This window comes from Mauremys reevesii, linkage group 4 (assembly GCF_016161935.1).
Source record: "Mauremys reevesii isolate NIE-2019 linkage group 4, ASM1616193v1, whole genome shotgun sequence".
NCBI classification, from domain to species: Eukaryota; Metazoa; Chordata; order Testudines; family Geoemydidae; genus Mauremys; species Mauremys reevesii.
Window position 1 is genome coordinate 42,442,265 of NC_052626.1, and position 118,339 is coordinate 42,560,603.

Consider the following 118,339-nt stretch of genomic DNA (forward strand, 5'->3'; position numbering starts at 1 on the left):
GGTCATCTTAATTATCACTTCAAAAGTTTTTTTTCTCCTGCTGATAATAGCTCATCTCAATTGATTAGACTGTTCCTGTTGGTATGCATACTTACACCTTTTCATGTTCTCTGTATGTATAAATATCTCCTGTCTGTGTGTTCCATTCTATGCATCCGAAGAAGTGAGCTGTAGCTCACGAAAGCTCATGCTGAAATAAATTTGTTAGTCTCTAAGGTGCCACAAGTACTCCTGTTCTTTTTTTAGAGAGGAGGAAGAGGTTATAGTTAGGAAGATGGGAGATAAGGGGGTAATGGAACTGAACAAAGTAAGGGTAAAACTCATCTGTTCAGGAGACAGGGAGTTCCCAGGGGCCAATCCAAGAGTATAGAACAGACTCCCACAACAATTGAGACCCATCACAAACCTCACACCTTCAATTCCAAGTTCAATGAGCACTTCTGCAACCTTGAATTATGTAAAAAAAACAACTACATTCAAAAATAAAACAATGTAAAACTTTAGCGCCTACAAGTCCATTCAGTCCTACTTCTTGTTCAGCCAATTGCTCATACAAACAAGTTTGTTTACATTTACAGGAGATAATGCTGCCCACTTCTTGTTTACAATGTCACCTGAAAGTGAGAACAGGTGTTCGCATGGCACTGTTGTAGCCGGCGTCATAAGATATTTATGTGCCAGGTGCGCTAAAGATTCGTATGTCCCGTCATGTCCCAGAGGCAGGGCCGGCTCCAGCTTTTTTGCCGCCCCAAGCAGTGAAAAAAAAAAAGAGAAAAAAGAAGAAGTGTAGCGATTGAACTGCAGCCAAATTGCCGCTGAAAACTGAAGCGGAGCAGTTGAGCTGCCGCCGAAGTGTGCCGCCAAAGAGAAAGAGAGGGACTGAAGGACCCACCGCCGAATTGCCGCCGCAGACCCAGACATGCAGCCCCAATAACGGACAGAGTGCCGCCCTTTTTTATTGGCCGCCCCAGGCACCGGCTTCCTTCGCTGGTGCCTGGAGCCGGCCCTGCCCAGAGGACATGCGTCCATGCTGATGACCGGTTCTGCTCAATAATGATCCAAAGCAGTGCGGACTGATGCACGTTCATTTTCATCATCTTAGTCAGATGCCACCAGCAGAAGGTTGATTTTCTTTTTTTGGTGGTTCGGGTTCTGTAGTTTCTGCATCAGCGTGTTGCTCTTTTAAGACCTCTGAAAGCATGCTCCACACCTCATCCCTCTCAGGTTTTGGAAGGCATTTCAGATTCAGATTCTTAAACAGATGTCCCGATTTTATAGGGACAGTCCTGATTTTTGGGTCTTTTTCTTATATAGGCAACTATTACCCCCCCACATCCTGTCCCGATTTTTCACACTTGCCCTTTGGTCACCCTAATCCTGACTTGCAACAAGTTAGAACCCAGAGGTTAATGCACAGAGCTCTTCTACCACTGGGCATGGCTCTATCTGAAAAAAAGATTTCACATGTTAAGACCTTCTGAGACAGCTGACTTCCTGTGTACCTGAGTGGCCCAGCTGCAGACAGAAGGTCTCCCTCCCTGCTTCCTGGCTCTGAACCTGACCTCTTCTTCTTTCATCTGCATATTCAGAAGCACCTTGAAGCTGGTTGGCTGCTACTGGCCTCCCCATCCCCCTCTTTAACAGGGACCAAGCTCAGAGGATTCTTCAATGCTAGTGCTTCAATGCCTCTTCTTGTTCGCCACACTCTCCAGATACTCTGGGAACACAGGGTACCCTGCAGGCGCCTACCACCCGACACCCGCCCCACAAAGGGGGACCCAGGTGAGTGCACCGTCTCCCTGGGGGAGGAGAGAGACTAAGCTGGTTCCTATTCAGGGAACTGGGAAATTTTGGGGGGGCAGTTTTGGGGAGTCTCTCCATGGGGAGGGTTTGCAGAATATATGGCTCTTCTGAGGAGGTTTGCAGATGCTTGTTCGGGAAGTTTGGGGTATAATCTGGTTAAAGGAAGGTATTTTCAGGAGGTGTTGAGGGTAGTCTGGCTGTTGGGGGTGTCGGTTCTTGGGGAGGTTTGGGGGGTGTCCAGCCATTTAGGGTGTTTGTTCTTGGGGTGGTGGCCTGCTGCATTCTGAGTAGCCTCATTTGGGGTTTTTTCTCCCCTTCTTGTAAAGAAGCCCGGGTAGCTAATAGTAACACTCAGCATGTATATAGTGCTTTACAAACATCCACTAACTAATGTGATGAAGGAGCTGAGGGCTCAGACAGTGAAATGGCAGGAACAATTCACCCAAAGCTAATGTACAAGTAGGGCAGGACCTCCATTGCCATAAACACTGACCGGGACCAAACCTGAACTCCAGGGCATTAATATGTACATTGCAAGAGGTAGGGGGCACTGACTTGAGACTCCTTCCCTTCCCTTCCCCTCCCAAAGCATTTTGGTTGTCCCCCAGTGCCTGAGGTTGCCTCGGTCTTAGAGACTGAAAAAAGCTGGTATGCTCAATGAACGTAGGTGAGCTGGAGTCATCCCCAGCAGCAGTAGAGGAGACCCCTGTGTGCAGCAGAGTTGCCCTGGGTCCTGGAAAAGCAGCATTCCTTGCTGAAGAATCCAGTGTATCTGAATGAGAAGGGAGTGAGCAAGGTGTCTCTATCTGCCATGGAAGTCAGGGTGCAGAGTACATTCTGCTTCTAAGAGCAGATGCTTTGAAGGCAGGGATCTGAAAATTTTCCTCAGCTTGTCCCCTAGGCCCCTTGATGTGGGTGAATGAAGGGATTCTGCCAAGCCCCAGAAATGCAGCCTCTGGCCTCATCCCTCCAATACTGCTCTTTCTGAGGCTATTTTTTGGTTCTGCATAGCTCATTGGGGAATGGCTGCTGGTGCACAGGGCACTCCTCGTGTGTGTCAAACCCCTCATGGGCTATAGAAAGACTGAAGAAAACCATGAAAATTTAGTGCTGCTGGAACTAGGGGTGCTGCCGCACCTCCTGACTTGAAGTATTAAAAACAAACACCAAATACATGGTCTCTATTATCAGCACCCCCACTATAAAAATTGTTCCAGTACCCCTGTGAAAATTCAGCCAAAAGGCAACCCAGCTAGAAAGGGCCTCTTCAAGACAATCAGCAAATGCTCAGTTCCCCTATCTAGCACTCCTGGGATGCACAGGGGACTCACAGAGTGCATGCAGCCCTGCTCCATCAGTTCTCTGATACAAGGCTTAAAAGGTGACCATGAGCATTTACAAAACCCCTCATTCCAAAGGAAGATGAGGAGGTGTAGGGAGCTTTCCAGGAGGGAGAGAAATAGGTTGAAACAGAGAGCTTGTGTCCCACTCTCTGACTCTTTGTGGGGCAGGAGCATCTTAGGTTAATGGGAAAAGCTGATTCTAGTATTTTTGGACAAGTTAAAAGTTTATGGCCAGCTCAATAGATATCTATTGTATTTACAAGGAGCCTATCACCTTGGTGTCTAAAGCAAGAAAGCTTCAGTTTAAGGAGTTTGCAGGATCCTTGACATTACCTTTTCAGGTAAAAAAGATGAGGCACGGTGGCGGGGGGCGGGGGGGGGAAGGTGAAGTGCCAAAAAAAAAGGAGATTCTGAAGCAAACTGATACATTAAAGAACAAGGCTCCAGTACATATGCCATACATCCAAGTGGTCTGAAAACGTTCAGGAAAGAAGTGGCTGAACTATGCAAATATAGGAATTATATATGGCTTTATTAAAATCAGCTCCTATACCAGAGGACTGGAGGGGTATAAAATGTTGAGTCTATCTTTAGAAAGGTTAGTAGGGGTGATCCTGGGAATTACAGACCAGTGACCCTTACTTTAGTCCCAGGCAAATAGATTGGAATTATCATGGGAATGGGTGATGGGATGGATCACTTGATGATTACCTGTTCTGTTCATTCCCTCTGAAGCACCTGGCATTGGCCACTGTCAGAAGACAGGATACTGGGCGAGATGGACCTTTGGTCTGACCCAATATGGCCATTCTTATGTTCTTATGAAAGACAGAATGATAAAATGCCTAGATGAGCATATGACTGGGTAAAATAGCAGGGCATCTGTAAAGCCACACAGATTTCTGTGTGTCAACAAAACAGCAGGGGAAGAAAAGAGAAATGGTTGCTATAACTTACAAAAACCTTAAAAAAATCTTTGCCCAAGCCACTCACAAGAGGTTGTTAAGAAAACTAAACAGTCATTGGGTGACAGGCAAAGTACACTACCGCGGTAAATCGACCTATGCTACGCAACTCCTGCTACGTGAATAACGTAGCTGGAGTCGACGTACCTTAGGTCGAGTTACCATGGGGGGGTCGACGGGAGAAACTCTTCCTTCGATTTACCTTACTCTTTTCATTGGGAGTAGACTACAGGGGTCAACTGGAGAGCAATCTGCAGTTGATTTAGTGGGTCTAGTAAAGACCCACTAAATCAACCACTGGTGGATCAATCTCGGAGCATCAATCCTGGCTGTAGTGTAGAGATAGGAACCAAAGGACTTGTCTGCAATACCACACGGGGTAGATCTAAGATACGCAACTTCAGCTACATGCATAGCATAGCTGAAGTTGATGTACTTAGATCTACTTACTGTGGTGTCTTCACTGTGGTAAGTCAACAGCTGACGCTCTTCTGTCAACTCCACTTGCACTTCTTGTTCTGGTGAAGTACCGGAGTCGACGGGAGAGTGCTCAGCAGCCGATTTATCAAATCGATACTAGACGTGATAAATCGACCCCCACTGGATTGATCGCTCCCACCGATCCAGCAGGTAGTGTAGACAAGCCCATAGAGTAGGACTAAATGGTAAATTTCTAGCAGGGCAAAAAGGCTCTGAGGGTTGGTGAACATATTTATTAATGCTGTGGAAAAGAGGGAGAACAGTGGAGTGGCAACATTTGCTGATAACACAAAGGGTGTGTCTCCACTGCAGAGGGGAGTGAGTCTCCCTGCTTGGATAGACAGACGCACCCTAGTGGTGCTCCAGCTACCCTGGGTCTGAGCTCAGGTGGCTACCTGAGCCTCTGCAGCAATTCTTAGCGTGCTAGCTCGAGCCCAGCTAACACGAGTCTGTCTCCCTGGGCTGACAGCCTCGATCCCAGCTCCAGTGTGGACATCCCCTAAGATATTTAGGTTAGTCACATCTAGAGAAGACAACGAGAAACTTCAGAGCAACCTAACACAGCTGAGTGAATGAGTAGCATGATCACAAATGAAACTCACTTTTGACACATAGGAAATAATGATCTGAATTACTCTCCCACACTGGTAGGGTCTAAACCAGTGATTCCCAAACTGGGGTTCGTGAACCCATGGGGGCTCACGAAATATTACGGGGGTTCTCGGGAAAAAATTCCCTAATGCTGGACAGAGCTGTCCCTAGGGACCCCGGGCAGCATGGGGCTGGCAGCCTGGAGACCCTGGACTTCCAAGAATTAAGCAGATCAAAGCAAGCATATCTATCACACTGAGGAGATTTAAACTTCAAGACTCCTTATAAGAAATAGAAAGGAAGGTGGATATTTTTTGCTGTTTTTAAAATTAAATAGGCAGCTAGTATTGCTTTTAAAATTATTATGAAGAACAAGTTTGAGCTTTGTTGTAACATGCGTTGTTTGCCTGGACTGCTCAAGACCTGAATGCTTGTGTAGGAGGAACTCTTTGAGTGGCTTTTTAAATACCTTCATGCTGTTTCACATCTGATACTCCTTGATGAAACGTAGGAGCCTTGTCTTATAACAGGCTTATTCAAAGTGATACAAGCTATGAACATGAGATCTGGGAAGAGTGTTGCCATTTTCATAATGTAATAAAAATACTGTAATGATAAATGATAGTTGTTAATAAATAGTGTGTAATAAGCATGTCATAAAAACAAATTTTATATTTCCAAGATCACGTTTTTTATAATTTATACTCAGGTAAAGGAGAAAATACCTGGAAATATTCATTTTTAGGAGGGGGTTCGCGAGACTTGACATTTTAGTGAAAGGCGTTCACAGGCTGTTAAAGTTTGGGAACCACTGGTCTACACATGCTGTAAACACTCAGGAAAAAGCTCAATGTGTTATTGCGGGCAGCTTAATAAAGCGTTTGTTCAATGTGCAGTAGCAGTTAAAAAAGCAAACTAAAATGTTAGGCTGCAAAAGGAATGGCACATAAATCAATAGTATGCCCTTCCCTGGAGCGCTGCTCAGTTTTGGTCACCTTGTCTCAAAGGGATATAGCAGAAGTAGAAAGGGTTCAGAGGCAGGTGAGCAAAATGATGAGTGGCAAAGAGTAAAGAGAGACTGAAACGACAGGACTGTTCAATTTAGAGAGGCAATATGCTAGAGGTGTGCAAAATAATGCATGATTTAGAGAAGGTAAATCCAGCACTCCTATTTACCCTTTCTCATAATATAAGAGCAAAGGGATGTTCAGAGAAATTGAAAGGCAACCAGCTGGAAACTGGACATATATTTTACACAATGCATAATTAACCTGTGGGATTCACTGCCCCAAGATAGCATTGAGTAGAAGACCTTAGTATTATTCCAAAAAGGATCAGATGTTTCAAGGATAATAATAACAGCTACTGACATATTAGATATTATTTTTAAATGGTTAGAAGTAATATATGTGACGGGTTAGATCACAGAAACCCCCTTGGGAACTGCCAAGTGATGTGCCAAGACTACTTCTGCCCCTGCTTTCCCTGCCAGCTTGGGACCCCAGCACTCTGTCTTGCTGAGCCAGACACGCCAGTCTGCTCCAACAAAGACCCAGGGTCTCAACTACTTGCCCCAAAGCTGCAGACTTAACTGAAAGCAGCTCACAGAAGTGTTCTTGTCTTTAACACTCAGATGCCCAACTCCCAGTGGGGTCTAAACCCAAATAAATCCATTTTACCCTGTATAAAGCTTATATAGGATAAACTCATAAATTGTTCACCCTCTATAACACTGATAGAGAGATATGCACAGTTGTTTGCCCCCCCGCACCACGTATTAACACATACTCTGAGTTAATTAATAAGTAAAAAGTGATTTTATTAAATACAGAAAGTAGGATTTAAGTGGTTTCATGTAGTAACAGACAGAACAAAGTTAATTACCAAGTAAAATAAAATAGAACACGCAAGTCTATGTCTAAGAAACTTAATACAAATAACACCTCACCAGTTCCAGTAAGCTTCCTTTTACAGACTAGTCTCCTGCTAGTCTGGGTCCAGCAATCACTCACACCCCCTGTAGTTACTGTCCTTTGTTCCAGTTTCTTTCAGGTATCTTTGGGGGTGGAGAGGATCTCTCCTTAGCCAGCTGAAGAGTGTCTCCCCCACGGGTTGAAATGGAGGTGTCTCCCACGGGTTGAAATAGACTTTCTCTTGTGGGTGGAGACCCCCTCCTCACTCCTATGCAAAGTCTAGCTCCAAGATGGAGTTTTGGAGTCACATGGGCAAGTCACATGTCCATGCATGACTCAGAACTACAGGTAGCAGCCATGGTTCACATGCTACCTTGAACGTCTCAAGTAGACTTCTCATGTGGATTGGAGCATTCCAAGATCCATTGTTCTTTAAGTGCCTCTTGATTGGGCACTTAACTTTGCAAATTCCTTTCTAAAGAAGCTGACCAAATCAAGCAAGTATACAGCCAATATTCATAACTTAAAGTACAAAAATGATATATGTGTACAAATAGGATGAATAGATTCAGTAGACCATAACCTTTACAGAGATAAGTTACATGGCACATGTAGCACATAAAACATACTCCAGTTATGTCATATTCCCATAAAGCATTATGGGCTACATCATCACAATATAAACCCTCCTGCTTCAGAATGCAATCCAGCCATGAACTGCATCTTCCTCTGACCCATCTGGTACTAGCCATGGTCAGAGACAAGGTACTGGCTAGTTGGAGCTCTGCTCTTATCTGGTATGTTAGTTCTTATACTCCTAATTGCCAGGTCAATGGCTTATGCTCTGCTCATCTAATCCTTCCTACCCCACTCCTTTCATTTTCCTTTTTTTCAAAAAAAGCTCCTAGAAATAAAATGCAAAGCATTGTTTTAACTCCTTCGTTCTCATGTACACTGATAACTGGAGGCAACATTATAGAGTGTCACTGCTTCTGGATCACTGAAACTTTTAGGTAGCACTGCCAGCTCTGCAGCTCCTCCGAGCCTGATGCTGAGTGGTACCTGGGTCTGTGTGTGTCAGACCCTTCTTACCCAAGCACTAGTCCTGCTTGAATGCGTGTATGCCCGGGTGCCCAATGCTGACAGTCATGTTACTCAGGTACCAGCTGCGCTCCACTGTGGGTGCATTCAGATGCCCAGTGCTGGCAGAACCAGGCACCATCTGTGCCCAGCTTCAGATATATTTATATGCTTCTGAGTGTACTGAAGAGCTGGCTATTCAAACTGAGTTGAGTGTAATGTCTGATACCTGTATGTTTCAGGCAGAGGCAAAATCCCCTGTCCTACACTATGTGGATGATAGTGCAAACACATGTAAAATCCTCAGAGTCACTTTCTGAACATCAGTATTCACGTATCCAGACCCTGGGAAGGATGGAGTAGTGAGGCCACCACAGAGAGATTAGGCACTTGTCTATTCTCCAGTTGCCACAGCCCCAGACGTAGAAAAGCCTTGTGAGATGTAGAGATGCACTGAATGCTGGATGTATTCAACAGCACAAGTGAGCACTGAAACACAAAGCTGTGGGGCTCAAGAGGAGCAGTCAGATTTCTCCTTTCAGAGTGATTCAGAAGGGGGTTTCTGCAATGCGAGTAAAGCCAGGACAGTCTGAGCTGAAGCGTATCCATAAGTGCTACCTTCTTATAAGACTCACCTCAAGCTGAGGAACTTCTAGGCTACAGCTCTGAGCTCCCTTTCCTGAGCTAAGGGGCACCTCAGAGAACCTCTACCAAGGCTGATGCTTGGTTGAAACAGAGTTTGGATCTGAAATCTATCTAGGTATTTATACTATGCTCATCACCACTGTATCTGAGTGCCTTACAGAATTCCATGGGTCCACCAAGTAGTCTAATCAATGCTGTTTTGTGGTTCTATCTACCTATCTTCTGTCTCTCTTTAGACATTTACGTTGCACACATTGTCTAGGATTCTCCTGCTGTGGATTGTGGGGAAGAGTGTATAAGACATTTAATATTATTTATTGGAAAGTCTGGCAAGGAAGGCAGCAATGAGATTTGTGATCATTTTAACCTCTCATGGAAGGATAATCCAAAGCTACAGGCTGTCTGCTTAGAAAGTTCTTCCTGCGGTAGCTGACAGTTCCACTGTTCCTGGGGATGCAAATACTGTGGCTGCAGAGAGAACCTGGGCCCAAACCATGAATGATCATATATTGAATGTGGAACCCTCGTACTGTCCCGAGCACCAGAAAGGTGTGCTCGTGTTGTCCTGCATTGTATAACAGGTAAGCTCACATGTTTTTAACTGGCTGGAGGCTTTTCAGCACTGGTGGGTGAAGTGGGTTACCACTGAGCAGGAAGGTCACAGGGAATCGATCACAGGGAATCAGTGAGGGACAACTGTTCCCACACAAATGGAGAGCTGACATAGTAGAGTTCATTGGGTAACATTTCTTGCTCTTTTCTCAGCTCCAGCTCTCAGAAACAGCTGGCACATCAGCAGTCCCCAAGTCCTAGGGTGTTCCTGTATAACAAGTACCATCATCAAAACAACTGCTGAGTGGCAGCTGTTGAGTGTCATCTCTTCATCTTCAAGAGTGGAAAAAACTATGAATGGGAGCTGTGTCTCTGAGCAGGATGGGGACAGCTCGAGTTCAGGACACTCAGGTGGGCAGAAAGAAGAGCCCTGTCTCCAAAGAGACTCATTGTTCTCTTCCCCCAGTGTGTCCATCATATCACAACTCCTCAGCCAGACAATCGCTAACAGGGGACTGGATCCAAACTTCCTTTTCCCTTCCTCGCAGACACCAGAATCACCCCAGGAAGCCAGGGACTGCCCACCTTTTAAGGAAGGGACACCAACCCTGACCTCCCCTTTGTGCTACACTCCAATCTCCAGTTTTGGTGACACAGACCAGTTCTATAATGAACACTTACGAGCTAAGAGAGCCAGAGTGGAAAGCATTATCCGAGGTATGAGCCTCTCACCAAACCCTACCGCACTTGGTACCAATGAGGAAAGAGACAGAGAATGCCCTGTGGAGAAAAGAAGCGAGAACTACAGGGAGAACAAGAGAAAGCAGAAGCTTCCCCAGCAACAAAGCCCACATGTAGCACAGCTTGCAGGAAGAGGCAGGAGCAGCGCCAAGGCAGAGGATTGCCGCCAACTGAAGGAACAGCTTCAAGTTTTGCAGCAGCAGCTGAGGCAGCTTCAAGAGAAATTCTTGCAGGTTTATGAGTTCAGTGATTCAGATCAAAGCCACAAAGGGATGGAGAAGACTATGCACTTACTGAAGGGGAAGTGTGGAGACAGTCTAGATGAAAGCTGCCAGGCTGCTACCAGTGACCAACACAGAACTCTTCTTTGGAGGAGCATCTCAGAGATGGAAGGCCACAAAGTGTCAGAAGAAGAAAGGAGAATGGGGGATCTGGGTGAACTGTCCTCTGAAGAAAGAACCTTTTCTGAGACATTAAAGCATGAGCTAGCCACAGTGGTATCTCAGGCTGTGGACACGGTTTTGAAAAAAGTATTGTCCAAGCCATCAGGCCATCTGGCTCAGCTGTACAACAGCCTCCCAATCTCAGTGCCAGACAGTAGAAGAGAGGATTTTGCCTCTGAGGAGTACTCCACCAGAAAATGGCTTCCTGGGGCTTCCTCCCAAAATTTGGTAAACTCACTGCCTGAAGCCCATACACAGGCCTTGTCGCTAGTCATGGATAAGTCTCCAGACTTTCATGTTCACCCGATCAGTTCAAGAATGGCTAGAAAACCCTGCCATGTACCTAACATGAATCACCCCTTGGTCATGACTTCTCAAGTTCAAGAAAAACAGATTCTTAGCCAGCTACAAGAGTACAGTCAAAATGGCCATTGGAACAGCAGCTCTCATAGAATTGCCTCTTCCCCAGACCGGTGTTCTCAAGAGTCCCTAGATCTACCTTGGAGAGCAGTCAAATTGAAGTCATCAGTCATGAGACACCAGCAATATCCAATGTCTCTTAACACCGCAGAAATGGAAAGTTTGGCTCTTCTTCCAGCCAGGAAGGCAGAATGTGGAGAGCTGCAGACTGTGATGGATGGGATGCCCTTCTCCTCAGTCGCTATATCCTTTAGTGACCATTAAAGATCATCAGAGCCTCAAGCATGAGTAGCTTCTCTAAGGTTGCCCCCTCATCTACATGCATGAATCAGAGATAGTACAGGGGCTGATTAGCTAACAGGGTTTCATGTACTACTGTGAGAAAGCAGGTCATTAGGCTCCCCTTTCACATGGTACTGGCAGAGGGGCCTGGGCAGGAGAGACCAGCTGTCTCAGATCTGAACCCTCCTGAAGGCCTAACACATAAGCTCCCTCTTCTCCATTCAGGAGGGCTGTACTGAGCTCTGTTCAGAGCTCACTTTTGTTACTCCTGGTTGACCAAAAGGTGGCGCTATTAGCTAACACGGCTCACATGAAAGACTCAGAGAGATCTCACTGGGGAAGACACTGAGTTCTCAGCCTGCTGGAGCTCCCTCCCCCATCAGACCCCAGCAGAGACCCCATTAGTCACCAGTGCTCCCCAGTACAGGCCCGTGGACTGAAGCTTTCTTCCCACCCAGAGCGAACACATTTCATTTTCAGCAAAACTGTCCAGTGGACTAGCAAAAAGCCCATTTTGGTGCTAATGCTCAGCACATCCAATATTAGGATTGCCAGGCATCAGGTTTTGGACCAGAATGCCTGGTTGAAAAGGGACCCTGGCGGCTCTGGCTGGCACTGCTGACTGGGTTATTAAAAGTCCCATCAGCAGCGCAGTGGGGGCTGGGGCTAAGGCAGGCTGCCTGCCTGCCCTAGCTCCACACGGCTCCCAGAAGTGGCTGCCAGGTTCTTGCAGCCCCTAAGTGCAAGGGTGGCCAGGGAGGCTCCAGATGCTGACCCTACCCTAAGTGCCAGCTCCGCAGCTCCCATTAGCCAGGGACCACAACCAATGGGAGCTGCAGGGGCAGTGCCTGCAGGTGTGAGGGCAGCGTGTGGAGCCTCTCTGGCAGTGAATGCGCCTAGGGCTGCAGGGACCTGGCGTCTGCTTCCTGGGAACTGTTGTAAGCGCTGCTGGGATGCCCCACCCCACGAACCCCCTCCTGCATCCAAACTCCCTCCCGGAGTCTGCACCCCCGCAACCCCCTGCCTCAGCCCTGAGCTCACTCCTGCACCCCAAACCCCTCATCCCCAGCCTCACCCCAGAGCCCGCACCCCCAGCCCAGAGCCCATACCCCCCCCACACCACAACCCCCTGCCCCAGCCCGGAGCCCTCTCCCATGCCCCAAACCCCTCATCCCCAACCCAAAGCCCATACCCTCAGCCAGAGCCCTCACCCCCCTCCTGCACCCCAACCCCCTGCCCCATCCCGGTGAAAGTGAATGAGGGTAGGGGAGAGTGAGCAATGGAGGGGAGGAGGATGGAGCAAGCAGGGGCAGGGCCTCAAAGAAAGGGTGGGGCAGAGGTGGGGCTTCAGGGAAGGGGCAGGGCAGGGGTGTTTGTTTTTGTGCAATAGAAAGTTGGCAACCCTATATACATCACATTCCAAAGCACTTTACACACACTAACATATTATCCCTCTTCCCTCTGAGGTAGAGTAAATGGTATCAATGTCTTTATTTTACATGTGAGGCTACTGAGACACACCGGTGGAGTGACTTCCCCCAGGCCGAGAGGATGTTGGTGACAGAGCTGGGAATAGAACCCAAGCGCTCCTGACTCACAATTCCATTCTCAGGACAGCTCTTAAATCTTGGTGGTCACGTGATCCTGGCACTGAAAACAGATTTTCCACAAATGTCCACATTACTGTCAGCCAGGGAGGGGGCTCCTGCTGGCTGCGACTCTTCTGGGACTGTCAAGGGGAGAAGTGTTCACTAGTGGAGCCTTAATTGGGGTCAGATAATTAGAGGACCCCCTCAGATGCGGATTCCTCAGGAAGCACCCTTCTTCCATCACCCCATTACCATAGAGCAGAGAGTGGGCTGTCTGTTCAGAGGAGACATCACAGGTAAAGACAGACATGCTGGAGGCATCCTCAGGAGTGTCTGGCCTTGTGCAAATTCAATGATTTGTATGTGCAGGCAAACAGGAAACAGTTTTTCCTTGACTCGGGTAAATCCAGGAGGCGCTGACCCCTGGCCACCTGAAGAAGGCCAAGCTGATGTTCTTCTTTACTCGCTACCCCAGCTCCACTCTGTTGAAAACCTACTTCCCTGATATCCAGGTACAGCTGCTTAACCCAGCTCTGCTGCCACCCAAGCCAAACTGGCAGTGCTGCCAACCTCAAAGCTCCCATTTTTGCCGATCGCATGTGAAAAGTAGCCCCAAAGTCACCAAATGACAGTTTGCTTCCAAAAGCCCCAATGTTTGCCATTTCAAAGAAATCACCATGGTTGGCAACACTGGCAGTGGCTGCTCACTTGCACATGGGCCACTTCTGGGTTTACCCCCATTGCTGCCTCCCCTATTGGCTACCTCCCCACCCAACTGGAGACATCCCACAGCCAAAAGTAGGGTGACCAGATGTCCTGAAATTATCAGGACCATCATGATCTGAGGGGCTTCATCTTATATAGGCAACTATACTCCCCTCCTCAAAAAAAAAAGTGTCCCAATTTTTCACACTTGCTATCTGGTCACCCTGGCCAAAAGGAAACCCTGCTTTACCACAGCCAGCAGGGCTCTGTTCCCAAGGTGCACGTGCCACATGGCTTCTGCTGGCTGGGAGAGGCAGACTTATCTCAGTATCTGCTCATTCAAATGGCCATCAGATGACAGCAAAGAGACAGGGACTGGGGAGCAGCAGGGCTCTACGAGTTTGTCTTGTGAATGGGGGGGAGGGGGATGTGAACTGCAGCTCGCAGAAAAATGCTGCATGTAAATACCCCCCCTCTTGCCCCCCATGGACACTGCGGATGTGAACTAAAAGGTGCCCAGTTTGCATGAACATAATCCTCTTCAAACTTATGTGCACGCTGCAATTCACCCCTCTGTAGTCTGCACTGCAGGGTTGCACTGTAGCATAAAAAGCTGCCTGTTGCAGATTCAAGATTGTCATCGAGGCCTTTCAAAAGTAGCCCAGTTGATGAAACATTGCCTAGGGTGGCAACACTGCTTACTGGCCTAATACCCTGGGTTACACTATCTTATGCTAGAGGGCACGAGCTCACAATGTTGTAGGTCCTCTATGTGCTTTAGCGGCCCCTATGGCTGATTATGGAGCAGCACTGTCTTCTCATTGGGCTCTCCCCACCTAGCCAGCGATAGAGTGGGTGCAGGGACAGCAGCTGCTTCAAAAAGTGTGTGTGTACGCAGCGGATAGTACAGAGGAAAGGATGGTCAAAATCTCGGGGTAGGAATGAGCATCCAGATGGTCCTCTGCAGCCTTACCAGCTACCCCTGCTGCACATACACATCCCTATGTAAAGGACATGGGGCATGGCTAGATGGGATGCTTCTGCCAGGGCTGATGGGTCAAAGGAAAGTTCAGGCTAAGATTCCTGGGCACCATCTGTAACATATGTACCAGGACTGTACTCTCCTCCCAGCTTGCTGATTAATTCTGCCCCCTCCGACATTGAACCCCTGCATAGATTACATGGTCTCAGGTGCAAGGCAGCATTTCAGCTATTCTTATGCAGTGTGTGGGGGGAGTGGGGGGAAACAGGCAAAATACAAGGAGAATCTTTCCTTCTCTGTTGGCAGATGATCACTGACTTTCACCCAGTCATTCCCCATGTGAACCCGGGGGGGGGAGGTGTTTTTGAGGAAGCTGGAATGGGTTCTTCCACATTTTTGGTGTCTAAGATTTCTACATTTATTTTCTTTGCTGAAATCTGGTTCCTTCTCATGGCGTCCAATGGGAACAGGGGTATGTTTAACCCTTCCTTGCTCCTCTGGTGCATGTCCTTTCACAGTTCAACCGCTGCATCACTTCCCAGCTCATCAAGTGGTTCAGCAACTTCCGTGAGTTTTACTACATCCAGATGGAGAAGTTTGCCCGACAAGCCATCTTGGAGGAAGTCACGGATTCCAAACACCTGATGGTTTCTCGGGACTCTGAGCTCTTCAGGACCCTCAACATGCACTATAACAAGGGGAATGACTTTGAGGTAAGACTGTGCTCAGCCAGGATGGAAACTTCGGGGTGCCCCAGAGTGCGTCTAGCCAACGGGTCTGCAAGCTGGGATCAGTGCCATCGCTTAGCTCCCATCACAGAGCAAAGGGATAGAGGGGAAAACAAGTTCTGATGGTAATTACAAAGGATAGAAAAACCAGGCCTAAGGGCCTACAGCCTTAATTCTGGCATCACTAGCACATGTAAGAGTCAATTGAGTTTGTGCTCAGCGCTGCTTGTAATCATTTGACTTAGGGGCTTGATGGTAAAAAGACAACTGCAGGCAAGTCATTTAGGGGCTGATTTTCAAGGCACTGGAAACCTACAGATCCCATTGTTTGCAAAGGCTGCTGGGAAATCAGCCCATGCATACTTCACACTTGTCATCTTCAAAGCATTTTACAAATATTGATGGATTTCTCCTCACAGCTTCCAAGAATGTGAGTGAGGCATTAGTCCCATTGTAGAGATGGGGAATCCAAAATACAGAGAGGGTAAGTGACTTGCCCCAGGCCACACATTGGGAGTCGTGTCACAGCTGGGATTGGGACTTCCTGATTCCCAGTCCTGTGCTTACTCTGCTTGATCAGACCTCACCATCCAATTATCTGTATTCTTATCCAGTGCCCATCTCCATGGTCACCAAGTGTCCAAGTCTCAGGAGGGACTTGTCACCCCCATGTGCCCAGATGAAACTCTGACTTTCTTCGCAAAGGCTTTAACTGTCCTGAGATGTGAAGGGCTGGACTCTGGGCAGTGCCTTATGTACTCTGGGACAACCTGCCATCTTACGGCCCTCATGGGAATCACCATCGACTCAGAGGGGGCAGTCTGAGCTGTATGTCCGCTTAGCGCTGAATCACAGTCTCCTTATGTGGGAACATTACGAGTGCTCACCCATCATCCTGTAGGGCAGGACTAACCAGATCTTCTCCCCTAAATGGAGGAACTACAGCAGAATTCTGCCCTTGCTGTCTGAGGATGAAACTGTGTCCTGGTTGGGAAGCACCGTATGGGAAAGTAGTTGAGGTTATTTGGGGGAATCAACCACCCTGCTAATCTGAATGAGCAGCTGGGCTACTTGTCTGGGAATGGAGACTGCAGAGAGGTTCAGTGCTGGGGAGCTGGGTATCTCCCCCTGGGGAAGGTTGGGAAGGCTGCCAGTTTCTGTCTCTGCCAGGGGGGAGGCCAGAAGAACCTCCTCTCCTTGTGTATGTTTGGCAGGGTGTGCAGCAGCCCTTCCCATCCTCCTCCTAAGTCTCCCTCTCTCTTTGTCTGCAGGTCCCGGATCGCTTCCTGGAGGTTGCTAGCATGACCCTGCGGGAGTTCTTTAGTGCTGTCAGGGCAGGGAAGGACTCTGACCCCTCCTGGAAGAAACCCATTTACAAAATAATTTCAAAACTGGACAGTGACATCCCAGATGTGTTTAAATCTTCCCGCTGCCTCCAAGAACTAGTTCAGAATTAAATCTGTAAGGGAAGTGGCCTAAGACTATGTTATGCTGCAGCTTGATCAGAGAGAGGCTGGCCTGAGCTATGTAGCTGTTGGGCCCAGCCTACATTGTGGGTAATGTTACTAGTATAAAACAGCAATAGCACCATTTATTATGACGATATCTAATCTGGCCTGAAGCGTGCCCTCCCCTCTGGAGAGGTCTATTACATACTTGAACTGCCAGTATTTTATGTCATTCGTTATACCAGCGGTCCCCAAACTTTTTACCTGAGGGGCCTGGCAGCTAGGTGCTGGGAGCAGAGCCCCGGGGTCGGGACTGGGACTGGAGCCCCTGGTACAGGGGCAGCAGCTGGGGCCAGGAGTGGAGCTGGGTGGCGCTCCCTCTCTGCCCCCGCCCCCCAGCCATGTCCTCCTGAATGTTTGTTCACGCCCCCCTACAGGAGTGCGCCCCACAGTTTGGGGACCTCTGTGTTACTTTGTAGCTCAAAGCAAGTGAGGCCTCATGCCTTAGACCTATAGGGAAGAAGGATAGTGGTTACGTCATCTGGCTGGAAGATCTAAGTTCTATTCCTAGCGCTGCCCTAATATGCTGTGTGACTTTGGGCAAGTCACCTTCCTTCTCTGTGCTTTGGTGTCCCCATCTGTAAAACAGGGCTATAATTCCTGTTTATAAATCACAGAGGTCCCTGATGGAGGGTCTTAAAGATCAATGAATTCTTGGCCAAGTGAAGCGAGGTCCTACACTCAACAGCATTTCTGTTTTACCATCTGTTTGGAGATAATATGATAACTTCTGAATACTGCAATGATCAGTTCCAAAATTTCAGGCACCAGGACTATCAACACGCTCATGTGATAGATGCGAAACAATAATTCCTACAATGGAGCTCATAATGGAACGGATGGAGGAAGTGGGTAGCATCTGAGAATGCAGGTCCCTTTCCTGGCTCCCCAGCTGCCTCCTATAAGAGCGCCTCCTAGCCTTTGCATGCTGGATCCAAACATTTGAGTGTACTTTTTAGTGTGCATTTGTGAAATAGTATAGCAGAAGAGATCTCTAGCCAATGACTCTCTCCTTTTCTGTCGCAGGAGACATGGGGGGGGGTGTGGAGGAGGGAGGGAGGTTTGAGCAGCTGATCAGAACACAGCCCCATGATTAGTTGCCGTGAATGCAACTGATATTATTCTTTAGTACCATCCTTGATCAGCCACTTGCCTAGGGGTGGAAACTCACTGAACTTATGATATTAAGCTCCAAGTTCTCTTTGTACTGACTTGTATTTCTGTTGACATAAATTCCTTAACATTCTGGTGCCACATTTAACCTTCCTAACTGATAAAAGAGGAGAAACCACCTGGTTCCCTCTTGTGCCAGCACTGTTGAGATGGTTATGATTTAGGGTCTGTCAGTCCTGCATCCCTGCTTTTTCCAAATCAAACTATAACTCCTCTTTTCTGTGATGAAATAGGCTGGGATGTTTGCACCCCTTACTAAGCCAAGTGGAAGGCCTGTTCCATCACCACACACACCTATATAGTAGTTTCGTAGATACTAACAAGGGTTACTGGTCTTATTTCCCAACAGTCTATAATGCAGATCTGCATTCTGGATAATACTGAAAAGCTCTGTAAGCCATTTCATTCAATGTACAGGTGTAGTTGATGATCTTCTAGTAGAGCTTTTTGTATGGAACATATGAAGACTTGAAGTCATTGCACACTTCCCTACCCACCACTCTCATTTCCAGGAGCGTCATGTGCAATCCAAGAGATATGGAGTCTCTCTTCCAGAAGTAGGGTGACCAGACAGCAAGTGTGCAAAATCGGGACAGGGAGGGGGGTAATAGAAGCCTATATAAGAAAAAGCCCCAAATATTGGGACTGTCCCTATAAAATCAGGACATCTGGTCACCTTATCCAGAATAGACAGAGCAAGGTGCAGCCCTAGAGCTGTTCCCCAAAGCTCTGGCAGATCTCACTCTCTGAGGACTTCACAAAATGACTATGCCAGACTAAATGGGATGCCAACATGCGTTACATGTTCCCTTTTCCAGAGCTGTCTTTAGAGCCAAAAGAGAATTAAGGCTGGTGGTCTGTCATGGTAAAAGATGCAACAAACCAATGGAGGGAAATGTCAAAAGGTCATTTTGAGAATGTATCCTTTATGTTGCAATTAAAAGTATTTAAAACCATTAAAAATCCCAGCTCACTCTCCCCCCTTTGCTACAACAGACATACACGAAGTCAAACAAACATTCACATCATCTTGATCAATATCTGGCTGGCTGGAATGCCAGATGGAGACTTTTTGTAGAAAAACACCCGTGTCTCACATTCTGAGTGATAGTAGCCCCCAGTCTGGAAGGAATTTAGCACGTGACTAATCTGAAGTCATTGGGACTATACACATGCTTAACATTGGGCAAAGGCTTACGTACCTCTCTGAATCCAGCCCAGTATCATAAGTTCATCCTCATCAGCCTACGCAGCTCTTTGTTGCCATCCAGGATGCTCCTCCAAAGCCGCGTCCTCTCCACACCAATCATTTTACAGCTCCCCACTGATGACTTTGCCTCTCCCAAGTGCATCTTCCTCTATCCACTTCATAAAACCAGGCTGGTAACTGCCAACCAAGGCTGAGAGGTCCACCAGCTCCCAGAGGTTGTGCAATGCTCCCAGCCTGCTGTGCCTCAGGGGCTAACGTCCTACGTGATGGATCTCTTGCTTGCTTCGACAGATAGCTTCAAGCAAGATGAGAATTTTGAGCAAACAACTGAAGCAATCCATATCGTGTATGACTAGTAGTGGGCCTCCCCTTTCCTGTTATATTTGCTGGTATAAAATGCTCAGCCTTAAATTTATTATGCCTTTTTTAGATGCTCACAAAAATGGAAGTGGATGATGGACAATCTGAATATGACTAAATACCAGAGTATTGGGACTGGAGCAGTGTGATTTTGCAATGGTTTGTTAATCTCTTTTTTTCTGGAGGTGACCACCCTCTTCCTCAGCATTTGAACAGGAAAGGCCTTTACAGATCACTAGCCTAGATTTATACTTCCCTCTCTTTCTGCAGTCCCAGCTGGCCAGGGGGACACTTCCACTAGCTAGAAGGGGAGGGGAACAGCCAAGACTAACCCTGTGGTTTGGCTAGCAAATGGTGTCAGAGCAGCAACTCACAGGAGCTCTCCTACTCCTAGAGCTGAGCAGCATCACCAATGTAAAGCACTTCAGCTCCATCAGTGTTAGAAGCAAGGGACTCAAGGACACTTCCCTGTCACAGGACTCCCCAAAGGCCATCCATGCTGGGAACTGATTCGTCTCAGTGAGGAAAGTATTCTGTACAGGAAATTCTGAAAAAGGTCCTTCTCTCACCTGTCATTCCTCAGAATTTGTAGTCTTTGAGGAAAGCCCTACCTAACCCTATAAATAGAAACAGCTACTGTGAGATCAGATACTACAGACAGGCCATATAAGTATCTTAACAAACAGATACACTGATTCCTTATATCTCTCCTTCCAGCCCATAGAGATACAGGCTGAGATTCTGTACTACAGCTCCATGAGGTGCAGCACAGAAAGGTGAAGTCTAAGGCCAAAGGAGCAAAGGTGTCTTTAACCACTTTTGCACCCATCTGATCTAGGCTGCTCTGGAGGCCAACGCAGCCACCAGCATAGAGCACCAGAAACAGCTCTAATTTTGCTCTTCTTCCCTCCTATAGGTCGCATTGCAGCCTGCAGCAGCTGAGAACCCCCATAGCTGTGTACGCTAGGGGGACTCACCTCCTACCCACCCATAAGACACCCCCTACACTAGGGCTTGTGAAATCCTGCATAGTGCCTGCACCAGGGGAAATTCTCCTCCAGTCAGCTAAATGGCTTTCATGGAGTACAGCAGCACAGAGAAGCTGCTGGAAGAAGGCAAATGCCTTCCACAGACTGCCTCCACTGAAACTTGTTCCTGATCAATTTAAATCAATACATTTTTTCAAAAATGTTAGTTATAAAAAAAACTGAAAGTGAAGCAGTCTGACTTAAGGAAACAACAGAAATCTACCAAGTATTAGGATGTGGTTAAAAAAACCCTACGCATGAGAGAGTCTGGAAACGGTTAAGATTTCAAAAACCAATCTTCACTCTGCCATTTACCCTCATTTCTTTGCCCCTGGCTGAGACTCCCATTCCTGCAATGACCCCTCTGCAAAGCCTGACATCGGTAGGGCTTCATTTGGGCACAGAGAGCTGTACACAAGCAGCTCATTGTAGGACAGGGACCTAAATCGTAAAGTCAAAAACATAAGTGGTTCCTTTTGTGTCAGGAACTGCCTCAATCTGGTGTTTTCTTGTAAATAATCTACCCTACACTCACCCTTCCGGCCTGTATCAGACATGGGAGTTAAGGGGCATCTTGCCAGTGCCTGTAGGGCATTTGAGACTTGTAGTCTGTAGCAGTTTAGGCTGGGTTCTTGTATGTGGAGTGTGGGTTCTCTGACCAGTATGAAGAGAATGAACGGGCTCTGGGATATAGACAGGTGGTGAATGTGGGCAGGAGCTTGTGCAGATCATATGTGAAGAGCTTTCTGGCCTGTACAGTACAAATAAATAAATACATAATTCTAATAATTGCTTTATATCACTAGGTATCTCTTGAGAATGTGAACTCTAAAGCTTTGGTCTCTGAACTTCTTTTTATCTTTCTTTAAAGAATACCAAAATGTTCAAAGTGTGTGTCTCTGAACACCATTTTAAAGCACAGTACAGCTGTGGCTAACCAAAACTCACTCATTTAACACCCCCCCCCCACCTGTCCTCAGGCATCCTTTTCCCCTCCATTCACTCTGGAGAAACCCTAAGTTGCTACCCTATGCCATCTAAATCCAGTTAAAAGGAAAACAAATAGCCAATCAGGAAAATCAGAAAGGGCCAGAGCCATCCCTTGGATACGGTGAATCAGGGCAACCGCCCCGGGCCCCACGCTTTGGGGGACCCTGTGCTTCAATAAAATTGTGAGAAGGAGGGCGGGGAGGTGAGGCGGGAGGGCGAGCGGAGTGAGGAGGCAAATGGGGAGGCAAGTGGCAAGCTGGGGCAAGGAGCCCCCCTACCAGAACCTCCACCCAGTGCCTCCTGCCCGTCGGTGAGCCCCGGATCAACGCCTCCCCGTCCCTCTCAGCACCTACTGCCTGCCGTGGATCAGATGTTTCACAGCGTCAGGAGGCGCTGGGCGGGAGGGAAAAGGAGCAAAGGGGAGGGGGCAGAATTGGGCGGGGAAGAGGCAGGGTGGTGGCGGAAAGAAGCAGGGCAGGGATGGGGCCTTGAGGGAAAGGGTGGAGTAAAGGCAGGGCCTGGGCCTGCCTTGTGCAGGTGGAACCTGAGAGTGGGAAGTGCTCTGTAATCCAGTATCAAGTATCTCCTAATGATTTAGCTGCATCCAGAGGAATTTACAAATATGGGCCTGGCAGATTAGAAACTCTGCGCCTATGTCCTGGGCTCTGCCCCGCCCCAGGGATGGCCGTGGAAAGGGCAATTAGAAGCATAGGGATGAGGACTATGAAAGTCATGGACCAAGTATTAAAACATGTACCTTCAGGGACAGAGCTGCCTATTCATAATGTTATGTCTGATGGCAGAGAGAATACAATAACCATTTTCGCAGCCAAAGTAATGCAGCAGGCTCCCCAATAGAGAAGGAAACTGACACCACTTAGAAATGAAATGGGAGAATGTTTCTTTCTTCTCTTGGCAAAAGACCCATATTTGTAAATTCCTCTGGATGCAGCTAAATCATTAGGAGATACTTGATACTGGATTACAGAGCACTTCCCACTCTCAGGTTCCACTTGCACAAGGCACTCCTATTTATGGTCCCTGATGGAGAGATGTATTCCCTGGGTGATTTGCTTGTTTCTTCCTTTAAAGTATATGTTACTGAATGTCCGTAAAGCTGCACTACAGGTGCAGGAGGCAGGGCAAGCCAGTGCTGCAATTTTCTGCTACAACGTTAGCAGACAGCAGCTGTATTTCAGGCTTTCTTCTATTAAATGTAGCTAGCACAGCATTACCTCAGCAGAGAAAATACCTCATATCAATCTCTCCTGTCTCTGGTGATGGGACCTCAGGGCTGGTAGGCTGAGAGCCACTGAAGCAGACCTTCCATGCAAGAGATGTCTTTTGAATGAGAGAAGGAAAGCTGCAGGGTCAGGATACCAACCCCTACTCAGGTGCTGTTGGTGACACCATTTGTACCCTCTAGGGCTGGCCTGAGTGACACAAAGGCCCACAAAGCACACAACTCTTGTTCCCAGCTTTTATGATTATTTACATTCTAGTAGTGCCCACTATGTGCTAGACCTTTTCCAAACACAGAACAAGAAAGAGTCCTGTCCCAAAGAGCTTTCTAACTAAAAAGACAAACAGCCGAAGTGTTTAGGAAAGGGGTCTGACATACAACTAAAGTGAACACGGTGATAACTGACATGTTTTGTTAGTTACATTAGTTATTTTATTGCTTTGTAATTAATCCAGCAGGAAAATATTCTGGAAAATACACTCAACTAGACATGCTAATTGTAAATTTTCTTTATTAAAAATCAATGTTACACTGCATACAAATGTCTGTGGCATTTGCAAAAAAATTAGAATCTGAAAGAGATAACCATCACTTGTGATGAGTCCAGTGTTGTCTTGTCTTGTTTCCTTCAAAACCAGAATTGAAGAAGATCAAAATTAGAAGCTTAGACATTCCCCACATATCTCACTTCCAAACAGACAACCCACCCCCCTCACATCCCCACTTCTAGACAGATAAAATCCAGACATCTGCCATAAGAATCATTCAACAGTAATTTTATTTTTGCATTTATTCCAGCGGTAGCTATTACATTAATTAAACACAGCACACAGAAAACAATTCTTCAGCATGACTCTTTACACCTTAATTGAATTTATGGTAAATGTGTTACCTACACGGACACCACAGCCAAACAGCGAGAACCCAACAGACAAACCCTCAACGAGTAACTTCAGGCTATTCCTTTTTTTGGTGGCAGCCAAAACAAGGAGATGAGACCACATGCACCAAACCAATGTTACAGATAGATCCTGTGGATATAGATAATTTGAGCTTGATGAGGTTCCTCTTGGACAAGACAATCCATCCATCCAGTTTGGAACAATGCAATTGCTTGGAAGGGAACTTTCACAAATAGGAAAGCTTTACTCCGGAAAACAAACAAGATGTATTTGCACTGAACAAGCCACTCCAAAAGATTCCCAGCTCAATTAGATTAAGCTTTCTGCTCCTAGTGTGCAGAGCTGCTCTACTCTGCAGGAGAGCTGCCATGTTCCATTTCAGGATGCCTGCATGTCAATGAAGGATGAAGTGATCCACATGTAAAGTTTGTATATTAATTCAAGTTTGTAAAACACTTCAGAGTCCTTCACGATGGAAGACACTAGAGGAAATGTAAAACCATCATAATCTATCATTTAATGCATCCCCTAGGGCTCAGCATATTCTCCAGTGCTTTGTCCACTTCCTTTAGAAGATCAGCTGTTCTCATTTATTTTATTTATTAAGAGATCCACTCTTTTATAAAAGAAATCTTATGCCTTGTTTTACAAACTAAGCAGAGATAAACTTAGTATTGCACAAATACACAATTATAAATTGGCCCATGGAAGTCCTTAAAGCTATACTGACAAGACCAGCTACCAGTCACTTTCTTCAACGTTGTGATACTGATCACATATGGTGGTTAATGTTTTTCTACTCTTTGTCTTCCTCTTCTGTCTTTTCAGTTGAGTGTCAGTAAAAGGCTTTCATCTCGGTTAGCTACTAACTTTTGTTTTTCTTATAATTGTAAGTGTAACCTGTTTAAACTCAGTGGTTTGAGCATTGGCCTGCTTAAACCCAGGGTTGTGAGTTCAATCCTTGAGGGGGCCATTTAGGAATCTGGGGCAAAAACCTGTCTGGGGATTGGTCCTGCTCTGAGCAGGGGGTTGGACTAGATGACCTCCTGACGTTCCCTCCAACCCTGATAGTCTATGATTCTATTTGATTAGTTGCCCTATCAAAACTCTATGCAATATTAAGCCTTTCTTCTTATCTATTTTCCTTATTTTAATATCTTAATTTTGAGTTTAACTTTGACTATTGTCAAAGGCTTTTCCCCTCCTTAGTATTAAAAAAAGTTCTCAAACTATCAGATTTGGTGGTAGGTGATGACCCTCTTCTAGCACACTCCAAAAAGTTCCACCAGATTTCCAAGTAGTTTTCTTTTTTCCGTCTCCCCTGTAAAAGTCTGATGTGATGAGTTAATTTTTCTAGCACCAGAATTTCCCACATTTTTTATACCAGTCAGTAGATTTACAGGAGTCACTCCTCTTCCCCCACTTTGCTACAGTAGTTCTAACAGCAACTAGGAGATAAGTGACCAATTCTTTATGGCTTTTATAAGACACAGTTTTCAGAACAATTTAATAAAAATATGAAAGGGTTATCGGACAGCTGACACCCTATCATCTTTTTTATGGAGTCTCCAACAGCTTTCCAGAGTGTGTGAATTTTTGGGACTGTCCACCATATATATAGAAATCCTCCCATTTCATTACAGTCTCTTCAGCATTTGCCCATCTCTATAGCATACCTTCATTTAATTTTAAGAGGAGTTAGGTACCATTGATAAAGAATTTTAATGTAGCTTTCTTTTATTAATGTGTTTATTGACATGTGGTGACTATTGCTCCATATGGTCTCCCATTCCTTAGTTTTGGTGTCTATGCCCAAGGCAGCTTTCCACCTTTTCATGAATGAAGTTATTTCCCCCCAAGAGAGATTACTTTGGATAGAATGAATGTGTTTCATGCAAGTAGTAAATAGTTTTTCAAATTGTCAATTTTCTGCTTAGATTTGCCTTTTTGAGGGGGTGGGCTGAAAAATGTCTTAATTGCAGCCTCTACCTCGATATAATGCTGTCCTTGGGAGCCAAAAATCTTACCACATTATAGGTGAAACCGTATTATATTGAACTTGCTTTGATCCACCGGAGTGCGCAGCTCCGCCCCCCCCCCCCGGAGCACTGCTTTACTGCATTATATCCAAATTTGTGTTATATTGGGTGGCATTATATCCAGGTAGCGGTGTCCTAGAATTTTGATATCTTTTGCAACTTGTTGTATTTCATCAAGTTATCTAAATCAATGGCTCTCAACCAGGGGTACACTGAAGTCTTCCAGGGGACACATCAGCTCATCTAGATATTTGCTCAGCTTTACAACAGGCTATGTAAAAAGCACTAGCAAAGTCAGTACAAACTAAAATTTCATTCAGTGATTTGTTTATACTGCTCTACGTACTATACACTGAAATGTCAGTACAATATTTATATTCTAATTGATTGATTTTATAATTATATGGTAAAAATGAGGACAAACAATTTTTCAGTAATAGTGTACTGTGACACTTTTGTATTTTTATGTCTGATTTTGTAAGCAAGTAGTTTTTAAGTAAGGTGAAACTTGGGGGTACACAAGATAAATTAGACTCCTGCAAGGGCTACAGTAGTCTGGAAATGCTGAGAGACACTGATCTAAATGTATTTTCTCTGAACAGCTGGTTAAATTTTGATATACCTATAATTTCCCAAATGTCAAAACGTCCTAGAGCAGCATTTCTCAAATGCGGCCACCAGGGGCTTTTCTTGCAGCTACAGCCTCCTGGGCAGTGATTGGAGGGGGTTAGCCCCTGCCCCCCTCTTGAGACACAAACACTGGAGGAGCAGGAAGCCATCTACTGCGTTCCCTACCTTCCCGGAGGCAGTGGGATCAGACTTCCACCCTGGGGTGGCAGGCAGAAGGCTCCAGCTGCAGGGCTCCGTCCCTTGGGCATGGGGCAGCGGGCTCCGTTCCCCCATCTCACTACCCACCTCCACCACCCATCATCCCTGCCCCCTGCTGCCTCTCTACCCACCTCCCCATCCAGGGCTTAATTTGTCCCCAGGCTTGCTGGGGCTGAATAAATCTGCTGTGAAAAGTGATATTTGTACATTTGTTAATACCACTTTTCAAAGCAGACTAGTAGCTAGCCGGGAGGCTGTGAAAAGTGATATTAACATACAAATATCACTGTTGACAGCAGCAGTCTTACTAGCTAGCAAATCTTGGGGGGGGGAAAAAAAGGGCAAAAGAAACAACAACAAAAAAGACAAGAACTTGCAAAGCACCTTATTTGTGTTTTTATTCTGTTTAGGTCCAGTAAAGGAGACAACTTTTTATTATCGAGTCAGCAAAAAATCAAAACCCTACATAAATAAAATTACAATGGTTTGGACATGTATATGTGCATATCTATTTTTTTTCCCCAAGTTAATTATTTTAGGAAAAACTGTCAGAGCAGCCACCAGCAAGAATTGGTGGCTGCACTCTCAGGCTACCAAAATAAAATCTGTTGAGAGAACCCTAGAGGTTCAATTCTCTATTGTTTTATATTTGCATTAGTGGTAATAAGTATGGGCTTAGCTTTCTAAATAAATTATCTCATTTCTATTGGTGCTTTCATAAAAGGAAGGTTTGTATTGATTTTGCCTATAGAATTTCTTTATCCAGGGGATCATGTAGAGTTTAATTACAGTACCGTGACGGTGTGTTCTATCTCTATCTACTGCTAACTACAGTTCGGTGTTATGCAGTACTGTACATCAGGTTTCCGATCTGACTAGCCAGATAACAGTACTTAATGGTTGGTAAAACCAATCCTCCATTTTGCCATGGCCTTTGTAAAGAACATTGCATGAGTTTCTTATTTCCACAAATTAATTTATCATAAATTGCCATTGATTTAAGAGATTTCCTGTGACTAAAACTGGGAGTGCTTGGAAAAGGAAGTTAATTCAGGGGTAAGATACTCATTTTAACTGCCAGTTTTGTCTAACCAGGAAATTTCATATTTTGGCTAATTTTCCAGATCTGTTTTAATTTTCTTAATCAAAGGAGTATAATTCATATGTCTTGCCATGTTTTAGAAATGTTTATTCCCAGGTGTTTTATTAAAGTATTTCCCATTTGTATATGTATTTATCTTTTATATCTTTTTGTAGATCAGAACCCTTACTTATATCCAGGAGTTCTGACTTTATTTTAAGTCCTGACGCTTTGCCAAATGTTAGGATTCCCTCTTGCAACTCTAGTAGTGTGTGAGCTGGCTTCATAACAAATACTTAACACTGTCTGCATGTGTGTTCCTGATTATAATTCCATTTATATTAGGATTATTTCTGATTGGGTGAAGCCTGCCTATATTTCCTCTCTCAATTTCATCCCATTTCTACTTGTTACATCCTCTAGAACCATCCTAAACAATCCCTTCCCCTCCCAGTTGATCACTCTTCAAACATCTGTACACAAATGTTATATATTCTTCCTCTCCCCACCCCCCTTGTTGTTAGCTGGTCAATGTATTACCTATTTCACTTAATTTTTTTTTGTAAGGCAATTCCCTCCCCCTCCTTAACCATTTTTTGTTCTCTGATTTCTCTTTTATCGTTTTAGTAACAAGAATTGGAAATGAACACAATATTCCAGATGCCACTGCATCAGTTACACAATCTTTCTAAATTCATAGTGTTCCCCTTGCTATTATACCTGAGCACCTTACAATAGGAAGTGTAGTCATTCAGATACATTTCTCTCTTCACTCCAAGCAGTGGGGTCCAGACTTTAGATTGTGTTTGTGGGAGTGGTTGTGGGACGGCTGTTTAAAGAAGTGGCTTTTACACTTTGTTCAGAAGGTGCTGAAGTTCACAGTTTTGCCAATATCTTCCATGACACAGTAAAGATGTATGGGTAAGTTGCCTAGAAACATTTATCTAGGTTCTGCCTCAATATTATATCTCTGGACATGCAGCATCAAACTTCAGCGTCCCATTTTTCTACCAGTGCATATTAGACGCATCTAATTTGTTTTCAATTATTTCCCTCCTATTGAATATCTAGGGTAGGATTTTCAGTGTTGGCCTAACTCTGCTCCAAGTGAAATCAGTTGGGAGTTTTACTATTGATTTCAAATGGGAGCAGAGTAAAGACAAGGCTCAACCCTTCTGAGAGTTCCATGCTCACATTTTAAACTCCTCTTCTCCTAGCTGTATTAGTTTGAAGGTGAGCAGGTCAAATCCCATTTTACTATTTCCAGCTCTTATTTCTAACCTGTGTATCATCCCACTCCTCTCAGTGGTGTTTGTGTGTGTCTAGCTACAATATAATATGATCTGTAACTTTAATCTGTGATTCAAGTATTTTTAGTCTGCCCGCTGCCAAAGTGCACAAGGGGCTATTTAGCACCTCTTCTACATCAATAAAGGTGACTCAAAGGGGGGAGAAAAGTTTTTTTCTTCTTTATGAGTCAGAGAAGATCTGAAAGGGTTTTTGAAAGGGTTGTTTTTGTTGTTGTTAATACCAGCAATTCAGATCTTGGCTCTGGAGAAGTCTCTAGAGAAAACTGTAGAGGTGGTAGAATTGTAACATTACAATTACCAAAGAAGAAAAACATGACTGAATAAGGAAGTTATTTTTATACAGATTCTTTAAAACTTTGTATATGTTAACAGTAGGGCTGTCAAGCAATTAAAAAACTTAATCATGATTAATCACAGTTTTAATTGCACTGTTAAACAATAACAGAATACCATTTAAATATTTTGGAGGTTTTCTATATTTTCAAATATAGGGTTGGAGCTGAGCACTCTGGGCTTCAGCCCCCCTCAGGGCGTGGGGCTTCAGTTCCCCTCGGGGCGCAAGGCTCAGAGCTCTGGGCTTCAGCCCTGGTCAGGGTGCTGTGTTTCAGCCCCCGCCTCAGGGCGCCAGCCCCACTCTGGGCTTCAGCCTTTCTGGGGCACGGGGCTTCAAGACACCTCGCCCTGGCCACCGAGCTGTGGCTTCAGCACCCCTAGTGCCACTGGACCTCCAGGCTGGGGCTTCAGCCCCCACACTGCAGATGCCTCCCTCCCCGCTCAGAGGTATGCAATTAATGCATTAAAAAAAACAACAGTAATTTTCTCTTCAGTTAATTGCAGGCGTTAACTGCGTTTAATTGACAGCCCTAATTAATGGCTATTTAACGCCAATGTTCTACAAGCAGTTGGGAGAAAAGCTCTCTTTGTTAAAGATTCAACATTCCCGTCTTCTAATTAAGGGCTGAGGAACCTCACTATCCAGACAGCCCTGAAATCCCACAATGAATTCTCTATCAAAGCCTAGGAAAGCTGGACTTGACATTCCTGATATTTCTAAGAAAAGAATAACACCACCTCTTTTAAGGCCTTTATACATTATAAAGGAGCATAAGAAGAGGGGTGGAAAACATGAGCACAATTTTTTTCCCCATACAAGACCATCTTCATAGATTCATAACAGACAATCAGACCTAACATCGATCCCTGCAACACTAATATATGCATCTCTCCTGAGTTCAATACTTTGCTATTTACCAACAACATCTGGTACATTTTCAACTTATTTTCAATCCCTCTTTCAGGGTCATACCCACACCAACTTGACTTTGTTTTTCTAGTAAAATGCAGAATGTGTATCAAACACTTTACAAATCTAAATTACATCTATGGCTCTCCCTTTCTCCACTAATTTTGTAATTCTGTCAAACAGACCAGTCAAGTTTATGTGGCATGATTTGTTATTTAAAATGACTCCCTCACTGCTGTTTATTGCTCATGCTTCTGTATATTCTCTAGGTGCTAAGAGAACTGTTTATCTTAACAGTTGTTCCATTAGTTTACTAGGGAGTGAAGTCAGATAGTAATTGCCAGGCTCACTCTTTTTTCCTGTGGCAATCACAGAAAGCACAAGGTTACAACCCATAAAACAAACCTTTGAAAGTCATGGCCCCCCTTCCCCCCCCCCTTGGAGTCGGGACAAGACTCGGGGGAGGGGAGGGGACCACACAGACAGGGGTAAGGAGGCTGAGGCCGCAACTGGGGATGGGGCAGCGGCCAGGTGCTGGGGCTGAGGGCGGGAGCGGAGCCGCAGCTGGGCCCGTAGCCAAGTGTGGCTCTGCTCCTGGTCCCGGGCCAGGAACGGAGCCGTGACCAGTGGCTGAGGCTGGCACAGGGACGGGAGCGGAGCCGTGCTGAGGCTGGAGATGGGACCAGGAGTGGAGCGGGGTGGCACTCCCTCCCCACCCCGTCGGAGCTGGCCTGAGCCTGTCGTGCCCCACCAGATATTCCTCCATGTCCCCTAGGTTTGGGGACTTCTGCCATAAAAGAAAAGATGACCCATACATGCTTCAGTGAAAAGCCTGTAGCAGAAAGTAGCAGCAGTTCAAAAGAAGACAAAACTAAGTACTGTTTTAGAAAGAAATTTTATTTAATATGCACAAAACATACATTTCATTACAAAAACGAATGCTTACATGTTACTTTTTAAACTAGATTGGGCAAAACACTGGAGAAGATATTGTAGGGAACAGTCCTGAATTGGTCCCCAGACAGTAGAAGGAGCATAAGACTAGATACAAAACAGTTACTAACCTCTGTAACTGTTGTTCTTTGAGATGTGTTGCTCATGCCCATTCCATGACCCACCTTCCGACCCGTCTGAGTTGGCCGATAAGAAGGAAGTGAGAGGGTGCGTGGCTGGCAGCACCTCTTATACCGATCGGTGCATAAGTGTGTGGCTCCAAAGGGTGCTAGAGCCAGCCCAACGGATACCACTAAGGGAAAAATCTCCAGCAACAGTGCACTCACACCTAGCATGGAATGGACATGAGCAACATCTCAAAGAACAACAGTTATGGAGGGTAGTAACCACTTTTTCTTCTTCAATTGCTTGCCCATGTCCATTCCATGTTAGGTGACTCATGAGGTGGGCTCAAAGTTCATGGGCATACAGACTGCAACACTACCCTTTTTAACTAGCGTTGGCGCGACCCCTTCGGGTGATGGTGTACTGGGACATGAAAGTACGCACCAGTGACCAGGTCATGGCTCTACAGATGTCCTGGATTGGGACCTGCACTAGGAACGCAGCTGACGAAGCTTGGGCTCTTGTGGAATAAGGGGTTAAATGGCCAGGGGTGGGTGGGTAGGGATGTTCACCTGGTCGTCCAGGACAATATCCTTTGAGATGACACAGGTAGCCCTCTCATCCTTTCCGTTATTGTTACGAAGGGTTGCATGGATCTGCAGAAGGGTATGGTCCTCACAATATACAGGGTGAGGGCCTGTCTAACAAATGAAGCCGTCATTCCTCAAAGTTTTTGTGAGGTTTCTAGAAGAAGACTGGTATTATGGGATTGTGACACCACCTTTGGCAGGAAGGCTGGATGGGGATGCAGTTGCAGGGCCGGCCTTAGGGAAAATGGCACCCTGGGTGAACTTGCATTTTGGTGCCCCCACATTGCCCCTGGCCCCCATGGGCTGCCACCCTCCCTTCACCCCTAACCCCTGCACTGTGGCCCCTTAGCCCCTAATCCCTGCACTCCCCTCCTGTGCCTCTTACCCCTTCACTCCTACCCCTGCACCTTCCTCCTGTGCCCCAACTCCTGCACTGTGCCCTCTTCACCCCAACCCGTACTCCCCTCCAGCACCCTAATCGCTGCACCCCCTTCACCTCCCCCCTCCTGTGCCAACCCCTGCACTGTGCCCATTTCACCCCAACCCCTGCCCCTCCCTCCTATACCCCTATTCCCCTGCACTGTGCCCTCTTCACCACAACCCCTGCACCTATATGGGAAAACTGCCCTGGATGCAGTGATGGAGCAGCTCGCATTGCTGCTCGCTCCCCCACTGGACTGCTGCTTCTCTGCCCCGCACACTGCAAGGGAGCTGTGTGTGTGTGGGGGGGCAAGGAGTGAGGTCAGGGCTCCCTGCTTCTGGGTCATTTTCGCTGCCTGAGCTGCATAAGGGGAGGGCAGAGAGCAGAGCTGCATAAGGGGAGGGCAGAGAGCAGCAACTACTGATGCTCGCCTCACAACACTGCTAAGGTTGGGAAAGTGACCTGGACGCAGGGAGCCCTGGTGTGTGTGCGCCTGAGTGAGTGTATGAACACCCTGTCTCTTTAAGAAAGCACTCGGGCAGGTGTCTGAAAGCTTGTTCAGGCACAAGCAGCTGCTTCTGGACCCAGAGAGGCAGCAGCACACACAGATTCCCCGTCCTGTCACCCCAGCTCAGTGGAGACTGGGTACATGGGCAAGGGGACATCCTGACATCACCCCCGCACCAGACAAGATGCTCCCTGTCCAGAGTGGCCAGGGGCTTTGGGGAGGAAGGGTGGTGGTGGCGGGGAAGGAGGAAACAGGAGCAGCAGTGGCTGCACACGGCAGTGGAGCAGGGGGGAGGAGGGGCACCCCTGCTCCAGAGAAGTCCCTGCGCTCGGCTCTTCATCCAACTGCCCCCTGCAGTTCGGGTCCCTCCCCCCTCTTCCAGACACTACTGCTCCACCTGCGTGCCTCTGCCAGCTGGCTCTCGGCAGGTCAGGTCAGGTATTAGGCAAACCCTACGCACAATGCCCCCGTTGGCGGGCTGCCACCCATACTGCTCACCCGCAGGACTGGCCCTATGCAAATGAACCTTGTCCTTGAAGAATACCATGTGGGGTGGTTCTGACATAAGGGCCTTGATTTCAGACACCCTTCTGGCTGAGGTGAGCGCCACCAGGAAGGCAACGTTCCAGGAGAGAAGTAGCAGGGAGCATAATGCTAACAGCTCGAAGGGGGCCCCGTGAGCTTCGAAAGAACCAGGCTCAAGTCCCATGGGGCAATAGGCTCGTGAACCTGAGGATAGTGTTTCCAACCCCTTAAAAAATCCGACTATTATATCATGGCTTGGGTCGAGACAAGCACTCTATTCTCTGAACTAGAACAAGAGTTGATTTCTGCTCATTTATCAGCAAGCCCAGCCCTCTGAAGGTGGCTCGAACCATGCTGATGCTGTTCTGTACTTGAGCCTGCAACCGATCTTTGATCAGCCAGTTGTCAAGGTGCAGGTAGACTTGTATGCCTCGCTGCCTGAGGAAGGCTGCTATGACTGCCATATAGTTTGTGAAAACCCATAAGACCACTGCTAGGCCAAAGGGGAGGGCAGTGAATTGGTTGTGATGCTAACCCACTATAAACCTAAGAAAAATGTGAAAATATGCATTAAGTTGAGGGCGGCATCAGTCTGCTCTGAGAAAAGAGAAGCCTTTAAAGGGGAGATCCTGGATGGACTGTTGACCCTCGTGTGGGAGGTTGGAGGACTATAGCCAAGAGCAACACCTCATGGCAACTGCTGAGGCCATTGTTCTGGCTGCTGAGTCAGCAATATCCAGAGCCACCTGGAGAGAGGTCCTGGCCACGTTCTTACCTTCCTCCAAGAAGGCAGTGAACTCCTGCCTTGAATCTTGGGGCAGTGAGTCTTTGAATTTAGACAGGGAGTCCCACAAATTAAAATCATATCTCTGCAGAAAAATCTGCTGGTGGGAGATACGTAGTTGAAGGCTACCCACTGACTATACCTTTTGCCCAGTCTCTTAATGATCTTTTGTTTTGGGGTAGCATTGAAGATACTACCAGGAACCCCAGGGGAGGGTGAGAATACAGGTATTCAAACCCGCTTGCTGGCACATAATACTTCGCTGCCCTCTTTGAGGTAGATGGCAGAGACGAAGTTAATTGCAGGCGTTAACGAAGGAGTTTGCCACAGGGCCTTAACTGGTGCCATCATCGCCTTATTGATGGGCAGGGCTATTTTGGATGGAGCTGCTGCAGCCAGAATATCAATAAGGCTGTGCAGTGTCTCTTGGAGTTCCTCAATTTCCAGGCCCAGGTTCACTGCAAGCCTCTTCAGAAGGTCCTGCTGGGCCCTAAAATTTTCCTGCAGAAGCAGGCTAGTGGGACCTGTGATAGCCTCATTGGGGCGGGGGAGGGGGGGAGGAGGCGGCTTGCACTGGAGGATGGGCTCCTTCCTCAATTACATCCACTGCAGCCAACTCCTGGATGTCGGTACTGGGGTCGGGGTCCGGTGCTGAGCGGGAAGGAGCGGTGGCCCATCTCTGAGAGACCACAGAGTAGGAGCAGTGGAAGAAAGGACCCAATACCGGGGGAAACACCCAAGGGTTCCAGTAAGGCCACTGCATCAGCCAGTAACCTGCTGCCCAGGAGCCAGCTGGGGACCAGTACCAAACCTGAAGTACATAAACTGGGTATCGGTGGTGGGCCTTCGGTGGCACATAAGGTTCCCTTTCAGATTCTGAAGAGGAGTCTTCTCTCAGCAACCACAGTGGAGCGATACCCGTTTCTGCATCCGTACAGTGCCAGGGTTCTGGGGGACCAGTGATGTATCGGAGATCACGTGACGTTTGCCCCAAGAGGGTGCAGGAGGACCCACTGCCAGGAAGGCGCATCATGCTCCCTGCTTCCAGATGCCAGAGCTGGTGGGTGCCCTATTGGTGTTGGCAGGCCCGGTAGAGAGAGAAGGTCCTTAGCTGCCTGGAAAGTCTCTGGGGTCGATTGTACTGTCAGACTGGTGGCTTCCCAGAGTCGGTGGAGGAACCCGTACCAGACTCAATGATCTGGGAGGAGTCGACGGTGCCAATACGGGTCCAAGAGCATATGAGTGGCCCGCCACGAGTCTCACTATACTGCCTTCTCCCCGCTTGTCTCCCTTTGGCACCGGTGAGCACCCCCTCTCAGTGCACTGCTGCTGCTTCTACTTCTTCCTTGACACTAAAGATGGTGAATGGTGCGGAGGGAGCGCTTGGTACTGACGGTGAAGTACTTGGTGCCAAATTGGAGTGGCTCAGCTCTGAGACTGGTCTGAAGGCAGCTCTCATGAGGATAGCCTTCAGTCTGATGTCCGTGCCTTTCTTTGTGCAGGGCCTGAAGTCCCGACAGAGCTGACACTTGTCCCTCATGTGAGTTTCACCTAGGCATTTTAAGCAGCTGGAGTGCTACTGCTGAATTTATTTACTCCTTTGTGGTTCTGGCAGAGGTTGCAATAGTTTTAGGACTGCAAGTGACCTAGTTGCAAGACTGGTATGCCCTGTTCTCCACAATGGACAAGCAGTCAAGTTACCTAAACCTGTTTTATCAACACTGTTGAAATTGAGAACAATTACATTTCCAGTGTGAACAGGAACTAAAAGATGAGTAGCACGCAGGCAGCATCTGGAAATAGGAAACACTATCTCAATGAACAACAGTCCTTTCACTGAGGGCCTGTGTGTTGATGACATTGGATCCTACTTCTGCAAAACCCCAGCCAAAGCAGGAGTGTTGATCTGGTGAAGAATATTCTATTTCAGAAACTTTATGGAGCTCTATTAATGGAAAATAAAGTACAATATTACTACCCTTACCTACCTTACCTTAACTGGAAGTGCCTCTGTTAACACTTGGCTCCAGGATTCCTATCAGAATAGTTTGTGTTAATATTTTCTGTATTAGCTAAGCTGTCAGGATGTTGGCTGCCAATGCTTCCCATTCTGAATGGGCAAATGGATCAGAAAACAGTACAAGGTCCTTGTAGTTACTGTGCTGATGAGCAAGGTGCTTGTGCCTCATTCTTTAATAAGAGTCCACTCCCCACAAGAAAAAATAATCCTCCGAATCACAAATCACAAGCAGCTACTGTGGAGAAGATTGTGATGTCACAGGTGAGAATTAGAATGAGTAGAAGCAACAGCAGCCAACTCTGAAGAAACCTGTTTTTATGTAAGTGTCTCTACTGATAATATATGATTGAAGCAAACCGCAGGATTCTCTTTTCTGAGTTTTCCATGACATCTTGCCAGCTCTTTCCCATAAATAGGGCAGTACAATTTGGTCAGAAGGACAGCATCTCACTCCCTTCCACAGCCAAAAAGCAGGAACTCAGGAATGTCCCAAACACAGTTTAAATGATCTTTCTGCACCAACTCTTTCATACTTATAGCAGGTAAGGGGATTTATAAACATGGTAGTCCATGGAGCTACACAACTCAACCACCATTTCTCCACCCTCCCATTACAAAGACAGTTATTAGGCAAAGACAAGTTTTGGTTTTACTGTGGTGTGAATCCGAAATGCAACTGCCAAGATCTGTTTCACTATGAATAATTGAGAATACAGACATCTCAAAGGACCTGAGGGCTCTGTGAAGTGAGACAAGGATATTTCTCATCGTAAGACTTTACCTCTGATAACAGCACTGCTTGTGACATCAGATAATCACAGCCAACCATCAGCTACAAAGCAGTAACTATGAGGCAGTCAGTGCCTTTGAAGACCCATGGAAGCAGCTGAATCTGGTGGCTAGCTGCACTGGAGGCCTCTCCTGGTCCTGGAGCAGTTACCTTTGCCAGCTAATGGTGCTGGGGCTCGTGTGTTAAGCATTCCATTACGTGCAGAACACTGCCACCCACTGGGTGTCTAATGTCACTGAAGATCCACTGTAAAACCATTACCCTTGAAGCAGTCCCCACTAGGTGGGCCAATGCTCCAAGGATCACTTGGCTAGCAGTGTGGCAGCTCAGTTCAGTACACTGAAGTGGGTTTTGTTTATAGTCTTTCTGGTATATTTGGTGTCAATTCAACCCTGCCTTTATACTTGGTGTACTGTTGAATGATCTTGTTTGCAGTGTTTTTTCACCAGGCTTGCCACCCCAAACTAACCTCTGGGCTAAGAAGTCAGAGCCCTGAACACATGTGGGTGGAGAGCTGAAGATATTAAGGAATTTTCTATGAGTCACAATAGAATTACCTAATATTAAAAGAGGGGGAACAAATGCAGGTACTACAGCCTGATTTTGCTTTTCACACAGAAATCCACTTAAGTAAATGGAGTTACACCAGGGTAAGAAAGATGTGAAAGCAGAATGAGGTCCCACATAGAAAAAGAATTGCATGCAACTGCCCTATGCAATTGGAACACAAAGTAGCAGTGAAGACAAGAACTGAGCAAACAAGTCTTCAAACTGAAGAATCCATTAACCCAAAAAATCCAGTTTGATATGAACCAAAATCAATTTTTTTTTCAAAATCTGTCAAATAAAAAAAAATAAAAAATAAAATCTTTTTCAATCAACTAAAATGTCCTGGGTTGATTCTAAACAAACTTAAGTTTTTTGTTTTGATTCAGCTATTTGAGTGTTTTTTCATCCTTTTTTGTTTTTTTTAAAACTAAATTGCCCAAATTTGAATTCAAAATGCTGTTCCAAAATGAAAAGTCAAAATGAAACATTTCAAAATTAAAGTCAAAACATTTTGACTTCCCCATAGCCAAATCTATATGTCCAATTCTACCCAAATTCACAAAGTTTAGGAGAACTGAAAAATACATTTTTTTTATTAAAAAAAATCTATTAGTCAAAAAAAATTCACCTAGCTTTAGTGAGGATCTGTACAGAGGTCATGTGCAGAAAACTTTATGGTGGCATTCTCAGACTCGCTGTGTCATCTCCCCACCGCAGGTTTAACAAACCTAGGTGTACAGAGGATCCCCTACCTTGTGATAAGGTCCCAGTTCTGTACTACTGGGATTTAGGGAACAGGTACGTTACCAACCCAGATGCCCAATCACAATGTGGCTTTGGATGATAAATGGCCCCAACTAGACAAACACACCACAGTGAGCATTAACCTTAAAAGCATACTGACACTTGTGGCTTTAAAACACAGCATCCTCTATCCCATGTGGAACATGCAGATGGGAACGACAGCTTTAATGAAGATCAGAACTTTTAGGTACAACACGACACACAGATGCAACTTAAGATTGGTCTGTGGGAAGCATCACTGAAGACACTTATCCTTGTGACTTCTCCTCCAGGAGTGCAGGGCATGTCTGTTTTCTGTTAAAACACCATGAGGGGCAAAGCAGGAAGGAGTCCCTTTGTGTGATTCAAGGCTTGATAAATCACAAAGTGATTGCTGCTGGAGAAGGGGAAGGTAATTCTCTAAATAAACCAGGCTCAAAGGCAGCATGTCAATAAGCACGGACAGTAGTAAAAAGATTGCGCAGCTATGGCTCAAAAGTTAAACCTGGGTTTCTCTCATTATAGGCTAACTGCAACTGTGCATTTTTCCTCCGTGAGAGATCAATGACAAATGGCATTTTAAATATTCACCCATTTTTAAAACGCACATCCTTATCTCAATTAAGTAACATTATGATTAGCAGAAATGTAACCAGACCCAGCACAGTAAAATCCAATTCTTACTCTTTGAGAGAGAACCATTTATGGTGCTGACATTTCTCATGTCCATTTTACATTTCCCATTCTTCATTTTGCTGCTAGTTAGTGGATGTCTTACTGAAATTACCTGTGCTGTGGAAGGTGGAGACCAGGTACATATTTGTAAATATAGTAAGCCTTTTGTGACTGTAACTAGTTTAACTAAATTTAATGCAGTTCTAGCCCATCCAGTATATTCAGGAAGTTTTTTGTTTTCTGAGAAGATCAGTACATCAAGTTTAGAGAACAACAAATCCAATAACACTGAAAAGTGCTACTTACACATTACAGAAGGTCAACTAATTTAGTGCACGATGTTCCTCTAATTCTTTCACTCGCCTGGCAGGCAGCCCACCTATGCTGTGCCATATTGAACCCAATGTGCTGCATGTCCATATAATTTAATATTGTAATGACTGAGGAAAATCAAAGCATGGAATGAAATAGGAAAAACATAGTTGAAAGTTCTGGATGCCAGATGAAGGGAACCCTAACCATACTGGATCCAGCTGGAGAACTGAGCATAAAGCCAACTGATTTCAACACAACACTTTCATTTGTTGAATTTTACATAACAGACATAATTGATGAACATGGAAAGGGAAGCATCAACTCATATACCACAACAGTGTGTTTATGTCTTATGCTACATCATGCAACAGAAAGAATGTCAAGACAGATTCTAATTTTTGTAAAGAAAAGGGTACTTTCTCTCTCTCTCATAAGTCTAGGCTGACGAGTAGGTCCCAACCTTGCTTGGAGGTTTCCTCAGAGCCCTGATCCTGGTGTACAGTGAGACAGAAAAATGAGGGTAATGGAAATACTGCAGAATACTTGAAAAGGAGAAGTTATGCACATTGCAAAAAGGTCGGAAACTGCGCATAAAGTTATTTTCCTTAGGCTTAGCTGTCAGGATAAAGGCTGACTTCAACCTCTGTTAGTGCAGAGAACGTGGCACCCAGAGTAAATAACAAAGCCAAGTCTCAGGTAGAAAAGACTCAACACCATACAAACAAGAGGTTTCAAATAGACTGTTGGCAGAACTGATGCAGAAAGAATTTTCTCTGTACAAATAACTTTCAGCATCAAGTCCTCTATAGCGCAAAAACCCAACTTATGCAAGCATTTTACTTGTGCAAGTGTAATCCCATCAGCTCTGCAACACTTGCTGGCTCCACATTAGTTATGCTGATTTATTAATAAATGTACTAAGTCTCCTTTCTCTGTGATAGCTGAGGACATAGGTTGTCCTCAATAAAACCATCACTTGCCATCTTCTCCTCTTGCATAACTTATTATCAAAAGGGTCAGACTCCATGGGGAAGTGCCTGGGTGAAGAGGTGGGTCTTGGAAAATACCCTAAAGGAGGCAAGACTCAGTGTGGCCTGAAGGAGACAATCTCTAACAAAAGATTACTCAACCACCTTGGGCCCTCCATCCAGGATGTTCTAACCCAAACTCTGTAATTATAACTGGGACTAACAACAGAAGTGTCCTAGCTAAACACAGCTGCCCTTCTTTGTCATACAGTGAGAGACAAGCTCCTGAGATAGACAGATCCCAGTACAATTATGGCTTTGTAAATGACATCAGGACCTTGAACTGGATTCAGAGTGCAATAAGCAACGAAAGTAGAGTGCAAAGCAGTGGCGTGATATGCTCAACACTTTCTTGCTTAGCAAGGTGGCCCACTGTGTGTTGCACCAGCCTTAATTTCTGGGTGGCCTTCATGATCAACCCCATGTTTAGCTTTGTGTAACAAGTCTCGCCAGGAGGCAACAAAGCCATGGATCTCCATGGCTATGGTCCTCATCCAATAAAAAATGGGTCCAAAATTCTGGCCAGCATTAGAGGGTAAAAGATGATTTTGACCACTGCTGTCTGGAATTCCAAGGGTAGACATGAATCTAGCAGAATCCAAGGCTGCACACCATCGACAACTGGGAGATGGAGTGGGCTGATTCTCAGCTGAAAGTGGTCACATTTCTGCCAGTTTCTCTAAGTTTTCCCTTTGCCAACCTCCATCACCTCTATTTTGGCCATATGGAGCTATCTTCTTTTCATTCATATCCTTGTTATGTACAGAGGCATATAATCAACAAATAGGAAATGCAGAACTGGGTGTGCTTTCATTATACTGTTGGCATTGTAGCCTATACAGAATCTTAGTATCTCCCTTGACAGCCTCACAAACTCGCTGAATAAGAGGTGACAGGATGTTTCTCTGTAGCTCTGTCGAAGAATGGCTGCTGCAATGAGTCCAAATCTGACTTAGTACAGTATACAGATCTGCAAGTGAGAACAAGGAAGCCTCTATTCTATGTTCACTTGAGGACTTCCCCTTTCCCCACATCAGCCAGTTCCCAGAGGGGAAGAGACTTACAAACAATTTATATTCCTAGAAAAGGAATATTTAGATTGTAAACTCTTTGGGGGCAGGGTCTTTGCATTCATGTGTGTCTATATAGTGAATGCCATACTGTTCGCACTACACAAATAGTGAATAAAAAGGCTTGTATGTATTTGCACTATACCTATTCTGACAGTCCATGTCTTTGCCTCAACTCTGAGAAGTTGTTTCTTTGTGAGAGATCTCAGGTCTGATCCTGGAAGACACTAAACACTTCATTTTCCATTGACTTCAATGGAAGTTGAGGAGACAACACCCTCCAGGATCAGGCCCCAGTTAGGTATGTGTCACAAGATTTCTTAATTGAGATGGAGCCGTTCTCCTCCACAAACTCTGGAGAATTAGCTTTTCCTGTTGCAGAGTCACGCTTCCTCTAATAATGGCATCAGCAAAAGCTTCCTCGATAAAATGCTCTACATTCTGACTGTTTTACAGCATCCATCTCACTAACAGCCATTTACTACTTCCATTGTGTCCATCTTGTCATCCTTCTCCCAGCAGCATTTGCGTGGAGATGGTCATTAGAGCAGGAGGCCAGACAGGCTTTCTTATGCCTTAGGCAAAAAAGTCAATGGTTGAGCACTTTCCTTACCCTGATGGGCAAAGAAAGAAAGCTCCAGCTGTTACCCTCCGACACTAAAAGCAGCAAAAATGAAAAAGTAAAGAAAATCTCTCCAGCTGAATCTTGTAGAATATTCTTCATGCAATGGCAACTGCTAAAGCACCCATTGTTCCTGTCCAGTTTCATCTCAGAAGGTTAGCAGGGGAAGATGCTACCTTTCTGTCTTATCAAACACACGATAGGACAAACCAATTCCTACACATAATTGCCTAATAGAATATCATTCTTAACTCCAACTGGAGGATTTCCAATGTCTTTTATTAGAATACATACGCATTATATCTGAAAATCATGTTTTCCAAGAGGAGGCAGAGTCAGAGAGCCAGTGAAGAATTCATCAGAAGAAATTGTTTCTTGCTAGGATTTAACTACGGAACCTGAAAATCCCAAATCAGCAGCTGCCACTTAAGTTAAATGACTAAGTTAAATTAAACTCTCCACTAGATGTCAATAATAGCAGAGCTTATATTAGCAGAATGTAAAGACCACTTAATTTAGATGGGTAAGCTCTTTAGGGAAAAACATTATGACTTCTTGTATGTTTGTGCAAACAACCTCCAACATTATTGCATGTACTTGGCTTGGCAAAATGGAATTAAAATATTTGTTTAAAACATTGTTTAAAATATTATGTTTAGGATCCCAAGTCACTATCACAATGTATAGATTTAAAAGCAAAATATCTGAAAGTCATCTCCTGCTTTAACTACCTGTTAAGACTTCTGCTCAGAGTTCTGCACTTCACGTTCTACAAGTGATGAAGTCATTAACACCTTGAAGCAGGGTAAGAAATGCAGCGTTGTGTCCCATTTGTACGTTAATGTCAACTCTTGGGAGAAGAAACAGAATACTATCTCCAGGTCTAGGCTGAAAAGAGCTTCTCAGTTCATCATTTACATTCTTTTTTCTTTGCAATGTTCTGTTAATGACCATGGCTCTTAAACAGTTTTTAAAAAACACTTTCAGATCACCTTTAACATCTGATTTCATGGATTGCTTTTTATATAAATGTGGTCCAACTGCACACTAATCCGTAGGTGAAACTGGTTGGGTTTAACACAACTGCCAGAATAGGAACGGTTTGGAGTTTCCTAAGAAAAAATATGCAGCCAGTCAGTGCAATTGATGCATCACTAACTGAAGATGCCTGTAAATCAGAGCCAAATCAGACAAATTCCAGCTTAGGTAATTATGGTCAGCCTAACTGGCTTCCTGTTTTTTCATTTGGATAAGTAGTTCTTCACGTCCCCTCCCAAAACTCTGTCAAGGAGCGCTGCTGTTGTATTTCCACTCCAGAGACTGGTATTTCAATGGTGGGTGAAATGATAGGGTGACAATATTGCATTCTACAGGCATTACCTCTACAACAAATATAACTAGATGTTATGTAGTGGTTAGACGTGGAAAAATATCCCAAGGTGATCTTAAAATATTGTTCAAGTTGGACAGATATCTGTTCACGCACTCCCTTATCCAGGTCACTCCATGGGTATTATGAAACAGTCTTTGCCCTCCTTTTACACAAATGTAGAGATGCAATATGGATAAACAGTTTGAATGGTCTTCTATAAGCAACTCCCTACAGAAAGGTCTGCTCCAAAAAAGATGTTCTTCCAGCATTTCAGGTTTCCACGAATCAGAAGAATATACGAAATTATGAAAACTTATCTTTGTGTCACTTCTTTCCAGTCAGCTTCTAGCTTATCCTTATGCAATTCTCAATCAAAATGATTTAAAGGTCCAATAAGCCCTTTTGCCTGGACAGCTAGTACCCATGAGGCAAATATGGGTCATTTCAATACACTTGGTTGCTCTTCCATTTTTAGTTGAGCATACACTACTGACTTTTTTGTTTGGAAACAGTACATATGCTTACCTGGTCTGTGTATGTTTCAGCATAACCACAAACTGGAGAAAATATTCCTTTTCCAAACAATGCAAGTCAGCTATAAAGTGATGATCTACCTCAGTGAAATGTGACTGCACTAGATGTAGCACCAACCACTCAAACTGGAAAAAACATCTTAGACTGAATTTTGGTCCCAGGAATACTGAAGAAAAGGAGAATGTGAGACACCTGTGTATCTATTTGGTGGAAAAGCATTGCCACTTCTCATAATGTATCCACTCTGTATATAGAGCCTCCAAGCTGTAGGTCCAGGACATTTCACCAGATTTAGAAGCTCTAAAGGGTGCATCTTGATCAGAAATCTTCAGAATTCATCAGTGTGTTCAACAAAAGCCTCAAATGCTCCAATTCAGCATCTGTAAGAACTGGCAAATGGGGAAAAAAACCTGTTACTTCCCTTTTGTAACTATTGTTCTTTGAGATGTGTTACTCAAGTCCATTCCATTACCTGCCCTCCTACCCCTCTGTCGGAGTTACTGGCAAGAAGGAACTGAGAGGGCGTAGGGTTGGTGGTGCCTAACATACCGATGCATGAGCATGGCAGTCAAGACAGTGCCGCAGCCAACCCTAAGGATACCGCTAAGGCAGAAATCTCCGACAACTGTGCACATGGGCACGCATACACCTAGAATGGAATGGACATGAGCAACACATCTCGAAGAATAACAGTTACAAAAGGTAAGTAACCGTTTTTTCTTTGAGTGCTTGCTCATGTTGATTCCATTCTAGGTGACTCAAGCAGTATCCTTGGAGGTGGGCTTGGAGTTCAGTCTGGAGGCTTATAGTACTGCCCTACTGAAGTTAGCATCGTCCTGGACATGCCTGGTCAGTGCGTAGTGGAACATGAACATATGGACGGATGACCAGGTGGCTGCCCTGCAGATGTCATGAATAGGCACTTAGGCCAGAAAGGCTGCCGAAGAAACCTGCACCCTGGGTCAAGTGGGCAGTCACAATCGCTGGGGCTTGAACCTTCCCCATATCGCACAGTAGTGAATGCAGGCAGTGATCCATGAAAAAATTATTTGTGCAGACACTGGGCAGCTTTTCATTCTCTCGGCCACTGCGACAAACAATTGCCTCGACCTGTGGAATGGCTTGGTCCTCTCAAAGTAGAAGGCTAATACCCTCCTGACGTCTAGGGAATGTAGCCTACACTCCTCCTCTGACTTATGCAGCTTTGGGAAAAAGGCAGGTAAGAAAATGTCCTGGCTCGTATGAAATTGGGAGGCCACTTTAGGCAGGAAGGCTGGGTGTGGTCTTAGCTGGACCTTGTCCTTGTAGAAGACCATATAGGGTGGTTCTAAGGTAAGCACCCTAATCTCTAAGACCCAGCGGGCAGATGTCACTGCTATCAGGAACACCATCTTCCAGGACAGGAGGAGGAGAGAGCAGAAAGCCACAGGTTTGAAGTGGGGACCCATGAGCCGCAACAGCACCAGATTCAGGTCCCACAGGGGGACGGGGTCCCTGATGTGTGGGTAGAGGTGCTCAAGGCCCCTGAAGAACCTGGCCATCATGTCCTGGGTGAAAACCGACCAACCCACAAGCGGTGGATGGAAGGCCAAGATGGCTGCCAAGTAGACCTGGATAGATGAAAGGCACAGGCTTTGGAGTTTGAGATGCAGAAGGTAGTCCAAGATCAACTGCATCGAGGCTTGCTCGGGCCGAACGCCTTTATCCTAGGTCCAGCAGGTGAACAACTTCCATTTGGCCAGGTAGGTCACACTGGTGGAGCGTTTTCTACTGCCCAACAGGACCTGTTGGACATCAGCTAAGCACTGCTGCTCCTGCTCATTTAACCATGCAGCAGCCAAGCCATCAGGTGAAATGCCTGCACGCTGGAATGCAGAAGATTGGCATGGTTCTGGGATAGCAGGTCCAGCCAGAGTGGTAGCTGTAACGGAGTGGCGACCAAGAGGTCCAGCAACATGCTGAACCAGGGCTGGTATGGCCAAGCCCGCACTATGAGGATCTCCCTGTCCCGCTTGATTTTCATAAGGACCCTGGAGAGTAATGGCACCAGAGGGAAGGCGTACATCTGAGCCCCCGACCACTGGAGCAGAAAGGCGTCCGACGGAGCAGAAAATGTGGCATTTCCTGTTCTCCCTGGATGCAAACAGGTCCACCCAGGGAGTCCCCCACTTGTGGAAGATGAAGCTGAGCACGTCTGGATGGAGGGACCACTTGTGGCATGACAAGAAGGACCTACTGAGGCAATCTTCTGAGGCATTCTTGGCCCCAGGGAGGTGAGCGGCTACGAGCTAGATATCATGCTGCAGACAGAATTCCAAGAGCCGGAGGGCTTCCTGGCAAAGGACAGATAACCTGGCTCCGCCCTGCCTGTTGATATAGAAGACTGTCACCATATTGTCCATCAGGATCTGCACCACCGTGCCCTGCAATTGAGGCAGGAAGGCTTGGCAGGCCAGGCGAACCACTCTGAGCTCCCTGATGTGGATATGCAGAGTGTGATCGCGACTGGACCAACGATCTTGAGTGCTAAGTGTGTCCAGATGGGCTCCCCACCCTAGGACTGAGGCATCGGAGATGAGAGTTGCCGACGGGAATGAAGCCACAAAGGGGACCCTTCCAGCACTAATGCGGGATCCTGCCACCACGTGAGCAATGACAGAACACTGTCAGGAATCCTGACCACCAAGTCCATGATGTGCTGGTTGGGGGCATAGACTGACGCCAGGGGCCTGAGGCGGAGCTGTGTGTGCCGGACCACGTAAGTGTGTGGTGCCGTGTGGCCCAACAATTTCCAGCACATGTGGGTGGTGGTGAGAGGGTGGGCTCGCATACACGAGATGAGGTCCACTGTGGCTTGGAACTGAGTCTCGGGGAGGAAGGACCTGGCCCAAGTGGAATTGAGGACAGCCCTGATAAATTATATGCGTTGTACTGGGGTGAAGGTTGACTTTTTCTCATTTATTACCAGCCCCAGGAGCAACAGGTGGCACAGGCCAGATCGAAATACCTCAGCACCTGATCTCGGGACTGGACCTTTATGAACCAGTGTCGAGGGATGGGTAAATTCGGACTCCTCGATGTCGCAGGTAAGCGGCCACTGGCGTTATACGCTTTGTGAACACTCTCTGGTCCAACGAGAGACCAAAGGGCATCGCCATGAACTAGAAGTGGCACTGACCCAACATGCAACAGAGGAAGTGCAGGTGTCCCAGGAAAATGGAAATATGAAAGTATGCGTCCTTTAAATCAAGGGCGGCATACTAGACTCACAGATCCAGGGAGGGGATGATGGAGGCCAGGGGAACCATGTGAAATTTCAACTTCTTGAGAGACTTGTTGAGACGATAGAGGTCCAAGATGGGTCTGAGGCCTTCTTTTGCTTTCAGGATTAGGAAATAACCAGAGTAGAATCCTTTTCCTTAAATGTCCCAAGGCACCTGCTCCACTGCCCCCAGGTGCAGGAGGTTTTCGACCTCATGGACCAGCAGTTGCTCGTGAGAAGGGTCCCTGAAGAGGGATGAGGCGGGCCGGCTACAAACTGCAGGGTATAGCTCGATGAAATCATGTCGAACACCCAACGGTCCGAGGTGATAAAGGACCAGGCTGACCGGAAAGGGTGGAGGCGGCTGAGGAAACAGAGGGATGGAGCCAGCATATTGACTGGGGCATCGTCTTAGGGCACACCCTTAAAACGACTTTCTGGCCTCCCTGGTTTCTGGGAGGGTCAGGTTGTGCAGCCAAGTGGAAAGATGAAGGATATTTCCGTTTAGGCCCCTTATCCTTGTCTTTCCTCCTGTAGGAACCCGATCTGGGAGTTCCCCAGGACCTAGAGTGAAGAGGAGGAGGTGGTGGAAGGTGAAACAGCTTCCTGGCTTACTGAGGGATGTGAAGGCCCAGGGAGTGGAGGGTGGCTCAATAGTCTTTAAAGCCATGTAGCCTCGCATCTGTGAGCTCGGAGAAGAGCCCCGTTTCCTTAAACAAGAGGTCCTGGATAGTGGCCTGCATCTCTTAGGACAACCCAGAGGACTGCAACCATGAGCTGCGTCTGATGGCCACCGCAGATGTGACCACCCTGGCTGCCAAGTCAGTAGCGTCCCAGGCCATCTGAAGGACTCCCCTGGCCACCGCCATGCCTTCATCCACCAGCGCAGTGAACTCCTGGGCATGATCCTGTGGGAGGATCTCCTTGAACTTATAATTTCAACCTGTGGGACTTGTTGAATGTCTGCCCAACAGTGCCTGGTGATTCAACACCCTAAACTGAAGACTGGCTGTTGAATAAACCTTTCTGCCAAATAAATCAAGTATTTTGGCATCCTTATTTTTGGGGGGTGTCACTAACATGGTCCTGTCTGTCCCTTTCGTTCACCGCAGACACAACCAGGGATGCTGCTGGGGAGAGCGTGTACAGGTATTCAAAACCTTTTGCAGGGACATAATATTTCTTTTCTGCTTTCTTGAAAGTCGGCGGAATAGAAGAGGGGATTTGCCACAGTGACTTGGCAATCTTGAGGACCCCTGGGTGAACAGGCAATGCGACCCAGGCAGGGGTGGTAGCCGAAATAATGCTGAAGAGGTCGTTGGCCTCCTCCATGACCTCTTCTATTGGTAAGTTCAGGTTCTCAGCCACCCCTCTAAGGAGGGCTTGGTGCTCCTTAATATCGTCCAGGGACTGCTTGTATGTGATGGTCCAGCCACCACCTCGTCCAGGGATGACTACTATGATTGCACCGTTCCCCTTCTTTGTCCGGGAACGGACCCTTAGGCACCAGGTCCAATGTGCTGCCCCCACAATGGATTTGGCACCGTGCTCTGACTGCGGTGCCATGGCCGGTTTATCTGAGGCTGCCAGGAAGGGCTGGTGGGAGTAGGGGACTGGCATTCACAGGCACACCCCACGGATTCCAGTATGGCCACTGGGAGGGCCACTGCCCATGCTGTGATGCAACCGTGGCGGGTGCTGCACTGGTCTCCCGCATCAGTGGTGAATCCCCCCTTCTATGTGAAGGACTGAACTCTTGGTCCAACTTGGACCACTGTCTTTCTGGCGACCACGGTGGAGCCAACAAGGCCTGAGTCTGCTTGCTGACTCCGGTCGGCAACCGGTGAGGCAAGGGCGAGTAATGACGCCTGCTGGGGAAACGAGACTGGGACCGGTGCTGTGATGGTGAATGGACCCTCCAGGGCAGGGACCGACGTCCAGGAGACTGCCTGAGGGAGGGTGACCAAGCCCTAGGGGACCTGCAGCCAGAAGCTCATTGGTACCAGCGATATAGAGACAGATACCTCGACTCCGGAATCCCATGCCTAGTAAGTGGGGAACATGTCAAGGACCTGGGTCTTCTAGATGGAGAGCCAGGATACGGTGCCAGGATCCGAGGTCACAGAGATGGGGATCTGCGCCTATGGTCCGGCGACCGGGGTGCACCGCCATCCTCTGAGGCTGCACCATAAATGGCTTGCCCTTAGGTGCGGGGGTCTTAGCCTGGTGCGGTGCCTGCGGTGCTGGTAGGCTCATTTGGTCTTTGGCCACCGGGGCCACCTCAGGCACTGATGGCCCTGGAAGAGGCTGAGGACCCGTCACTTCCCGGGGTTATGGGGGGGATCCCTGTGTAGCCCTGAAGTGGGTGCAAGGCCTGACATAGGTCCTTTGCCCAAAGTCCCCTTCTCCGGTGCCAAGGGGCTCCTCTTCTTTTGCCACTTCTTCAGCACAGGCAAAGGGGAATGGGGCTCAGTGGAGACCGGTGCTGGCGGTGCGCTTCACACCAAAGCAGAAATACTCGGCGTGGGGTCCACAGTGGAGGGCTCTGATGCACTTCTGCGTTCAAAGTCAGAAGTTTTTACAAATCTGATACTTGTCTTTTCTGTGGGATTCCCCCAGGCACTTCAGGCAAGTATCATGGGTATCACTGTTAGGCACTGGCCAGCTGCATGTTGAGTGGGGCATGCCCCACTCTGGGACAAAGTTTCAACCGGGACTCTAGGGACACTAACCTAACTATACTAAAGACTAACTAACTACTTACAAACTACTTTACAACTATGTACAGATAAGAGAATGAAAGGCTATAAAGAACCGCTAATGCTCTTGCGATCTGCAAGATGAGGTGCTTCAACCGTCATGGGCAGTAAGGAGCAACTGAGAAGGCGTAGGATCGGGGGCACCTAATATACCGATGGATGAGCGCAGCACTCAAGGGGGTGCCACAGCTGACCCCATGGATACCGCTAAGGCAGAAATCTCCGACAATTGTGCACGTGGGCGTGCACACGCCTAGAATGGAATCGACACAAGCAAGCAGTCGAAGAACAGAAAATTATTCTTACTCTAGTCTCCTGGCAAAATTAGCGAGTGGTGCTAAAAAGCTAGAACTGCATAGTGGTGTCCTGAATGGAATTCATAAAGAATTCTGCTCTTCAAACTTCCCAGTTCTAGCAAGCTCTACTTTTTTCTCTATATCTGGTGAGAAAGCTTTAGCAACAGGTGGGGTTTGTGCAATGATCCAAACATGGTCAAAATTTGGCTTAATCTAATCTCCACTAATAGCTCAACTCCACAGATGAGCTCCCTCACCTGAGTACACCTTATCTCTGGCCCTCACACTTGTCCTGGATTTTATCAGTTGCACTGTCCCAGGCTATTGTAAATTGTCTTGAATGATGATGAAAGGAGATATGCAGTGATACTGTAGCCGTGTTGGTCCCAGGACGACTACTGATGGCTCTCAAATTGAGGACCAATCATGTCTTGTATTAACATCAGAGGAAAACTGGGGAGCCAATGGAGGAAGGAGAGCATAAGAATGATGTATTCTTGGGTGTCTGACTTGCTGAGGATGTGGGCCATCACATTCTGCACAAGATGACCCTTCCGTGCGTTGCTTCCACTTTGAATCCCAGGTATAGTGAATGACAATCTTCACTGGATCTTGCAAATCTTAGTTTAGACCCCCCATGGCACCTACATATGCTGGGCTGCCTTCCCAGGAACTTGACAGCTGACAATTTTGAGCAGAAAATAGAATCAGTTTGTATCCCAAGTCAACAGTGGCTTTTCCAAGCTCTGTGGTCTGCCCAGAAGCATGACTGCTTCTGTAGTTCCCTGGACAGTAGCATTATTATTAAAATGGTGTCTTCTGTTAACTGGGAATTGCAATTTAAGGAGATAAAATGCTGTTGCCACCAGGGCAGCTGCATTAAGAAAATTATTTTTTGTATTTCTGCCAGAAACTACAAACTCATATTAGTGGCAATGAGTTGTTCAAAGGGCTGAATTATTTCATTCCTTATTGAAGACTTGGAATGACTGTTCCAGTGGCGTCGAAGTCCAAAAATAGTGTTCAAGCAGTGAATAGCAAGTATAGGCCTGCACCCCTACTAGCAGAGATTTCATCTGGTTAGGGTTACAGGCTTGGTGAGTACATGGATAGGAAAAATACAAGGAAAACCCTGATGTCAGAGGAAGTGGTATTGGTGATTCCAGCTTAACAGAGCATCAAAGCCATAGCATGATGCTATGGGCTGCTGTGCTGCAGAAGTATCATCTTTAAAAAGGGACATATGAAGATCTGATCTACCCTAGTCCTTAAATATCTATTAGCATTTTTTGCCAGAAAACAAATTAATAAGTACATTTTGCAGTTTCCGTTGAATAAGCCTGTCTTGAACTTGTTTTCTTTGCCTGTCTTGAACTTGTATATAGCGAAGATCTTCACTGCGAAGAGCCATCCTGCAAAAGGCTGCATTTCAATTATATGTTTAGACTTCAAGCATCATAGGGCAGAAACAGCATCTTTGTCTGGATTCTGTACAGCACTGAGCACTTTCAGTGCACAACACACAACATGTATCAAAATGGGAACAAGGAACGATCTGTTACTTTTCCACTCAAATTTGCTGCCCATCCTATTAATACACACACAAAGTGGAGTTAGAAAGAACTAAACTGAACTTCTTGAATAATGCAATATGGCTTTACACAACAGACAACTAGCCTATAGAACTCTCTGCCACAAGACATCATTGAAATCAAGAGTTCTGCAGGATTCAAAAAAGGACTGGACATTTACATGAATAATGAAAACATCTACAGTTACAATTAAAGATGATTAACAAAAATGAAGTTTGGAAAAGATATAAACCTTCATGCTTCTCAGCATATGGCAATCTCTAAACTGAGAGGAGAAGGGTTGGAAAAAAACTGTTATAGTCTATAAATGCCCACTTTGGGTCTTCTTGCACCTTCTTCTGAGACATCTGGTATTGGTCACAGTTGAAGACAGGATGTAGTGGACTAGATACAGAAACTGAAATCTTCTCCAATGATTCCAAATGTCTGTACAGAGATTTCAAAAGGCCTCAGAAATTTTTTAATGCAACACCTTTACAAACATGCAAAAACAGCAACGTTTAGTGCAGCACCTGACAGGCAAGGAGCAAATTATTCATTGGTGGACAGGATTCATATAGCTGATTGAAGCAAATCCAATGAATGCCAAACCAAATCACAGAGATAGAGATATGAAGAACTAAGATGCAATTTTTCTCTTGTAATTGCAGGAAACTAATAATGTGAGATACCACTAACTCTGATTAGCTAGTCTCAACAAGTAAGCGAAAAAACAACCACAGCATCAAAGTTGGTACAGGATTCTTTTCTATTCAGGTTTTTTACACGATGGCCATAACCCCATGGCTTATTGAAGCTTTCTAGAGTAAAAGCATACAAGATGACTTATGACAAAATGTTTCCTCACCGTTCATCTAATCTGTGAGGTGCAGATTAAGTAAAAAATGTTTCAGCCTTTTGTAAATGTTAATTGGTTGTGAGCTTCTTTGTGGAAAAGCATGAGTCTTACCCTCAGGACAGACAGTTTCATTAATCTTGAAGAGCCGAGATGTTAAGGGTGACTGAAGGCCGAGAAGGTGTGAGAGTCTTTAGCAAAGCAGTGGAACAAGTGATATACAGGGATGAAATGCTCTTAAGCAGCCAATCTTCCTGAAGAGGTAGGTGCTGCATCCTGCACCAGTTGCTGCATTTTTAAAAATGTTTTCAAACCATGGTATACTGCAGTGGTTTTCAACCTGTGGTCCGTGGGCCCCTGGGGGTCCGCAGACTATGTCTAAAGAGTCCGCAAAAGGTTGTCATTACCACAGAAGCAGTGGTTATCAACCTGTGGTCCATGGGGGGTCTGCAGACTATGTTTAAGGGTTTCAAAGGGCTCTGCACCTCCCTTTGACATTTTTTAGGGGTCTGCAAATGAAAAAAGGTTGAAAACCACTGGTACATTGCATTGCAACAGTACAATCTGGAGTTAACAAAGGCATTTATGATCATAGCCAGGTCATAATCTGAGAGAATGGGGTCAATTTTCCTAGTTAACCACAGATTGTAGGAGGCATTTTTTTATTCCCAATGTTGTATGAGTCCAGTGTCAGTGTGGGGTCTAAGTCCCAGAAGCTGCCTGTGGATACTGGATAGGACAGCAAAGAGGATGCAACTTTGTCATATTCCACAGCTGAAGGCTTTGAATCAATCACCATCACCATTCTCTGGGCATGGACCAAGGATGTGACAATCTAGCTATCTGTAATTCTGCCAGCAGTGCTGATGAGCAGTTCAAAGTGCTGGATTACGTCATTCTCTGAAGGAGTGGAGTGCATGGAACATGGTGGAGGTTGATGCTCTGATATTATGCAGATATGATACTTTCTTCCTAAGCCACTTCCCAACAATCTGCCCCAGGCTGATCTGCTGGGTGCTCAAAAATACCACCATGCTGCAACACAGATGACAAAGATCATAAAATTACTGTAGATTTGGATGCATTATAGTACCTGTAAAGAACAAACATCAATGCGACTGACAGAAAAAAATTCAACATATTCTGACGATATTGGCAAACACTTGCAACAGAACTTCTTCATAATGAAAACATTGTACTCAATTGCACTGCCCTTCCAGTTAGTTGTCATTTGCCATATCTCTTGTCACATCTGACTGGTAACAAGTGCAACCCTTCACGTGTTCTGTGTCTGCCTCTCCTTCCTTGCATGCAGACCAAGGGAACAAAAACAGCATGGCCTCCTTGGGTGCTGGCTGCTCAGTTCTGCTACAAACTGCATGAGAACACAGGAGACACGGTGATCCCCTCTGCCACTCTCTATTTGTTTCCATGACTCTTGCACTCCAGAAAAATTATTTATCCTGGAAAGGAAGTGTTAGAACTTGATTCAGATTGATTCTGAAGGGTATAGTGAAAACATCCAGATCTTAGCATCTGGATATAGAACTAGCCCATCAAAATGGCACAGGAAGTCAAAATGGGTTCAGGAAATACCATCTGTAGTCTAGATTTGTTATGGACAACCGACTCCAGTTGGTAGCCTCAGAATCTTTCAGGTAGCCACTATGCAGAGAAATGAGAAAGCAACTCCTTTGAGACAAGCCTTGACTGATCTCCATAAGAACACAAAAGCCCTCTGATTTCCCGGAGTTCTTGGCAATTACTACTTTGTGCAATGCCAACTCTGAGAATTCAAAGACAGTACTTTGCAACATTTAAAAACAGAAAGTAAATACTACTGTATTATGGGATGTGTACACACAAATCCACATTTGTTACCTTCTGGTGTAACAGCATTGCATTCAAGGAGGTTCATTTTCTTATATGTAAACATACATTCAGGTCAAATTCAGATAGTCTGTTGTTCACCCTGAGAAAAACTTTCATTCACACACAATGAATCAGACTGAGAAACGTCAAGTAAACAGAAATGTATTAGAATGGTAAACAAAAACCATTCAATATTACAAACAATGGCTCTACTTTAATGTACCAAACAGTGCCCTCATCAGTCTTGATTGGTTAATAAACTTAGAAGCAATTTGCAATGTAATCGCTCAGCAGAGCAGCAGGGAGCACAGAAGCAGCTATCAGAATTTCACTTTCTTCAAAGTGTACAGGACAGCAATTTCAAATAATTCACCATCAACTAAGACATTTTTCAGATAATCTAGCACCTTCTCTTTCCATACAAGTCTTAACATAAGCCTTTGGTTTGGAAATCCAGAAAGAACAAAAATGATCTATTCAACTTGCTCATTAGCAAATCTGTAATACTGTGCATCACTGATGAGACAAATGATATTGTACATAAAGCTCCTACCCCATTGTTCTCAATGTGGACAATTATTTAATCCATCTTTTACATCAAGTGAAGCCCATTTCTTGGCCAGACCAAGGCATCCTTTTAGTTCTAGATCTGAAAGTTTTCACTACTTCTTTTAAGTGAAATTAAATTTTGTGAGGGGAATGAATATGCATTGATGGGGAGTCAAATAGACAATATGATCTATTGTGACCACAGAGACTTTCTGGGCTCCCACTGAGAGGACTTCCCACATTCACAGTTTTCCATTACCTGTTTTAATTTCAAACTCAGCAAGAAAGGAACTTTTTTCACACTCCACATTACTACCTGGAGTATTTCAGTACCACAGAATTAAATTCAAACCCACAGGTAGCAATGGAAATTTAAAACAGCCGAGAAACTAACAATCCAGAAAAGACTTCAAAGAGCAGCTGCCCTCCAAGATGACAGAGAAGATGTAACATTACTGTAGGCCAACAAGAGCCAAGGCCTAAAAAAAACAGCTGGCTACAAAGAGGAGAGCAGGTGGCTCCTGGAGTCCCCAGGTAAGACATGCACTCAAACAGAAGCATGATGCCTCTTCCAGATGACGGCGATTTTGAACATTCTGTCAACATGCGAAGACAGACCACATTTAAAAGATAAAACAAACACCAAGAGAAAGGCCCATGCTGTATGGCCCACCAAACTCACTGGGTTTATAATGAAAGTTTATTGTTCTGCTTCCTAGTACAATAAGCTACAAGGTACATACAGTATAAAATGAGAATGGCCACAAAGCAAAGGTGATACAGACATTCTGTTACAGTACAATGGAGGAAACATTCTCTGCCTAATTTTTCCACGCATAGCAGCTAAAACTACTGACCCTCCCTCCCCTCCAAAAAATATTAAAATGAAAACTCTCTTGCTTAGGTGCAGCAGAATTGTATGTCTTTTGGGGACACTGGTTATCACCTGCCAATATTTCAAGGAACTTTCAGAAACTAAAACAACAAAAGAAACAAAAATAATCTGTGAAGATGGTAGTGACATGATCCATGTAGGATGCTCATGCCACGCCAGGTTCAGTTCTCCTCAAAGTAAATGGCCTGTAAAGAAAAGAAAAGTCTGTTACACTGAGAAATGTATCAATAAAAATGGTCGGAATTCAAATACAATAATGTAGAATCTGGAATTGGAAGAACTAGGTATCCAGCTGACACATATTCCGGTTGTCCTTATCATGAACACTTACACTCTTATTACTGACAATACTTGGAGATTTTGAAGGCTGATACCCCTTTTCCTTCAAACTTGAAATGCTACACACAGGAGATTACACACCAAGGAATGTGCACAACTGACAAATCCATCTACCATTCAAGGCCCCAAACAAGAATATCTGGAGGGAGAACCCTAGCAATGTGTGTGCTTTAATCTCATCCTCAACTCTTAAAAAACAGTGAGACTAAATTTGTATAATGGTGGAACACTTGCCTTAAAGGTACAAAAATTCCATATAATAATTGTCTCAGATATATTTGGTGCGGTTGAGGGCTCTCTCAGCAAGATGACCACTTTCATCTGTGATCTTCTCCCAATCCGTTTGTCCAACCACAAAACCAATGGCCCTCTTCCTGTCTGCATCCTTCTTTTCTTCTAGGTCTGCCCACCTTACCTATGAAGAACACAATGTCAGTAACACAGTCCTTCAAGAATAAACACTGGAACACTAGTAGGCCTTTCACTCACAGACTAGTGTACAAAGAAAATTCTTAACCTGCACGCAATCATTTTGGTTCTGAAACTGAAGACCCAAATCATTCTCTCAAAGGAAGCAGTGGATGTTCCCCTAATTATATCATTTAAAAGGGAATGTCCTTTTACAGAGAAAAATCTCAGAGTAGAGAAAAATCTTGCACTGGCTAGGGGATGGACTAGATGATTAAGTCTTTTCCATTTTAACACTAATAATTCTGTGATTCAGAGCATAGTGGCTGCATTTATTCTAAGGCTTAGAGGAAGAATATGGCTGGATGCCTGCTGCCCACAGGAAACAAAAGGAAGACAAGAGACCATTGGAAAGTATTCTTCTGTGTGAAGGGACTGAGGGATACTAGGGGAAAGCCACAGAACACAACAGTGCTTCTGTAAGGAAGGATTACATAGGCTTACTTCTTAGTGTTCATAGTGTGTGCGAGTCAGTATTCTCCTGGTCCCAAATGAAATGGCACAGAGAACACAATGTTGAACTACAGTTTTTTCATAACTATAATCCTTCTCTATCTACCTTGTAAGCTTAATTACATACTGGAGACATTTAAAACTAGACTGGACAAAGTAGAGGAAGATATACTGTAGGGAACAATCCTGCACTGACTGAAGGAGAGTCACAATAAATAGTTCTTTTCTATCTTTGGCTTTTATGACACATTTCTGGATGAACCTTTTCACTACCTCACCCACTGTGCTAAGCTGCTCATTTATGTTCCGTCCCACCTTGACAACTGCCACTTCCTCCTCTAAGGCTTCTGAAAGTCACTCACAATCTTCATCTCTGATTTGTTCAGACCTCTGCAGTCACCTTCTCACCCACACATATGTGCATATATGGAAGAGGAGGGGGAGGAAGAGGAGAAGAGGGCATAAAAGCAACTAATGGGAGGGTTGTAACCAAGATACAAGGTAGGAAGAGTGATGATAGGGCTAGAGAAGCAGTATCTGCAGGCAACTCATGGTATGTCTACACAGCAGCTAGACATCCATAGCTAGCCCATGTCAGCTGACTCGAGCTTGCAGGGCTCAGGCTGCGGGGCTGTTTCACTGCTGTGTAGACTTCCAGGCTCGGGCTGGATCCCAGGCTCTAGGACCCTGCGAGGTGAGAGGGTCCCAGAGCTCTTGAGCCTGGAACTCTGCACAGCAATGAAATAGCACTGTAGCCTGAGTCCCACAAGCCCGTGTCAGCTGACACAGGCTAGCCTTGGGGTTTTTTTTTGCTGTGCAGACATACCCTCAAGAACAAATCTCTTCCCCATCCTGCCCTCCAATCCTGATTTCTGCTGACTCATTGGCCCCAATGTCCACCCCTCACTTACTAGCCCAGTTCCCCAACCTACTTAGTTCAATGTTCTCATTCTGCTAACACAATGTACAAGGAAATAACTTTTACATTTATTTCTATTACCACTAATTTTGTATAAATATTTATATTTATAAAAATAAAATGTTAACAAATGTGAAGAGTATTTCCTTGCTTAGGGGCCCTGGTCGGGATGGAACTAGGGAGAGCTGCTACCCAGCCTTGCTCCCCCTCTCAAATCCCATTCACCTCTGAAAATGTTTTACAGTTTGTGAGGAAGTGGTCCACTGGAACAGAGCTATCTGTTAAACCATAAGACATTCACCAGAAGAAACCTCAGGTCCTCTTCTCCAGACTTATTTTTCCCTCTAGCCACCCCGCACAAACTCACACTGAGTATCACTCTCCTGCTAAACCCATTCCTGGTCCACAACCTCCAAGTAACTATCCCACTGTTGTCCTCCCCAATCACCTTCTTATCCTCCTGCCAAAAATTCCGTAATACCCCCACTCCTCCCAGTTCAACCGGCCAAAACTAACCTCCTCATCCATCTACCTACACTTTTAAAAAATCAAGCATGCACTCCACAAAAATTAGCTTAGAGTAAAGGTTGCTCAATTGCATTTTCTGTGAACATGATCATTAAAAATTAAGAAAGGCCAGTGTTAACATCCACACCAACCTCAATTTACATTTTATCACCCAAACACAAGTACAAACTCCTCAGCTCCATGACAAACTCTTTCAGTTTTAACATACAACGAACCACAATGTATACAACCAGTTCCTCCCATTCCCTCTGAAATGCACAACCTGCACTTCAACCTCATTTTTCCATGCTCAATTAGTATAGACACTATGATTACGCACATCTATAGGGAATAATATATCTTAATCTTGCTGAGATTAGAGTTTGGGTTATTGAATGTATGTTGGAATTAAAAGGGAGTTTGTTGTTGAGCTGAAGACTCAGACTATATTTTATTGATGCTTAGGGGAGTAAGACACAAGTTGGTTGACTATAGCTGTAAATGAGTTTACTGTCAGTTTCCTTGATTTTTAGTGACTGTCTTCATAGGAAATGTAATTAAGCAACCTTAATTCTAAAATACCTAATTGTATGGTAGATCAGTGTTTCTCAAACTGGGGTTGTCGCTTGTGTAGGGAAAGCCCTTGGCGGGCTGGGCCAGTTTGTTTACCTGCCCTGTCTGCAGGTCCAGCCAATCGCAGCTCCCACTGGCCATGGTTCACTGCTGGAAGCAGCGCAGGCCGAGGGAAATACTGGCCACTGCTTCCAGCAGCTCCCATTGGCCTGCAGCAGCGAACCGCGGCCAATGGGAGCCACGATCGGCCGACCCTGCAGACCCGGCAGGTAAACAAACTGGCCCGGCCCGCCAGGGGCTTTCCCTACACAAGCGGCGACCCCAGTTTGAGAAACACTGTGGTAGATTATTATTTTAAGTGATGCTCATGCACATTTGTACGTTCTTGTGTCTCTGTGCATTTTTACTTTCCGTTCATAGAAGTATTTTAAGCAGCACACATTCAGGGATAATAAAGGATCAATTTTTATTTATACACAAAGAAAATCACTCAAACTGAACCTGCCCTGAATTTAAGAACGCATACTGTTTCCTTCACTACCCTTGTTACAAAGCCTACTACAAAAATGGATTAACTTTAACAGATCATAACAGTCCCATACGTACCACCCATTTTATTTTCCTCTTCTCTCATATACAACACACAGTACAAACTTCCTAGCCTCTTTTCTGCATTATATACTATACCTTTTGTGCTTCCGCAAAACATACACCATACACAGAATACCCATCTCCATGACTTCTCTTGAAACTCTGCATCTTTATATAGAATGTTTCCTTAAGGACAGCATATCTTTTTGCTAACTCTCAAAATCTGAGACATATGATGTTAATCTTTACTATCTTCAATGGCTCATTTTATCATATCAAATCTGTATGTGTTTGGAAGACCATGTCCTTAAAAACAGTCTGCCATGGCATCTAATGGGACAATGAAATGAAACGAGTCCACAGTAATCCTGTATGCAGGCAAACTGAATGAATGGTGCAGACTATGTTCCACAGAGAGAATGCTATTTGAGTCCTTTAGAGATATTAAGCACTAAAGGAGTTTATTACCCTTTTCTTGCCAGGTTCAGAAGCACGTGTATCATAGTCATCTGGAAGCTGAAGATAATCCTCCATCCTGCTGGCAATTGCTTCCCAATCACGTTTCCTCTTTGTGCCTGTCCGCAAGCCATCCAGCTTGTCTGAGAACAAACACAGAGCCTCAGCGTTAAAGGAGAAAATTTGTGTAAAAGGCACACAAACAAGATGAGAGAGGGGACACTTTCAAAAGGATGAGTCTGTATTTCACAGCAGCAGAACTTGCACATCCAGATTGTGTTGATGAGTGGAATGATCTCTAGTTTGTTTCAACTCACTCCCATTTCCAACTTTTATTTATCTTTCATATTAATTTTGTCAGTAACACTCAGTATTGTTGTTTGTATGAGGGAGGAAAACGTAACTTCCTGGAAGTTCACATCATTCAGAGTCCATGCTCAGCAGGTATAACGCTGCTGCTGGAAGCCGTTGGTGGAATGGCAGTCTCATCTATTCTGCAGTTTAACACAATATTAATGCCACACATTTTCTTCCCAGTGTTGGGTTTAATACTGTGTCAAACATAGTATAATATGCAATATCAGGAACTTGGTGTCCATCAAACTGTTAAACCTACTAAGGACTGTATAAGTAAGCAGTTTTTGAAGAATGCTTCTACTGAACACAAAATCCTGGGACTGCAGAAAGACTCAGAATCTGGTATTATTCATGGTGTGAGAGGTCACACACACATGAATGCTCTAGAAGTAAGTTTGTCCAAAGGTCACTTTTTTCTTCTGTTGCTTACTGAACCAGAGTGACCAGCCTGAGAGATAAAGTGAAACAAGACGACATTTATTGAGTTATAAGAACTTGCTCTTTTTGGCCACTTATTCGAAGCAGATTGCTAGTGGTAATGAGACAAAGTATATAAGGTTAATAGGTGCTAAGACATGAAACTGGCTTTACAGAGCTAAAATATTTTTTTCCGTTGGTGTTTACTCACTGGTTCATAATGTCATGTACTAAGTTTGTTGCCCCTATATTTTAAACAATTTCTATAATCATTGCCATGTTAAAGTATATGTAGAATGACTTTTTACAGTTATTTGGTATTCTCTGTAAACCGTTGCCAGTGAGGACAGTGACACTAGCTCAGAAGTCACTAATGTTATTAAATTAGCCAACAGGAGATCTCTGAAACGAATCAAATACAAAGCAGCCTATTTGTTGGGCAGCAGAAAAGGACAGTCTAAAAATGTGCATCCAAAGAATTTCAGTATGTACATGAATTTTGTTTTATTTAAAATAGCAAAGAGCAGAGTAGTACTGGAGGTCATGCAAAACAAAAAAAACAACAACGAATGGTGACTTGTGCATACTTCAGTAAAACTTCACATGCCAAACAAAGTGAATCCCTCCCTCATTCAATGCTAGAATTTTCAAGAATCCATTATGCCCCATTTAATTGGGACAGATTCAAATCTTTCATCTGCCCCAGCAAAGCATTTTCGAATCCCCTCCCCAAAGACACTACAGTTAAAAATCAACACAGAACAGCTGTATCTGCTTTCCTGATGTGCTAATAGTTACAAAGAATAAAAGAAGAAACTTAACGCAAAGTCAAATATGCACAATTTGTAACTACGGCTCCACAGAGAGATGCCATCTCCTTTCAGGAGAGAAACTCTAGGCATGGGAAAATCCTTTATATTGCTCCAGCAGTAAAGGTATTTCCAAGCCCATTTAGTATTATTCACAAATTACTCAACAGAGACCACTGCTATCATAAGGGGCTCCAGAATAAACAGCACTGAAAAGGAAAGCAGCACACACATTTAGGAACATTTAAGTTGTGACAAATGGAGAAGTCGAGGAACTCTGTGATACAGCAGTCATATCAACACTTTCCCACTGCAAATCAGAATTTTCTGATGCAATGTGCAAGTAGTAAGCACATCTGATCACCAGCATGAGTTAATTCTCCCACTTCGCCTGTGTATGACAAGAGTTGCAAATCGGTACCTGAAAGTTTTGCAACACTCAAATGTAAAAAGGTGAGTACTGCACTGTCAGTTTGAATAATCCTTCTTTTAAGGATTCCATTATCTTGGTATAGAGTATGTTTTTAAATTTAATCTCCTTTTGTGTTTGAAGTTGGCTGCCCTTCCAGGGACATCTGCTTCCATCCATGCCGTGGTACTTCAAGGTATATCCAGAGGTGCCCCCAGAGCAGACATTCCTTAAAGCATTCTCAAAGTCCTATTACAAAGATTCTCGGTACATCAACTCAGAAGGTTCCTTGTTATCAGACAAGGTTTCACTTTGTAATATGGAGCCCGCGATGGTAGTTATGGAAAGAAATGGTTATTTAGCATCCAATTTTCAAACTTTAATAATTCAGAGTTTAAAGTTTTAAAAATAGCAAAATGGCAGTATCCTTAAAATCTGTGAAACTTCTTAAAAACTCACCTTTGTTATTTTAATTATAAAAGCACATGAAATTAGCCAATAACTTTTTGTTTCTCAATACTGGCCACCCCTCCAAAAAAAGTTATAGTTTTTGTATTTTTTATGCAACAACTGATAGTGGAGTGAGTGAAATGTTATTTGCATCCTAGAATAAAGTTTTACAGTGCCGATAAAACTTCAGATATTGTGAAGTTAGTTTCCCCTTTTGTGAGGTCTGAACATCGTACTATTAAACCACACTTTTAAATAATATACTCAAAGAGGCAATTGTACCTCAATCAAGACAACAAGCATTAGCCCATTTCTGTAAGCTATAAATGGAAGGACTTGCTGCACAAATAGAGAAGGGCACATTGATATAGCAGTAGTTACATTTTAAATGAAAATGTGGCTGTGGTTATATCCAGAACACGTATGGAAAATGGGCAGCAGTATGCAGGGACACAGTATTCAGAAGAGGAATGTACCATCCCCGCCAGAATAAATATTAACCAAAGCAAGAACTCTGAGGCAAGGAGATTTTCATGTTCTTGGTGACTGTCACAAGTATGTTCAGCCAAAAGCTCAACATTTCAGACATTCTCCAAGACATACTGTAGCCAGTAAAATTCTGTTGTACCTGTAACAATATTTATAAATAAAAACAGAAAGCACAACAGAATTTGTAGCTGCCAAGTGATCTGGGTGAACCGATTCCACCAAAGAAATGTATTTGGCTTAAGATTCTGCCTTTAAACCCTTGCACCTCTGTAAAAGCCTGTCTATAGGGTGTAAACATGCTGGACTGGCCAGCATCTCCCAGGAAACAACCCAAATCTGGAATAACAAATCTGTATTACAGCTTTACATACCATTTAGTATATAGTTCTAATCAGTCACTGCTGAAATGGACTCTTAGGAATAACTATGGCTCACCAAGCATTACCCTGGAAATCCTAGGATGGATCCGATATAATCACTTTTAAGTCCCAAAATGCAAGGTTTTTAACCACAGTTTTGGCTGACAATGCCTGAATTTATAGAGCAATCTTCTAGGAAACAGCATCCATTACAATGGAATGTAGGGCTCTTTGTAGCGATATGATACCTGTTTTTAGTATATTTTGTTTTTTCTATAGCTTTCTGTAGAATTTAGACTTATTGGGGAAGGGCTATTTATATAAAAACTGGGATAGATTCAGTCTGTTTCAAGGACCTCTTTAGCAACAGGACACGGTGACTGTGGAATACTGGTGTCCTGTTAGCTGAGTTCCTGATGAAAGCTAGTTACAAGAAATGTGAACAGCTGATGTCAAGAGCAGTGGCTAACACCATCATTTTGTAAAGAGTTTAACCTTGCAGTTTATTAGACATTTATTTGTACATATTTGGGTTAAGTGGAGATGATCCTATATTACTTTTATAGTTTGGATTTATGACCCGGAAAGCATATTATATAAAAACAATTATTTTGCTTCTATTTTTTATTAGTGAGATTTAACAATGGGGGCGGGAGGGTATTTTTAAAACCTCTAATTTGTTAGTTTCTGCTGCAACCCATATTCAGTTTTGCTGGGGATGCTACACAAAGAATGATATGTATTTAAAACCGTTTAATTGTTCTATGTATCATACATATTTTAGGCTTCTGTATTTGATATTTGTAAAATGTGTGTAACTGAGGGATTTTTGGGAGGTGGGAGTGTTTAAAAATGTTAGTTGTGTGTAATGGGACACTTCCGTTCCTCTTATGCACATTTAATGAAAAACAAGAGTTATTTAGAATATAATATGATAACCAAGAGCTTTGAATATTTTAACCATGCACACAGTATTTTACGCTATGATTTCCAAAGCAACATTTCTTTAAAATTATCACGGCAAGCTCTAAGAAATAAGCTTAACAATGGACCAGGATTGTGAATTCTACAGAAAGAATGCACACAACCCTCGGAATGAGTTTCTTCTTTATTTGCTTAGCTGTTTGATAGGCCTCAGATACTTAGAAAAGGCTCATCCAGCGGTGCTGAGGGTATCAGGAAGTCTAGATGTTCCATCAGGATTTCAATGACTCATCAAGAGAACTTGGCAGCAGAAGAGATGCTGCAGCAAAGCAGTCAAACAAAAGGCAACAAAAGGCCATTTATGTAAACAGAGTCTCCTGGTGCCATTTCTATGATGCAGTTAGGGTTTGAAAACAAGAATACAGAGGCATGTATCCCATACTCAGACTCAGTTCAGAGGGTTAAGCAGTTCTATGTAGTGAACTTTCTCTTTGAAATTTACACTACACATCCCCTTTCAGATATCTATTATTTTATCATAAAGGTGACTGAAAGTGATCCTTTTACCCAGGTTCATTCAAAGATCTTGTTTTAGTACCATTCCTGAAAGAAACATCGTTGCTCAAAAGTTGCATATTAATGGAAATTCTTTGCATGCACACATGCTCCATCACTCGGCCTTGTGCCTGCATTTCTCTTGCTGATTTTGAAGGAAATATCAGTTATAACAGATAACATCTAGCAGCACAGCAACATCAATGAGAATGGTAGTGGAGTTAAAATCATCCCCTTCTATTCCAGAAAGGTCCATTCTGAATCCCCTGAAAAGTGTCCCACAACTCTCAAGGAATTTCATTTGAACAGCTGACAATAATTTTTATATCTAGGTCTTTGAAAGGAAGTGATTATGACTGGATCATTCAGAACCAGGTTCAGAGTATGGCGCTTTCTGCTATCTGGTCACATGACAGTTTTGGAAGGCTCTCCAGTACTGTTCCCTACTAAACATTTCTCTTAAGAAAAACAGTCTCTCCTTGATTATTAAATTAACCATATTCTCCTGTTGGCTCAAAAAAGGTAAATATAAAACAGAAGCAGGATAAGGTATAGTATTTATGTTTCTAACCCCTTTGTGATGCCTTAGTAAAGCTGAATGAAAATGCAAAAAGGGTACACCAGCCTTTCCTTCAGCCAGCACGACACCCATGTTACAAGACAGACACTTTTTCAATTGAAAATTTAGACTCAAGAAAAAAAATGTATGCAGCACGAATATGAATGTGGTGTACTGTGAATGGATTCAGTTGCCTATTTACAACATAGAGGAAGAATGAATTATTGCATTTTTTTTAAACAAACTACTTTCTTTGAACAGGTGGATGAGCATCAGTATGGAAATGTATACTCTATGTCAAAGTGTGTAAAACAGCTATGGCTAGGAACATTAGACTATCTCTACCTTTACTATCGCAGAAGAGAGAACCTACATTTTATATGGAAGAGGAATGTCTTGTAGATTCACATACACATCTATGAGATCAATACAAGCCATTTTGTCTTTGGCAAGAAAAACATCACAAATAAGCAAATTAAAGTTCTGCACATACCATCAGATACCAACTATAGAAAACAGGAAAAAAAAATACCCACCTAGCTTTGCCTCAGAAGTGTCCATCTCCCATTTGCTTTTCGGAATGTAACCCTAAATCACACACAGAGAGAAGCTCGAAGGATTAGAGACACACACACACACATATCACTTTTGAACTGGAAAAAGCATTATAATGGGAGCTTAAAACATTTCTTTTGGTAAAGTGCAATTCACAGTTAGCAACTAAGGGAAACCAGGTTACTAGATACTTCAGAACTTCTATATCCACTTTATATTCAGTGCTTTTAGTGGCTCTTTTGCATTGCTACAAGAGCGCTGCTTCTGCAAACACAGAACAAACTTAACAGATAGCAATAGTACTGAAACTGTATGCAAAGTTACAACATTATATTGCTCAACATGGCATAGGTGTTGTAATATAAATTATCAGGTGCTGAGAATATTCAACGCACTACAAATACAACTGCAAAAAAAAATTACATTAGCCATATGCTCTTAAGAATGTATTTCCAGAACAATTCACTACAGCCAGACTTCACTGAATATTCCTATTATTGTAACAAACAAAAATTTCATACGCAAAGTCAACTTAGTATGGATTCCTAACATTAAATGGTAAATCCTTTTTTTTAAAAAAGGTTTTACCAGTTTAAATTAGAGTTAGATTTTGTTGAATCATGAGATATAAACACTAAAAAAAGTTGCTTATTGAAAAACTGCAAATGTATCATAGTTCAAACATTGCTGGTCATACAAATGCAACTATTGTATCAAATAGAAAGAACGCATTTTATATGTAATAAAGTATTCAGCTACTTTATTCCATGTGACTCAAAATTTTAAATTTTGCAAGCATCCACTTGATTATTCTTTTATGATATTTCCATTTTACAGTGCTTTCTCAGTGAGGATTTAGTTATACTATTTGCCCATGATCTCTTATATACTCCAGTTTCAGCTGCTTAAATTGTTATACTATTTAATGATTCTATGTTATCATATTAAAAAACCAACATATTGTATGAGAAACTTGTTATAAGTATTATTCTCTCTCAAAGGGGTAAGCATCCCTATAAACAGGTTTCAGCAAGAGATTAGTCCCAATCCTTAGATCAATTTTATTACACTAAACTCCATTTCTACTCTCTTTATAGGCTCTCTCTATAGATATTAGGGTATACTGGCACTATACAGGCTGACTACTAGATCAGAGTATAACATTCTAGAGAGAGATGCTGCTGTTGCATATATTGTATGTACATACACCACAGCATGACTCTTCTGAAGTTTTTATACAATTTTATCTTTTATCCAGTTGTAGTTTCAGCATTTTAAGAATGATTTTTAGTTTACTACAGATTATGTATTTTAAATTGCAAGTAGTTTTTTAAATCAAATATGTATTTAGTAGGAACTAAGTCATCTGTGTTGTAATAATTCACTGTAATGAACATGTATATTTACATCAGACATTTTAGTAGTTGTGTGTTGAAACCTGTTCAAAAGCTCATCTACTACTAGAACACTGCATTTTATGGAACACTGTGCTAATTGCACTAGTTTTACCAATATGCTGACAACAATGAATTAAAAATGTCAATACTTCATACCATCAAGCACAAAAAAGAAAGGTTTTTTTGAACTATACAAAGAATCCAGTAGAGTTGATATATCAACGTATGAGTGACTATGATGGTAGGGTGACCAGAAAGCAAGTGTGAAAAACTGGGATGGGAGTAGGGGGTAATAGGCACCTATATAAGACCAAGCCCTAAATATCAGGACTGTCCCTATACAATCGGCACATCTGGACACCCTATATGATGGTGTGAATTAAATGCCCGGTGTACCGTGTGCTGAATCTGTACCGTACCCTCCTTCTTCAGTTAGTATTAGACAAGATTCGGATGTCACCTTTTGGTGCAAGACAGTCTCTCAGGGACATTTGCCAGTTCATAGGTGCTTCTGACCCCTCCTTCTCCGAGAGCAAAGTGGAAGTGTAACAAAATAAATGCAAGAACTCCAACCAACTGCTCTCAAAAAGACAACAGATGTCAAAGACAGTGCACTGTTCCACCTTTCTGTATTGGTCTGGCTTGCCTCTCTCTGACATTGGCCACATCAGAGAGTAGAAGACTTAACTGTAGTAGATAACTCTTTGCTGCTTTTCCTCTTGTGTTTCTGAATGGAAGCCATATTTATATCTGGACTGTTTTTAATTAATAATTTGGTCAATTTTCACACACACCCCCTTTCTCCTTGATTTACGCAACTCAAATTTGTGGTTATATGTATTGCATAATAGAAACACACACGCACACACACTTTTATACAAGTCGCTCCTGAAAACTAAAGACACTACTATCTGTTTTAGGTATGGCCCATTTCCAGGCAATCTGAAGTTAATAGCCATGTTCCTGCAAACAGTGAAACGTCTTTAGATGGAACTCCTGATCACACTTTATTCAGACTTATTCTCTCTGTCAAAGGATAACTTAGTAAAGAGAATAAATGAGTCATCAATAGAAAAAAAGGTTTATTAGTCTCTACTCTGCCTATGGAGATTTTTTCTTTAACTTTTATTAAATTTCCTTTCTCTTCTAGAAACTATCGGCGCTGACCCCATTCCTAAAGAATAGTGAGCTTTCATCAGGAAAAAGGCCTCAGTGTCTCTCAGAATCATTGTTACCTTTTCTTAATTGCAATTTAGCTCTTTGGTAGTGGGAGCCAGGATTTGGCATGTACAATTCATCAAGCACTGAGTAGATACAGCTCCAAGAAGTTACATTTATTTAATAAGCCATCATGGCCTTTTAAATATTTAGCAAATAAAACCAAGCTTAAAGACCACTCTCCGGGTTTCAGTTATCTGAATTTATATACTTCCTCAAGGCTGAGTAATCAGCTATTATTAGCAACCAAAGAGAGTGCACTTTGGCAAAGATGACATGCTTATTCCCAAACCTTTCTAAGAGATAAGTACAGCATTAAGTGGTGTGAGACACTACTTTAGTCAAGAAGTGTTTGTAAGACAAGTGCAATTTTAAGTAAGCTAAGCTTAAATAAACTCTGTTCGCACCACATCATTTCTGCACGTCTTCGTACTTACACAGGGTATTCCATATGTAACAGTACATGTGCTTTCCCCTTCCCCACATGAGAAGTTTCAAACTTGAATTGTCTACAAAAAGCAGGCTCCAGAGGTTGTAGCTTGTAGATGTGTGCCCTGGAGCATGGTACCATGCTTGGATGAGAATACTATTCCTATTCATAGTAAATATAGTCATGGATTTTTTAAATCAATTAAGAAAAACAGACCAAGATTTAGTACTAAAATCCTCTCAGACATGCATAAGAAACAAATCACAAACAATGTATGTATTAGCATTACACTCCTGGGAGTGGCAGAGGTTTGGGATTTATAACAGTTAGACTCCATTTTAGTTATTTCAATAAAATATACTTTGTTGGAGATGGGTGAGGTATCTCCTACCAGTTCGCTTTCTTCTTCCTCTGCTGTATCCTTCTTGGATTCTTCTTTCTGATCTTCAATATTAGCATCAAAATCCTCCATCTCCACCTAGTCCAAAACACACACACAGAATTATGCTGCACTATTTGCCTTCTAAGTATTACTTGCTTATCCGAAGAGTGCAGAGTAGACCCCAAACTCCAACAAAGAGAGAACAGAATGAGGGGATTTATTCAGACAAATATATTGGTGCAATATATTGAGACAGACACCATTTTCTTCCCTACAGAAATGGTTTCATTTCAGATTCTATTCTTGCCACAGAAAAGAATGGGGAATTTGGTGAGGGGAAGTCAAGATCTCTCCACCACAGATATCCTTTTGTGTTACTGGAGCCTGTAATAATAAGACATTCTCTCATTTTACACACATGCAAACTGTACACAAATTCATGTCAAAACCTGAAGTCTCTACAAGGATCCCAAACTTGCAATTTATATATCACTGGGAAATGCCCTCTCTACCTGCCAACATGTCTCTACTCAGTCTTTACTTTGGAGTACTTTAGACACCAGAGTGACAAATACCTTGGAAAAAACAGAGGAATATTATCACATGCAGGAATAATTTATGCACATATTCAATTTTGCCCCATATAACTGATTACTTTTGGGGACCCATCTCTGCTGATGTTCACTTATACATCAAGGAATATAAAACCTTCTCAATGGGTCTTCAGCTCCTCAAGCCATTAATGGAAGCCCACATTAAAGCAGAATAAATCCCAAGTCTATGCTCACACTCTCTCTTCCTGAGAGCTCAGGCTTTTGGCTCCTCTCTTTGAGATTACTAGTTTCAAGAGCATTGGTATTTGTAGACTGGAAAATGAAGTGTTGACCTCATGGTTTGTAAGGAGTTGTTAAGTTGAAAAGAATAAATTCTGATTTCCTACTTTCGCAACTCAGGAGTTACTAAGCCCGCTATGAAAGCTGCTCTGATGTCAGCATACAGCTGTGCTGCACTCAAAATGTACATGATTTGTGCACCAATGTAGTCCCAGATAAGACGGTTACTCACCGTTGTAACTTTTGTTCTTCGAGATGTGTTGCTCATATCCATTCCAGTTAGGTGTGTGCGCGCCGCGTGCACGCTCGTCGGAAGATTTTTACCCTAGCAACACTCGGTGGGTCGGCTGGGCGCCCCCTGGAGTGGCGCTGCTATAGCGCTAGATACATACCCCTGCCGACCCGTCTGCTGCTCAGTTCCTTCTTGCTGGCTACTCCGACAGTGGGGAAGGAGGGCGGGTCTGGAATGGATATGAGCAACACATCTCGAAGAACAACAGTTACAACAGTGAGTAACCGTCCTTTCTTCTTCGAGTGAGTGCTCATATGCATTCCAGTTAGGTGATTCCCAAGCCTTACCTAGGCGGTGGGGTCGGAGTGAGACGTGGCAGAGTGTAAGACTGCTGAGCCAAAGGCTGCATCATCTCTGGACTGTTGCACCAATGCGTAGTGGGAAGCAAAGGTGTGAATTGATGACCAGGTCGCTGCCCGACAGATGTCCTGAATGGGGACATGGGCTAGGAAGGTGGCAGAAGAGGCTTGCGCTCTTGTAGAGTGAGCGGAGAGACGGCTGGCCGGAACCTGAGCAAGCTCGTAGCATGTCCTGATACATGACGTCACCCAGGCCGAAATCCGCTGAGAAGAGACTGGCATGCCCTTCATGCGATCTGCTACCGCCACAAAGAGCTGGGGCGAACAGCGGAAAGGCTTCATTCGCTCTATGTAAAAAGCGAGGGCCCTACGCACGTCGAGGCTATGAAGCTGTTGTTCCCGACGGGATGCGTGCGGCTTCGGGAAGAAAACCGGGAGGAAGATGTCCTGGTTTACATGGGAAAGCCGACACCACCTTAGGAAGGAAGGTGGAGTGTGGCCAAAGCTGCACCTTGTCCTTATGGAAGATAGTATACGACGGGTCAGCTGTTAAGGCACGAAGCTCAGAGACCCGTCTCGCCGAAGTAATAGCGACGAGGAAGGCCGTTTTCCAGGACAAGTAGAGAAGGGAACACGTGGCCAAGGGCTCAAAGGGGGCTCCCATAAGCTTGGCTAAGACCAAGTTCAAATCCCAGGTAAGAGTTGGGCGCCGTACCGGAGGGTATAATCGTTCTAGCCCCTTAAGAAAACGGGAAACTATCTGATTAGAGAAGATGGAACGTTCTCTTATGCTGGGCCTGAAGGTGGAAATTGCCGCCAGGTGCACTTTCAAGGAGGAGACTGCGAGGCCTTACTCCTTGAGGGACCAGAGATAGTCCAGGATCTTGGGAATAGGTATCAGGAGAGGGTTGAGATCTTTCTGATCGCACCGGAGCACGAAACGCTTCCACTTGGCGAGGTAAGTCGATCGAGTGGAAGGCTTCCTGCTCTCCAGCAGCACCTGCTGCACTACAGCGGAACAGTCACGCTCCGCTGGGGTTAGCCACGCAGGAGCCAAGCTGTAAGGTGGAGGGACTGCAGGTCCAGGTGGCGAAGCCTGCCGAAGTCCTGTGTTATGAGATCCGGCCATAACGGGAGGGGAATGGGATCTGCCACCGAGAGGTCGAACAGCAGGGTGTACCAATGCTGTCTCGGCCACGCAGGAGCAATGAGAATGAGGCGGGCCCTGTCCCTCCAGAGCTTGAGCAGCACCCGGTGTACGAGGGGGAACGGAGGGAAGGCATACAGCAGGTGATCCGTCCGCGGGAGGAGGAATGCGTCCGAGAGGGAGCCCTGGGAGCTACCCTGGTAAGAGCAGAACAGATGGCATTTCCTGTTCTCTCTGGAGGCAAAAAGGTCTATTTGGGGAAAACCGCACCTCTGGAAAATTGTGTGGACCACATCGGGACGAATCGACCACTCGTGGGAGAGGAAAGACCTGCTGAGACGGTCTGCCAGCGTGTTCTGCACTCCCGGGAGAAACGATGCTACTATGTGTATGGAGTGGGCTATGCAAAAGTCCCACAGTTGCATCGCTTCCGTGCAAAGCAGGGAGGATCGTGCTCCGCCCTGCTTGTTGATGTAGAACATCGCTGTCGTGTTGTCTGTGAAGACAGACACGCAGCGACCTTGGAGGTGGGAGCGAAAAGTTTGGCACGCCAAGTGAACCGCTCGCAGTTCCCTGATGTTGATGTGGAGGGTCAGCTTGCGGGGTGACCAGAGGCCCTGGGTGTGTAGGCCGCTGAGGTGCGCACCCCACCCCATGGCCGAGGCATCCGTAGTCAGAGTGATGGAGGGGTGAGGGGGGCGGAACGGGACTCCGGCACACCCCATCCCTGGGTCCAACCACTAGTTGAGCGACTCGAGGGCCGACTTCGGGATCGTGACCACCATGTCTATAGAGTCCCTGTGCGGGCAGTAAACCGACGCCAACCAAGTTTGAAAGGTGCGAAGGCGGAGCTTCGCGTATAGGGTCACGAAAGTGCATGCTGCCATGTGGCCTAGGAGGCTGAGGCAGGTGCGCACCGTTGTCGTCGGGAAGGACTGCATGCTTCGGATGATGGAAGCCATGGACTGGTGCCGAGGCAGAGGGAGGCAGGCCCTGGCTAGATTGGAGTCCAGGACCACGCCGATGAATTCTATCCTCTGTGTAGGGGTGAAGGTAGACTTCTCGGCGTTGATCATAAGGACTAGCTGTTGAAACAGCCCTATGATCACGGACATTTGTTGCGCTACGAGCTGCTGGGACGTTCCGCGGACCTGCCAGTCATCGAGATACGGGTAAACATGTATCCGACGACGGCGAAGGGCCGCGGCGACCACCGCCATGCACTTGGTGAAGACCCTCGGTGCCGTGGAGAGGCCGAAGGGGAGCACCGTAAACTGGTAGTGCTGGTGGTTGACGACAAAGCGCAGGTAGCGTCGATGAGGAGGGTAAATCGTGATATGGAAATACACGTCCTTCATGTCGAGGGCGGCAAACCAGTCTCCCGGATCCAGGGAGGGAATAATGGTCCCCAGGGTCACCATGCGGAACTTGAGCTTGACGAGAAATCTGTTGAGCTCTCGGAGGTCCAGGATTGGTCGCAGACCTCCCTTCGCCTTGGGGATTAGGAAATTTCGGGAATAAAACCCCCTGCCCTGCATGCCTTCCAGCACCTCCTCTATGGCACCCAAACTCAACAGAGTCTCGACCTCTTGCAAGAGGAATTGCTCGCGAGAGGGGTCCCTGAAGAGGGACGGGTAGAGTGGGTGGGAGGGAGGGGGCGAAACAAATTGGAGGCGGTAACCAGACTCCACCGTGCGAAGTACCCAGCTGTTGGATGTTATCTGGGACCAAGCCGGTAGGAATTGGGAGAGACGGTTGGAAAACAACGGGGAAGGATCCGGTAATGAAACTGGTGGGCCGTCCTCGGGCGTCCCATCAAAAGTTCTGTTTGGGCCCTGAAGTAGGCTTCGAGGGAGGTTGGGACTGGTTTCCCTGATTGCCCGACTGTCTGCGCCGGTTCACTTTGCCCCGGCGCCTATTATCCAGCCGCGGTCTGGGCTGGTTGAACGGGCGGTATGGCTGTGGCCGGAAGGACCTCCTCTGGGTAACCGGGGTGTGCATGCCCAGGGAGCGAATCGTGACGCGACCATCCTTAAGGGTCTGCAGCCTTGAGTCGGTCTTCTCAGAGAAGAGATCCTGGCCATCAAAGGGCAAATCCTGGATGGTGTGTTGGACCTCTGGTGGCAGCGTCGAGGCCTGAAGCCACGAAATTCGCCTCATGGTCACCCCAGAGGCCAAGGTCCTGGCTCCCGAGTCTGCCGAGTCCAGAGAGGCTTGGAGGGCCGACCGGGACGCTTTCTTACCCTCCTCAACAAGGGCCGTGAACTCAGGCCGGGAGTCAGGTGGCACCAGCTCAGAGAATTTCGACAGCGACACCAAGGTGTTATAGGTGTACCTGCTGAGGAGAGCCAGTTGGTTGGCAACTCGTAACTGGAGGCCACCGGCCGAGTAGACCTTGCGGCCCAAAAGGTCCATGCGCCGCGCTTCCTTGGATTTAGGCGCTGGTGCTTGTTGGCCATGTCGCTCACGGTCATTAACCGACTGGACCACCAATGAGCATGGAGCTGGGTGAGTATAGAGGTACTCGTATCCCTTAGACGGGACCGAGTACTTCCATTCCACTCGCCGGGCGGTCGGAGGGATGGAAGCCGGTGACTGCCAAACGGTATCCGCATTCCGCTAGATAGTGCGGATAAACGGCATGGCCACTCGAAGAGGCGCATCCGCCGAGATTATATTGACGACGGGGTCGTCGTCTTCTGCCACCTCCTCAACTGGCAGGTTTATGTTCTGGGCAACCCGTCGTAACAAGTCCCGATGGGCCCGAAGGTCGATCGGAGGAGGGCCCGAGGCGGACGCCCCTGCCACCGCCTCATCCGGGGAGGAAGAGGATGATAGGCCCAGGACCAGAGTGTCCTGCGGGGGTTCGGCGAGCTGCTGCGGGGCCTCGTCGACGGGGGGATGCTCCGCATCGATGGACGTCATCGGCCCCTCTTCCACGGCTGTGGGAGGAGGCATGCTGACCGTGGCCTCAGGCGCCCTGTGGGAGGAGGGCCTGGAGCGCTGAGTGGGAAAGGGGGCTCCTTGCGCCTCATGGTACGCCCATGGAGTCCAGAAGGCCCATTGAGGAGGACCTTGGTCTTGGCCCTGAGGCTCGGCGCGCTGGTCAGCTGCGCTATCGGCCTGGGAGGAGACAGACGGCTGTCTCGAAGGCCACGGCGGTGCCGAGAGACTGTGACACTGCGCCGTCGACTCCACCTGTCTGTCCCTGGACGGTGCCGGTCTTCGCGGTGCCCGGAGTGAGACCGGGACCATCTACCGTGCCGATGCCGGGAGGTCGACCGGGATCTCGAGTCCCGACGGTGGGAACGGCTGCGGGAGGACCGGTGCCGGGAGCAGTACCGAGAGCCAGATCAGTGCCGATAGCGCCTGTCTGGAGACCGGGACCGGGATTGTCTCCGCGAGTACGACCGGTACCGTGATGGAGAGCGGTACCGGGACTGCGAGCGGTGCCGAGATCTGGAACGGCGAGAACGGGAACGTCTCCGGGACCGGGACTGGGAGTAACGTCTGTCCTGCCTGTCAGGGGAAGGAGGCCTCATTATAGCTGGCTTGCCTGCTGATTTAACAACCCGCACCGGCGGTGCCGGGGGTTGAGGCTGTGTTGGCTCCGTCAGCGCTATCAGCTCTCTCGCCGTCGAAAAGGTCTCAGGCGTCGACGGGAGAGCGAGCTCTACCGCGGTGTGCACCGGGGAGCAAGGAGGTACCGGACTCGACGGTCCTTGTGGGGCCGGAGTCAACGGTACAGCGCTCGGTTGATGCGCTGTCGGTGTCGGTGGTGCCGGCGCTGGTGGTCGGATGACAGGCCCAGGCGCAGAGACCTTCTTGGACAAGGTCTGTGTCGTCTTGCGTTTCCCCGACGGAGAGAGGGAACGGTGCCGGTGCCGACTGCTGTTTCCTCGGGGCCTCGGTACCGGAACGGATGGTAACCGCTGGAGTGCGGAGCACTGAAGACGTCTGCGGAGCGGCTGGTGCCGGCGCCGCAGGGCTAAGCGTCAAACTCCATTAGGAGCTGCTTCAAACAAAAGTCCCGCTCCTTCTTTGTCCTTGGCTTGAAGGACTTGCAAATGTGGCACTTATCTGTAAGGTGAGACTCTCCTAAGCACCGCGGCAAGAATCGTGAAGGTCTCTAATCGGCATCGGCCTCTGGCAGGCCGAGCACGGCTTAAATCCCGGTGCCTTGGGCATGAGCCCACACCGGGTTGGGAAAAAGAAGGGCTAGCCCCTCATTTTCCCCTAAGTAGCTAAATACTAACTACAACAAACTAGTAAACTAATCTAACTATATTCTACGAACTATATACAACAAGTATGAGAAAAAACAAGTGAGAAGCTAGGGCTGTGGAGGTCAGCAATGCCGCACTCCACTGTTCCAATGACCGTCACGGGCGGTAAGAAGGAACTGAGGAGCGGACGGGTCGGCAGGGGTATATATCTAGCGCTATAGCGGCGCCACTCCAGGGGGCGCCCAGCCGATCCACCGAGTGTTGCTAGGGTAAAAATCTTCCGACGAGCGTGCACGCGGCGCACACACATCTAACTGGAATGCATATGAGCAATCACTCGAAGAAGAACTCTTGACTTATTAAAATATCTGACTAACAAGATTACAGCAATACAGAAAGCTAAAATGCCAAGGATGCATGTCAAATGAAATTCCCCTTGGTACACAGAGAGCAACATGCTTTTCTCTCAAATAACTCCTCCCAGCCACATAGTCTAGATCCAGATATTTGTTTTCTGTGACAGAGTCTCTGGATTTCCCAAAGCAAGGACTTAGAGGAATCAATGGGGTTTTGCCAAGCTCACAACATTTTTCAAACTTATGACCCTACTACTTAAATAAGTTACATAGCGGCAACAATCCTGCAGGAATGCTGAGTTTCTTCAGAGCAGGTAAAGATACTCTTTAACTGATAGTCAACAGTTAGTGGAGGACAAAATAGCTTCCACTCTTCCCTTAAGAAGTGAGAGCATGGTCTCTACAAATGCAGCAGTAAAATCCCTCAAGTTGTTCTTGTGCCTGGGTAAGTCTTAACCATATTTGGTTTGTAACGTGCTAAACAGACTTCTGGTACTTAATAAATAATAACAAAACTTCTCTTCTGCAATTTACATTTTCAATATAAACACAAATGCATATACTCTCCACTTCATTCAAATAGAGTGACACTCACCTCTTCAATAGCAGCATCCTGCAACAAAGAACGAATGTCCAAGCGCATCATGTGACGTGGTGCAGTCTCCCAGTGATCAGACATCTAACAAGAGACATACAAAATAAAGCACCTCCTACAACACACCACACTGAAAAAGTGGGTCTTTGATCAGGAGTGAACAAATCTTTCTTGATTACAGTTACATTGCAGCTATCCTACTGAAATAATCACAGGGAATATGGGCCCATCTTCAAAAGAGTGAGGGATATATTTGTTCTAAAACAATATGAGGTTTCACCAACATCAATGGACCTGAAAGCCCAAAGAAATCTAACTTCAATAACCCCTGTGACTCCACTTCTATATACAGTTACCCTATTGATCTCCTTTAGCTTGCGTCCATGGATATTCCTCTTGGCACAAGTCTGATTATCTGCACTCATCTCAGCTAAATACACCTAGAAAGAGAAAATTAGTATTAGACACCATAAACTCATCAGGAAATTAATATGTTATTATCTAAAGCAGTTTTCCCATAGAGTGAATGTACGTGTGAGCTGCACGTGCAGAAGATGTAAACACTGATACATGAGTGAGCATTTAATACTAAACACCAGCAGGACTGACTGGGGGTTCCATTTTTCTGAAGAGGGCTCATTGTTTTAGAGGTACTGGTGAGTGTGAATGCCTCGTGACATCATTACCTCAAAGCCCTTGGTTTTTGCTGCACTCCAGAACTGCTCAAAATGGCGCACCCTGTCATTGATGGCATCCAGGATAATGAAAGGGAAGAAGCCATCATCCAAGGTCTTTTTGAAAGTTTTAAACATACTGGTGCGGTAGGTCTCTTCCATATCAGCTTCATACTCATACTCCATCACCTGGATCCAGGACAAAAAGCAGGTCAGGAGAAAGCAGGAGTTCTAAAATGGCTGGTGTTCAAATCCTGATATCACAACCACTGAGCATAAGGGCAGCAGAAGCAAACTTCCCTCTGCAAGTAGATTTCTAAAGAACTTGCCCACAGATTCTCTCTAATTTGGCCACACAAAGAAATGCCTTGTTCAGAAGAACACCATTGCATCCGAACAGCAGGTTCCAGCCCTAATTGTAATTACATTGTTATATGCCTCCTTAAAAAAACACCTTTCCTTCCTTTCTCAAGCAAAGATCTAAGTCAACGGAGACACAAACTGAGTATACCTTCTTTTTCACTTTTTTTCCTGTATCTGGGTCTCTCTCCTCTTTCTCCACTTCGGTGATGAAATAGTCATCCAGGCTGAGAACTCTGGGTGCAGGTCCTCCACACTCCACCTCTTTGTCCTGGGAAGGAAACAACCAAGGAATTCAATTTCCATTCTATAATGTGGGCCCTCAGTATGCCCAGAGCACACCCCAGCGATCTGATCCACACTCAGTAAGAGAAAGAAAATAACATTTTACTATCCCCTGCAACTGAACATCTTTCTTTTTATTTCAGTCATCCCAGCTGCCTTTCCCTCTAGTTCTGGAAGGGGATACCCAATCATCTGAAGAACTAGAATCTAAAGCAATTAGAGACTGAGTTTCCAGATCCAAGATTGCTTCTTCCAAGGGACTGACCTAACATGATCTCCCCCGTGCACTGGACAAATAGAAGGAAAGGAGAGAAGAAGTGTGCACATAGAGGCACATTCCTAGAGATATGCTGATGTTTTACAGTTAAGAGTTTGGCAACATATAGAAAAGTAGGTATTTATCTACTTACCCGGATGAGCTTTGCTACATGTGTCTTTCCACTGCCTGGCAATCCTCTCATTATGATGACAATCTGATATAAAGACAGCATGAAAGAAAGATGACTTTTTGGGCTGCATTCAACAGAACCCCTGAGTATGGGACGTGGCCTACCAACCAACGTGCTCTGGCTCACAATCTTGCATACCCATTGGATACAGAATCACAAAACAGAGTCAGCACTATGACATGTTCCTTAACTGTTTTTATTGTGCCCAGTCAGAACCATAACCTCAGCAGACACCTGCTGACGATCTGGCCCTATAATGTAAGATTGAATAGAATTTGTTAAAATAAAGTTAGTAGTATGAGCCTAGCTTAACTATACAATCCTTTGCCAATGTATGTACACCAACTTTTTCTTCCCTCCCTATACAGTATATGGCCAAGCCATCCCTCCCACATACCACACAGTCAAACACTGCTCTCAGAAAGAATTCTGAAACACATAAATATTGTCAATTAATAGGAATCCTATTCTTGCACTCCCAAATCCAAGAGGTTTATATCTCATATGTATTCCACCTGATTATGTTGCGTTATTCTATTTGTATCAGCAGCAAAGCCTTCTTGGAGCTCCCCCAAAGTGAACCTGCACAGCTTTTTTCCCAAACCATTTCCTGCAGTCTTTCCTTGGTCTATGAGAACACCAAAATTAACAAGTTATGTTTTAGATGTTCAATCTACTCCCCCATTTTGGGGCTCACAAATTATTCAATGGCTTTAGATGAGGCAGGGATTTGCTTTAGAAACATGCATACTGCATATGGGAAATGTATCAGAATACAGGCCCCTTAACACTGCTTGTTGCCTTCAGAATGGATAGCAGCTCCATGCTACTCACCCTCTCTGGCCTGCTGTCCCGTCCTGGTGGCTTCAAAATATCATCCACATTCTTAGACTCTGGTTTCCTCTCTATCCGGGGAGCAGGGGGTGGCTGGCGAGGTACTGATGGAGCCGAAATAGGCATCCTCTCCTCCGGGTAATTTCTCCGATCACCTACAAATTTCAGTAATTGCACACAAGTATTTTCTCGGCTCACTGAAATCAGAAATCTAAATCAGAAAGCTCAGTTCACAGGATTCTAACAGACCCCAGTGATTTCCAAGACAGTGTCGTTTAGCCTCAATTTAAGATCTGATTGGTAGAGGAGAAGACAAAATCAGTCCCATTTAACCAATGCTATAAAAAACAGAAAATCTGGACTGACAGAAATATGACCATATTTCCAAAGGGCGGAATGGTCTAGTCAAAGAAGAACAAGACTGGAATACAAGATTTTAGTTCAAGTCTCAACTTTGCCAGTGACTTCCTCTGTGGCCTTAGGAAAGTTGCTTAACCTCTTTGTAAACTGAAAAATGGGGATAATAATGACCTACATTCCAGGGGAGTTCTGAGGCTTAATGAATGTTTATAAAATGCTTTGAATATGTAAACCCCCTATATAAATGCTAAGCATCTTTATTCAGTCTGTATAAACAAGGAAAACGGACTGGTCTTTGTAATGTCTATGATTAATTCACAATTCTGCAAAGCAGGGAAAAGAAGTCAGACCCAACTCGGAATACCATGGGAAATTCTTTTATTAAAATCCATACTACATAAGGGTGTGATGAAGTCCTAAAACCTCCCAGGTGGTTCTGATAGTTTTGTTCTGACTCACTTCCACTCAAGTGCTCAGACACCACTGTGCTGAGTTTTTTATAGTCCAAGATAGACAGTTTATCGTTCTTATTACAAGATATTGATCTGTGGGATTCTTGCTTTTGAGACCATCATAACCCCTTCCCTCTGACTTCTGAAAACTGAAATCAAATCAGCTCAGCCCATGGCATCATGATTACTACATATGATCATACAGAGTCTTGAAATAGTGTTGCACTTTTAGTGTCAGATGTCAGACTTTACAGATGTCAATACCAAGTGAGCCACAAGTGCAGTCCTAGGCAATTCTGATCACAAACATTTGTATAATTGGTGGGCAAAATATCTCACTGCTACTTTCTAGATCTCATAACCAGTGAGAGACAGAAGATCACAAGAACAAGACTTACCACTGCCCTGATAAATGCCACTAACATTTATATCCTTAATGAAGTAATACAACTATCAAGCTCATCTTCTTGTGATCCTACCTTCCTGGTTTCATTTTCCCAACACTAGTATTACTTTGGGACTAAGGAACCATACCTCCAAACATGGAAGGTCCATGATCATAGGTCGGGCGATCAGGCTTTCGTTCATATGATGGTCTTTCAAAGCCCCCTCGCCTTGAGGAGGGATGCTCTTTCTTGTCACGGTAAGACTGAGTCCTTGAAGGTCCAGTTGGAGGTGCCCTGCCAGAAGAGACAGCATTTTGTATAGCTCTCGGATTTCTACAATAGAGCACAGCTCTGAATTCCCAATCAGTATACAAACATATGTCCTTCAAACGAAATTGAGTCTGATGGCATCTTATACAGCAGCAATCATGTGGATGCAACTATGATCCAGCTTGTCCTGCACTGCATACCTGTCCTCTCGAAGATGGCGTTCTTTCTCAAACCTCTCTCGATCATAGTCTCCTGAGCCTCGGTCTCTGTGCAGTTCCCGCTCCCTTTTAAAATCTCGGTAATCTGTGTTTGCATTGCCTTGACGCTCAAAGTAAGACTCACGATCCCTCTCTCTGTTGTAACGATCCCGCTGGCCTGGATGTTCTGGAAAAAGAAACCCCCAAAATCTGAACTACAAAAATATAAGCCAACCCTTAAAAAAACTCCAAGGGAACAGGAAAAGCATAGGAATAATATTATAGTAATGGGCTTCTAAAAGAAGAAAGCAGCACACAGTCTCCAGCACGGAACAAAAGTCTAGTGTTCTCAGCTATCCACGTGATGCTTGCCTACTTTCTCAAAGGATATCAGAATTAGCCAAGGAGTGCCTACCTTTTGGAAATGGTTGTCTCTCAGGCAGAGGTTCTGGACGCAGAGTTATTCTCTCCCCATACGGAATTTGTTCAACTTTACTGGTGGTTATATCTGGTAAAGAAATTTGACAAGAAAATAAGTAAGGATATTGTCCCAAATTGCATCCCTCATCCATCTCCTCCCCTCTCTAAAAGCAATGACATAGTGACACTCAAAGTGATCAGAGGGTAACTAGGCCTAAGTATATTAGTAACATGCTGTATAAAGAACATTTGTGCTACATTAATGTTAACTGAATACAAACTCAGAGCAACAAACTACTCACATAAGAAAAAGCTAATTAATTTAATTTTTAGGTGACAAATCTGAAGAACTGTCCCAGATTGAGGTGTCATTAGAGGAGGTTTTGGAACAAACTGATAAATTAAACAGTAATAAGTCACCAGGACCAGATGGTATTCACCCAAGAGCTCTGAAGGAAGTCAAATGTGAAATTGCAGAATTACTAACTGTGGTTTGTAACCTATCATTTAAATCAGCTTCTGTACCAAATGACTAGAGGATAGCTAATGTGACGGCAATTTTTTAAAAGCGTTCCAGAGGTGATCCCAGCAATTACAGGCCATTAAGCCTCACTTCAGTACCAGGCAACTGTATGGTTGAAACTATAGTAAAGAACAGAATTGTCAGACACATAGATTAACATTATTTGTGGGGGAATAGTCAACATGGTTTTTGTAAAGGGAAATCATGCCTCACCAATCTACTAGAATTCTTTGAGGGAGTCAACAGACATGTAGACATGGGTGATCCAGTTGATATAGTGTATTTAGATTTTCAGAAAGCCTTTGACAAGGTCCCTCAGCAAAGGCTCTTAAGTAAAGTAAGCTGTCATGGGATAAGAGGGAAGGTCCTCTCATGGACCAGTAACTGGTTAAAAGATAGGAAACAAAGGGTAGGAATAAATGGTCAGTTTTCAGAATAGAGAGAAGTAAATAGTGGTGTCCCCCAGGGTCTGTACTGGGACCAGTACTATTCAACATATTCATAAATTTACCAAAATGGGACCGTGAATTTGGTAGGGCCATACTCATGAGTGAAGTCTAATTATTTAAATGAGATCCATCGATCATATATGCAAAAGTCTCTCTAATCTCCTGTCACTTGGGTGCCTGCAGGAGGAAGTAGCCAAAAAACTTACTTGCAGAGTTCAATTTGGGCTGTGATGCTCATCAGATCGAGCACGTGTACAGAGTGTACGTAGCGACGTTCCTTGGTTTTGGTGGGAATGCAGCACGGCAGAGATACGAGGACAGTATATTTACCAACACAATGTTTAGAAACAGGTAATTTGCTGTGTGGCTGACTGCATTTTATAAATGCTTAAGCTGTCTTGAAAACCCAAGCAAAATGTAGATCCCCAAATGGAAATGGATTTAAACTGGCTAACAAGTAGTTTAGGCTTGAGAGTAGACAAAGGTTTCTAACCATCAGAGGAGTGAAGTTCTGGAACAGCCTCCCAAGGAAAGTATTGGGGGCAAAAAATGTAACTGGCTTCAAGACTGAGCTTGATACGTTTATAGAGGGGTGGTATGATGAGCATGTGACCCATCTGCTACTGCTAGTAGCAAAAATCTCCAATGGCTGGAGATGGGGAACTAGCTGGGGAGGACTCTTGAGTTAGGAAAGAATTCTCTGCACTAGGTGTCTGGCTGGTGGGTCTTGCCCACATGCTCAGGGTTCAACTGACTGCCATATTTGGGATTGGGAAGGATTTTTCCCCCAGGTCAGATTGGCAGAGACCCTGGAGGTGTGAGGGGGGGTCACCTTCCTCTGCAGCATGGTCACTTGCTGGTTTAAACTAGTGTAAATGGTGACTTCTCTGTAACTTGAAGTCTTTAAATCATGATTTGAGGACTTCAGTAACTCAGCCAGAGATTAGGGGTTTACTGCGGGGGGGGGGGGGGGGGTGAGGTTCTGCGGCCTGCAATTTGCAGGAGGTCAGACTAGATGATTATAATGGTCCCTTCTGGCCTTAAAGTCTATGAGACAATTTTCAATCTCACTGCAGCTAAGGTATTTGGGACTACATAATGATGTATAGCGCTTACACAGTGATTGTGTTAAGATTCTGGGCATACTTTGTGTGGTAAATACCACTCAGAGTACATCCCTTTAGAAAGAAAAAGTTTTGTTTAAGTGTCCCAGTACTAGAGACAAAATTATTTTTTTCCATTACTCACCCCGTCCATGGCCATAGTCCACAGTCTGTTGAATTAGAGGTGGTTTAGGAATTGATGTTGGTACAGATGATGGAATGGGAGTATGACCTGGAGGAGGTATTTTCCCAGAAGATGACACTGCAGGTGGCAGCACTGATTCTGATTCACATAATGCATATTCCAAATTTGCTCCTTTATCTTCACTGGTATCCCAGAGTCCATGAAAAGAATCCTCATCCCAACGTTCCTGTTTCACAGCACCAGATGTTGGCTTTATTGCAGGAGCCTGACTTGAGGTTGTAGCTGAAGCAGGAATTGGAGCACTCGGCCTCGTCACCGGGGCACCTGGCCTCGTCACTGGAGCACCCGGCCTCGTCACCGGGGTGGGCTGCCTGAACAACACTGGTGGCTTTATAATAACAGCAGGAGAAGGTTTGATAGGTTGAGATTCTATTGGTGTCTCAGGTGGCAGCTGAGAAGACGCCTAGACATGAGAAACATTCTTTAATAAGGCTCTGTAAACAGCTTCCCTCACCGTATGTGAAAACAGTAAACAAAGCCCTTTGAACAACTTATAGATAGAGCCTTGCAACCTGACCCAAACACAATAGGACCCAGCTACAAGTGTCGGGTTCGGGTCAGATTGGCTCTGATCACCTCCTCTTACCTGTGGGATTGGCACCATGGAGATGGAGGCATGCCCTGCTCCTGCTGGGCACTGCCACTTGGCTGCACTGTGCGTGCTAGGGAGTTATCACGCTTACAAGTCACAGTGCCTCTCACTCCACAGCACACACAGTGCAGCAAGGCAGTGGTAGCTGGCAGGAGTGGAGTATGCAGTTGCTGCCACACCAACCCCATGAGCAGAAGGTATCCGGTGACTGACCACATTCACCAGGTATGGGGAGTGAGCAGCCCCCCTCAGGAGAAGGCAATGGTGGCAGCAATACAGTTTCAGGGGAAAGTGTCAGGTCTGGGTGGGCCAGAAAAGGACTTGACACTCTCAGGTCAGGTCCCCTCACAGGAGGGCACACTGATATCTCAAGAAGAATAGCCATTCTGGATTGGTTGGTGTGTGCTCACTACTTGAAACTTCTAAACCCATTAAGTCAAATTGAATAAAGGCTTACTGTAACTGTTCTCTCATCCAAAATGACCGTACCAAATTAAGCTCTCTCTTTAGCCAAAGCACCTTCCAGGTGTTTCTCTCAGCTAAATTTCACATTATAGATACGTGAAGAAGAATTGCCTCTAAACAGCAGCAGGTCTAAGACTGCATCTACACTAGAAAATGTACCCATTGCTGTCAACAGGTGCAGCTGAACCAGTGCTGAAAATGATTTAACTGCAACTATACACAAGAGTAAACCATATTCTTCACTATTTCATAAACCCTAATAGAGGACTGCTCAGAAAAAGCTGTGATCATCGTTTGGCCATTCTATACTTGCAGTTAAACTGTTTTCAGCAACACCCACTGCCTACAATTAGTAAACTTCCTAGTATAAACAGAGCTTCCTACACTACTAACAGTTACCTCTCTAGCTCTTGTGTACATCCACCCTATCTACAGCTATTGCCAGCTTCTTGACAACTCCCAGCAAAAATCCACCCTTTCCAGAGTTAACACCAGCTCCTTAGCTCACCCTAGAGAAAACCTGCTTTCTGTTCAGCTACCATCAACCTCTTGGCTCTCCTAGGTTACATGGAAAATGTACTTCTTTATTCACCACAAGGTCCATAGTCTGACCATGCCCTCCCATAACAGATACAATATTAAAGATGACAAATTAAAAGCAGTGTAATTTTATTTAAAACTTTGTAACAAAGGTGGAGACTAGGGGACAGTCTGTTCTAGATTTGATTTTGACAAATAGGGAGGAATTGGTTGAGAATTTGAAAGTGGAAGGCAGCTTGGGTGAAAGTTGGTAGGTAAGATCCCATGGGAAACAAGTCTAAGGGGAAAAACAGTTGAAGATAGTTGGCAGTTTTTCAAAGAGGCATTATTAAGGGCACAAGAGCAAACTATCCCACTGTGTAGAAAAGAGAGAAAGTATGGCAAGAGACCATCTTGGCTTAACCAGGAAATCTTCAATGATCTAAAAATCAAAGAAGAGTCCTACAAAAAGTGAAAACTAGGTCAAATTAAAAAGGATGAATATAAACAAACACAAGTATGTAGGGACAAAATTAGAAAGGCCAAGGCATTAAATGAGATAAAACTAGCCAGGGACATAAAGGGTAACAAGAAAACCGTAGGAGCAAGAGGAAGAACAAGAACAAGGTAGGCCCATTACTCAATGGGGAGGAGGGGGAAATAATAACAGAAAATGTGGATATGGCAGAGGTGCTTAATGACTTCTTTGTTTTGGTTTTCACCAAGAAGATTGGTGGTGACTGGATGTCTAACAATGAATACCAGTGAAAATGAGGTAGGATCAGAAGAGGCTAAAATAGGGAAAGAACAAGTAAAAAATTACTTATACAAATTAGATGTCTTCAAGTCACCAGGGCCTGATGAAATGCATGCTAGAATACTAAAGGAGTTGACTGAGGAGATATCTGAGCCATCAGTGACTATCTCTGAAAAGTCATGGAAGACGTGAGAGATTCCAGAAGACTGGAAAAGGGTAAATATAGTGCCAATCTATAAAAAGGGAAATAAGGACAACCCATGGAATTACAGACCAGTCAGCTTAACTTCTGTACCCGGAAAGATAATGGAGCAAATAATTAAGCAATCAATTTTCAAACATCTAGATGATAATAAGGTGATAAGTAACAGTCAGCATGGGTCTGTCAAGAACAAATCCTGTCAAACCAACCTGATAGCTTTCTTTGACAGGGTAACAAGCCTTGTGGATAGGGGGAAGCAGTAGACGTGGTATATCTTGACTCTAGTAAAGCTTTTGATACTGTCTCACATGACCTTCTCATAAACAAACTAGGGAAATGCAACCTAGATACAAGGTTGGTGCAAAACTGGTTGGAAAACCATTCGCACAGAATAGTTATCAGTGGTTCACAGTCATGCTGGAAGGGCCTAATGAGTGGGGTCTTGCAGGGATCAGTTCTTGGTCCGGTTCTGTTCAATATCTTCATCAATGATTTAAATAATGGCATAGAGAGCACACTTATAAAGTTTGCAAACAATACCAAGCTGGGAGGTGTGGCAAGTGCTTCGGAGGATAGGATTAAAATTCAAAATGATCTGGACAAACTGGAGAAATGGTCTGAAGTAAACAGGATGAACTTCAGTAAGGACAAATGCAAAGTACTCCACTTAGGAAGGAACAATCAGCTGCACACATGCAAAATGGAAAATGTCTGCCTAGGAAAGAGTACTGCGGAAAGGGATCTGGGGATCATAGTGGCCCACAAGCTAAATATGAGTCAACAGTGTAACGCTGTTGAAAAAAAAGCAAACATCATTCTGGGATGTATTAGCAGGAGTGTTGTAAGCAACACACGGGAAGTAATTCTACCGCTCTACTCTGTGCTGACTACGTCTCAACTGGAGTATTGTGTCCAGTTCTTGGTACCACATTTCAGGAAGGATGAGGACAAATTGGAGTGAGTCCAGAGAAGAGCGACAAAAATTATTAAAGGTCTTGAGAACATGACCTAGGAGGGAAGACTGAAAAAATTGGGTTTGTTTAGTCTGGAAAAGAGAAGACTGAGGGGGGACATGATAACCTTTTATGTACTTGAAAACTGTTATTACAAGAAGGAGGGAGAAAAATTGTTTTTCTTAACCTCTGAGGATAAGACAAGTAGCAAGGGGCTTAAATTGCAGCAAGGGAGGTTTAGGTTAGACATTAAGAAAAAACTTCTAACTGTCAGGATGATTAAGCACTGGAATAAACTGCCTAGGGAAGTCATGGAATCTCCATCATTGGAGATTTTTAAGAGCAGGTTAGACAAACGCCTGTCAGGGATGGTCTAGATAATACTTAGTTCTGCCATGAGTGCAGGGGACTGGACTGGACTAGATGACTTCTCAAGCTAGTACAGACAATTCTGTTTCCAGCCTACTGATCCATCTACCTCCCTAATCTTGTCTCCCAAGAAATGAGGCCTCACCCATGTCCAATTACTCAGGTCAAGTCAGGCCTACACATGGAAAGCACAGTTTGTGTACACTGAAGAAAAAATGACTCTTCTAGCTTCCTACACAGAGCCTGTGCCACAGGTTGCTGAGAAACACAGAAGTAGAGTTGCTTCAACATTTGGAAAACAGACAATCTAGAAGAAAATGGGTCAGAGGATTTCATGCACTTCTGCTAATCAGTGTCTAATATTTATTTACCTACTTCACGGAGGTGCTGATAGGATTCGGTCATGTTTGTAAAGTGATTTAAACAGTATGAGCAGTATGTGTGATTTAAGCAGTATATTATACCCATTATTCACTGGGTGCTTTCCAAACACAAAGGAGGGGACAGTCCCTGCTCCAAAGAGTTTATAATCTAAACAGTGGTTCTCAAACTTTTTTCTCCCCGCAGACCACTTGAAAATTGCTGAGGGTCTCTGCAGACCACTTAATGATCTTTCCAAATGTTGATTGTACCGTTAGCTAACTATTGTAAAGCGCTTTAGATAAAAGTGCTATATAAAAAAACTTTAATAATAATTAACTTTTTTTGTTCTATAAATAAAAGCACACAATTCATATTTTAATATCAGTAGTGTTACCTTTCTAATGCGATGGATGTACCCTCTCTCCCCCTCCCCAGCAGCCACCGAGCTGGGGCTGGGAAGGAGGGGGGGTCTACCGTGGCAGCAGCCGAGCTGAGGCTGGGGAGGAGGGCCATCTCTCCCCGGCAGCCGCAGCCCTGGAGCTGGGGAAAGTCGCCTCTTTCTCTGGCTGTCACAGCCCTGCATGTCCCAAATTCCCCCACCCACTCTTCTCAGCCCACTGCCCCCTCCCACCTACCCCTTATTCCACCCAAGGCCACCACCTCACCTTACATGTACGCCTTCGCCAGGGTCCAGACACCTAATCAGTGGAGCCACACCTGAGCACTCCACTAATTAGGTGGGTGGCCCTTCATTCTTTCATGTGCACCTTAGAGGGAACTATCCACGGACCACCTTAATGGAGCTCACGGACCACTAGTGGTCCATGGAGCACAATTTGAGAACCTCTGATCTAAAAAGACAGAGAGATGAAGGACAGGGGAAAGGTATACAGTGTTCAAGCAGAGTGATCTGGGTGATGGGGCAAAACTTCTTAGTTTAACTTTTTAAAAGTGTAAAATTAAGGTATCTTCTCCTATCCTTCCTATACATAACTGAACTACTTTGATTCATATAATTACTTCAGATTAACAACTACGTGAAACACATACATAGAAAAATCCAAAAATACTGGGTCTAACAAATGTACAATAGAACTTCACTAATCTAAACTACTGAAAGGGAGAGTCCAGTGCAGATAAGTGAGGTTTGTGACCCAATGAGTGCTGAGGAAGAACACTAGCACAATCAGACAATTATAAATGCCCTACTCCTTCTTCAGCGGATTACCAGAATGCCTGGGGCATGCTAGGAATTGATATGGTGCTCCCACACTGGAAAAAGCATATTACGTTCCCCCTGGGTCTATGAGAAGCATGTCATGAGACACATTACTCTTGCCCCCAACACAGCAGCAGAATCTCACTGGCTTGTGTTTCAATCAACTACAAGCTCAAAGGTTCTTTTTCCATTTGGGTTTGTAGGTTACAAAAGTACAGTTTTGCGAGATTTGACTAAGTGCAAAGTATTATTTTATGAGTTACCTACCTCAGTTTGCTTCGCCTCACCGTCAGAAGCCAGGAAATGCCTATTTTAGCTAGATTCCAGATTTGAACTAATGTTCAGATCCAGGTGAATTATCATCAGCATTTCATTTACCTGAAAAGCACGTGGCCTTGTAGTTGTGGTTTGTGATCTAGAAGTTTCCTGTGATGGCAGGTGGGGATCAGGCACAAAGTCTTTCAACTTCTGCAACTGTTCTTTTTGTTCCCTGCACATCAAAAAAAAGTTACCATTCTGTGACATAAATGCACTGTTAAAAAAAATAAGGGAACCAATACATACACCAACAAAATATATTGTAGTAGTATTAAGAATCATTATTCTCTACAGAGTTTACGGCTGGGATAAGCTATGACACAAGCAGCTGGTAGCACCCCAACAGCCAGCATACTGGGAGAGACTTGACTTAGATTGTGACCTCTCTGATGCAGGGACCATCTTTTTGTTGTGTGTTTGTAGGGTGCGTAACATAATGGGGTCCTGGTCCATGACTGGGACTCCTAAGTGCCACCTCAATACAAACAATAAATAATAACAGCTGCAGCAACTCGGAGCTCCCCTTACATCCAGTGTTCCTAACACCTGGCTTTGGAAAAATGCATTGGATGGCAAATCCAGATCAACACACAACTGATACCAGACTTGTCAGTTGCACAGAGAACAGATCTCGTTGGAGACACCTGAAGTTGGGAAAAGCTATTCTCTACATTTCTACTATGGATTCTGTCTCAAAGTATCATCAGAAAGAGACTTATCAATTTCAAGCCACTTACGCTGAATTGTTCTATCTGGATATGAGTCAACAGTGTGCCCTTGTTGCCAAGAAGGCTAATGGCATTTTAGGCTGTATAAGTAGGGGTATTGCCAGCAGATCGAGGGACGTGATCATTCCCCTCTATTCGACATTGGTGAGGCCTCATCTGGAGTACTATGTCCAGTTTTGGGCCCCACACTACAAGAAGGACGTGGAAAAATTGGAAAGAGTCCAGCGGAGGGCTACAAAAATGATTAGGGGGCTGGAGCACATGACCTAAGAGGAGAGGCTGAGGGAACTGGGATTGTTTAGTCTGCAGAAGAGAAGAATGAGGGGGGATTTGATAGCTGCTTTCAACTACCTGAAAGGGGGTTCCAAAGAGGATGGATCTAGACTGTTCTCAGTGGTACCTGATGTCAGAACAAGGAGTAATGGTCTCAAGTTGCAATGGGGGAGGTTTAGGTTGGATACTAGGAAAAACTTTTTCACTAGGAGGGTGGTGAAGCACTGGAATGGGTTACCTAGGGAGGTGGTGGAATCTCCTTCCTTAGAGGTTTTTAAGGTCAGGCTTGACAAAGTCCTGGCTGGGATGATTTAGTTGGGAATTGGTCCTGCTTTGAGCAGGGGGTTGGACTAGATGACCTCCTGAGGTCCCTTCCAACCCTGATATTCTATGATTCTATGATCTGCTCTTTCTGAAGTACGCAATGAGAAGAGTCAGTGTAAGGTAGAAAACAACTCTCAATATGGTTTGATACAAAAGGGTGACTTCCCCAGCGTTAACTTTAAAACTGAGGAAAACAGTCAATAGAATCTTCTTTAATTGAACCCTTTCTTTGGCACTGTAGAGGGAATCTGCTTTCACATATGAAGCTTTCTTGTATCAGTTTATTAGGCCTTAAACACCATTCTCTAAAGCACAGGTGACAAAGTCCCTGACAACCTGGTGTATTAAACCAGTTCCCATGACAGATTAAATTCTTCAGAATCATAACTTCCATTCACTTTTTGAAAATTACATTTCTAGCACTTCTGGTTGCAATTAAAACCTTCCATATGGGAAAAAAAGGTATACTATCTTTATGAGTGTAAAAACAAAACAGCTTTGAAAGAGGTAGAAAATGTCCGCATTCAGTTTTTAACTGAAACCTAAGGATGACAAATGTCAACAGTAACTGTGTAACTGTTCATCATTTAGCATAAAATTCAGCTTGTGCAATTATCACCCTAAAGGGTGCAATGGCAGATGCAGGAAAGTGGGGGCACCCCACCCCCGGACTCTGTCTTTACCAAATACTGATCCCTCATTGGTCTTCCTGTTCCCTCTGGAAGGTGAACCATGACACTCTGTTCTTAGGTGTATTCCTCTTCTTTCTACACTCTTCCCTGAAATACCTCATTCATTTACATTCCAATTTATAAGTTTACCTCTTCTTTTTTGATGTTCCTTCCTACAAATGTGCATGATGCACCCATACCCATGGTACCTGTGCACCATCCAAGCTCTTTCTCTCTTTATATTACACCATTAGGGCACCTCTGAATGTTTCCAGTAGTAACGGATTTTGAAAGGAAGTTTGGAGGAATATTTTGCTGTTTATTGCTGCTCGGTCATTCTTCAGGATTCTTGTGATAATGATTATTTTATATTTCATTATGCAGATAATAAAAACCTGCATCAATCTCATTTTGGAGCTGTGGATTGACATCATGATGAACAAAGCTTTTGCTATGGGATGCATGGAAAGGGGAAATCTCTGAGATCATCAGTTGGCTGGGCCCTGGTTTATTAAATTTGGATTTGGACATGGACAGAGAGCCACTGCAGCGAGCAAAGAACTGAAGTGGCAAACTCTCATCAGGCTCTGTTGCCTAACAAGTGGACCACTACATTTTGAACCAGAAGGTGAGGGGTTTTTTTTTGCCTTCACGCATTCAACCCCAGGTATAGCACATTAGAATAGTTGAGTTTTTCAGTGATAGCTACTTGGATCACTGTGGACAGATCCACATCTAAGAAACCATGTGCTGACTAGCCAAGGATGTAATAAAAAGCATATTTTGCTACTGTCATCATCCAGTAATCTACGGACACTAAGGCGTCTAGTAGCATCCCAAGATGCTATCACTGTAACAAATGAAAAGGTAGACACCTTCAGTTATTTACTAAGTGCCAGTGATGTACTGAACACTGTATAAGAAACAGAAAAAAAGATACTTTCTCTCACAAGCATCTTAAAAACTTGAGGACCAGGCTAAAGTTTGGCAAGTTCTTCAAAGCATTTTCCACTTCCCACCAATATCACCTCTGTCTTCCCCAGGTTTTGTTCTAGTCAACTGTTTTTTTTATTCAGCAGCAGTGCTCTCTCAGGTACTGAGATATTTAGATGATGGCATTGTCTACAGAAGATTTGCAGCTAGCTTACATCTGCATATTGTTGGTATTGGGTCCGTAGTATCTCAAATCTTCCCTAGAATTGTAACAATTTAATAAAGGATGGTAAAGTTAAATAGAAGGATAAACAAGTTAAACACCGAGAGAGTCCTCATGTGAAATCTCTCTAGGAAGTACAATAGCCCACATGACATGACAGGAATGAGAAAAGCCATTTTAATGCAATTCTGTTCATCTCACCAGGTCACTCAGATGAGTCATCAGCACTTCATAATTAAAGGGTGCTGGTAAAGGGCGCAGACAGATCTAACATCAGCATGTATGTGTGCCAATTGTCTTTGGATAAGAGGAGATTTTCCATCAGTGTAATCAGTGCAGTTTCTGTTCCATATGCTGGACTAAAATCTGTCAGGGAAGGTTCTAAGATATTAGCAGAGGTCAAGTGCTGCTGGAGATGGCTTTTCACCAATGCATCAATCACTTTGCCTGGGAAGGGAAGGTTATCGACAAAGTCATTGACACTAAGTGATGGTTTCTTGAACACATGCCAGATGACTGCATGTTTCAGGAAGATTGATAGGCTGCCATCTCTGAAGAAGGTGTTAATGTTCTATTCTATGTCAGCAGTAGACTCAAGTGTTTCTGACTGGCTGCCACCAACCAAGAGGGGTACATATATGAATTCTAAGAACTGGAGAAGCTATCTTTGATCCAGTCAATCTTTTCTCAGTATACTTTACAAAGTTCTTCACACCGAGTAATGCTAGATTTCAAATGAGGGAAATGATAAAAAAATAAGCACTGTACAAAACCAAAATAATCCATATTAAGTGGATTAAGATCTGGCTAACTGATAGATCTCAAAACATAACTTAACAGGGAATCATCAATAATTAAGATGACTCTACAAGAGTCCCATGGGGATCAGTTCTCAGTTCAACTCTGTTCAGTATTTTTACCAATAAATTGCAAGAAAGTATAAAATCAGAGCTGATACAATTTGCAGATGACACAAAAATTGGTGGAGTGGCAAATAATAAGGAGAACAGAACTACATTTAGGAACAAAGAATGTGGGCAGCCATATTTACTGGACATGTGTGCGTGACAGTGAGAGGCGGAAACCTCAGGAAAGCAGTAACTCTGAAAAGGACTTAAGGGTCACTAGATAATCCACTGAACATGAGCTTCCAATGTGAAGCTGTGGCAAAAAGGCTAACCCAATCCTTGGATGCATAAACAGGGAAATGTTAAATACAGAGAGGTGATAGCAAATTCACATACAGCACAGGTGAGATTGCTACTGGAAAACTGTGTCTAATTCTGATGTCTAAACTTTAAAAATCATTGTGAAAAATTGGAGAGGATTCAGAGACATACTACAAAAAATTAATTTGGAGGTCTGGAAAATATGCTTTACATTGAGAGACTTATGAGCACAGACTTAAGAGGTATTAGATAAGAGTCTTTAAGTACCTACACTGGAAGTAAACATTAGACTTTATGGAACTCTTTAACCTAGCACTGGCATAACAAGATGTAATTATTGGAAGCTGAAGTTAGATAACTTCAAACTGGAAACAAGACAACTTTTAAATAGTGAAACACTAGAACAGATTATCAAGGAAAATGGTTAGTTCATCATTATTTGGAGTCTTTAAATCAAGACTGGCTGAAAGTCAAAAGGGACTTAGGTGCCTAACCCACTTGGGCACTTTTGAAAATTCAACCTGGATGTCTTTCTAATAGATAGCATCTAACTCAACAAGTTATTGGTCTTGATAGTAGAGAAAAATTCCCTCGACTGCAGGAATCACTGGGTGAAATTCTATGCTCTGCATTATACAGCTATGACTAGATAAATTTATTCAGGTCATTATGCAGAACAGTTCTTTTGGATGAAATTTTGCATCGGCTATTGTGTAGAGGATTTATTGGCTTCTCTAAAGTCTGCAGCATAGGACTACAGGAATTCCTTGCTCAGCCGTCATGTTAAAGCTACTGGACAACAGGTGGTTATAGAGACTATCAACACCCTGATTCTATAGTTGGATAAAATTCTCCAATAGAATGTTTTGGAAGCTTGCTGGGATCATGAATCTCCAAGAGCAGACCAGCACAGTCAATAATCAAGATAGACCATTTACACTACTACATTTTTTTTTCTATTTCCCCCATGTTAAGTACCCTCACAGCTTCTTGTCAAACTGTCTTAAATGGGCTATCTTGTTGATTATCACTACAAAAGTTTTTTTTCTCCTGCTGACAACAGTTCATCTTAATTAATTAGCCTCTTAGAGTTGGTTGGGCAACTCCCACCTTTTCATGTTCTCTGTATGTCTATATATCTCCTTACTATATGTTCCATTCTATGCGTCCGATGAAGTGGGCTGTAGCCCACGAAAGCTTATGCTCAAATAAATTTGTTAGTCTCTAAGGTGCCACAAGTACTCCTATTCTTTTTGCGGATACAGACTAACACGGCTGCTACTCTGAAATCAGATTTACTAGTTGTGTGTGATTTTCCATGCATCTTCCTTCCTCACATATTGGTAAATTCCTGCTAGTATTTCCTGTACGTTTTCTAAAAAAAAAAAAGATCTTTCCTCTGTTCTTATGAACAAAACTCTTACACATGCATTGGTTCTTTTTCATTTTGACTACTCTAACCTCCTCCTCTCTGCCCTTGCTAATTTCTGTATCACTTACCTCCAGAGTATTCAGAATGCAACAGCTAAAGTCATCTTCAGGCACTCTTCATCCATGTCACTCCTTTCTTAGCTTCTTCTTAACTTTTATATTAAGTTAAATTTTTTGCCCTCATCTTTACAGATCTTCACAACCCTGCTTCTACCTACATCCTAGATATTTGCAATGTTCTCATCCTCATAGTATCTGGGTTCAGTTAAAATATAATGATGATTGAAATGGACAAGGAAAAGAAAAATTAAGATAGTAATATTTTGGGATTTGTACAGAATAAGAAATCCATATGCTTCAAGCAAACATTCATCACATCTGGGGGTGAGAAAGGAAATTATTGGCCTCCACACAGTACTGTACAATTGAATGGGTTTAAAAGATCAGCCGGCCTAGGGGCAGCTCCTTGAAGCATCACGTATTGGCAAATGCAAGAGGCATAATACTAGAACAGATGCAATAATTGTCTAAACTGATAAAGCAAATCCTGTGACCCTACTTGACAGTATTTAATACAATTCCATGGATTAGTTCAGATAAATTACCAACTTTTTTCCCTAAAGAAATTACAAGATTAGCCAACTCACCGAAGCATTTTCAGCTCCTGGGCAGCCTTGAGGATTATTTCATGCTGCCTTTGACTAAGGACCATTACCCCTCCAAGTGACTGTTCAGGGTCCAGGTTTGGCTCTGCTCCCAGCATGTCAGATGAACGTGGTGGTGGAAGGGGTGGATCAAGCTGATCCTCCAAAGGTCGTAGTCTGTCTGCTTCATCAGGATACCATCTATCCGACAACCGTTCCCTCTCCCAGTCAGTCTTTTCAGGAAGGTAATCTCGCTTCTCCCTCGATGTATCACGCCTCTCTGGATACTCTCGGATCCTCAACTCCCCCCTGTCTCGGAGGTCTCTGTCATAGAGATCTCTGTCTCTTTCCTCCCTCCACCGGTCCTCACGGTACCTGTCCAGAGGTGGAAGTGGTGGCAAAGGGGGAAGAGGAGGAATGTCCAGGTCATGACTCGGTGTATCTCTGTCATCCAGAGGTCTCAAGTAATCTCTGTCCCATTCTCTATCTAATTCTCGATCATAAATATCCAAGGGTCTTCCAATCCTGTCCAGATCTCTATCCAACTCCCTCTCCCTGGGCCTTTCCCAATCATCCCACCAAGTGTCTCGTCTGTCAAGATCAGAAGACAAAGGAGGTAAAGGAGGAAGAGGTGACAGTGGAGGCAATGAAAGACGCAGTGGTAACCTGTCATCTCTATCATATGGATCCAGGTGATCATCCCGAATATCTGTGTCATGCTCTCTCCAATATCGATCTCTTTCCCAATCATCCAATTGCTCGCGCTCTAAAGGACGGGCATCTCGTCTATCTAATGAAGGTTCCTCTTGCATTCTCTCCTCTTCATGACTCCAGGGAGCCCTTGTTGGTTCCTCTCGATGATACAGAGATAATTTCTCTGAGTTGTCTCCTAAGCGGATTGGTTTATCAATACTTCCTGTTTCAGGCCTGCCCATTTCCCTCTCCCGGCTACCTGATCGCCTGACAGAACCCATCTCCCGACTTCCTGCCCGCCTGACAGGACCCCTCTCCCAGCTTTCATCCCGCATGACAGGGCCCCTCTCCCAGCTTCCTGATTGCCCCCTATCCCTGCTGTCTGCCCGGCCAGCTGGTTCCTTGTCTCGGCTGGACAACACCCTCTCCCGGCTGCCTGACCGCCCAACTGGCCCCATCTCCCAGTTGCCTGACTGCCCATCTGGCAACTTCTCCCTGCTACCTGACCGCCTATCCAGCTGCTCCTCCCGGCTGCTCACTCTCTGGATCATCCCCCGGCCTCGGGTGGCTGCCTGTCTGGGTAATCCTCTGCCTCTGTTTGTTAGCCCCCTGCCTCGGCAGTCTTCCAGCCTGCCCTGGCCCCTGTCTAGGCCGTCGTCCAGCCTGCCCTGCCCCCTGCCTCGGCCGTCGTCCAGCCTGCCCTGCCCTCTGCCTCGGCCGTCGTCCAGCCTGCCCTGCCCCCTGCCTCGGCCGTCGTCCAGCCTGCCCTGCCCCCTGCCTCGGCCGTCGTCCAGCCTGCCCTGCCCCCTGCCTCGGCCGTCGTCCAGCCTGCCCTGCCCCCTGCCTCGGCCGTCGTCCAGCCTGCCCTGCCCCCTGCCTCGGCCGTCGTCCAGCCTGCCCTGCCCCCTGCCTCGGCCATCGTCCAGCCTGCCTTGCCCCCTGCCTCGGCCATCATCCAGCCTGCCCTGCCCCCTGCCTCGGCCGTCATCCAGCCTGCCCTGCCCCCTGCCTCGGCCGTCGTCCAGCCTGCCCTGCCCCCGGCCTCGGCCGTCATCCAGCCTGCCCTGCCCCCTGCCTCTGCTTACTGGTCCACTGCCTCTATTATCTTCTGGTTGAACCGGCCCTTTACCCTGGTTATTTTCTAATCCAGGTAGTCCTTTACCCTGGCTATTTTCTGAAAGGGGCAATTTACTATCTGTAGATTTTAAGTCTGTATTTCCTGTTACAGGGGATGGAGGTAAGACTGCTGTTCCTCCTGTTCTTGGAGGAACAGTAGACTGCACAGTTACAGGTGTACTGGGAAGTGGTGTTGGTTTTTGATTCTGAATGGGTGGAGGTTGAGTAGTTGATTTTGTCTCTTGTACTTGCTGCGCAGGATCCTGAGAACTCCACGTCCACTTTTTAGGCCCAGGAATGACTTTTTTGACTTCAGCTTTGGGTGGTTCCTGTTGAGCTTTTGTCAGGTCCTCAGCTGGCTGAACTGGACCAGAATTCTTTGCATCTGTATCAAAGGAAATTGGAGTAGACTGAGTTCTATTTGCCAACTCCTGGTTGACAGCTGCATCAGCAAAAGCTTCTCTGTTTTCTGTTCGGGACTCTGCTTGAGACTGCTGTTGTCCAAAAGGAGGTCTGGGCCCCCTCCACTGTGATCCACTTGGTCGGGAACTGTGCATCTGTGATGTACTTGGGGATGTATAAAACTGTGCTGCTGGCCCACGGGGGATAGTTCCCCATTTGCTTGAAGACCGTGCATCTGAATTCTGACCTTCAAATCTTGGCCTTGGCCCTTCCAAGTGCTGGCCTTCAAAACGAGGTCCTCTCTGACTTGGCCCTTCAAATCTGTCAAAGCCTCTTCCCCGAAGTCCATCAAACCTACAGGTAAAACATGAGACATACTTGAATGAACAAATTAAGTGAGAATTCTCTAGAAGATATTTTCACCTTATAAAACAACTTTCATGCAAACATCTCTGTGTGCCTCATAAGCAAATCCCATTAAATCAGTACAGAAACACGGAAAAACGCACTTCAATTTCACACTGCACAACTGAGAGTGACATAAGCCACTTGCAGACTCAGCAACCTCTAGGAAATAATATTAGATGAGCCACAAAATAATCAGTGTCATGCCCCACTGTTGCACCAATGTGTGAAGTTATGTCTGTGTGCTGGCTCATATCATCTGGGGCATCATTCATAGACATGTAATGGAAAAAAAATCCTGCTTATGTGAGAGCAGCAGCATTTGAACCACTCTATATAGATGGTAGTGGCTGAAAGTGTACATTTCAGCCATGAAGACTAGTTCCAGGAGAAATGCTGACTTAAAACCTTAGCTGGAAATCAAGTATGTTATTTTAACATGTCTTGTGTTTAAAGCTCCAGACTGGGGCTCAGAAGATCTAGATTCTGTTTCCAGCTTTGTCCAGATTCAGTGTGTGACTGTGGGAAAGTCACAATTTCTCTGTCTCTTGATACTCCAACAGCAAAACAGTGGTATTTCCCTACCACACGAGGGTGTGGGCAAAGATAAATAAATTAATGTATGTGTAATGATCAGATACTATGGTGCTGAGTACTACATAGAAAAACCCATAAATAAAATATAATTAGATAAATAAAATCTAGATATAGAATTTGAAATATTAAACAGCAAGTGGAGCAAGCTTATGATGTTGCCCTGGTCTGGACAGCTTTATGTGTTTTCTGTTTGTACAACTGTATTTTATTCACATTTAGTTCACCTACAACTATGGTGGCTCAAAATGTGGGGAACTCAGTAACAAATACAGCATGAAGTGAAAGGATTCATGCAACAGGCGCTAAAGATGCATATCTGGTCAAAAATCCACTTTTTAATTAAATGCCCAACTACTGAATCTCAAAACAGAGTAGATAAAATCACAGTATTTTACACAGGAACTTAAAAGGGACTGAAAGTCACATTACTCAGATATTTGTAACTTACAATGTTGACTCTTGAACCAGTGCAAAAAAGCAAAAAGAAACAAGGCAGCTGGAGACTACAAGAACAATCAATTACAGGATCTTGTTTCTCAAAAAATTCCAGGGTTGGAAACCATTGCTTTATAGTATTGAGGAGAACACACACTGTGGTAAACACAACTTTCCAGTTGTCATAAATAAACAGATCAGGGTTAAGGTCTCTTTTACCTGTAAAGGGTTAACATGCAGTACCTGATGACCACCTGACCAAAGGACCAATCAGAGACGAGATAATTTCAAATCTCTGTGGAGGGAAGCCTTTGTCTGTGTTCTTTGTGAGAGTGCTTTTTTGGATCTAAGAAAGAACAGTCATGTCTCCAAGTTCTCCTGGAGTAGTTTCTACTAATTAATAGTGAGTATTAATTAGAAAGGCGAATTAGTCTTTTGAGTTGTTTTCTATATTTACAATTGTGTGTTTTGCTAAAGGAAATTCTTTATTCCTGTTTGCTGATATTGCTTTTACTGAGAAAGGAAGGAGAGAGGATTCTCTCCAGAACTTAGCAAGGTTACACCCTATGAGTGTCCAGCTTGGACTCATAGAGATTCTGTATTTTCTTTTTATTCTTTAATAAATTCTTTTCTTTTCTATTAAGGACTTGTTTGGTCTTTCCTTGGGTGGATTCTCAGGGAAAGAGAAGGGGGAGGTATCCCTCTGTAGTTAGATCCCGGTGTCTCTCCTAGGAAAAGGGAGGGGGGAGGAAGCAGGGGGAATGGTTTATTTCTCCTGGGTGTAAGAACTCCATGGATTTGGGGCTCTTGGAATCCCCTAGGATTTTGGGGAAGGACTGTGTCTCAATCCACATTTCCTGATTGAGTGGTGGCAGCTTACTAGATCTAAACTAGGATTTTAGTTTAGAGGGAAACCAAGTCAGGTCCTCACATTGGAGCCCAACAGCTCCAAGTGGGGGTGAAACTATGACATGGTGGCAGCAAAGGGGAGACCTACCCTAGGATTTTGGGGTGGGGGAAAACATGCGGGTCCTTACTTTGAAACCCCCCAGTTTCAAGTGAGGGTAGACTCTGACACCAGTATTGTATATGATTGATCTATAATTCTAGTTCAGTGGTGGGCAAACTTTTTGGCCCGAGGGCCACATCTGGGTGGGGAAAATTGCATACAGGGCCAAGAATGTAGGACTGGGGGAGGGGATTGGGGTGTAGGACGGGGTGCGGTGTGCAGGAAGGGGCTCAGGGCAAGGGGTTGGGGCAGAGGAGGGGTGCAGAGTGTACGAGGGGGCTCAGGGCAGGAAGTTGGGGTGCAGGGTGAAGGAGGGGTTCGGGGTGCAGGCTCCAGGCCGGCACTGTTTACCCTGAGTGGCAGCGGTGTACACAGGGGCCACAGCAGGCTCCCTGCCTGCGTGCCGTGGCCCCACGCTGCTCCCGGAAGCAGCCAGCACCACGTTCCTGCTGCCCCTGGGGGAGGGGTAGAGGGCTCCGTGTGCCGCCCTTGCCTGTAGGCACCGCCCCCCGCACACACACCCCCAGGGGCTGCAGGGGCCGCAGGGATGTGATGCCGGCTGCTTCCAGGAGAGGGGGTGGCAAGCCCCAGTTTGCCCTCCCCTGCGCGCTAATAGTTTGAATTATCAGCTGCTAACAATCACTTTGGATGTGAAATGGGGGGTGATGGGAAATGATTGAGAACGGAATGATATTACTGTGAAGTCTCACATCCTGCAAGGGCTAGAAATACAGTATCTCCTTGCTTAACGTTGTAGTTACGTTCCTGAAAAATGTGACTTTAAGCAAAATGATGTTAAGCGAATCCAATTTCCCCATAAGAATTAATGTAAATATGGGGGGGGGGGGGTTTAGGTTCCAGGGAATTTTTTTTCACAGTATAAGTTTTAAACAAACAATTCAATACTGTACACAGCAATGATGATTGTGAAGCTTGATTGAGGTGGTGAAGTCAGAGGGTGGAAGACAGTGGGATATTTCCCAGGGAATGCCTTACTGCTAAATGATGAACTAGCACTCGGTTGATCCCTCAAGGGTTAACACATTGTTGTTAATGTAGCCTCACACTCTACAAGGCAGCACAAATGGAGGGAGGGGAGACAGCATGGCAGACAGAGATAGAGACACACACACACAGTGTGTGTGTGTGTGTGTGAGAGTGTGAGAATGTGAGAGAGAGGCTATGGCTACACTTAAACTTCAAAGCGCTGCCGCGGCAGCGCTTTGAAGCGCTAAGTGTAGTCAAAGCGCCAGCGCTGGGAGAAAACTCTCCCAGCGCTGTCCGTACTCCACCTCCCTGTGGCTGGGGCTTTGACTACACTGGCGCTTTGTAGCGCCGCAATTTGCAGCGCTGCAGAGGGTGTGTTTTCACACCCTGCTGCAGCGCTGCAAATTTGTAAGTGTAGCCAAGCCCAGAGAGAGAGAGATGTGCGTTGCCCCTTTAAGTACGTTGACCCCACTTGAAGTATATTGCCTTTTTAAGTTGAGACAGCAGCTGCAGCCAGCAAGCTCCCTCCATCCCGAGTCCTGTTGTGTCTCTCCTCCTGCCCTCACTCTATGAAGATGGGGTAAGTGGGGGGTAGGAGCAGGGCAGAGAGGGACACCCTGACACTAAACCTCCCGCCCCCCACAGCAAGCAGGAGGCTCCTGGTCTACTTAACTACAGTGATCGGGGGTGTGAATTTTTCACACCCCTCAGTGTCAATCTAAATTTTAAGCGTAGACCAGCCAGGCATAAGATAAACACAGTGAACAGTGCACATAATTTATTTTCAAAACCCCATAAAACAAAACCCACTATGCTGCACACACAATTTCCCCTAGGGAGAGATGACAAAGAATGAAGCACATGACAAATTTTCTCACACTGTTTAAAGCACAACTGGTACTATGGTGATGACAGCAGTATAAAAATCTGTATAGATGAGAATGTGTGTACACTAAAGGAAAAAGACCTACCTAGGACCTCTTGGTCCTTCGAAGTATGTGCCTCTGGGTGGGTCTGGAAGCAATCCACCTGATCTCACTGGTTTATCTTGAACGTTGGAGGTTGGGGGTACATAGGTTGAAGATACTGTAGAAGAAGTTTTCAGTTCTCCAGATGCCGGTTCAGATGAGACAGAAACAAATGGCACAGCTTGCTTACCCAGATGAACTTGAGAGTTTCCTTGGTCTGAAGAGTCAGTAGATGTAGTTATTTCAGAATGACAAGGTAAAGTTGCAGATGAACCAGGTATTTTAAATACAAAAGAATCAGGGATAGGAAGCAGAGCTGGCCTGGTTGTCTTAGTGGACTGGAAAACCTGAAGACTGGATGTTGGGGGTTCAGATGAATTAGACAACTGAGGATCAGAAGACAGAGGTGGGGGAACCTGCGGAGGGGCAACTGAAGGCAAAGATGGAGGCATAACAGGCACGCCTCCTTGAGAGGTTTGAGAGCATGGAACAAAAGGCGGTGGCAATGCAACATTCCCAGTGTATTGATTCTTCACGTTTCGAAGCGAGTTCACTTTCTCCTGCAGATGGGACTGAGTAGCTTTCATCTGTCCCTGCCATGTTTTCCACTGTTTCTCATACTCCTGAAGCTGATCTTTGTGAGGATAGGTCTGAAGTTGATCCTGCCATCCTTGGAATTCACGCTCCCATTCTTTGTGAAGTTGTTGAAACTGTTTCTGCTGCGCCTCATAATGCTGCAGCTGCATATCCACTGACATTGTCTGCAAGAAAAAGAGACACAAAGCCCTGAAGAACACAGCTTCCAGCATGCAATGCTCTGTATCTATCCGCAGGCTGGCCACGATGCAGGTCTGTAGTCGCCCCAGGCCATGCCTCGAGTAGCTGGAATCTGCTAGGCCTTGTCCCAGGCCTGGTAAGCAGCCAACTGCCAACAGCCCTGGCCTGGGCAGTGCCCCGCAGGCTCGGTAACTGCAGTGGGAGCAGGATTGCTGGGCATGGATCCCGAGAGGGGAGTGCAATTTGGTTCATGCTTAAAGGCCAGGGGAGCAGGTGAGGGTCTTGAAGCCCTCGGGGACCTCTCTATACAGTTAATAATAAACTAACAAAGCTCTGGTTGTGAAGTTTTAGTTGGGGATTGGTCCTGCTTTGAGCAGGGGGTTGGACTAGATGACCTCCTGAGGTCCCTTCCAACCCTGATATTCTATTATTCTAAATGCTGCAGAATATATTTTAAGTTCCTTCTGAAGCCACATGCTTGAATATCACCCTCTGTCCCAATCCTCAGCAGAAGCTTGAGAGAAAAGTTACATAGAAACAGAAGCAAACATATCCTATCTAGTATAGACATATCCTGTCGAGTATATCTCTAACCTATACATTTTAGTGACAGATAAGGGCAAACACTTCCATACAAAAAGCCCACATCATTCAAGGTGGGGGGAGTATAATTAGCAACAGATTACTTTTGCACACAACCAAACTATTTGGGGCTATTAGTAGAATATCCTCCCTCCCTACTGAATCACAAATCAATCCACAAATATTCTAATATATGTAGCAAGCAGCCTTGTTTCCCAAGCTCTTCAATTTGTTTCTCCAAGCACACAGCAATTCAATTTAAATGCACTTTCCTTCACATTCGAGAGCACCACCTGGACCACAAACCAGGTATACCTTGAGTAAACTGCAGTAGTGCTCCAAGTTTGGGCTTATCAAACTTGTTTATCTAACAAAACAAACTAAGAACAATCTATCATTAACCTACAACAGTCACTAACTATTCAATATATTTTATCTGTACCTACATCTATATCTGAATTGCTGTGGCCAAACTGCAAGTCTCTTTTACCCTGCCTTGTAAAATCACGAAAATGTACTACCCTAGGAACCATGATGATTATTTTACCTGTCTCTCTCACCAAGCTTTCCTTGGGGCAACTGGCTGCAATATACTTTTCCTTTATCTAATGACTTTCAGATCCTTGAGTGCTAGGAGTGGCAAACACCCACACAATATATATCATTCATGCAGAGTCACACTATTTGCAACATAAAATGAAAAAGTATTAAAACAGTATATTTTGTATAAAATATGAATCAACAAGGGTTCGCTAAGAGCTGTGCAAGAAAAAATGTGATGGCCTAATTATCATATTTTGGCTCTCCCCTTTCAATATTGCCATAACCAGTCAAAAAGTATAGGAATGCTGTATCAATGGTCCATCCAATTCAATGTAGCCAGCTCTGAATCAGTTTGGGTCAAACCAGTTGCCCCTCTAGCCCTATATTTTGTCTCTGAGAATGAGCAATGATGCATTATTAGCATTGTGGTAATGACCAGAGAATCCAATCAGGATTGGGACTCTATGATTGTAGCTGCTGTAAAAAACAAACAAACAAACATCTCACTCACTCACACTCACACAAAAAGACAGAGTGGTCCACTGGATAGAGCACTGACTGGGAATTAGGAGATCATGATTCTGTTCCCAGCTCTCCCACAAACCTGCTATGCGACCTGAGTGAGTTACTTTACCTCTCAGAGCCTGTTTCGCTTCTTACTCTTTGTCTGGTCTGTCTTGTCTATTTAGAATGTAAATTCTTTCAAGCGAAGAGTAACTCTCACTATGTGTACGTACCACTCCTAGCACAAAGGGGGTTCAATCTTAGTTGGAGTCTCTAAGTCAGACATGGGCAAACTATGGCCCGCGGGCCACATCGGCCCACAGGACCATCGTGCCAGGCCCCTGAGCTCCTGGCCCGGGAGCCTAGTCCCCAACTGCTCCGCTGCTGTCCCCCCTCCCCCGTAGCCATACAGCTGCGCGGGCTGCACTCTGGCCTGTTGCTCCCCTGGGCAGCTTGAGGAGCACAGCTGGCTCTGCCACTGGTAAGGGGTTGGGGGGGTTGGGTAAGGTAGAGGGGGCTATGAGGGGCATTCAGGGAGGAGGGGGTGGTTGGATGGGGTGGAGGTTCTGGGGGGGCGGTCTGGGGATGGGGAACAGGGAGGGTTGGGAGTGGGAGTCCCGGAGAGCCTGTTGGGGGGCAGAGATGTGGATAGAGGTTGGGAAGGCAGTCAGGGGACAGGGAGCAGGGGTGGTTGGATAAGGGGATGGGATCCCGGGGGGGCAGTTAGCGGTGGGGGTGGTCAGAGGACGAGGAGCAGAGGGCGGTCGGATAGAGAGTAGGAGTCCTAGGGGGGCTGTCAGGGGGCAAGGGTGTGGATAGGGGTTGGGGCAGTCAGGGGACAGAGAGCAGGGATGTTGGATAGGGAGTGGGGGTCCCAGGAGGGGGTGGTCAGGGGACAAGAAACAGGGTGGGGTTGGATGGGTTGGGGGTTCTGAGGGCAGTCAGGAGGTGGGAAGTGGGAGGGGACGGGGGCCAGGCTGTTTGGGGAGGCACAGCCTTCCCTACCCAGCCCTCCATACAGTTGTGCAACCCCGAGGTGGCCCTCAGGCCAAAAAGTTTGCCCACTCCTGCTCTAAGTGCTACTATAATAATTTGGAGTTTTTTAAGGGCAAATACCACCCTTCTCACAAAGAAAATGGGAAGGCACAGGCTCTCCCCTAACCCCCAACAATCCCACAATCTGCTTAATTACCCAACACCATCCTACTGACCCCAGCTAGCAATAATCTTGTAGTCTGAAGCATGAAGATTTACAACAATTAGTTTTATCTGAATTTGCAATTCTTACAGATGTCTAATCTATTTTTAATCTTACTAATCTATTTATATCAATAATATCCTTAGGCAGTGAGTTCCACTATTAGGGGGGAGAGATAGCTCAGTGGTTTGAGCATTAGCCTGCTAAACCCAGGGTTGTGAGTTCAATCCTTGAGGGGGCCACTTAGGGATCTGGGACAAAATCAGTACTTGGTCCTGCGAGTGAAGGCAGGAGGCTGGACTCAATGACCATTCAACTGGTCCCTTCCAGTTCTAGGAGATAAATAAATTAATGGAGATATCCTATTTATTTATTATTTAGTTATACTTTACCTAAATATTTCATTTATTTTGGCTTTTACATTGTCTTTTTGAATATCCTCTTTTTCTTGTAAATTTACTTTTTCAGAGTAAATAATGGCACTCAACCAGCTTTTTCTGTTCCTGCCACTTTAAGTTACCTTTTCTTTTCTAAGCTAAGCTGTCCTACTGTAAAATTTTCAGACACCTAAGTCCCATTTTCAAGCCTAAATTTCAACCCATTTAGGAGCCTAAATTACTCCTTAGATGATTTTGAGAACTTTATCACATGTCAATAAATAGTCTTTTAATTACTCCTCATATGAAAACTGCTCCCATCAACATCTCTAAATATTCTTGTTATTCTTCAATTGAGACTGGAAAGTAACTTCTCAGGGAAGGGGGAGCTAAGTCTTTGCCCATGAACAAAGATTAAAGAGAGAGAGCAAGGCAAACAAGTCAGCCAGAAGAAATGATTATACTACATACTTCTTATCAGACCATGAGTGTTACATCATGCAAGAAGTATACCAAATCCCAGTTCCTCAATGACTAACCTGGGCGGGGGGTGGCTGTTGTATGATCTGTTGGTACTTCTGTAGGATCTGTTGCAGTTGGGCATGCTTCTGCATTATTCTCTGATACTGAAAGCCAACTCGATGGTGTGGATGCTGCTGCCACTGAGCTGCTGCCACCTGCAACTGCTGCAACCTCAAATCTTCCTCAGAGTCCTCAGGAGGTTCAATATTCAGCTAAAGATAAATATAATTATTATAACTAAGGGAAAGCTCATTCAAGCACAACACCTAAACAAGCACAACCAAATACACAGAAGTTTCATGGCAGTTAATAATTCTGTGACCCTGCATTTTGGTGTTCTGACTCTCTGTGACACTATCAGAATAGATGATTTTGTTTATCTTCTTCAATAAGGGGAATAGTTCAACACAAAAATCAGATTTGTGAGAATTTGCCTGCATATTCTAAGTAAAAATTATCACCAAGCACATGGGCAGAAAGGTTTTTGGGCAAAACTTCTTGGTTATTATGCACAGACTATGACCCTATCTTTAACAAAGGAATCATTATCTTCCAAGGTCTGGAGAGGAAGGCAAGATCACCACTTTCCTTTCCAGCACATAACAGGAAAGTAATCTGCATCTCAGCTAGAAATCGGAATGATTACATCAAAATCCAAACTATTCCAAAATTCCGGTGTGTTTCGATTTAGTATCCTGGTTCAGGCCTGAGCTATTAAGTTCAGCTGCATGTCTGGATACAAACTTCCACAAAGTCCTGGGGATAGAGACACTACATTGAATGTGGGGTACTAGCTCAGGCACATCTCTAATCCTGACTGCAAGATTTATACAAGCAGTTGCAAAGGGAAAAGGTACTAATACCTTCCAATTCAGCAAGTAGGATTAGCAAATCATACAGTGAGACAGAGGTAAAAATCTTGAACACTAACACAGAAAAGTTATTCAGGGATTTCAGGTTAAGGAACTAGAGAGCACGGGATTAGCTAATTGGAACTACAGTAATTCATTCATTTCCCTTATCCTATTTTCTTTAAAATAATTCACCTTTGCTGAGATATGTCATCTGACCTACTGGCACCAGAGACAAATACGGTTCAGAATCTCCGAACACTATTCACTTCAGCATGGCAGGGAGCATGGGTCCCAAGAGAAGAAGTCTTTCAAATCTGTAGTAGGAGGACTCTACAAACCCAATCTGACCATGCAAAGAGACCCTACTCATCACTTAACAAAACTGAGGCAGCATGTCGCTGAAAAAAAATGTATTAGTTCCAAACATGCCAGACCAGGAAGATGTGTACCCAGACCTGTCTTTTCTAGCTGTAAAGTCTTTTAATTGGGAGGCAATATGGGCTAGTGAATAGATCACTGGACTTGGGTTCAAGAGATTATTTGGGGTCTGTTGGACTCAAGAGATCTGTGCCTGGCCTGCTGGGTGATCCTAGGTACCACACTTGCCTTCTGTACTTCAACTTCCCCATATGTAAAATGGAGATAATGATACTGACCTTCTTTGCAAAATGCTTTGAGATCTACTGATGAAAAGCACTATATAAAGTCTAGGTATTATTATTCAGACCCAGGCAGGAGGAAAACATTTTTTTTTTAGAACGGAAGTCCCATATGGAATAGCATCTCTGCATAGCCTACCTTAGGTTCAGTAGATGAGACAGGAGGCTCCTCTTTTTTGGAAGCTGGTATTAGGGGCTCGTTAAGCGAAGGCGGTTCAGACTGCTGATTAGGAGCAGTCACTTTCCCTTCTTCTTGCTGTATTCTCTGCTCAGGTGCATCCTTCACTACTCCTGGACCCTTCGGTTGCTGCTGTCCCTGCGCATGTGCTTTTGCCCTCTGCTGCAGACTTAGCAAGTGTTGCTGGTACCAATACTGCTGCTGTTCCTATAATATACAATAAGTTTGTGAGAATTACAGTAGCAACCAGGTTTAATAGACAAAAATGGATAAAGATAACCTGCCAAGATAATCAACGAAATCTGGCAGAGAAAACAGTCTCCAGAGAAGTGTTTATGCCTGTTTCATAGTGATAACTCACTTCTCTACCACCATTACAGAGAAGCAATAGAAGTCAAAACCCCTTATCAGGATTCAGGCACCACTGTCCTAAGGTGCTATACAGACATGAAGGAAGATGCAATTCCTATCCCATAGAGCTTAAAACCGAAGAAGGCAAAAAACAGAAAGGAGAGAAAGGTGTTCAACATATGAGCTAAGGGATTGGGGTGAATGGACTTGTTAATTCCATTTCATTATTTTATTAACAACTTGTTATATTTATTTATTATGGAGCTCAGATGGGGTGGGATAATAGGAAAGTTGGATGCGGAGAATTAGTAGGAGCCATGGAACATGGAAAAAGGAAAGGGGGCAGAAGGACACTGAAGGAAGAAATGCACAGAGGAAAGAAAGGAGAGGGACAAATGGAGAGGACCATAAAGAACGGGAAGAGTGAGGATGGCAGCAGAGAAACTGTGAGGAAGAGATGTGGAAGGAGGCTGGGGCAAACAACCAAGCAGACTAAAAACAATACCCGGAGTTCAGATTATAAAAAGCTGTCGTCTAACCTCACTGGCATCTGGGAGCTGAAAGATAACCAGACGAGGATACCAGAAATAAGACGACCAGCTATGGAGATAGTCAAACTCCTAGCATTAAGTCCTCAACTTTAAATATGTTCAAAGTACAGGTGCTTTATAGCTGAAAGGCTTGTCCTTTGGAACATTGTTCCAGAAGATCTGATGGCATATTCTGACATTTAGACCTTCTTTGAAGGGGATAATGCTGGAGAATTTCCTCTGAATTTTCCAAGATCTTCACTTTCTCCATATGTGTCATATAGACAAATGGATCTGTATTATCCATTATAAATCCCTTTTCTAGGTTTTGTAACCAAGTAGCATACATCTCCTTCAGGTTGAAATAATGGTAAGGAATAGCTTAGCCCTCAAATATTTTTATACATTTTCAAAATAGTAGGTAGCTCAATAATTATACCTCATCAGGATTTTCACTGCCCAGCCCCAAATATCAAGGATAAAGTTGGAAGAGACTTCCTACTGATTATGGTTCTATAATCTGCACACACACTAAAAACTCAATGAAATGCTGTGATCTCAGATTTAAAATAAGAAACAAAAGGAACTAAATTCCAACTTTATAAATTCAGAATACTAAACATTTACTAAAAACATATACTGAAGTCCCATTCATCAAGAGAATTTATATAGCTTTTATAAGAACTCTAGCAAAATACAAGGGACAGAGATTGGTATTTTATAGCCATAAGGTGAGGATATGGAAAAGCTTATCCTAAAACTCATGGAATGGTGCAGCCTATGAAAGCACAAGCTCAATTAGCAATTTCCCCTCTTCTGAAAATCTGTGACTGTCCCACATCTTTCATATCCTTCCTGTTCATCTTTTCGACCCACACACTGTGAAAAAGAGCCACTTCTGAAAACCCAGCATGGGAACAGTAGAGAAGCCAACAGGAGTGACAGTTTATTTTTAAATGCAGGTGAATGATGCCAGATGAGATAAGACTAAAGTTTCAAATTCATCTTCAAAATAGGTATAAAATAAGCATGTACAATGCAAACTTACTCCACCCACATACCTTATGCCTGAATTAGAATGGCCTATTTCTAGTAGTGAGGTGTGAAATGGACGAATTTAAAGAGCAGTTCTATGCAGAAAATCACTTCTCTAAAATGACATTTTGGGGACTATGTCTATGATAGGAGATGGTATCATTCTAGATCCTGCCACTGACCTCCGCCAATATCCTTCATAATCAGGATTCAGATCAGGATATGACATAGAGAAGCTTTCGTGGCTATGGGTGGAGGACAAACATCCACACTTACAGCATGGGATCTCTCAGCAGCCTTCAACTCCATGTTGCATTAGGAGTTGCTTTTGCATTCAAGACCTAGCAGAGGCATGCAGAACAGCACTAAGTTGGATTTAATCATTCCTTTCAAAAGAAATGTCACATAAGGTGATTTTATATAATAGTGATGGCTATGACATAGATAAATAAAAGAGGACAATCATGAAAGACAACTGCTCCTGTGCCCCAAAAACCTAGTCACTTGTGAACTCATCCTATGTCCTCTCCTTCTTAACATATAGATTAATCTGTAGGAGAGATCATACCACCACATAAGCTCCAGTACCACCAATATGATGACACTCAGCTGTAAATCTCCTTCACAGCACATGAAGCCAGAACCACTTTATGTCCCAGCATCGGACTGAGGGCTTGTCTACACTACCGCGTGTGGTCTATCTAAGATACGCAACTTCAGCTACGTGAATAGTGCAGCTGAAGTCGATGTACTTAGATCTACTTACCACGGTGTCTTCACTGCGGTAAGTCGACAGCTGACACTCTCCCATCGATTCCGCTTGCGCTTCTTGTTCTGGTGGCGTATCGGAGTCAACGGGAGAGCACTCAGCAGTCGATTTATCGTGTCTATACTAGACGTGATAAATCAACCCCCACTGGATCGATCGCCGCCACTGATATGGCGCATAGTGTAGACAAGCCCTGAGAGAAGAGAATGGATGGAAAAAAGAGATGTCTAAAGCTCAGACTTGAGCAAAACAGAGGAGATACTGGTCAAGGATACGTTTCAAAGAGATGGTGGGAACTTTAGTCCTCATCTTTGAATGAGGGCTTCTACTCTTCTCCCAGTGTCAAGGTGGTAACTATTCTTGGAGTCCTACTGCAATCACTGTTACTCCTATACACAAGTAATGCAACAATATCAAGCAGCTTCTTCTTCCATCTTTGACTAACCAAGGGTTTATACCAGTGATACTGAGCCTCAAGTCATTCAGGAGCCAAATTACCTATCAAAAGAGTACCCAAAAGAGCTACGGTAGTGTGAATTCGTTGTTTCATTTACTATAGTGTTATTCATATTTAAAGAGTATGACAGAGAAAATACTAGTATACATATATAATTATATATTACTTTCACAGCAAAGTTCACAGTGCAAGCTGATAACTTAATTTGGTTAATAACATAGTAAAAGCATCCCTGATTGGTGAATTATTAACTCACACAGTGTTTTAATATCACATGCTGCAAAGAGCCCCAGGAGACACATTCGAGAGCTGAAGACTGAGTATCAGTGGTTTATACCTGTTCCTCTCAGGGGAGGATCTCACCACAGTGAAATAGATATCATCACCTTCTGGTCAGGTTAAATTACCATAACACAACTTCTACCAAATGCCAACTGTGAAGGTCACACAGAAGCACTGCCTGGTATAACATATGGCAGCCTCAGTCTAACTCAAACAAGGAAAACCAAAGAAGCACATGATGTCAACATACCATTTGTTCCACTGACTCTCCACTTAGTTCTGTATCCATTTCAAGAACCTAGTCCTCAGTTTTAAAACTTTTAATGGCCCACCAGGACAGCAAGACTCTATGCAAGCAGTGTGATTGCCAAAGTCCAGGATGAGAAACTTGGGGGTCTTGGTCACTACAAAATATCAGGATGAATCTGACAGCCTTTAGTGCACAATGCAAGGACAATCTTTTTATGCTGCAATTCCTTTCCCAAGATGGTAAAAAAAGAAAATCCAGGTGATGCTCATGGAAGAAGATAACAACAGAGATGATAAGCAAGGAAGAGAAAAACAATACAGCAGTCCAGAACACAGGGCTATGAAGCTTAGGTATCCTTCATGGGAAAACGTACATAATTTTTGTTTAATTTTGCACAGAATATGCACCCAGATACCAAAGTGAATGGTATACAATAAATAAATTTAGTAGATACTTCACTTATTAAAGCTATGTCTACACTAGAGCGCTTACAGTGTACAGTGACCGGATGTCCCGATTTTATAGGGACAGTCCCGATTTTTGGGTCTTTTTCTTATATAGGCTCCTATTACCTCCCCCACCCCCACCCCCGTCCCAATTTTTCACACTTGCTGTCTAGTCATCCTATTACAGTGGCACAGCTGTACCAATGCAGTTGCACTGCTGTAAGCTCTCTCATGTAGCCACTCTATGCTGACAGGAGAGAGCTCTCCTGTCATAATAAAACCACCCCCAACAAGTGGCGGTAGCTATGTCAGTGGGAGAAGCTCTCCCATCGACTTATGTCGGTGTAAGTTATGTCGCTCAGCGGGGTGGTTTTTTCACATCCCTGAACGACGTAAGTTATACCAACATAAGTGGTAGTGTAGACATTGCCTAAGTCATGGGTTGTCAAACTGGGGTTTGGGACCCCTCAGGAGGTTATTACATGGCGGCGGCGAGGGGGGAAGGAGGGGACGAGATGGCAACCTCCATCTCAAACCCCGCTTTGCCTCCAGCATTTATAATGGTTTTAAATATATACAAAAGTTTTTTTAATTTATAAGGGGGGCAGGGTCTAACTCAGGATTGTTATACGAAAGGGATCACTAGTATCAAAGTTTGGGAACTACTGGCCTAAGTGTTTCTGAAAAGATACACCTTGCCATAAGGAGACACAGGAACCTTATTTTTACTGTGCTAGGCTGTGCTGCAAAATGTGTCACATGGCATGGGACTGTAAACGACGATCACACACAGAGATCTGTCAATGTTACACAGTGGAAGAAAAATAATGCAACAAGGAATTACAAATTGCAATATGTTGCATAATCTACTTAATATATGGGGGAGGGAGAGAAGCAGCACTCTATTTGGCTATGGACACTGTTACTACAGGAGATAATCAGAAAATGATCTTCTGCCTAGACTAGATTGTCATTAATTAAAAAAGAGAAAGATTTCATAACTCTTCTTCTGCACATCAGTAGAAGTTATAATATTTCAATGTTCAATCTTTACAACCCTTTAGGTACCACTTTCTTTTTAAATTAACACTTAATTTTGTACTGTATCAAATTCAGCAAACTACAATAATGCAAAGTTAGGGCAAAAAGTCAGAAAATGCAAAAGGTAGTGATGATTATTCAGCCACAACTCTGCTCCTCTAAGTATGCATTGCAATAATCCATTAATTATGACTATGTTATTTTATATGTATGTATGGTTATCAAAATAATTATTGTATTGTATTATTTTAAAAATAATATACCATAATGAAATTACAGACTATCATAATGAATAGCAACAAAGCAAGGTGGGAGGGTGTTAACATTTAATATTCAACCTCCTAAAATCCAGCACTTTTGGGTGCTCAGTTATTCAACCAAAATACTGAATCTACATCTAATTTACTATTTTGTTTTGAGGGGAGGGAGCTTAAAGAAAAATGAACACAAGAGGAGTCCCCATTTCTATACAAGTAAAAATCCAGCTAGTGCCTATCAATACCATTATAAAAGTGCTCACCTACAGACATAAGTGTTTTTAACAGTAAAACGTATATTTTTCACCCTCACCAAACTCGAAAACTGTTTAAAAGACTTTCCTCAAGTGCTTCATAAAAGTTCACCTTTAGGAAGAGATCAAGCATGAACACATTTAGGCCAAAGTCTGACTATTTTTGAAAGCTATACGCATAAGGCATCTAGGGTCTACAACAGAAATACTTTTGTAATCTTACCTATTGCAAATATGGCCAATTTGCACTGTTATATCATTTGTGTTGATAAACAACTGAAAAAATATTACTATAAGAGAAACTATGCAAAACAAAACCAGATGGCAATCCTACAATGTACCAACAGACTGCTGCACTGGTATGGAGGGCCCAATGAAGTCAATAGGGTTCCGTGTAGTTCATCTGCACAACATACTTTGCAAGATCGGGGCCTTAAAAGTCTGAAAAACCCACCAAGGGGATAAAGTTCAGTCAAGGCTGAAACTTTATTCTCTACACATCCCATTGTGCTTGGGAACTGTTGGCTCTTGAAAACCAAGTACTACAGAATACAAAATGTACATTCAACAGGAGTTTATGGAATTTTAGTCTTATCTGTACCATTCCTGTCTTTTGTGAGCTGAAGCCAAAATATTTTATTTAAACATGATTCATTTATTGTTTCTCTATTTTATCTGCCTTTAGTTGAGCATCTTTACAATTCACACTACATCAGTAAATGATCAGTTCCCATCACTACCTTTTCTAAACCGGAGCCACACTCGGCAGCAAAGCACAGGTTGGACACTTTGTTCTTACCTGGGGGGTCATAGTGGAGGGGTCTGGTTGTGGGGTGCTGTGCTGGTCAGAACTGTCACTGGTGTCCTTAGCAACGCTCTGCACTGCCTCTTGCTGAGCAGGAGTGGAAGGGGGCAAGGATGACTGGGATGCACTAAAGTGAGATTTAGACTGAGAAAGGGATGGTGTCAAACTAGCCTGGGTTGGTTGGGAAAGGGATGATTGGGAAGGGGGCAAATAAGATTGAGAATGTGTCTGATAGGACTGGGAGGAGGGTAAATAAGATTGAGGGGCAGTTGATGGAGGGGGCTCCAGATAGGATGGTGGTGGTGGCTGGGAGAGCTGAGAATGGGACAAATAAGACTGGGGTGGAGGGGACTGGGAAGGGGGTGGCTGGGTCGGGGGAATATACGGTTCAGACTGGGCTGGGGGGATATAGGCTTGCGAAGGGGGTGGATAGGCCTGCTCAGGCGGTGGGGGCGACTGTGGCGGAGAAGACAGCTCCATGTCCATGGGCACTGGGGAAGAAGGCAGGTGTTCCCAGTCGCTGTGGGGCTGAGACGGCTGGAGGGTCTCATGCTCTCGAGGCAGGGGAGGCGCCGGGGGCTTGCAGACCTGGGGGTCCCGGGGTGGGGGCGGCGGAGGCGGCTCGCGGTGCTTGAACTGCTTCTGGTAGCTGCGGACGGGGGGCGGCACTGGCGGCGGCCAGTCAGTGAAGGAGCCGGGGAGAGGCGGAGGGGGCAGGCCCGGGGGCGGCGGCCCGGGCGGGGGACCCCCCAGAAGTACCGACTGCATCTGTTTCTGGTGCATTTGCTGGAGCTGCTGGAGCTGGGCCAGGTGCTGCTCCTGCAGGCTCAGGAAGCCCGAGGCGCCGGGCGCGGGGGCCACGCCGGGGCCCGGGGGCGGGTAGTTCGGCGGCGGGACGGAGGGGGGCATCACGGGCGGGGGTACCGGCAGCGGCGGGGGCGGTATCGAGGTAGGGGGCGGCGGGTAATGCCCCGCCGCCCCGTACAGGCCCCAGGCCGGGTACATGGCGGGGCCGGGTCTGAGGCGGCGGCCGAAGCGGAGATCGGAGCTTCCACAGGCCGCAGCGAGTGGCGACAGCAGCAGCGCGTGCGACGCACAGTGCCTGCGTAGTGAGGCTCGTTGGACCTCCAGGACAGAAGAGTGGCATATTGGAAGCTAGAGTGCCCCCAGCCTGGATCATAGAGAGGGGCTCGCTGAAGCTAGAGCGCCACCCACCGATCAGCCCGGGCTATAGCGTGGCCGGGCACCGTCGGAACAAGACGGACAATAGAGAGGTGAACTAAGTGGGACTAGAGCGTCGCTGAAGCCCTGGTCTCTTCTTCCCTCATGTCGGCTTCGACAAAAGAGAGGGGCAAAGAGAAGCTAGAGCGCCGCTCAGAGGGAGGCGATCGGCCTCCATCTTGTTTTGGGGGCGGGTGGAGGGGGGAACAACAGATTCGAGGCCTCCCCCTTGGCGCGTGTGGGTCCTTTCGCGGCCAAGCTTTTCAGCCTTCCTCTCAGCTGCTCCCTCCCATGCGGGGGTTGCGGGGGCTGGCTTCCCTCAGCGTGCCCGCCTGCCCCTGGCGTTCCTCGCTGCCGTCGGGGCGCCCTAAGCCTTCCCTGGGAGACGGGTCTCCAGTCTGGTGAAGCTCAGTGTCAGGGAGGTTCTGCCTCCGATTGCCTCCCCTCACCTCCAGCCACCAGCACGGTGCACGTCGCGGGACTGCGTGCCCTGGCCACACACAAGTTCAGTCACAAGCTGGCATCAAATGAGGGTCCCAAAAACACAGTCCTTGCCTCCATAAACTGAGAGATGCTCTGCTAGTCCTAGCTATAATGACCAGCAAGCATCATCTCTGGCAGGACAAATTGAGAACCATAGAAAAAGCCTTGAACCCTTAATTCTATTACTATGGGGACAGAATTCAGATTACAGTGCTTGTGTTTTCTTAACAGCCACCAACTGTTAGCCTGAGTTTTACAACTGTTTAGCAACCACAACTCCACTGCCTGAGGGCTTGGCTTCCCTGAAAATTAATTTGAATTATAACTCGAGTGTTGTTGGGACACCATTTCAGATTTTTTGGGGGGAACAACTTTACTCCTGATTCCCGGGGCTACTTGGGCACATGAAAATTATTTTATTTTATTGTTTTGGCATATTCTGAACAGTTCTGAGCGCACAATGGTGCCCAGTGAATAATACAAATCATGACAATAATCGTTGACTTTATGGACTCTAGATTCAATTTTGTTCTTTGTTCTGGAATTGGCCTGGGTACAGATGAAACCCTAAGAATTTGAGGCATAAACACATTTGATACTCATATGACACTTTCTCATTCCTTCCTTTTTTCAAACTCAGAACAAAAAATGACAAAATAAAATGGTTTTCAGTTAAATGTAAAATTGCACAGCGGGCATTATTCTACAGCTCAGCCTGAGGCAGAACCTGCCATCCCTTGGAGGTTAAGCAAAAACCTCTCATCTGACTCTCATTGTCTCTTTTTCTTCATCCTTCCTGACCTCTCTGTTGTCAACCAGGATCCTTCCCAATTGCCTGGGACTAGACAAAATTATATGATCTTCAGAATTTTGACTTAGTTTGGTCTAAATTGGGTCTAAGTAATCACTGCACAGTTTTACCTTAATGCAGCAAAAAATAGAAATCTAGGATTTCACTAAAACAACAAGGAGTCTGGTGGCACCTT

The 118,339-nt window shown here is 44.8% G+C and overlaps 2 protein-coding genes and 1 long non-coding RNA gene across 3 annotated transcripts; 2 read left to right on the forward strand and 1 right to left on the reverse strand.

The window, feature by feature from the left end:
* Positions 1-9,301: 9,301 nt before the first annotated feature.
* Positions 9,302-17,676, forward strand: PROX2 (prospero homeobox 2). The gene is made up of 5 exons (XM_039537859.1): positions 9,302-9,401; positions 9,586-11,219; positions 13,252-13,359; positions 15,053-15,247; positions 16,534-17,676. The coding sequence occupies exons 2-5, from the start codon at positions 9,726-9,728 to the stop codon at positions 16,717-16,719; spliced, it is 1,983 nt and encodes a 660-aa protein (XP_039393793.1). The 5' UTR covers positions 9,302-9,401; positions 9,586-9,725; the 3' UTR covers positions 16,720-17,676.
* An 18,833-nt stretch (positions 17,677-36,509) lies between these two features.
* On the forward strand, positions 36,510-37,755 carry LOC120405361. The gene is made up of 2 exons (XR_005598524.1): positions 36,510-36,626; positions 37,493-37,755. It is a non-coding gene; the product is annotated as an uncharacterized LOC120405361 (long non-coding RNA).
* A 17,910-nt stretch (positions 37,756-55,665) lies between these two features.
* YLPM1 (YLP motif containing 1) lies at positions 55,666-116,814 on the reverse strand. The gene is made up of 22 exons (XM_039538932.1): positions 115,644-116,814; positions 109,134-109,379; positions 107,499-107,693; positions 102,982-103,739; positions 98,119-98,931; positions 96,370-97,689; positions 90,031-90,142; positions 84,154-84,616; positions 81,929-82,021; positions 81,517-81,700; positions 81,195-81,340; positions 79,849-80,003; positions 78,976-79,038; positions 78,432-78,551; positions 77,933-78,109; positions 77,603-77,686; positions 77,247-77,330; positions 69,508-69,594; positions 66,053-66,104; positions 60,201-60,331; positions 56,456-56,636; positions 55,666-56,067 (listed from the first exon to the last, which is right to left on the reverse strand). The coding sequence occupies exons 1-21, from the start codon at positions 116,652-116,654 to the stop codon at positions 56,490-56,492; spliced, it is 6,441 nt and encodes a 2,146-aa protein (XP_039394866.1). The 5' UTR covers positions 116,655-116,814; the 3' UTR covers positions 55,666-56,067; positions 56,456-56,489.
* Positions 116,815-118,339: the final 1,525 nt, after the last annotated feature.

What these genes read in the sequence shown, in the direction of transcription:
- YLPM1 (XM_039538932.1), bottom strand. Translation starts at nt 116,654, where the DNA reads ATGTACCCGGCCTGGGGCCTGTACGGGGCGGCGGGGCATTACCCGCCG. An exon ending in AACAGCCACCCCCCGCCCAG is followed by an intron (nt 103,740 to 107,498) that starts GTTAGTCATTGA and finishes TTTTTCTTGCAG; the next exon opens with ACAATGTCAGTGGATATGCA. An exon ending in GAGACAACCATTTCCAAAAG is followed by an intron (nt 81,701 to 81,928) that starts GTAGGCACTCCT and finishes TTCTTTTTCCAG; the next exon opens with AACATCCAGGCCAGCGGGAT.
- PROX2 (XM_039537859.1), top strand. Translation starts at nt 9,726, where the DNA reads ATGAATGGGAGCTGTGTCTCTGAGCAGGATGGGGACAGCTCGAGTTCA. An exon ending in TGCCCTTCTCCTCAGTCGCT is followed by an intron (nt 11,220 to 13,251) that starts ATATCCTTTAGT and finishes TGACTCGGGTAA; the next exon opens with ATCCAGGAGGCGCTGACCCC. An exon ending in ACAAGGGGAATGACTTTGAG is followed by an intron (nt 15,248 to 16,533) that starts GTAAGACTGTGC and finishes CTTTGTCTGCAG; the next exon opens with GTCCCGGATCGCTTCCTGGA.